The sequence below is a fragment of the Notothenia coriiceps genome, unplaced genomic scaffold (genome assembly GCF_000735185.1).
Source record: "Notothenia coriiceps isolate Sejong01 unplaced genomic scaffold, NC01 NC01_scaffold00036549, whole genome shotgun sequence".
Taxonomy (NCBI): Eukaryota; Metazoa; Chordata; class Actinopteri; order Perciformes; family Nototheniidae; genus Notothenia; species Notothenia coriiceps.
In genome coordinates this window covers 226,338-370,516 of record NW_011369250.1, presented here as the reverse complement: position 1 = coordinate 370,516, position 144,179 = coordinate 226,338, and the positions used below count along the sequence as shown (strand labels likewise).

General features: G+C 39.1%; 6 protein-coding genes across 8 annotated transcripts; 4 read left to right on the top strand and 2 right to left on the bottom strand.

Moving 5' to 3' along the window:
- Window positions 1-13,501: 13,501 nt before the first annotated feature.
- pex11a (peroxisomal biogenesis factor 11 alpha) lies at window positions 13,502-18,222 on the top strand. Its single transcript, XM_010792754.1, has 3 exons — window positions 13,502-13,895; window positions 14,049-14,164; window positions 16,424-18,222. The coding sequence occupies exons 1-3, from the start codon at window positions 13,840-13,842 to the stop codon at window positions 16,990-16,992; spliced, it is 741 nt and encodes a 246-aa protein (XP_010791056.1). The 5' UTR covers window positions 13,502-13,839; the 3' UTR covers window positions 16,993-18,222.
- A 117-nt stretch (window positions 18,223-18,339) lies between these two features.
- On the bottom strand, window positions 18,340-44,228 carry LOC104964038 (RNA polymerase II elongation factor ELL). The gene is made up of 12 exons (XM_010792753.1): window positions 44,019-44,228; window positions 41,223-41,270; window positions 30,212-30,339; window positions 29,658-29,812; window positions 27,026-27,267; window positions 26,225-26,352; window positions 24,546-24,660; window positions 23,515-23,971; window positions 22,931-22,994; window positions 22,322-22,493; window positions 22,168-22,212; window positions 18,340-21,756 (listed from the first exon to the last, which is right to left on the bottom strand). The coding sequence occupies exons 1-12, from the start codon at window positions 44,154-44,156 to the stop codon at window positions 21,646-21,648; spliced, it is 1,803 nt and encodes a 600-aa protein (XP_010791055.1). The 5' UTR covers window positions 44,157-44,228; the 3' UTR covers window positions 18,340-21,645.
- Window positions 44,229-44,494: 266 nt separating this feature from the next.
- LOC104964036 (uncharacterized) lies at window positions 44,495-48,119 on the top strand. Of its 2 annotated transcripts, XM_010792752.1 has the most exons (4): window positions 44,495-44,523; window positions 46,077-46,627; window positions 46,941-47,110; window positions 48,022-48,119. In XM_010792752.1, the coding sequence occupies exons 2-4, from the start codon at window positions 46,195-46,197 to the stop codon at window positions 48,112-48,114; spliced, it is 696 nt and encodes a 231-aa protein (XP_010791054.1). In that variant the 5' UTR covers window positions 44,495-44,523; window positions 46,077-46,194; the 3' UTR covers window positions 48,115-48,119. The 2 variants fall into 2 exon arrangements, with proteins under 2 accessions (XP_010791054.1, XP_010791053.1); XM_010792751.1 differs by lacking the exon at window positions 44,495-44,523 and having other exon boundaries at window positions 45,656-46,627.
- Window positions 48,120-64,205: 16,086 nt separating this feature from the next.
- sema4ba (sema domain, immunoglobulin domain (Ig), transmembrane domain (TM) and short cytoplasmic domain, (semaphorin) 4Ba) lies at window positions 64,206-107,643 on the top strand. 2 transcript variants are annotated; one of them, XM_010792750.1, is made up of 15 exons: window positions 64,206-64,328; window positions 86,058-86,463; window positions 97,476-97,636; window positions 97,817-97,879; window positions 98,488-98,586; window positions 99,138-99,249; window positions 99,475-99,591; window positions 99,877-100,034; window positions 102,572-102,753; window positions 103,151-103,301; window positions 103,627-103,837; window positions 103,933-104,048; window positions 104,444-104,601; window positions 104,705-104,796; window positions 105,009-107,643. In XM_010792750.1, exons 2-15 carry the CDS (start codon window positions 86,346-86,348, stop codon window positions 105,779-105,781), a joined length of 2,511 nt encoding a protein of 836 aa, XP_010791052.1. In that variant the 5' UTR covers window positions 64,206-64,328; window positions 86,058-86,345; the 3' UTR covers window positions 105,782-107,643. The 2 variants fall into 2 exon arrangements, with proteins under 2 accessions (XP_010791052.1, XP_010791051.1); XM_010792749.1 differs by lacking the exon at window positions 64,206-64,328 and adding an exon at window positions 69,770-70,013.
- A 1,537-nt stretch (window positions 107,644-109,180) lies between these two features.
- On the top strand, window positions 109,181-118,672 carry rasef2 (RAS and EF-hand domain containing 2). The gene is made up of 17 exons (XM_010792748.1): window positions 109,181-109,564; window positions 110,983-111,135; window positions 112,765-112,855; window positions 113,176-113,271; window positions 115,392-115,469; window positions 115,553-115,668; window positions 115,771-115,839; window positions 116,095-116,176; window positions 116,303-116,373; window positions 116,464-116,653; window positions 116,733-116,834; window positions 117,273-117,417; window positions 117,502-117,583; window positions 117,702-117,816; window positions 117,898-118,011; window positions 118,122-118,198; window positions 118,281-118,672. The coding sequence occupies exons 1-17, from the start codon at window positions 109,233-109,235 to the stop codon at window positions 118,381-118,383; spliced, it is 2,016 nt and encodes a 671-aa protein (XP_010791050.1). The 5' UTR covers window positions 109,181-109,232; the 3' UTR covers window positions 118,384-118,672.
- Window positions 118,673-118,933: 261 nt separating this feature from the next.
- LOC104964040 (peptidyl-prolyl cis-trans isomerase FKBP8-like) lies at window positions 118,934-124,503 on the bottom strand. The gene is made up of 5 exons (XM_010792755.1): window positions 124,278-124,503; window positions 121,784-121,965; window positions 121,573-121,650; window positions 119,683-119,820; window positions 118,934-119,596 (listed from the first exon to the last, which is right to left on the bottom strand). Exons 1-5 carry the CDS (start codon window positions 124,501-124,503, stop codon window positions 119,510-119,512), a joined length of 711 nt encoding a protein of 236 aa, XP_010791057.1. The 3' UTR covers window positions 118,934-119,509.
- Window positions 124,504-144,179: the final 19,676 nt, after the last annotated feature.

The window sequence follows — 144,179 nt, the reverse complement described above, 5'->3', positions numbered from 1 at the left end:
GTACGACTACGTATATCTTCACAATGCACAAACTGTTCCTTGCATTAACTTCGCAAGATTGTGTCTGTATGCACGCACATATATTGTAATTCATCGTGACTTGGTTCACAGCTCCTAATTACTTACCTACAGTTCTCTCTGTATGAATTCCTTTTCTCTCCTCGTTTTGTCTCTATCTGTTTGCATTAAAGGTGCACAGATTCTGCACAATGGAAGTTTTAGTCTTCAGTGTTGAAGCCAACATGTGAATAAAGCATCCATTCACTCAAAGTCACTCTAAAAATGTATGCACATTGAATTTGTTACAGAAGTTGTAGGCTTATTTTCGTGGGCATTCTCAATATTTACTGCAGTGACTGTATGTCTTTCCATGACTGATTTACCTTGGCATTTACAGTGAACTTTGGATGCTATTAATACATCCACACTCAGTTAACTACTATAAATGTCAAATAGTTTTATACCACCCTATGAAGAGTTTGTATGAACCATATCATAATATGAGGTTGTAGATCAATATGTGTTGATTTTTAAATAACTGATCTTACTTAAATTCACATCAGCCAGTAGAGGAACGTAATTAAGTACATTTACTCAAGTAATGTACTTTAGTACCATTTAGAGTTACTTGTACTTATTCCAACTATTTGAATGAACATAACATTTTTGTAAGCTTATATACTGTACTTTTAGCTTATAAACAATATAAATCAACTAATAAATAAACATTACCATATAATCATTAGTTGCTGTGATAAACCCATTAATGCATCAATAATCATAATTCAGTAAATGTATATATCATTCTGAAACACAAAACAAGTAACCCTTTTAGTGCTATACTATTTTATTTTTGATTGCAGTTGCAATCTTTTACTAAAGTAATACTTCTTCCACCTCCCACAGCAGCCTCAGGAATGTAGTGAGGGAACATTTGGCTGAAATATGTGTCAAAATACTGTAGTTATTACAAGCCACCATGCAATAACAACAGTATTTTGGGTTTTCAGCATGTCACCTGAGTCAGCTGGGTCGAGTGAGAACTTGGTGCCAGACTGTACGATATCAGCGCTGATGCTTGTCAGACTGTGGGGTGAATGTTTTAAATCCTGGAGCAACAATGTAAGTAAAAATAAAGAGACCCAAGCAGAGACATGTCATAAACCTTTTTTCGTCAATCTGCATCCTGAGCCATGCCATGCTATATTCAGATGGGTTGGTGTGTAGGAAAGTTTTAACAGCAGTCACATTGCACAGAGAGAATTGTGTGCAACATCTCTAACACTGTCAGAATGATGATGCAGGCTGTCCTTAGAATTGGTGGATGTGTCCCTTAATGTGTTTTGGGATCACCATGTTGGATTAAAAACCAGAAGTGTGTTTTTCCCCACTATTGTGAATTTGTGGTTGTTATAGCCCAAAAAGAGACCATGTATCTGCTCTCAAATTATCAGCTGTAGCAGAGATGAGCTCACACTGATGACTTAAGACATGTTTTAGGTCTGAATAGCAGTTCACAGTTTTAGTGTCAATGCAAAAGCGTCACAGACTAAATTAAAGGTCAGAAAGACTAAAAGCTGTGTGTGTAATTTGCTGTCACTGGTTTGACAAAGACAAGCCTCAAACTTGCTCACAGGTCTCATTGAGAATGTAAGCTAAAGCAATAATAAACTTATTTATAGATATTCCACTAACCTGAAGAGAGCTGTATGAAGAGCTTATAAATAATGACTGACACAAAGGAGCGGGTGGTGAAAAAGAGAAAAAGATTTAAAGCACTTGCATTCCAAATAATTAATCAAGAGGAAATAATGAAATGTGCAGCCATAAAACCATGAAACACTCAGCTGATTGTCGCTATTTAAGAAACGGACACTGACGTTTCAGCCCCTCTTTCCAGTTTTGCATGTCTGTTTTGCAAAAGTCATTCACATAGCAGTCACACAACAGATCAGCATTTGTCTGTTTTTATTAGGTTTGCAAATCACCTGTGACACTCACTGTCTGGCTGAGCTCAATTTTGTATTTACATTTATTTGCCAATACATTCATTTGTTGAGATGGTTTTCAATCTTAGATTTTCATTTGTTCATTTGGGAGAAGATACATTTTCCCTATAGATAAATTCAAATGCAAGACTCGGTGGTGAATGCCAGAGTGCAGTCGGTCTCTGCGAGACCTAAACACACACGATCTGGATGTATCTGGGGAGATTGTTTGATGCATCGAAGAGCACATCTTGTGCCCTGTCGGCAAATAACCCTTCAAACTGTTCAAAGAGTTAATTCCAACTATTATTAAGTCTAGTGTGATAGAATGTTTTTTATCCATTACTGCTTCGTGGAAAGAATATTTTTTTCACCAGGTCCTTGTTGATCGGCATACGTGAACAAATAACACATTAACTACTTCACTCTTTTCAACATTACATCTCATGTCCTTCTCTTATTCAAAGACTTTGAAGCAGTAATACAAATCTAGAGTTCAAGTATAAGTGCATGATATAGCATCATCTATTAATAACTTGTGTACAGTACATCCATTTGTTATTTTGAAGATAAAGACAGAATAATAAATTAATTAATAAAAGAGGCTAAGCCAGTGTGACAGGCAAGAAATAATAATTAGAGAGAGAGTGCAGTAATGTGACACCAATTAAGAAATTAGTCCTTAAAGCGAGTCATTGCAAGCTTTCAGGAAGGACTTAGGAATGCTTCAATCTTCTGTTTAGAAAATAATTGTCATCAGTTCACGATGAGTGGTATTTGAAACCCCCTATTCCCCACTTGAAAGGGATGAGGCGTCTACCGGACTTTGGGAACAAGATTTCACTCCAGTGACACAGCAAACACAGAAAACAAAAGAAGACATTTTAGAATTTGTAAATATGTAAATAAAGCAGATTCTTTTTACTTGACTTTTTTCTGGAAATGTTGACAAATCAAATTAATTATTATTTTTAAACAAGAAACTATTATGTCCTCCTTTAACAGAGGTATTCAATGAATAAAATAAGACTTCACTATTAATGCTTCGACTAAACAAATGAAATCTTTATAAGACATTACTTATTTCTGAAACAAGAAATCTTCTTTCTAAGCTAAATAAACAGTGCGTCTAAGCTCTGAATGTGCCGCACAATTAAAGCACCACATTGAAACCACACAAACAATGCTGCGCAGCGCCGCTCGCGCTCTAACAAGACACGTGCATACACGCAAACAATTTAACAGAACATTCACCAGCGGCTCTGCGGAGCTCTCACAGCATGATCGATGTGATCTTACCGGTTGCCTGTCCTGACTCGGTAGAAAAGCCTCCCGTCTACACGCTTCCGTCTACTAGGATCGCACACAGAGATTTAAACCCTTTTTGAGGATGCAGCACTGGGCTCTGTAATTAGGGTGATTACACCCAGCTTGCCAGAGGAGGCAGGACTGCCTGCGATCATTACACCTGTTGTCTATATTAATTGGTGGTTTGTCTTTAAATGAAATATATGGATATTTGAACTTCATTATTAGGGATTCCCAAACCTCTCAGGTGCTACGCATGTCAACGAATGGGGCACACAGCGCAGCAGTGTAAAGGACAGCTAAGGTGTGCGAGATGCGGAGGAAAACATGAGTATGGAAAATGTGAAAAGGATGCAAAGGTTAAATGTTGTAACTGCGGAGGAGATCACAGTGCTGCGTTTGGAGGATGTGAAGTGCNCAAACCACAGTGAACAATAGTCAAACATGAACGAAGAAGCTGATGAGACCGCTTTGGTTGGCCCCGTGGATGGGACATTTTGTTTTAAAAAACGGACGGATGGAAGCGTCAATAAGAGCACGGTTGTTTGCAAATTATGCAAAAAGGAATTCGCATATCACCGCAGCACATCAAGCCTCAAGTATCACCTCAATGCAAAACATATACAGCTAGCGTGGAAGCTAGCGTGGACGTTAGCCCGACTCGGAGTACAAGGACCCACACCCAATTCGCGTTGATCAAACAGTGGCCTATGCAACAGAGAGATTTTATTTTTCATCAGGATATTGGAAGAATAGGAGGGATTGAGGTCAATCACTGGCTACTTTTTTATTTTATTTTAAATGGTACAGTACACTTTATGTTGAACTATTTATTATGTTGTTGGTGCAACTGGCACTTTATGTTGAACTGTTTATTGTTTTGGCCAAGGTTATTGAGAGAGTTGGACTGAAATTGATTAGATTTTTTAAATCAACTGTTGGTAAATCAACAAAGTCTGTTATGGCCTCTGAAGCAACAGAGAGATGTTTTCTAATAGTCAGGGTTTCCAATGTTCTGAATGTACTTGAAAGTANTGACTTTTTTCTGGAAATGTTGACAAATCAAATTAATTATTATTTTTAAACAAGAAACTATTATGTCCTCCTTTAACAGAGGTATTCAATGAGTAAAATAAGACTTCACTATTAATGCTTCGACTAAACAAATGAAATCTTTATAAGACATTACTTATTTCTGAAACAAGAAAGCTTCTTTCTAAGTTAAATAAACAGCGCGTCTAAGCTCTGAATGTGCCGCACAATTAACGCACCACATTGAAACCACACAAACAATGCTGCGCAGCGCCGCCACAGCATGATGGATGTGATCTTACCGACTGCCTGTCCTGACTCGGTAGAAAAGCCTCCCGTCTACACGCTTCCGTCTACTAGGATCGCACACAGCTACTATTTAAACCCTTTTTGAGGATGCAGCACTGGGCTCTGTAATTAGGGTGATTACACCCAGCTTGCCAGAGGAGACAGGACTGCCTGCGATTATTACACCTGTTGTCTATCCTACTAATTGGTGGTTTCTCTTTAAATGAAACATATTTGTAGCGTTTATGATTTAAATTCGGAATAAAGTTGAGATATTTTGTTATTCTATGTATCCATATCTATTAATATTCGACTACTTGTAATCTGTTTTTTATTTTATATTTATTAAAGCCTTAGGCTCTGTTTGACTTTACAATATCTCATAATAAGGTGCCATTTCTGAATAAAGATTTTGGTCCCTGTAATAATTAAGCTACACATTAGATTCAATGGTTTGTCATTAAACATAATCTTCTTTTACTGTAATTCAAATGCTCTTGATTGTTGAATAGGTGCTTTACAGTACATGTTTATGCTGCATATATGAAGCTGTCAAACTATGTAGTTGAGCAGCTCTATTTCACCTACCTTAGAAATAAAACAATTATTTAAACCTGTTTTTGTAATAAGAATTGAAACCTCAGTAAAGTAAGTACAATACAAATATCACTCACAACATTGCACGCACCACATTGTTCTTCATTGAAGTGTTTATCTGGAAACACTATTCAAGCTTTTGTCCCAGAGTTATCAGTTGAGGTTACTTATAAAGCAGTTGCAAAATCCAACTATTGATTTGAAACTGTCAAGAAATAATCATTGTCTTTGTTTTGATTGCCTCTCTGCCTTTAAGCCAGATGTTCTTATTCTGGGCACGTTTCTCCCACCAGTTGAGTAATGTCATGGCATAAAGATTGACAGCTCACATATTGGAGGCTCCTCTTGTGTTGCCATATATATGATAACGACAGACGGACATAAGGTTTAGGAAAACATAGAAGTGTGAAGTATAATGGAAGAGCTAAAAGCCACTTGTCTTAGTCAATAAACTCCTGCAGCAGCTCCTAGTTGTTTTCCCCTGCGACTCAATAAAGAAATATCCACTGTGGTCTCGAGGCTTATATGTCAGATATTTGAAACGACATGCTGTATTGCAAAGAGTCATTGCCCGCTGAAATATATTGAAAACCAAAATGTGTTATCCTTCCTTAAAAAACACAACGTACAAGTCTTACAGCTTTATTGAATATGGTATAGTTGTAGCAATTTAAATTCTTTAACCCAACAAATATCTATGAAGATTGGGATTGGGGTTTGAAGGACATGGTTATTCACTCAAATGTGTAGCTAATCCTCAGGTTTTGCTTCATGGCCCTGAGCAATTTTAAAGCTTCATTGTCTATGAATGTGTCTTATTCTCAGGCTTCTCTTGAAAATAAATCTCTATCTCAATAATAAAAAATGGAACTGTCAAAGACGCTTTTGTAAATTGGTGAACGATTTTAAATGGAATTTATACAGTGTTTTTCTAGTTTATCGAGCATGCACTTTACAACAGACACATTCCTACACTAATGGCAGGGGCTGCCAGGCTGCACATCAGGAGTGGTTTGGGGTTCAATGTCATGCTCCTGAGCATCCCTTGATAAAAGCTGTTTTAATTTGCTCCATTTGTAATCCATAAATAAAGATGAGATAAGACAAGACGAGCCTTTCCTGATCCTGGGAAATTCAGCTGCAGCAGAAGCACAAAGAAGCATGGAAGAATGTAAAAGTCAATAGATAAAATTCATGATCTTAATATAATGCATAATAAGCAGTACATACAATAAGTGTGTAGGAGTAACTGTAGCAATATTATATAGTATTTTACAAAATAAAACAGCAATTATTGTTCATATTAGTATAGTATAGTATAGTATGATATAAACTGTATACGTTTAAGTAATTGAGTGTAACATGAAATATACGTAGTTCAGTGTAGATAATAGTCTAATATATAACAAATTCTAAATATAGCAGTCTGGTGTCATTGCTCTTGGATCAGTTCTTGTACGTCAGCACTCCAGGTGTGGTGGAAGACATCATTAACCCCACACAAAGCCTCACAGAGCTTTCTTTATGGGGGTGCGAATGGCTTCTTTAGAGTGCCATCGATGTCCGTTTTTATGTACCTGCAGCCTCTTCCTGTGGCACTTTGTCACAATTATGTTTTTGTGTTAATTTGTCAAACAAAGCATGTAGAAAGTGCATGACAACACTAAGGCAGTGGTGTTAGTGATATTGAAGTTGTTACCATAAGAACCACTCCAAAGTAGTACTTAGAGCCATTGACAAATCTCTCTCTCCCTTTCTCTGTCTCAAGAATTACAAGACTAAAACGTTGCACAATTTGGCCAAAAACATACAGAAAGCTGCAGATGGATATTTGCTAATAACAGAGCGAATCAGCCCAGTACGCCCTCACATTCACTAAACTCTTTGCTTAGTATCTACTTTATTTTCTGTTGCTTGTTTAAGAGGCTTTAAATGGGCTGTCTCCTTCTTACATTGCTGAACTCCTACACTCAACCCTTCTGGTCCTTGAAAGAGAACTCTTAGCTGTGCATTGCAGCTGTTGAGGCAGAAGTTTGAGTGACATTGGGTGTTTGAGGTTGTAAACCCCGATTATGTAATTGCCTCCCACACTTTATCAGATCTGCTCCCATCTCTGACACTTTTAAAAATGTTCTCCAACTATTTTTTTCCTATTTGGCCAAATAGTGTAGCTGACATGCCTGTAAAGACTTGCCTGTTAATGCATTGTGGTGTTTGGGTGTGGGTATGTGGGCAATTTGTGGTCTGGTCTGGTCTATCGATCGTTTTATATATATCTATATTTCTGTTCTTGCACATTAATCAACTTGACCTCCCACATGAACATATGCTAATTAATATGAGTCACTTGGTGTGCCCACGTAACAATGTAAACAAATGCTACATATCTTATACCTCCATGATTGAAAGCACAATTAACATAAATCCCCTAACTAAAGAGAGTGTCAAATGTAAAACATATAGCTACGTCTACTGAGATTTTAAGTTACTTTTGTTCATAAACCTTTTGATAATGTGCTTAAACCCCAAAAGCAACTTTTATAATTGGGCATGAAAATTATCTCAAAAGAGTTGGATTGTTTTTTGGAATTAGCTTTTCCTTTTTATCTTAATGAGCTTTTTAGCTTTTTCCAATGTCAACATTTCTTTCACAAAATGTACTTTTAATACTCACCTGCCTTGTTAAAGAAAATACTTTCATGTTGGCTAACGTTAATGCTTTTATGGTCCAATCTGGATTCTATTAAAGCTTTTGTTCAATTCCTCTTTGTAGAATACAGAAATAAATAAGGATTGGTTGTTGGATGGAAGAAATGACAGAGTACTTGTTATGAGTAATGTATGACAGTGGGCTTCTTTGAGCTGCAATTTTCTGTGTCTATATAAAACTCAAGAACTCAAGACGAGGCTTAATGTCTGTGGTGTTACAAAAAGTACAACACACATACAAAACACGTTGACACGACTGAAATGCATTGTGTTTTGAAAGAACAGAATAAAAAACTGTAATGGTACTCGGGTTAAAAACAAGACTGTGGACCATGCAGACAGATTGTAATATACGTTTTTTATAACATTCTCAGGAAAGTACCCAAACGGGATTGTCTTGCCATTCCCAGACAATAGCAAACAACCTTTAAAATAACCTTACTGCAGTATCACTTTAAAATAAAGAGTTGTGCGTAGGAATAAAACTGACTCATTACAGTACATGTCACTTGTTAGACGCTTCTATCCAAAGCGACTTACATACATTCAATACTGTGGACAATTCCCATAGGAGCAATTTGGGGTAAAGTGTCTTGCCCAGGGACACAACGACATGCTGACTGCAGTGGGACTCGAACTTGCTATCCTCTGATTCAAAGATCAGCACACTAACTCACTTAGCCACAGACTCAACAAACAATATGAAGGAATTTGGCAGCGACACAATATATCAGCTTTTGCTGCGACTACAGAGAGGTAAAGGTGTATTTTCTTAGCACCAGGTTCTAAAAAACAAGGTTGTGTAAGCCTTTGTATGTTAAATTGATTGCTTCATTATTCTTGGTAAAATAGTTAAAAATAAGTCAAATGATGTGATATATCGCTCCCTTTGCAATCAGTATCTGTATTGTGTTCAAGAACAATAGGACAATTAAGTTGAAATAGATGAGGTGTTATTCATCACTTATAATGAATACGGTTTAGAAAGTCATCTTGTCATCTACAACTTTTCTACATCAAAAATCACTTTCACTGACTATAAGACTGTAGATATTACTTAAAATATTGAAGTGAGATGGAAACCAGGCAAATCTGAACATTGTCAGGCAGCCTTAAAATGACATCCAAAGTCTTTCTCTGAAGTTTGCTTCAATTGATGATACATTTGTCTGTGAAATGAAAAAATTATAATTGAAGATCTATAGCACATGAGAAAAAACATTCATCAAGGCCAGATAAGAAATGATTTCAAGGTCACCGTTTCTACTCCAGACCATCACTACAATGGCTTTACTTATATGGAAATAAGTCCAGCTGATAATGCAATACAGAGTGACCTTATCTACAAAGAGCACCCTGGGATTTGAAAAAACACAATTGAGTCTGACCTTCAAACACGTCCATAATACTATAATTAATATGTGGATTTCTGGACAGATGGATGTGGAGAAAACTATTGAAAGCTTGGACAATAAATTAGCAGTTCAGAATTGTTCTCAAGTATTTCATCAGATCATGATCGCCTCACTAAGCTTTAACAAACAAATCAACTGAACCTCACACGTGCTCCTATTTCTTGATAAGATGACAGATGATGTAATCACATGTGGTAGGATGGAAGCAAAAGAGATGGAAGTTCACATTTTAGAGATAACATATTACACAGAAATCCGATAACATTCAATTTGCGTCTAGATCTTTTTTGACACATGAGCTAACTGATTTATCATTAAATGTAAAACTCATCATTTCAGCAAGGCATAATGTGGGCCAGCTAAAATGTTATAATGCTGGATGTTGTATGTATCATTTAAGTATTCACCTTCCATTGTGTATTATGTGTATTGTCAGGAGCAGCCCTTGGCATTTCTGGAGAATGAGGTCCTTTACTCTCTCAGTCACAATTTATTTGCTTAGGATTTAATACGAGGCATTTAATAAGTCAGTTATGTAAAATGTTGTCCGTTATTCTGCAAAGGTTAAAGCTATATCAATAAAGCCTGTTTCATGGCTGAGTTTGAACACTAAAACTGCTTATCTAACTTGTTATAGTGCAAGGTTGAAAGCTGTAAGCAGCATCAATATTGCATTGTGACTCAACCTTGCAACCCTGGAGGAGTACATTATTTTCTTTGTTGAACAATGAGGAATTCCACAATCAAGAGACCAAGACCAAACAAACAGATAACATTTTAAACATAACTGATCAAAAAACTTAAAACAGAGATCCCGCTGTGCTAGTTGGAAATCCACAATTCAACACCGTAAAACAGATAAAATTATGAAAGCATTTCTCACCATTAAAATCACAACTGCGTTAATTTCAAACAATCTCACAGTGAAATCTTTCGGGTCTTTACTGCGGTTATTGAATGAATACACAGGTCTCTCTCAAAGGCTGTCTGTAATGCCACTATTACGATACGATAATACTTTAATAGTCAGATCAAGTCTGAAATTTGACTTGCATCACAGCAGCTCCATGTTTAACATCAACATAGACAAATAATTAGTCAATTATTATTGTTATTATTCAATTTGTGAGGCATGAACATCCATCTTGAATGCTCATGAGTAATGATGGCTAGAGGCACTTTAATTCCGGGGCATGTTTGATTACAATAAAGGTCCCGTCTAGCCCCTTCAGTTTGTGCTTCACACGTATCATTATACATTCAAGCTAAAAAACAATTGCCTTTTTATCATCCAAATGGTTATAAGAGTTTTTGACAGAAATACTTTCAAAACAGGATCAAGTTTTTTAAATAACCTTGAGGTTTAGGAAATAATCGCTGGGTATTAATCTTAATCATTTAGTAAAACTGGTTGGTGTTGATTTAACTGAATTGTTAATCAAGAGGGATGCAATTGGAACAGCAAGAAATACTGCAATGCTGCATTTCCCAAAATGTTATTTTCCAAACAGTCACAGTTCTTATAGGCCTACCATGTACTCACAAATTAGCGTCTTTACCTGTGTATACATAGACTTGGTTTGTCAAACACATGCATTCAGAGAGGAGCTGACGCAGATTGTGGGAGTGAACAAAGTTATCATCTGAGGTGTTAAATTGACTGGCCTTGATGGTTACCTTCACACTTGACTACACTCACTTTGTCCTAAATGTTTTCTCTAAAAGTTAGTTGCCACTGGTTGACCTATAAAGTATGGTCAAGTTTTAAAAAGTAAAAATGCACTGTACCTTACTAAATGTTTCTTTTCAAATGTTCTAGATTTTCAGTGATCCTCCTGCTCTAATGCAGTGGACATGTGTGTAGAGTTAATGGGGGCCATTACCTTTATGTTAATGTTATAAAACTGATACGATTCCAGCTTGAAACCACAATAAATATGAAAGGTTTCCAGCTTGGACAGCTAATGGATTGAACAACATAAAGCTAACCCAAATTGCTAAAGTTGCATTAGTCACAGTGATATATGCCAGGCCAAGGGGCCCAAAACTTCTGGGACCCCAGTGACCTTCACTTCCGAAATGTCAGAGCGAAAAACAGAATTGAGTCAAAATTAGCTCAAAAAACAAAAAAAACTGAGAAGGAAGTGCAAAACAACCACATAGATACGCACAAAGACACAATGGAACCACAAAGTGACTCAAAATTATCACAAATTGACAAAAATGGCAACAAATAGAAGTTTAACAAATAAATCAAATAAAGTGGGCTTGTCCAATGTATGACTGGTGGTGTATTATTTTTTTGTGCCTGCCGAGGAAAGATACATTAAAGACATTTGAACATCATTCATTTATCATTACAAATTCCCCACCAGATATGTGAACTGAAAGATAACCATGTAATTGAGTGACTGCGATAAGGTAATTAGTGTTTGCATCTTCCAACCTTTAGACATGCCAGCTGTAAGCCTCCAGCAGCCTAACTCGTTCATTCAATTCACTGTCACTAATCTTTGTTCCGATACTAGATTATTCATGAGATATGAAGATTTTATGCATCTCCCCTGCTACTTATTACTGTCAAATTCAGAAATTAATCTAGGGAGGCATGTTGCTTGGGATTAATTGGCAGTGGAACAACCCAAATGAATTAACCTTTGAATTGGCTGATTAAATTGTGGTAGTGGGATACAAAATATAGACAATCTTAAAAAGTCAGTTTGAGATCATCTTTTTTGGGGGGGATTAGTAGATCAATCTGTCTAAAGCTTGTGTTATCACCTTCAATCACAGTAGATCACAAACGCTTTAATTGCAATATTTGTTGTATCATACGTAAAAAAACGCACATGATGAATTATGTATAGAAATGTTTCAATAACTGGAGAACATTGAATCCACCCCCAGAAAAGCACTGTGGCCTCTTCAGTCCCTGAAAGATATCTCATCCAGGCTCAAACAATCAGAATGGCTCTTAAACGCCACCTTGTTTGACCTGTTGCCCTCTTGCAAGTGCCAGAGAACCATCATAGCATGAACCACCAGACACAATCACAGCTTCCTCTTTGCCTGGGCCAACAAGCATTGAATTACTTTTCACATACTAGATGCTGGCTTTGTTTCTCGAGTGAAATCCAAATGGATCTTGTGCAATAGTTACAGGTATTGAAGTGCAAAATAAAAAAAATGTCCCAGTTGCGAACATATTTTACTGCAACATTTAAAAGCAAATGTACAGTATTCTGCAAAATGACAATACATGCTTTCTATTCTATTGTTATGTTCTATTCTATTCTATTAATATATAATGTTTGTATTAGGTGCAGTGCATCTATGACCTTTGTGGCAAATGTGATATTTATTTGCATGTGACCACTTCAAAACTATTATAATGCCCCCTATTGTTTAAAACATGCATGCACAGTTTTTAACACTGAATAAAGGCTAATTTGTCTCCAAACCACACAATATTAACTGCAAAATTGTGTGTCACAGTCTTAATTTTTACTCAATAAATATTGTGAATTGTATTATTTAATTGTTTTTATTATTGCTCTTGATATTATTATTACATTTTTTACCTCATCTTGTAAACTTTCAAACAGCGATGCCATTAAACGTAGATTAACCATGGTAACCAGATGTATGAGAAGTACTCAGATCGAGTATTTAAGTGAAAGTACAAGTACCAAAGTGTAGGAATACTCTATTACAAGTAAAAGTCCTGCATTGAAAAGGTTACTTAAGTAAAAGTACAAAGGTATTAGCACCAAAATATACTTAAAGTACCAAAAGTAAAAGTAGGCTACTCATTGTGCAAATTGGTCCATTTCAGAATAATATATCATATTAAATACTTTGCATACTGCAGGGTAGCTTGTGAATTTACTCCAGGTGTAGCTAAAGTCTGATTGAAGTGTTCTTTATATTTAACATAATTAATCCAAATCTGAAAAGTAACTAAAGATAATAAATACATGTTATGGAGTAAAAGTACACAATTTACCTAATAATTGGAGAAGAGTATAAGTATTCATCAGCAATACATTTGAATAATAACTCAAGTAGTACAGGTCTCTGAAAAGTGTACTTAAGCACAGTAGTTAAGGGTAATGTGCTTAAATAGGCTACTTGGATAATTATGAAAGCTAATTAACACTGCTGGTAACCAAGTAACCAATAACGCTCTGGTCCGTCTACCATACCCGTTCGGCTTTGGTCCGTTTGCTAATCTGTCCGTAGTGAAACAAGAAGGTTTGTCTCAACTGCTAGTGTCGCCCAAACCTACCGTGAAACTAGCTTACTCTCAACATGGAAGAAGTTTATAAATCCACATTACCTACTGGAGTTTAAATCGGCAACGTTAGACGAACCGCCGTTGCCGACGTTGTTTATAGTGAGCACGAAGAATTCCCATTATACGGTAGCAAGAAATTTACGCTTTACGTCTTTGAACGAGGGTGCGACTCAGCTAGAACAAGCTGTTCTACTAAGATTTATCAATGGACGCGGTTGTGCAGTTTACCAGCCAAAGTCAAGGAAGGGACCGTATATTCAGGTAAGTCGTGTGTAAAATGTGTGTGGACTAGTCTTTAGTATTCCATGTTGTATATATCAACAGAAAAGTTAGTTGAGGTTGTAAACATGACAAGTGCAGTCTAGACTGACCGTCAAATTTCTATTTTCTCACTGTCTACTTTATTTATTTCAGGGCAACTCAATATGCATGTGCACTGTCGGTGTATTTACTTCGGAACAACTCCGAAAGAAAGGACCTTGTGGCGAAACTCAAAAGTCTGGAAACCAACATGAGCGCTGGAAGAAAACGTGAGTATAAGTTACTGTAACTGAGGAGGGGTCTCTTAGGAGCTTACAGTAGTGACAGTTTGTTCATTACCGAAAACCCCAATTGTTTCTCCCCCCCCCCCAAAAAAAACTAAATCGGCAGGAGATTTACATTCACAGAACTAGATTGTGACCCCTGAGCCCAGTGTGAAACCTTAGTTTAGTTTCATCAACATCAGACATGCTGTAGCGTTCAATTCAAAACAAGGTAGAACTGCACGTTTTCACTTTTGCTTGCTAAACGTTTGAGAAACTAATGGTCAATGAATAATGTTGTTTATTCATTTTAATTTGTCGATAACAACATCCTTACTCTGTCACAACCTGCAATTATAACTCACATTTTTCAATACACCAAACTCTGTCTCAATGAATTCAGTTTATTTCTTCCTATATATCCAGTTGTGTAGACTTATATGCACGAATGCAGGAAAATAAGGCCATCCATCATCAAAGCTTTTTCTTCCCATCCAATTTCAGTCCCTATTTCTTTGTCCTGCTGATTTTCTTTATCAACCCAAATATTTGGGTATCAAGGTCGTGATAAACTGTGGACTGCCCACACGACAGGGACCGAGTTGCAGCCAATATAAACTATAGTTGTTGGACTATCTCAAGCTTTCATAAAGCCCAGTCTATTGTCAATAATAATATAAGCTCATGTTTTTTACGAAAACACTTGAGACAGCACCCTGTGTTCCAGGACATACTACTTTATCTATTCGAATGGAAAAGAATAAACTATGAACAGAGCTTATTTCAGACAATGTTTTCTAAGAACCATTGAACGTCTGATGTTAAAATAGACGAACCTCTCTGTCTTTTGTTTACGATCTCTTAGCACTGGGTTCCCATGGTCATTAAAACCAGGAACAGGTTGTACAGTTTGAACTTTGAACAATCAAAGTTCGTGGAAGATTGTAAAATAACTTGAAATGTCAGCAAAATGTGACATTCTAAACGATGACAATGAATAATGATTGTATGATGATTGATCTTGTATTTTCAGCTGCAAACTAAATGTTAGTAGGATGATGGAAAAACTGAAATTAGTAGCATGCACGATTTATATTGTTATAGAAAAAAACATCTGCCTCGTAATTATTAACCTAAGGGGCAATTTTAAGACCTTCACCCTTGGCACACTTGTGTTTGGAATCAGTGGTGTAAGAGGTGAGAGTAAAAAGGACATTGTAGATGTTCCCCGAATGGCATGGTGAATACACAACATGGTAATCTCCCTGTTTAGCAGAGGCCATAAGTCACCCAGGTTCATGTGAAGCAGTACACTTTTACCCTGAACATATATATTTTATTTTGTAAGTTACTTAATAACATTTTGATAATGTTATAGTGAAGGTAGTTGGTATTTCAGGGGAGGGATGCCGACGTCTGCTTTAAAACACTGCAGGAAAACCTCCATACATTATGCCACTATCAAAACTGCATGAATAGTATTACGTTTTCAAACTGCAACTGCCAACATATTGACAATTTTGCCAAAACACATTGTAAAGTTGACAAGTTGTTCAATCTGAACATTGAAGGACATTTGACATACTTGTGTGTCTACTTATCTGTTGAATGTTTTACAGCTACAACTATGCCTTAATTATCTTCTTCCAGCACATAAACAAACGGTATACAACACATTTTTAGAGATATCTAAAGAATTGTTTCAGGGTCACATTTGCAGTACAAATTGCAATGACAATTTTATTATTTTAATGCTTTCGGAAATGTTACATTCTGTTTTGGCATTGCCAATCATGCCTTTCATCAGGGTCAGGCAAGAAACACTATGTCCCTCTCAGGCTCTCTGTTCCTGTTTGACCTATATATCTCCTTTTGTGCATCAGAGCTGAAGCCACAGAGCTCCTGCCTCAGTAATAATGAGTGAAGGAGACATGTAGGTGTCATTATTTAAAAACAGAACATGTCAGAGGCTAATGTTGCCAAACATTTTGCTTTCTGAATGGCTCAAAAAGCATCAATCGCAAGGCCAAGCCTGAGCTGGACTAGGTGTCATGCAGTAGGTAAACACTGTGAGTAAGTGTCCATGACCTTTTCCCTCAGAGGGACAAGTTCGATGAAAGACAGTAGTTTGGTTTAAACACAGCTTAACGTAGCTTTACTCAATCCTACCCTCAATAGTTGAGTTTTATTATGAAATGTTGACCTGACATTTCATATTAAATTGATTACTGCTCTAATATGCTTTTTTTCTTCCTCCTTTGTCAGTGTTCAGGCTGGGGAACACAATAAATTCCATTGAGGCTGCTAAGCGAACCATGCAACTCTCTGACCGAGTGCTGAGCCTCTGCCTTACTGCGGCCAACGCCAGCCGCGCCCTCTACTTTATCTGTGACAATGTACTTTGGGCCAGAAATGTCGGCCTTATCCGCCATATCGACAAGGAACGCTGGAGTCTGAATGCCTCTCGATGCTATTTCCTCTCGCTAGTAACAAGTCTGACCAGAGATGTTTATGAAGTCATCCAGTTAATGGCACAGAAAGCAAGAGACAGACACTTTAGACAGAAAATGGAGCTGCATCTCAATGAGAGTCCTGAAGTGGCCGAAGCAGTCATCCCTCAGCTGGATGCGTTTCTCTTTCTGCTGTTAGAGAGCCTGAGATCGCATCCTGCTGTTGCCTTGGACATGCTTAAAAATGTATGTGATCTCTTCATTCCCCTTGATAGGTTGGGTATATACCAATCGAACGCAGGAGTGGTAGGATTTTGTGGTTTGTTATCTTCAGTGATTGGGATTGTAACCCTTGCACAGCCCAAGTTAAGACTTAGACCCTGATAAGAAGGGCAGAGTTCATCCTGCTGACTAACTGCAGATAAAAGGATTTATCCTGACAGGATGTAGTGTGTCTACCTGAAGCTGTAATGGTGGACTAAAGTAGACCTGGTGCACATTGAGATTAGGGCACATTTTGTAACATTTAAATCAGGCCAGCAACAACTGATGGCGTGATTGGATTTGATTTTTTTGTCATGGATTCTTGATTAACAAAATGACTAAACATTGAATGGGGAACTGGTGAAGTTTAAAACTCTGGTATGAAAGGAATACAAATCAAGTTAACATAGAATCCTTGTTTGTTTTACATAGATTAAAAGAGCCAAGGCTTAACGTGTGTGCATTCCTTTCTTCTCCAGCACTGCGTGTAACACCAGTTTTCTTACTACTGTACTTTCAAAAAAGGGCTCTTTACTGATGCACATATCTCTTAGAAAAAGTAAACTTTTTACCACTCTATGTCCACTGTCTTTATATTTTCTCCATTTGTGATAAGATGCTGCTAAAAGTTGTACCTCAATGATTCAAGTGATAAACTGCTTCTCGGCCAAACGTGCTTCCAGAGGGGAAAAAGCAGCTGACAGATTTCAGGGGATAGGATTCTCTCACAGTAGACATCTTGTCTAGTCATTGTAGGACAAGCACAGAATTACCAGTTATGCAAACAATGGCTCTGTTCTGTCTGAGTGTGGCTGTGAGTTTGGCAGAAAGCCAACATTCACAATACAATGACGCTGAAATCAAAGCAGCTTCATGGAATTCATCCATAATTAGTGTCATTGTTTTCTATATGTGTTTTCCTACTGCTGTGGCGACTAATTTGTCTTCTGTGAAAAAGTATTTAATCTCACCTGTTATGACTCAGACAGCATAATGAACGTCAGACTCATGGCCTGTATGTCAATTTAAAATGTAAATTATTGAGTTAAAAAATATCAATACAATTGGTGTTATTTTTGAATGAGAAGAGACACTCTCGATAATGTGATAACAATAATATTCTTAATATATTGCTTAGTACGCTTGTGTGTATACTTGTTATTCAAATCTTTGATTAAAACAAGTGCGGAGGATAAAGTAGAGACCTCCAACTCCCTTTAGAAAATAACTAATATTAGACTTCAGTTCTAAAAGCTGCGAGTGAGATTTACAATGACATGAAGTTTGTTTCATTCCAGGGGACCTAATGTTTTTACTGTCACACTTGATTTCAAAGGTTAATAAATACTATAAAAACAGAATTTCTTAAATTGTGCTTTTTGAAAATCTTCATATTTTGTAGAAATGTTAATTTGTGGTGCTTTAAGGGAAATTTCACTTCAGTTTCTTACACATTGAGTAACACTGTTAAATTCAAAAGAGCTTTATTTGTTGCTTGAACTGAGACAGCCATACACTTCTTCTGAAAGCTTTTTACTCAAGTGGATGACTGGGATAAAGTATCCACCATCAAAAATTGCAAAAATATATTCCATTTCCCTTTCACCATACTTTGAGTGTTGCTCTGAAAAACAATGAACTCACTGCAAAGTTGGATTCCATAAAAGGACAAACGCATATAAAACAATAAATAAAAACAATTTGTTCTTCCAGGTAGACCAATTGCAGTGATTCATAATAGGTGAAATGTCCTATTTCACATTTTCAACAAGACTTGGTTTTCCAGTAGCAACAAACCAATCAATGCACCAGAATTACATTTGTTAAAATACTTTGCGGGGCTGCAAAAAGAAATGCAAAAAAAATCCAGGACATTATTTTGAACAGCTAACCTAAAATGCAGTTTAAGTGGTGTCAGGAAAATCTTGCATTTTTGCAAATGCCGAATTTACATATCTGGAAAAAAAGTCAGCACCCAAAAACTAAGAAGATTTTACAAGGCATCTGATACCAACTTAATCTAAAGATAAGGAACAAAGCACTTTGAACAGCGGCACCAGTGTGAAACTACAGATGTTTAAATACTGCTGGTCCTTTTTTTCTTTTTTACAGAATACCAATACAAGTTACATGCAGAGTGGCTCTGCTCTTTGAATGGAAAGGCACCATCAGTAGTTAGCTCTCGCTACAGTATTACAACAAAGAAAACACATCACAGTTAGCACTTGAGATTCATCGAGGGTCTGGTTCCCAAAATCAACATGTTGACATGAATGGTACGGATAACTGAATTCATACTGTTTAGACTGATATTTTTCCTTTTGAGATTGTTTGATTTCATATGTATTATGCAATAGACCAATACCACTCTTGTGGGAGATGGGAAGCCCTTGACATGAATCTGTTTTGTGAATTATCACTTTCAAGGTCATCTGAATGGTGTTCTGCATGGTTCCATCTCACCATCATTTTTTAAAACACTGACACAACAAATTCTGTGAAACAACCTAAACATCATTTTGTATATCTGAACTGGCATCGTGCTCCTGTCTTTTAGTACAATCAAACAATGTCTCATGGATTTGCAGATCCAATACCAGAAAAAAAAACGTTTGACTGATCAGATAATTTCTCTTGTTGATTAGAGCTTTGTGGCACATTAACTAAACGTTGTGTGGTCTTGTCTTTCGAATAGATCCAAACAGCCAAAATAAATAAAAGTTCAGTGTACCAGAACTTTAAGATCCAGCATGTTTTGCTTTGATATTTAATGCTCAGAATCTGGGCTTACACTTCTTATTTTTCCAATTGTCAGTGCTAATAAATATTCCTCTCTTGGAAAAGTTCATATGTGCCAAGACAGAGCAACTGTTGCCAGTCTCAAATCCTTCAAACATACCAGAAGTAATCTACCAAATGTAAAAGAAATAACAACGTACATTTACCTTATGCAAAATAAACTGCTTAACATGTGACAATAAGCCTATGAAGTATTTTCATTGGGAAATCAAGAAAAGGAAAGCACATTATTTTGTATACATTTCGGCAATGATTATTTCTTTTGAAAGTGGAACTTGATACGATTGGAGAGTGAATTCAATTCCGCAACAGTTCATGATTATCTGATCGAAACAGAAAATGATTTAGACCTACACGGTAATAAAACAAGAAGAACACAGATAACACAATACCTATCCAGTAACAACTATCCAGTAACTGAAGTTCCTTCAAACTAAAATAAATTTACAAGAAAAAGTCTCAGAATGCTTTGAACTGTGCAGGGTAAACCAACAGGGGTGTCCTCATTTTGGAAATGTCTGACATACTGTACGTGTTAAGGCAAATACTAGCTCCCATTCTAAGCAATTATTAAGACAAAAGTTGTGAGAACGGCTAAATTGATCCAAATGTCCAGAGAACACTAACATCTGAAATCAATTTGACAGTTTGTGGTTATTCTTATGATCCTGCCTTGGAACGAATGATTCCAGAAAGTATAAAATGAGTCTAAAAGCGCCGCCAGCACCCTCTAGAGGTCTGCCTGCTCCTTACACCTAAACTGAACCAAAGTGGTATGAACCGAGTGACAGTGCCATCTGTGTACTAACAATTACATTATCCAACTTTTAAAGGCATCTCTTTTGTAATCTCCATACTTCAACCAAAGCAAGATCATAGTCAATCAAACATGATCGATTACCAAGATCAAATACCCTGTACGCTTTTAAAACTGCATTTAGAGTGAAAAGTTATGATTCATAGAGCTTTTAGTCATTCATCTACAGCTTAGATAAAGCATGATTACTGGGTGTACCGTGTTTATCAGTAAACCAACAACCAGAAGGTTTGAGAGAGTTGATAATGAAAAGGCAGTTGGTGGTAGGCTACATGTGGGTGAAGTTGACACTCATATGTGCACAAGCACTATCTTGAAACCAGCGTTCAGGCACTGGGAGGAGTAGTTTTGTGGCATTCCAACATTTCTTAGAAATGACACAGGACGCTGGCAGCTACATGGTTAAATTACTCAAGATCAAAGCCTGAAGAACTTTGCATATTATGCTTTACATTTCATTTTCTTTTCATTTTAGTGATGCATTGAGAAAACCCCTCTGCAAGTTTAGTCCTGCAGAAATGTATTTTTGTTTGAATGATAAGATTTTGTTTGCATTGGCTTCCAAGGGAGAGAGATTGAAAATGGTTGTGACCTTATTATTATTATCATCTGATCTTATTACTGTAACTAATGAATAACTGATGTGCTTAAATGTGTTCACTTTCTATTGGCAAACAGCAAATACAACTGTTGTATGATAAATATAAAGACTTTAGTAGCATTTGTTTCCCCATAAGTTTGATTGTACCATCAATGTAATACTTTTTTTTTTAAATAAATCAACACATATTTTAAAGTTCTGAGCAGATAAAGGAATACAAATAAAAATACATTAAGCAGGAAGGATCAAATCTGCTTTGCACTTCCGATAAAATGGATTTGGCTTACACTTCGTCATTGGACCATTATACAGCAGAACAGAATCCAGCCAAAAATCATAATTAAAAACCAAAATGTTAAAGGGCAACATTTGATCACGGGTCGGTGGGATCGGCCCACTTTCTAGAAAAAAACCCCGCTCCTCGATTCCATAAATACTCGAAGGAGTAAAGTGAAAAGTGTCTCAGTGACTCCGGGCCCCAGCTGGCAGTCTTTGGCTCCATTAGGAGTCTTTTGGTCCAGTCATGTTAAACCCTGCTGAGGGTAGAAGCTGCTGACTAGGAGAGTCCCTGCGCTCGGTCGTAATCTGTGATCAGGCCTTTGATATGTGACAGTTTCTGATGGAGGTACTCGCATCGCTTCTTCTCTTCCCGGTACCCAGGAAACTTCTATAAAGAAAGAAGTGAGCCATCAGTAAAGGACATTCAACGTGATCGCCCTTATGTTAGAACATCCGTGTATTCTTATACAAATCTATCATGTCCTTAGTTTTTTCAGGGAGGTTTGCTGGAGTTTTTGCAATTTGATTTAGCTAACCCTCAGTAGCAGTATTTGATCAATTGATGTTGGGTAGAATTTATGGCAATTTAATCTAAAAATAAAAGTTCTAACTTCTTAGTGGATTGGCAAACTATGATGCACATCCTCAATGATAAAGTCAATACAATGTTAACATCACATCTTTTTTTAAATAGGAAAATTCAAAAATCTAAAATCTAAAATGGAAAATGAGAAAAAATGATGTTCATGAGTGTCACAACTGTTACATGAAATTAAATAAAAATGTAAGTTATTCTTACCTTCTTATACTTTCGGTACTTTTGTAGTATTTGGTCCTCCATGAGCTGAAAGGATGACAACAGAAAGAGTGTTAGGAACATGTATCTGAACAGTTTATTGTTTTGGTGTTTGATCAGAAACGGGGCTTTTAAAGGCCCCTGGTCCTAACAGTACCTTGTACTCTTGTGTTCCCGGGGAGAGAGTGTTGATCTTTGAGCCCAACTGAACAAACATCTCTGTGATAGCCCCGATCCGGGCATGAAGAGCTCTGTATTCATCGTACTCGGCACAGAAGTCGTCCTTATACTCCTGCCTCTGCTCCAGTGCTTTTATGGTACTGTATTTTCTGAGAAAAAGCAAAAATAAACCAGATGTTATTTCAAAGCAGAAGTGATCTTTTGAAACTAAGTTGTTTCCAATTCCTTCCAGTAGATGGCACTGCAGAACGGTGGAGTGAGAGGCCTGACACGTCACTGATATAACATGATGTGTTGACCAGATGTAAAAATGTAAGACATAACATGTGTGTTTGCTTCACTAAAGCTTTGTGACGGCTCATTTAGACATGTGGTTCAATTCACTGTATTTAAAAAAAAATGTTTTAAAGCTTATCCTCACTCTTTAGGGTATCTATTCTCAGTGGCTTAGAGCGATGACAGATTATTTTACAACGTATGTGAGATATCACGCAAATATTTGGATTGAATTCCTGAATCATTAATCCTTTCTGAAGCTGGGATTTGAAAATGTAACACAGTCAGGGTGTGTGTGTTTGAATCTTACATTAAATATTCAGGCAGTTCCTCTGCGGAGGTTCGATTGACAGGTGTTTTCTCCCCCTCATGATCTGTGGATAGGAAAAACAAACACACACACACACATTGAAAAAAAGGTTAAAGCAATCTGCCAATGCAAATGCGATAATTCGCCTATCATATCAAGGCTGATGGAATCATTTATCACTCCCTCTGATAAGAGATCTGATCCAAGGCAAGCCGTGACGTCAGCAGCCTCCGAGTAGGAGGCATGCTGCCTGCTGACTCGCTCGACCGTAGGTCACCCAGCTGTTTCACAGTCAATCATCAACAGACTAGAGCCTGACTGAGGACAGCAGGGCAGAGAAAGTGCTAGAGCACTAACAACACTCACTGCTCTCTCAAATGAAAATATATGAATTGCTCCTTGTGGGCCTGCAGCACCAGCTATAACTCAAACCTGATATTTTTTGCCTTTTCGCTAAATGAAAGCTGTTTATTTCATGGCCCCGACAAATAGTAAAAAGACGGATTAATGACAGCGCAAAAAGATACATGAAGTGTGAGAACACGTTACATAAAAGGGAAGTGTTTGGTTTTATGGTTGTTTACCTTTGAGATTTTCTCTGTTATGTTTCAGGTCTGGACTCGTCTCAATCCAGTCTGGTTTTAAGCGCTCTCGTTCTTTGTCTTTGTGCTTTTTGGACTTCTTTTTTTTATGCTGGCCGTTGGTGAATGGTTGGTCAGTGCAAATGGACGTGTCAGTGTGTGGCGGCTTAGGGCTGGGTACAGTGGGAGCTGGCTCTGTCCTCTCCAGTTTGGGAATAGTAGATGACCCGCTGAGTTTGTGCGGTGATTGCAGTCCATTTGGGCTCCCCTGGAGATGATTGTTGGTTTTGTCGAAGTCCAGTTTGATCTGTACTCTAGAGTTTCCATGACTAGAGGAGCTGCGAGCCCCATTGGTGACGCAATCTCCCTGAGACGGTGACTGCAGTGGCAGACACTGGTCTAACAGTCTTTGTTTTTTGGGAGTCTGAAAGTTGGATGGGTCCGAGGACAACGGCCGTTTCTAAAGGAGAAGAAAGAGATTATATTGATTGATTTGCTTTTTCTTATTGATATGAGAGTGGAAATTACATGAGCTGATCCGAACATGCCTGTATCATGATTACATATTAACTTTAAAGGAGTAGTTTGACCTTTTGTAATGTGTGTTTTTTCATTTATTTTGCAGAGAGCAAGATGATTGACACCTCTCGCATATCCAAACTAAATATGAAGCTACAGCCAAAAGCTCGCCTTGCTCTGTCCACAGGCTCACAAACGAAAACATTGAATTTAATTTGTGTAATCGATGCAAAACAGAAGTGACTTGACAATTCTACGAGGTGCTTTACTAAGTATTGGCCAAGACAAATAACATCACAACGTTTCTAGGAAAAGCACTATTTGTGTAACTATTTCTTCTATTCCAGTCAGAACTATATTTACACTGAAGTAAATAACAAATGAACACAAAGATATAAGAGTGTCGTCATATTTCCAGTAATGTGTATCTGCAAAAGAGGAATCTACCTATCTATTTTCAGTCTTATAAGAAAGAAGAAGCGTCACAAGATAATTAATTCAAGGTGAATAATTACCACAGAGAGATTCTTGGCAGGGCTGAGATGTGAAGGAGAGTCCCCGGGAGTTTTGTGGAATGACTGGTTGGACTGGGGACTCTTCAACTGGATACTGTGGAGTGGCTGTAGTTTCCTGAAGAGAGATTCAGAACACAGCACCTTCAGTCAGACAGTAACTGTGAGGTAAATGGCCTGTAAAGCTAAACAGGAAGAGGCAGTATGTAGGTCATAAAGCTGGCTTTGGTAGATTTATGAGTGAGTGGATGAGCAATTATCATTTTTGTTATGACACGCTTTCCAGACAGTGGTGGCAGCTTTTCCACAGAAGACACAATTATTGACTTTACAAAACTGTCAATCTTTAGAATGTTATCAAAGCTTTTTTTTTGCAATTTAATGTGGTATGTTTTGTTTTGTGTCTCCAGTGATGCAATCTACAGGGGGCAAGCACAAAGACTAAACACAGTCCAGTGAGCAGAACAATAGCAGCAGATTTAACCTCTGGAGGACCAAACCCTCTTCTCTGTTAATCTGCTTCCTACAGCTCCTTCCTCAAACAAGTCACTCCCCCATATGTGTTCATGCAACCTTTTTATTGTGTGAGTTTGGAGAAATTAAACATGAGCTGAAGAATGATATTACAAAAGAAAGAAGGCATGAATACTCAAATAAATGAATGAGTGAAGAAAATCTGCATTATTTACAGGCTATCGCTGTTCTATTACACTTGGCAAACCATTTAATGACTACAATTGTAAGCTTTTTACACTTAGCAGGGGTGGTGAACAGAGGGGGTTGTGAAATCAGCCAAAAAGACTTGAGTTTTCTCCAAAACACTCATGAAGCACATGGCCTGCGTGTTTACTGGCAGGCGGAGGAAACGTACTAGGGGAGAAGCTCACCCTGAGAAGCTCAGCCTTGCTGCTCTGAACCTTCCCAGCTAATGCCATTTGGCAACAGGGTGCAGGGCATATTCTCCTCAGCTTTGATGTGTCCACTTAGAGGTTCATCAGTGCACAGAAGTAGTAATTTAGAAGCTCCCCTTTCAACATGATCACAGCAGACTTCTACATTAATTCAGTGTCCTTTCTGTAGTCACGCCAGCACTGTCAAAACGCGTCCATCCCAAAGTCTTTTATCCGAACGGGTCTTTAAACTTCTAAAATAACTTTATAGCAATAGTTTGACTGTTTATTTCGTGAAATGTTTTCATCATCTTCTTTCTTGCAAAGATTTTTATGAAAATATGCAAACCACTCTCTTGTATAGAGTAAATGAAAGGCTACCGTCAGCAGGCTATTAGCTTAGCTAAACAAATTGAAAGTGCTAACCTGGCCCAAAAGTTAACAAAATCTTCAACCAGCACCTCCAACATTCGGTTTTTGTATATACTAAAGAAACAATATATAATCTGTTTATAAGTGAGTTTTAGAGGTGTTGAAATGTTAATTTTGTTACTTACATGGAGAGCAAGGCCAGGTGTTTCGCATCTTAATTCTAAACTAAGCTAATTGACTGTTGTCATTAGCTTTATAATTAGCGTTGACATATACATCTTCTCATTTGGGGTGTATTTTCCAAATCTTGAACCATTGTTTTGTTTTTTTCAAGTAGCCAAAACAGAACATTTTCTTACACATTTCAAATTCGCTCAAGGAAACAAAACAACAGATTTTTGTGTATTATGGCTAACTTACCACTTGATCTGGAGCCTGTGGATGAGTTGCTTCTCCTCTTCTACATATCCAGGCCAGTCTCTCTGAACGTGTCTGTAGAGCTCATCCTTCAGAGTATAGCTGTGGTCCTTAGGGTTCAGTTTGCCAACCTGAAAAAAAACACACCCCAATGTAAATAAATCAACAGGAAAAGAGCAGAGTACAACAGAAAAGGAGACAATCTGAGGTAACAAAAACACCAAACTGTGTTAACCTTCAATGCTGTGACTCCACCTTATATTTAAATAAATTCCTGTTTGCTACTCAGTGGGTCTGTATTGTTTCTGCGGAAAACAGTTTAACCCTGCCCTTATTCAACCTAATCCTGCTGATACAAATCTAGACAAACCAACCACTTTCAATTCTGAAAGTAGTCGGATCCCAGCTGGAGACACCCCACCCCTTCTCCTGTCAAAACACAATCTTCTCCTCTAAAGATAATTAAATCACAGCCTAATTACAGCTACCAGCGGCAGTACAGTCTCCACTTGATGATTGCAGTGGGACACTCAAACATTGTGAACACAGGAAATATGCCTGAAATAAACTAACTGTCATCACCTTTTCAGAGCTGTGGTCTTTCATTTGTATCATAAGCAAAGTAGCAAGATAGGGACTAATTTATGATTATAGTTTTAATCCTTAACCTGATTTTAACAGACACTAAATAAAGCTTAATGTGTAATTATCACACAGCATTTTGACATTATCTTTTACTTTACATCTGAGTATGTTAAATCATTCGTCAACTGTGTTTATTTGGCTAGGTGACAGATGTCTCACCTCCTCCAGTATTGAGGTCAGGTCAGCCTTGTCCTTTAGACTGGCCCGCTCCCTCTCCAACCACAGTAGCAGCTCAGGTTTCCTGTAGGGCTTTAAGGCCAGGAGATGAATGATGCGATCCCTCAAGGGCCGGTGTGCCACAGGGCTGGGAACCAGGCTCCTCTTGTTACAGGGGGAGTGCTTGTTGCTGCCATCTGAGCCTGATACCAGACCCTGCTTCCTCTGGACCTTCACAAACTTACCTGAGATCAAAACAAAGGGACAAAACAGTTTCAACACAAGATTTGGGATGATAAGGACACACTTTTGGTTCGAAAAGTTATCTCAGCAGTAAAGCTGGTTATGAAGGGCCGTACTTATACTGCAATACAAAAAGCTAGACAAGACCAAAGAGATTGTAACTGATCTGATAACAGTATTCAAATATGCTCACTGTATCCTGTCCAAGCAGCCAACATATCATTCCGAATCCAATCCTCAGGCCATTTATACAAATCACACCCTGATTTTGAAAGAAAGGCCTTAATCTTTTATTATATCTCTCTATTGTCGTGCAATCTGCCTCATGGCCACGCAAGAGATACCTCCATAAATACCTTGAGCACGGGGCTGTGCTTATGCACTTTCCTTTTTTTTCTTCTGGGAAGGGTAATGTTGTTGCGAGAGGAAAACGGTGAAAGGGGTTGCACTAGCGTTAGCCTAGTACTGGGTAAACAGAAGAGCATGGGATCTAAAGCAAGTAACACAGAGAGGCCCTTTCTTCCTGTTGCAGAACTAATTCAGTTGAACCTGGGCAGGCAGTGCTTAAAGATATCTGCAGACTGTAATCTCATTACAACCTTAAGCCATACTTTGGAAGGTGCTATAGCTCAAGACTAACCTCTATCACTTTCACAGGGACAGCATGCCATCATTTTTTCATATTTATACAGGGAATGTATATTGTATACTGTCATTTCTACAGAGTGTTACAAAGTGTAAGATTCAAATGAAGTGACTTTAAATCGACTTTGCAAAATGCAACAGCTTTGCAGCGGCTTGTTTCAACAACAACCTGGAACCAGGTCAAATAGATTTCATGCGAATATCCTTTATGCACTGAAATAAAAACCTGCACTGCCACATTTAAAAAAAGCAGCAACAAGAACCATCGTTTGATGTTAATAAATGACAGCAGCTTGGTAAAAGTTTTAAAGCTTGTCAAGGAAACTTGTTATGACACTTCGAGGTGATAGAGATATCTCACTTAGGGTAACTAACACACTTAAGTTATGTGGGCGTAATTATAAGGAATGACTAAACACTAAAAGTAGCAACTGTTCTTAATAGGTTATCAATATTATAGAGGATAAGAAATATAATTAATGGCTTCAAAACATATTTGATTTATTTCTATATTTATTTTTACTTTGAACTTTTACAACTTGTCCGACACTTGGTGTGTGCACACACTTTAACTGCTTATTGCCAGTGCCCTCTTTTCCCCGAATGCAACTGAACTTTAAATCATACATCCTCGTCTTAAGTGGACATTTTTCTACTCCGTAACCTGTCATTTTGAGTTGGTATATGGACATTTTTTTCTGATGAGTATAGCTTTACTGTACCATAAAAAGACAGTCAGTCACCACGAAATAACTATGTGCTCTCCACTGCATATCGCACTTACTGTGATCCGAAACCCATGGATTTCTCTCTCTGCTTTCCACGGGAGTAAGGAAAGCTATGTGCTTTGCAAGACATGTTCAAGTAAATCGGGGAATGTTGTAACAGAGATTTCTCATGCATTTCTAACATTTATTAGATGCATGCATGTGCCAGATTACATTTATTTTGTAAGAGCCTCTGAGAGACAATTTGGGCAGCAAGGCATGGCACGTCAAGTGTAGGAACCACCTCCAACAGCTGGCTGCTACAGCAATTACCGTAACAGCATGTTTTAGTGTTGGTCTGCAGTGTGTTTCTATTCATTAAATATGATCTACACAAACATTTAAATTCCCATGGGACCTGTAAATGTCATGAAGCTTCATGTCTAGATCATTTATAAAGTTGCAGCATGCTCAATTTAATCGACAATGAGTATAAAACCACGAGCAAGGAGAAGGCAGTGATAAGAGAAATGAATTGACAGTAGAAGATCCTGCCTGTTAGGGACCCAATCGTTCGAGGTTAAGCAAGGACTCCTCTTTAGATGATGTTTAGTAGTATTTTATCAAAACAAAATTAATTACATTTGACTCAGTGTAATTAGAATTTAGGCAAAACTTCATCAGCATGAGACTTGTTAACGCATACTTCTAGCAAACTCAATCACATTAACGGTGCTGGCAGGCAAGCTGGCACAGTGCCTGAGCAATCTGGTCAAAATGAAAGGAAAATTACAAGACAGAGAGGCATCCCTCTCGCATGAATAATTGCAATGAAGCTCTTTGATCAATTATGTGATAACTTCCACACCATATGGCAATTATCAGCATGATAAAATGGTTAGAAGCAATGGTTCAGAAACTTTCTGGGAACATGAAAACTCAAATGATCTGTCCTTGATCCCTGCTTGAAGGCTTGCGAAGTAAAGCGGAGGCAGGAAGATACACCAGCATTTTGATACAGTGAATAGGCAAAAGCTTACTTGGCCCTGGCTTGATCTCAATTGCTGAGCGGCTCCAGATGTCCTTCTCCACCTGAGACATGCGCTCCCGGGTCGTCTGGTAGGAGTCGTCTGTGGCACAAACGGTGATCTTGTCCTGAATGCTACCCTGGCCCTCCAGGTGATCCCTGCCCTCCCTGTGTGCAGGAGAGTTGAAGCTTACACATTCTATATAAATATGTAACTGGGTCTGTGACTTTTGCCTGCTAGCAAATTCTAGTACTGTGTTCAGTTAAAAAGGTTTAAAGTCTGACAGCACTAATCTAAGCATTTAACCAACCCTTTCACATTGCTTAGCTGCAAACACTACTGCTCTGTTCTCAATAATTACTGGCCACACCTTCTTAGGTCGGTATATGACGGCCTTTAGGTGTTATTGTAGTCTTGTTTTAATATAGCCTGACAGTAGTACTGTCTGTTGTTGTAGTACTGAAGAGAGAAGTCAGTGTTTGGTAAGGCACTGCAGTCCCAGACACCACATTTACTACAAATTCCATTTGTGGTCGACCGTGGAAAGAGTTATGTGTGCTGCTTACCCTGAGACATACTGGTGAATGCAGTCAAAGCTGGACTGAGGCTTGTCTTTGCTGTCACTGGAAAGGTAGAACGAGAAAACTCTGAATCCATCCGGAGCCTCAGGGGTTGGCGCTGGGATCTTTACATACTGTAATAAAAATAAAAATAATTAGTATACAAATCAATAGAAACTTAGTTTAGAGTGTTTCAAGATGAAAAACAAAAATAATCCTTCATTGTGTTAAGGCAAAAGCTCATTTGAGTCATGTGTTAACTAATACGCATGTTTTATCTCAAATGTAGCCTGAAAATCAACAACGCAGCTTCTTTTATTGAAACCGTTTTAGTCATTTTTATTCACTGGTAGTTTTTAAAATGTGACCTAAATAATTCCCTCTCAGAGGGGGTACATTGTCACGCTTAGGTCAGAGATGATGACCTGTAGCCACTCATGGGAGGAGCCTGTCTGAAAGGCAACATACAACAATAGTAAAGTGGACAGCTTTTTCACTGTGGCGATAACCTCCTGTGTCACAGACTGTCTGAGGCTCCCTAGCAACAACCAAGCCGGCAGGCTGCAGTCTAGAAACCTATTACATAAAATGACCCAAAAACCTACTTCCACTAATAAGAACAGTTCACCATAGGAAGTCATTAACCAACAGGTAACATGTTCTTTGAAACACAATTGGCAGAGGCTCTCTCATACAGCGCCTGCAGCTGTGTTTCAGCCTGTACATTTACAGTTTAGTACTTTTGTTGATAGTGTCCTAGATTCGACAGAAAGCCAATGATAATCAAACATCCTTTACGTGCATGTATATGTGCTTACTAATGAGTAGTACTTAATTTCAAATGGCTGCAACAGCTCACAGGCTCTTTAAGAGCTCTCAGAAAAACAAACGTTAGTCAGATGGACCTGAAGCTGCCTCTTTAGTTATCCGTCGTAAGTGATTGATTATAAGCTGACTGGCTGAGAGCACAGTGTCCCTAGCAGATGTGGCAGGCAGGACTATAGCTGTCACAAATGCCCAGTCATGCAGCAAAGCCATAAGCAGTTTTTTTGAAGCACGGAGCCAATGAACAGCTCCTCTCCTCTTCTCTCTTCGACACCCCTCCTCCTCTTCTAAAACCCAACGCATGCCATTCACCCAACCCCCAATAGCCTCCAGCTTTCCTTCATGTGCACAAGCCCACCCATGTCAACAAAAAACGCAAAGCAGCCCACAAGGCCGGGAACACTTGAGACACACAGCTGACCATTAATTCTGACCTATTTACGTCTGACCGTTCACATGAAGTGGTAAAGCGGAGTCTGACATACGTCTGCTTTGGGTTTTACGCTAATTAAGGACGATCAACCAAAAAAGCATCAAAGCCAGCAGGGACATGAGGCAAGCCATGTCCTCACGACCTTTTACTTTAAGAGAGTAAAGTAGTAGGCGCCTTGACCAAAATTAGAAGCAACAAGTGACTAAAACAGGGTAATTGACGCAGAGAAGGGCATGCAGAAGAACTGAATTTGAATTGGTTATAAATTGAGAGTCCTGCTAAACAAAAGCTAGCCTTTGATGAGGTGAGAGCACATTTAACATCGTAATAGTGCCACCATGTCCCCTCTTTCAATCGATGGCAGCAGTATGAGCCCCTCCAGCCATGCATTAGATTTGCCTGTCACCCCCATCCATGCCACTGTGCACACTTCACATTCAAATTCTAATCAATGTCAGTCAGGTCAGACTGTTCAGAGGTCGCCCCCGTTTTATTCACAGCTTCCTTTTATGCTACATAACCATATGTCAGTTAACCCATTAAAAAACACAAGGCCCTATACTTGAAAGTTCAGCAAAAATCAACAATCAGAAGTATTAAATAGTTGAGAAAATAAAAACGTATTCACTTTCTTGCAGAGAGCTGATAAATATAAAGTAGCTAAAACAATTAGCTTAGCTTAGCTTTTGATATGTTTGCTGAAACAAAGAACACATGTCTGTAGAGAAATGCCCAGAATATGTTTTGGGTGATTAAGGAACAGTGTCTCCATTACATACAAGTAACCATCATCAGATTTATCTCAATTATTGATATTGCCATCAAATATCCAGTATAGCCACAAGACCAAGTAGCTACACCTGTAGCTTCAGACCTCTGAGTGTATTGTATTGAGCTATGGTGCGTTTTAATGCTTATAAGTTCAAATGTGGCATTTGTAAGAGAAACAAATGTATTGTTTTTTTTAAGTATAATTGGTTAACGTTAATAATCGGAACTCAATGTTGAAAACAGTTGAAGTTCAAACCCATAATGTTTTATTAATTCATATATCATATATATATATATTAATTATATATTGTATCCTTGGTAGGAGACAATGTCCTTACTCTGCTTCTGACTCCACTGTTCGTAATCTGTATTATCACTTCAGGAAATACCATATTCACTATCATGTTACCTGGTCAGTAGTTGAGATTTGACATTTTCGCTGCACACCAATAACAAAACTCAGCTGTAGGTCGGTGATCCTGAAAAAGCAGTCAGTCAACTAGTAGGTGTTAATTTACGTAGAGACGCTGAGTCATAGACATTCCCGCATGGAGCTTAGGACTGATCCCCTGAGGCTGTGAATGTATGCATGTATGTTTATGTTTTTTTCTGTTTTCGAGCTGAGGAAGCCTCAGACTCCCTCAGGGCAAATGCAGGGAGTCAGGTCAAATATCTAGTTGTCCACAGAGACAGTCTAATATTAGTTACACTTTTTATGAATCACAATGGACAAACTCAAATGTAAACAAAGGCACATAATTAACAATCCTTAATTTAAATATATGTAAATAAGTCAAAAATAAGCACAGACAGAAGAGTTTTTAGAGATGTCAGTGCATAGAATAGCTTCAATATTCACATAGCAGGGACTATGAGTCATGTATTCACAGCCATCAAACACAATAATCAAACCACATTTCATTCGGCTTAGCTCAGTGGTTCATAGAGCAACTAATGTTATGCTTATATGTAATATTATGTCTGCTGCTTTGATTGAATGGCACACATATACATGTTGTGGTATATGGGTCTCCAAATGAGATTAATCCCATGATGAATATCTATTTATGAGACCTATCTATACTGTTGTAAAAATGTAAACTTCCCCTCTGTGGGACGAATAAAGGAATTATGATTCTGATGAATAAGCTGAAACCTACTAATGACCCTTTATTTTGACTCAGATATCAACCAAAAAAAAGAAAAGTGTTTTTTTGAAAATATGCCACTGTAACGATTAAAGTGCACTTAATATACACTGAACAAAAATATAAACATAACACTTTTGTTTTTGCTCCCATTTTTCATGAGATGAACTCAAAGATCTAAAACATTTTCTATTTACACAAAATAACCATTTCTCTCAAATATTGTTCACAAATCTGAAAAAATCTGTGATAGTGAGCACTTCTCCTTTGCCGAGATAATCCATCCCACCTCACAGGTGTGGCATATCAAGATGCTGATTAGACAGCATGATTATTGCACAGGTGTGCCTTAGGCTGGCCACAATNACTCGTACGTACGTACCGTACGTACGTACGTCGTACGTACGTACGTACGTACGTAGTACGTACGTACGTACGTACGTACGTACGTAGTACGTACGTACGTACGTACGTACGTACGTACGTACGTACGTACGAAGGCCACTCGGAAACGTGCATTTTTGCTTTATTGGGGGGGTCTGGGGGGGTCCGAAAACCAGTCAGTATCTGGTCTGAGGGTTAGGGTTAGGGTAATGTTGTGAATCGATTGGGCTGTGCTCATCGTCCATAAAATACGCCTGTCCGTACCATAACCCCACCACCACCTTGGGCCACTCGATTCACAACATTACCCTAACCCTAACCCTAACCCTCACACCAGATACTGACTGGTTTTCGGACCCCCCCAGACCCCCCCAATAAAGCAAAAATGCACGTTTCAGAGTGGCCTTTTATTGTGGCCAGCCTAAGGCACACCTGTGCAATAATCATGCTGTCTAATCAGCATCTTGATATGCCACACCTGTGAGGTGGGATGGATTATCTCGGTAAAGGAGAAGTGCTCACTATCACAGATTTTTTCAGATTTGTGAACAGTATTTGAGAGAAATGGTTATTTTGTGTATGTAGAAAATGTTTTAGATCTTTGAGTTCATCTCATGAAAAATGGGAGCAAAAGCGTTGCGTATATATATTTTTTCAGTGTAGTAATGATTTCAGTTTTTATTCAAATAATTTCCTGATGTAACATTTGTATTGCTATTTCCTAAGTGAGAATTCTTAGTAATTATGGAGATAGCTATTAAATAAGCATTATTTGTCCATCTCAGGATCAGGAAAATAATTAATTTGCTAATGCTCCATAATTCTAATTATATTTGTGTGATTCCATTAATATGAGAATAGGGATCATAGAAAAGCTTAATGGGGTATTATTGTCATCAGAGTGTACGATTAACATGTGTCAGTTAAATACAATTAAACAGCTTTATAAAAAAGAACGGAGCAGTGAGAGCTGTGTGCAGTATTTTGGTATGAGTCAGGTTTAACCGTTGGGTAGTTACAGTCAGAATAACCAAATGGCTTCAGAACGGCAATCCTTAGCACCTTGTCAGTGCAGCCCCCCATGGGGCGTACAGGCTGATACAATAACTGCCTCTGTGGCCTTGGCCAGCCACATCTGCTACTCCAGGGTCTGTGTGTTTGGAGATGTCAAATACTTTCAAGCTGTTGTAAGGTGTGAACTGGACTGGAACAGAAACTCTTGGCAGGGGGCTCAGCAGTTGAACAAGGACAAAGGACACCGTCGGGATGTCCTTGTAAAACTTCATCTTTAAATGTTTAAACTGCTCATCTTTGATGAGGTTAAACGGAGGTCTTAACCCTGCCATTTGTTGAGGAAGCAAAAAAAGCTTTACTGAAGGGATCTTCTCCCCCCCCCCGGTCCTTTGATTCTGCAGGCCAAACATCTGCAGGGAAAGATGAGAGGATAGTTCTCACTCTGTCTTTGCTCTGCAGACGAAAGCAAGGCACCCAGCTCTGGATTTGGCATGGCAATACTGAGATCAGGCGCCTGGATATGTGATTTACTCTGAAGTCTTTGCCTCCTGCCCCTGTCTGTACTGACACTAGTTACCATTGTCTTCTCATCTGAGCCTACTCAGCCATAGCTGCTCTGTGAGCTGCCCGTCTTTTGTTCTAGCTTCTTCCCCCACAAAGCTGAGTGCAATGGCCTGTCGGGCCGCCTGGATTATTCATGAACAGCGGGGACGTGTGTTGTTGAGGGTAAAGGGAGGGATTGGGGGTTTGGGGTGTGTATGGTGGAAGGGGAGGGGAGTGAAGGTGGGTGTCGGTGGCTCCCAGTAGAGCCAGTGCATGAGGGATGGTCCTAAATTGTCTTCCTTTAGGAATGTGACGAGAAAATCAGCAAAGAAGAGGGGGATGGATATCGGCTGCAGCAAGTGTATTTGTTCCTCTTTCACTTCATTTGTTAGTGCAAAATGTTATATAGATCATACATATTATAGACTCCACAAGTGAGGCATTGACAGAGTAAACTGTCAGCCCTGTTTAAGTGTCACATTCAGAGAAGCAAGTGCACTGTCCCAGAGAAGGGGGTTCCACTCATTACTCTTATTTACTGTCCCCAAGCTTTATACAGTTTAATCAACAATTGCACTGTGACTCAGATTTGTTAAAAACATGTGGCATCACCTCTTATAGTCTAAATCATGCTTTCATTAAGCCTGAATGGAAGTGGTGGTTCCTGTGCTCGAGGATCTATTCATAGAGGGGGGTTGGTAGAGACAGGAAAGCAAAAGAAGGGGGGTGGGGACTGACGGGAGTTAGTGAGGGGATATGGGGATGGGCAACTGTCGAGCATCCCCCAAGGTACTGCCTGTTATGCCAAGCAGAATCAGTCTTTTTCCAAGAGGCTGGGGCTAATCTGTCAACCTCAACGAACACTCTCCGTCTCCCCTCCCCCGACACCCCCAACCCTCCTTACTGTAGGTGCCTTTCTCTTTATACACAGAGGGATGGAGGTTTTTTTAAAAGCCCGTTAGGTGTAAGGCAGTTTCCTCTGTTCACAATGCGTTGCGACATGTTTTCCCTCTATATGGATTCCCCCGTCTAAACCTTGTCTAATTTGCATTGGATGGTGACAGTGTTTGGGAATTTTCTAATTCCCTTAACACACTGGTTATTAGGGCCTCAGATGCACTGACAACAGTACGGTTTTTCCCTTGTTGATTCACAGCCTGTTTCACTGGAGCAATCTCCCAAACCACATGTAGTGCTATACTCCCATTACCGGACTTTTCTCTCCATGCAGGCAGGCAGTCTGTAACCCTTTAACAATTCACAGATTGTGCGTTGGAAAGTATGTTCAACACTGATTAACTTGCAGGGAAACTTGGATAAATAGGGGGGAATCCAAAACATGCATTGAGGTGTCGTGTGTAAAATCAGGTTGCATGGATTGAAGAGGTGAGCCAAATAATGCACACAAGCTGTCAATCTCTAATACAATAGTAAGAACAGATATGTGTTTGGTTTCAAATGATAAGCTTTATGAGTTAAATAGTATCCTGTATTGCCCATGTTAATTTATTAAAACGTTCAAGCTTCCTTGTTGATTTGTAGGCATTGTTTGCTTTGTGTGTTGGATAAGACAATCCTTTTTATGTTGTGTGTAACCTCGGACAAAAACTAATAAGGATTATATAAGCCAGCTTGAATTCTGTGTCTTTGGGTTAAACAATAGCTCTCTGGTGTTGGTTTCAAGCCTTTGGAGTTAAGCTTCCTTACGACTGTAAACAAAAACATTGCCCATGCTTACTTGCAATGTTTGTTCTGCTCATATCCTGTTATGCCACATATTTGAACCCAAGAACAAAATATTGCCCTTAGAGGGCAGTTCCTGACACTGTATGAAACATTTCCTTATTGTCAACTTTGTTTTCTTTTTACAGTACCAGAGACTTATTAGATGCTTAGTAACCACCAGCTTTGCACAGTAGGATCATAACACTTATAAGTTATTTGAATGGTAACTTTATTATAATAATCCTACATTTATTTAAAATACATATACCATTTTTTTTTGATAAATGGTTTGAACCTGTTTAGATGTTTAAGAAATGAAGGCTTAGTTTTTTTTATGTTGAAATCATTTGAATGTTTTGCTTATAAAACTATGGATGCTTTTCAAGAACGCAGGTATCAAGATAACTGACTGTAAAATCTAGTTACATTTAGAGAATTTCAATACATTGGAGCACCATACTGCAATCAATTACACACAGCATAGTAAGCATTATATTTAGTCATCTTTTCCACCTTTTTATGGATACCAAACAAGACCTTGGGGTAAATGAGCACACAGCTCTAGAGCCCAAACATTTATCATCAATCTAAAATATCAGTCTGCTGCGTTTACTCACAAACAGCATCTCATTTATAGCCTTTGATTTGATGTCAATGCTTATATTTTATGACTGTCCACATTGAATCTTTCAAGAGTTTGCTTGCTGAGTTCTGGGATATGCAGCCTATTACTTAAAAACAAATAAAACATTCTTTACATTTGCATATTCCCTCAGCTACATTTTTTAAAGCAGCCTGTGTTGTTATTTTGAGTTTTCCTCGTTGCTATTTCCAGTTTCCCAGGGTTACGACGACAACTTTGGTCCTAATGGTTTCAGAATGGGAATGTAAACAAATAGCAAAAACACAAAACTCTGTGTGTGTTTCACTCTGTTTCTAATTCTGGCAAGTATATATCTATATATTTTATTACACTTGCATGTTGCCATCTTTAGTCACACTGCCTGCCCAATTTGTGCTATTCATTTCTTTTACAGCATTCTCAAAACCCTAAAATATACAACTAAAACACTGCCACAGTCACCATGGCATCCTTCAAAATCCCTTGTTTGAAGCGAAGAACACAATAATGACAGAGGAGCTAACTAAAGAGAAGTCCTCTTTAACTGCAGGATCTCATGGGGCTTGTTCCCAAAATATACTGTATGATCCAAAGATCCTAAAGCCAACTAGCCCTGCGTAAACACATTGGGTCTCAGACGAGCGGAGAACACAGAGACTTTTGCCTCGCTTAACACATCTGGATGAATAGAGCGGCGTGTGCCCTTTCAGAAACACGTGGGACAACTCTCCCTCTCACTGCTATGCCACAGAGAAGACGGCTCTCAAACCGCATTCCTGTTATTGTTATTCTAATTAGCTTCCAGGGAAAAAAAGGAGAAAAAATCATGTGTGCATGGACACATACACACTTGCACACTGCAAAAGCTTGTTTGCAGTGCGAGCGGGAGGCGAAGCAAAGCGGCGTGGTGGCGGGGGGTAGAGTCAGAGCAGCCGTGTGTGAGATAGAGGCCCTGATGTCTCCCAAGGACTCAGCCAAGGCATGGGGTGAAATGGCAAAATAATCAAGAGGGCCGGCGGGAGGGAGCCCAGGGGAAGCTCAGCCTTCACACACAGTCGTCATGAGAATATATTTAAAAGTACCTCTACATTCCCCTCATCCCAACACAACTGCCTTTGTGTGACAGCTGTGCACATAAATGCAGACAGGGCCATAAAAAGAAAACACCTTTCAACATTTATGAACTGAGGAAGAAATTAAACCGTTGTCACATCTGACACAGCACAACACAGTGTATTCAAATGTAATGTCCATGTTTACTACGGCAATATAACACGCATAAAAGATACGTTCAGTAGAACAAAATACTACAGAACCACTTAATGCTGAGATGCAGTGCTTACTCACCAATACAGAGGTATGAGGGGGGAAATCAAGGAATAGAAGTATGTGAAGAATGTTATTTTAAGAAATAACAATGGATAAAACATACTTCATTCACCCATACAGCCTTGATCTAATAAATCGGAAAGTAACACAAGCTTCATTTTTTTCTAAATGGATAGATCTTGCCAACAAGCAGGCGGCGTTGCCAGCCCTGAAGGAAAATAAGCACTAGGATGTGAAATTCCTGGCCATGGGAACCCAGATCAGCTCTGAATATATTCCTTAATCCCTGGTGATTTCAAAGTATCCACGTTTAATGTAATGTTAAAAAAAGATGATCTCTCTACTCTTCCTGTTTCTTAGGATTTGCTTCAGTTTCCATTTATTATTTTTATTTCCTTTTACTGCCATGCGCTAGTTATTGATCAAACCCATTTGGTTCACTTGCCTCTAATATCATCCATTTTTTTTACGTCTGTTTATACCTCATTCAAGTGAGTAAATAGCACATGTTTTGATTGAAACTTGTTAGTTTCAAAGTTGCCTTGAACACTAGATTCAGAGGCATCTGTGAGCCTGTGCCTTTCATCGCATGATAACAAGCTTGGCAGAAAATGTACAACAGAAAGGCTAAATGCCGCAGGGTGGGAGAGAAAGGCAGCCGAAAAACCTCAGCGTGGTATTTCTCGATAGGAGCCATGGCCCTGATACCACTGAGCCCTGGAGTGAAGCCACGACAGTGATTTGAAGAATTCCTCTGGTTTTTGTGGACCAGGAAGTGCCCTTTACAGGAAATGTGACATGAGCCAGCGAGGACAAAGATCAGAGAGGAGCAGTCGTGGCTTCTGTGATGGAGCTCTACAGCTGGCAACTGTCAGTGGACACAAGCCTCCTCACTCACTACACATGACCTCTAGAAGCTCATGCTGCTTTTTGGGAAGGGATGATCTCGGGCAAACACGTATCCATCAACTAAAAAGTGGCTACATCTGTGATGCTGTAAACCTCCAACGTGGAGACACAGATACTGGTGATCCTCTCGGTCTGTTATATGCCAGACTGCCATGTTCACCAACATCCTCCCCCCACTAACGGCTTAATCTAGCCTCCCCCATCACCAATGGTTGCAGCTACCTCATTAATGCCCAATCGTCCAGCTCTGGGACTATTGTCAGGGGGGGAGGGAGCCCATGCTTGAATTCCGCAAAGCAATTTGAATATGTAATGTGCCAACCAAGATATAATCACCAAATCCTATTCAGTGATTAAAGCACACTTAAATTGCCCTCACTTAACATTTCTTCACAGAAAGACTCTTATGAGCAGGTTAATCTGCCGCTCATTTTACAGATGTTTCATGACATGTTTACATAATATTATTTTTGTTTGAGACACATTTTGCATCCGGCCTTGCAAAAAATTCCACCGCTCATGTATCATTCCTGTATTTTAAATCTCTCATGTCTGCACGGAGACAACAGGCACGGAGGCATGGGGGCTCCCTGGGGTTCACCAACCCCCCCCCCCTACCTCTTCACCCTCCCCGAACAAAGCCTCCCCAGTTGCGAGCCTGACCCAGTAACCTGGCTAGCAGCCTGGGGGTATAGCGTACCCTGTCTTAGGGCTTCCAGGGTCTATGTGAGCACACAGGGCTGGCATTTGTGTACAGAGTAAAGTCACTTTCGTCAATGCAATCGGCTCTTGCGGGGATTAGACCAGCTCCTTTTAGACAGGGCCGATTGTGTGGTAAATGTGTAGTAGCCTAGCAGGCAGAGCTGGGGCGGGTGTAATAGTGGCCCGGCTAATCTGGACGGACACAGGCATCTTTCTTTACATACGCTATACAGGAATGCCCTCGTGCTCTCAGTGACAAGTATTTTGGTAGATTTTGTACTTTGTCTTTGATATTTAATACACCATGGGACACGTGAGCAAATTATTAGACATCTTTCTATCACACTTTGGGCTCTATTGAATTCAAAGTAGCCACAATATCAGCATTGATCACTGCATCTTTTGGTTTTAAGAAAGAGAAAAGTCCAAGCCAACAAAATCCATGATTGCCATTTCAGTGAGAGGGTTTTTGACCTCTCCATTGATGCATGAGAGTGCTTAATAATCAAATAAGATGTGCAGAAGAACTGTCACAAGTGCGTTCAACAGCAAACAGAACCAATTAGTGCATTCAATTTCTGAGGCATTAGGAGAACATGCAAAACATCTTACCCCTTGGCTCCCCTTGAAGCAAATCGCTGGCTGACTTGGTAGTGATGCCTGAGGAGAGAGAGAGAGACAAAGAAGAAACTGGTCAGTGATTTCGGAATTAAGTCAAATGTAATGGACAGCTCATACACTATGAGTGAAAATATATCGCCATTGTTTAAGCTTTGCATGGTGGATTTTTCTAGATAACAGCAGCCTTGCTTGATGAGATGAGTTTTGGTAAACTTTCCTCAATAAATGCCAAAACATTGCTAAAATGCACACTTCCAATCCGGGTTTACACTGATGAATTGCAGCCATATTTAAATATCATTAAATGTACAATTCATAGGTTTCTGGTTCCCAAATAGTCAGAGGAGTGTTTGTGATAAAGCAATCTATAGCCCACAGGAATTTTGCTTTGCGTTAGTCAGCTGAGCATGTTTATTCCTTTTTATTTATTTTTTTACAAATTACAAATAAAAAAAAAATATATATATATATATATATCTTTTAAATATTTAACTTGTTATAAGCCCTTCTTGCTTTGGTTTATAACTGTACTGATCTCCAAGACCATGGCGAACCAAGCACCAGAACATCATATTTCATATTTCCCCCCGACTGATAAGGAAATATTGAAATAAAAAAGAATCTACCTTTGAAGCTACATGATACATAGTTAATAGATGGAGACAATTATCTGCCAAGTACAGCTGTGCCTGTGATTGACAGCACTCTCAATTTATTATTTATGGTTTTGGGAGATGTTTTCCCTATTGAAGAGTACTGTTGTGATTTTTTTCATCACCCGTTAGCGTTTAATATTGAATGAAATAATAAATATTAAAGCACATACTGTTTGTGACAACAAGGCCCTGGGCAAAATCAGATGGTTTATCACAAGTGAAAATAAAGAAGCTCGTTTTTGATAATGATAATTTAAAATATGACAATAATCTATTAATATTTTTGGATTAGCAAATCCATTGTTACCACTTATACCACTTATATGGCACATATACAAGTATTTGGCCATATTGTATGTCATTATGGTCATGCCAATAAAGCTATTTTAATGTAATCGATTGATTAGTGTTTAGCCAAAGATAATAATTTACATATAGGTTTCTGGTGAAAAATCCCTTTTGCATGGTGTTCATCCTCATCCGTCTGCAGCATTTGATCCCAATTAATGTATTAATAACTTATTTATAAATGCCTACATGATAGCTTGTTAGAGAGTGAGAGACCCATGAGTTCTTGTTGCCATTTATAACTGCATGTTTACCAAATGGATACAAAGCATTTGGGCGAAAAGGATTTTCACAACCTGGCAACCCCAAAGTTGTTGTTAGTAATGGAGCTTTACAATAATAAACTCTTTATAAAGTGTGTTGTATAAGATACAGTTAATGAATTACAGGATTCGGTAGACATTTTTATATCATTGATTAATCTTATGGTAATTTACTAACCAAAAGTGCCCAAAATGCACTGCTTCCAACTTATCTTAGTGTATATTTGTTATTTTTCTAAATCTGCAAGGATATTATTGAACCCATTTCCCTTCAAAATTAGTTTTGAAATATCCTCAGCTTTGAGAAAATTGCATAAATCTAAGTTGAGACTCAGCTTTTTAAAAGTATTGTTTAAATGAGAGCAAATTGAAATTCATTCACAAATCACATCTGAAAACAGGAAACTCTTTTAAGGTTGAGCTTCCTGAGCACATCTCCTTCATCTCAGTGGGGGTCTAAAACAGTATTTTATGGGATGGTCTTTGACTTGGAAAAGTTTAGCAGTAACCTCTCCTGCCTGGTGTTGCCTGGAGGAGGCTGTCAGGCTGTGTGAGATCTGGAGTTTACTCTGCTTTACTCAGCTGGGCGAGCAAAAAAACAATAACACACAAGACCCCAGCGACAACTCGTCGAGCCCAATGCAGACCATACAGCTGAGACCAGGTCTATTCCGGGCCACACACTTATTTGTTTTGACCCCCCCTCCCTCCTCCCCACTTGAAACCCAACAAAAAAAAAACTCAGCAAATGAGCCAACTGCTGTCCTAACTGTGGGACTAACTTATCAAGCCTTGCTCTGGGAGACACCATTTGGATAGACTAAATTAACTCGGTCTAATGTAATGGACCATAAAAGCAATAAAACAGTCTCCTGATTCAGAGTAGTCGAATAATTTGCTTGATAGCTTGTTCATTAATTTATTCCCGAGAGCAAAACAAGCAAGACAAAAACTGCCTTTAGAAAAAAACATCTAATGACTGACAATAATGTGTTCGCCCTACATCTAAATAATGAATTTCACATGTAATGTATGTGTAGAAAGCAGAGACAACACAAAGGTTTTAAAGCTCAGGGCATTATCACAAACCTCTGCCTGTCATACGTGAACTTTAATACCTTTTGGTTTTTCGGGAGATTACGCTTTGGTAAACAAGCAGAAATTAAAATACCCTGCCCTTTTCTGCACAAAACACATTTCACTCAGGGTTTAAAGGGGGAATTTAATGAAATCCCGTCATTCATCAGATCTATTGAATTGCCTGTTATGATCACAATAAATCCAGCCAAGCCTTCTCTAACAGCCAAACACAAAAACAACATTAACAACCACCAACTTCTTTCGATAAGACCAGCTCAACTATTTAAACTTTACTTTGTTTCCTAGTAAAAGGGAAGAACGAGCTTCCAAACCACAGGGATTTTACAGTTCCCGGAGTTGGGAAGCGATTTAGATAATAGAAAATATAGCTTGAAAAAACACACACTAGCTCCAAAGTTCAAGCCGATCTTTTTTCTTACCTTCAGGTTCTGGTAGCCTTCGAGGGTCCGGATGGCAGTGTCAGTGAGTTTGACGTGATATAGAGTTTGATTTGGGTTGTTTTTGTTGATTTTGCCACAGGAGAGCCCATACCGATGCTCCTGTCTCAGCGCTGCCATTTCTACAACTGAACACTATTGGCGACATACTGCCTGCTACGTCACGGAGGAGAGAGGCTGTGGGCGGAGCTAACACACACTACACACTATACACATAATATACACGCTATACACGCACACACACACACACACACACACACACACACACACACACACACACGCGCACACACACACACACACACACACACACACACACACACACACACACACACACACACACACACACACACACACACACACACACACAGAGAGAGAGAGGAAGGACGAGTTAAATAACTAGTTTACTTTCGTTTTCCAGATCTCATTCGACTCAAAGACTGTTTTTATTTAGTCTTGATCTATGCTGTGTCCAAGTTGCTGGAATTCGGTAAATGTACTCTATGTGTTTATCCATCACGCACATCAAAACCTGTTACGTGTGACAATAGTATTATAATGTCAAGACATTAGTATGTATTTGTGCAGTGCAGAGAAACTTCCAACTTTTATTATACATTTATTATAAGGAAAGTACCAAAGTCTCAACATTCTAAAAAGTACACTATTAAATCAAAAGTATTTTTTCTTAAAGATATCTTATAGATAGAATACAATCCCATACACTAATAATTAAGAAGTATTTATCCAAAAAAACTCCCTAAAATGTTACCTTTATACTAACAGTGTGTGTATCTTGTAACTGTGCAACATAGAAATGAAAACGACGAATAGGGAATTGGGATTAATTTAATCTCTGATGGACAACATGTTTTGGTTGAGGATTAAAGAGTAGCCTGACAGTCAGTAACGCAGGGTTTATTTACAATATGGCCGGGAGGATGTTTTCTGTCTATCATCAGCACTACATGAGTCTAGTCCTGCTCCTACAGGGACATAACAGCCACATATCTGATAATGTGTAATTGTTCATTATTACCTTTGGTGAAATGATAAATAACTTTTCAATGGAGGACAACTGGGTAAAATAACATGTGCTATTCATTCAATGAAATTACAGATTCATAATGCCTTTGAAGTCATATGACATTTTAATTAACATAATTGTAATCCTGTTATCACCATCTGTGAAAAATTTGATGTTTTAAGCAAAATATGTGTCTTGTGGCCGGAACATCAGCTGTACATTTAATCTATGATGCAGTGATTTATTATGGTATAAATGTTAATAAAAGATGTAGACTACTCTTATTACTCGTCACTTTAACCCTGCTATTTTAATGTCGCAACATGCAGTTGAGACGTATTCTGCTGAATTTAATTATGCTCCAATGAAAGGAATAAAGTCTTCCCATTAAATACTTGGAGTTTAGCTTTTATCTGTATTTTTATGAGATTAAGTTTAATTAAGTGTCTTGATAAACCTGACAGAAAACCACGTTTATTCACCTTCATGGGTTAAAAACATTACAATGTTTTACAGCCTGCAGATTATTATGACACTCCTTGACAAGTGAAAATAAACATCTTCCAACCCAACCCAAAGCAAATTAAGTAAGAGTTTGTATCTCCTGAGATCTTATTGGTGGATTGCATTCATGGAAACTGTGTTGTGGGGCACGACGGTGAAGTCATTAAGAAGCTTACAGACGTTCTGGCAGATTAGGTTTTTCTCTTCTAATCCTGCAGATTACCACTGCACAAGCCTGCTGGCTGGGAGTGCTTCGTTGCTATGCACGGTTTCTTCACATTGATCATTTTTTTGTCGTTGCCACATCAATGGACCATGTAGACTAAGATAAACACAAGCAGGAGTTTGAGGAGGTGCAACAAAACCTGCAAAAACTACGCAGCAGCAGGCGGGACAAAGAACTTTAGATGAAACCGGGATTAAGGGATTCTTCCTGAGTTGGATTATTAAAGCACAACATGGATTTTTGTCAACATTATGTCATGGAGATATTTTTTTCTATGTTTTCACAGATTTTAGTAGTTGCTACTCAACAGAACTACTAACCTGCACCAAGTGGAACATTGGCTCGGACAGAGAGGATCAGTCCTTCTCGAGGCGAATGCAGGTGGTGTCGCTCTCTGCATTGAAATGGAGACAGAGCAATGTGAAGAGTTCGACCCCGCACCAAAGCCTACCAAACCTGAAGTAGAAGAGGCCATAACTGAACCTGCAGATGATGACACTCACACCGAGCTGCCCTGTGGGTCTGCAGAGGAAGGCCAGGAGCTGCATGGGGAAGAGCAGGCTGAAGCAGAGAGCTGTGCAGGAGAGAGTCAAAGCTCCGATATAAGAAAGCCCTCTGATCCGGAGCAATGTGGAGACACAGCATGCAAGGAGCAGAGGAAACTGCAGAAAACAAACAGCTGGAAGACGGTGCGATTTCAAGAACCATCGATGGACGACGATGTGCTGGAAATAGACAGCTCAGCAGAAAGTCTCTTTCCAGAATATGTGACGGAGGAGTGGACCTCCTCCACCTTTGAGGAGCTTTTTGGGGCAGACGATTGGCTCGACATCACTGGTGAGGAAATCAATTCAATTAAAGTTGATTTATATAACCCAAATCACACATTTTAAATTTGTTGAGACACTTTAGGCTGGGTATTGTGAGGTAATATCGTATCAGTAATCTATCAAGTAGTAGCTCATTTACTCAATCTAAACTTCTACATCTCAGATTAGATTGAAACCACAGACTACAAGACGATGTCCCAAAATTGGACCAAGCTCAAGCTTGTCGATTCTTTTGGCGGATTTTGTAGCATGTGTTTACCAACAAGTAACAGATTAACCCTGCTTCTTCCTGCATGACCTTCTTTTCTTTCCTCACGCAGAGGACCGACTCTTGAGGAAGAAGTTGGTGAAGTCTGGGGCCCCTGACGCCCTGATACCTGTCTGGGGCCAGGAGGTTTCTGTGAAGATGCAGTGTGTCGTGGAGGACCGCACCGTGGTGGAGAAGGACACCAAGCTGGTCTTTGTTATCGGAGAGGGAGATGTTAACCAGGTAAAACACTTTTAGTTTTATTAGGAATGAGTCATAACAATCTGAAATGGATATGGTTAGAATTCTTGCACTTCTTGTTCCTAACGTCACTTAAAACCCCACTGGTAACATGTGAAGCTTTTAAATTACCTTTGGCTTAGTGGTGCTGATATTGAGTCATGCAACTATAGTGGTCTTTGTTTTATTTTGCCAGGTCCTTTCCCCAAATCTATTTGCCACAACATCATAATAAATGCAAGACTTACTGAAGCCTTTTATCTGCTAAGAAACCGTCTACACTTTTTAATTCGTTTGCCATAATGTACGGTGTGGTTTAGCATGCTTCCATCTTTTAAAATCTGGGCCGAATCCTAAAGAAATGCGTTTGTCCTGCGTCGCGCCAGTGACGATTTCCTCTGACTGTTCAGTGATCTGTAGTGTTTAAACTCACACTTCTAGTAACGGCTCAGCTCACTTAGAACTTTGACCAGGGTGGTACCAAAAAAGTAAGAAAAAAAAGGGTTTAATTTAGCTGACACTTTTATTACATTACATTTCATTTAGCTGACACTTTTATCCAAAGCTGAAGATACAAAATAAAAATAGCAAGAACCCTGCATTTACATTAGCTTTCAATAAGCCAAACCATTGTGCTACATCGTTTTCAGAAACCAGAGCATTAAACCATAGATTGAGACTTTTCACTCATTCACTAACATTGTATGACAATTGGAGATAGATATTCTGTCTGAAAACAATTTACCATCATGAATCTGAAATGGCAAAAAACTGAAGCTTGAAACTGAGAAACCCTTCAGACGTCTTAGTCAATTGATTAACTGCACTATAAAAAAGTGATGACGCATTGAGTGTGATTATGTAAAAAGCCCAATCTGTCCTCTTAATAACAGAATGTGTTTTGACACCTGTAGGCCCTGGAGGAGTGTGTCATGTCCATGCAGAAGAGAGAGATCACATTACTGCTAGCAGATTCCCAGTGTGCATATGGACTTCTGGGAAGGTAAGAATTTTCCAGTTATTGTTGTTAATGGTAACGATTAAATAAATCATGTGCATGTTGAAGCAAAAACAAGACTGGATCAGTTATTATTCTTTCTGAGTATCATCTCAGAGCCCCGGCTTTCTGTACCTGTTGCTGTGGGGGCAGCCTGGTTATCCAGGGGTAGCGCGGTTAATGAACCATAAACAGGAGCAGATGGCTTCCTCCGAAACCCATTCAGAGGCAGCCTATCAATGGCCTGCTTGTAACCTCACAACGAATGGGAGAACAGCACTTATATTACGGCCAATGCCTCAGGTTTACGACCTTTACACCATTAAAGAGCCAGAATAAACACAGAGGAGATTGGTGTGTCGCCGACGAAAACCCATTGTTTATAGTTTTAATGTTTACTTAAGATAACCAGAACACATGAGAACGATACATTAATGTACCACAGTGATTTTATATATAAATATGAATGAACATATTTGTCTTTTGAGGTTTCATTAGACGAAAAACATGTATCAAAAGTGTTTAATGGGATTTAATTTGTTCACTGCAAAAAACCTTCTGTTCTCGATGTTGAAAGGATGTTTAGGCTGACAGGACTATATTGTATATTTAGCTCTTTCATAAACAGCAAAATTGGTCATTAATTTAATTCTGGAACAGATTATTCTATGCCAGTGTTTATATAAACCGACGCCATTAGAATGAATTCAACATTATTACATAGTTTCAACCCAGAGCCATGTTTGCTCTGTGAGTGGACAGTGTAATTTCTTTTAAGCATAAAAAGCCAGGAAACACTCTAAAATAAACAAATGTGCTGTGCAGTTATATCAAAACGTCCATTCAGCTACATGCTCCACCATTAACAGAGTAGCTGTAAAGAGGAGTAATGCATAAAAACAACCTGCACACACAATTATCATGTGGCAGTAAAAGGCTTGAAAAGGTGCAGGACACAGACATCATTTCATAATTCATATCCGTATGTACATGCTGAAAGTGAAACACTGTCCGTCTGAACATTGTCAACAACATAATGTTCAAATGTGCCGAACATTGTGTTGTGAAAGCTTGTTTTTGTCAGTGTGTGTAGTACTGTTTCAGCCTCTGTGCTGTGTGTGAGGTATTATTATGGAGCTCAGTAAAGGGGATGATGGGACATGGGGTGTGCGAGGTGAAGCGAGGAGTCTCTGAGGTGTTTGTCTAGAGTCTCGCCCTCTGTTGTGCGGGAGAAGGAGGCAGAGAAAAATAAAGGAGGCAACGGGAGGTTAGTTAATGATTGTTTTGATGCAGCTGATTAGGGTTGTGTGCTGTGGAGTCAAATTTAGCCGTACCAAAAGGTACACAATCAGAGCTTCATGCCAGCTCCTTAAACACGACACACTTACTGAGGTTAACGGCAACTCTGAATGTGATTTTTTTCACTGAAGTTAAATGCATTTGTTAATGATTCGGTTTGACAAGTGAGAAAATCAAGAACATATTATGTGAAAGAAACACCAGATTATAAACCCAATTCAACCCCTTTTTAAAGTAAGTCATCTATTGGTAGGAAACGTGTGGGTAATGGGAATTTCTTTCTTGGGAGTATAGATGAGAAAATAGAAAACATGCTCATGTGTTTAGAGTTAACATGAATCTTTCGCCAGCAGCCAACAGCTAAGCTTAGCATGAGGGAAAACAGAAAGAAACACATTCATGTTCATCTATTAATTAACATTTGTGTGTTTGTTTAATCAGGAAATAATCCGAAGTGTATTAATGTCAATTCACTAGTTTATGATTTGAGGATGTTTTATGCCAGACTATTTCTTGGCTCTGAGAAGTTGCCAGATAACCAGCGGAGACTTGGTGAAGTCACTGGTCACAGAAAAATAAATATTCTGGCACATAAACATTTTGAATATTGCAGTGCTTACAGTTTGTTTTTTATACAGATTTAAGTTGCCAGTATGCATAATTTGTTACCTTTGAACAGAGCAAAGCTATTGGTTTCAAACTGGCTGCTATAGCTACATAAACAACGCAGACATAAAAGTGGTATTGATCTTATCATGTAACGTATGGAAATAATGCAAAAAGCTATTTTTTTACTTTCTCTTTAGCAAGACTTGTGCATTCTCCTTCATAGACTGTTGCCAGACCTGCATGTTGAGGTGTACTACAAAAACATACAACAGTGTTTGTGCAAATAAGCTCACACAAATAAGAATCTCAAGCAGCAGCAGACATCACGTTTCAAAGTAGATGTGTCATCCACAGCGTGTTTATGATGTAAAAAGACAGAGGCACGATGAGGGAAAATCTCATTAACCTCTCTCTGTTTTCTGGCGGATGCATTGATTGAACTCAGACAGTCGCCCGTTGGAAACAGGGCTGCTAAGAGCACTTCACAGTTATTTATCAGAACAGTGTGCAAAGCTGGTCAGACAGTATGATTCAACACTGCACAGTGGAGTGGATTGTAGATTGGTGTGGGTGATGGCCTAGCTGTGGTGTCGGATGTGATCAGAGCTGCAACTCCTTAAAAAGGTGGCTGTGAGACTAATGAAACCCTGTGAAAAGCCTGGAGCATTAACCCTATTGATTAAAACAGACGCACTGGTTGGGAATAAATGGACTACAAGAAAGAAACACTGAGGTTTATTCCTGTGACATCAAAGCCTGGAAAAGTGAAGTTGTGACGAAGGACATCACGCTCTCCTTTTTCAGGAACTGCTGCTTACGTCAAAGCTATTCCCCAGCGAGACACACTACTTAGTCCGAGACACAGACTGCCTCCCTTCAGTCAGCAGGTCCTTATCGGAGAGGGGTGGAAGCAACATCTGCTGATCTCTGGACAGGCACAACTTTAACACTCATAAACCTCCAGGGGGTCTGCCTCATCAGATCTGCACGACCTCAGAGTCAACCACATTATGTGTCACTGGCAGATGCTTTATAATCTGACTAAAACTAAACCGAACAAACAAGCAGCATAGTTAATTGATCCCCATTATATACACTGCATGCCTTTGTTGGGATAGCAGTAGCTCAGTCTGTAGGTACTTAGAAAACTGGAGGGTTACTGGTTTGAGTCCCCAAAAAGAGTGTGTCTCCCGGGAACCGCAGAGGTGCCCTTTAGCAAGGAACCGGACCCCCACAGCCTTTCTCCATTGTGAACCGCTGTGAGGTTATATTAGCTGGCTGTTGGCAAACATCAACAGTAGCTTAAATCCCGCCGCTGGCAGCGAAGGTGTTGGTGTACTTTTACACTTAGCACAAATTAAGACTACGTCATTGGCACATGTTGAAGTGGAGAAAATAAAGCCTGTGGGATGTCTACAAAAAAAATGTACTGTTTAATCCAAGTCCAGATGGACACTGTCAGACCCAAAATCATTCTAGTGTGGCATTAACGTGTCCCGAGAGGGTTGTTTGATATTAGAAAATTAGAAGCTCATAATTATCTTATTCACATTCATCTTCTGGGACACAAATATAACAATGAATAGCATGATTGTCTTTGTTTATTTGGTAAATAAAGCAAAGGCTCTTATACAGCATAAATCAAGTTAGTTATTGGTAACTAGCACATATATGATCAAAAGGTGAGGGGATCTCACACTATTGTACACAAAGGAATACATGTACAGTCTCCATTGCAGTATCTGGCAAAATGAGGGTCAGGTTAGTTATGCTTTTGTTTTATATTCACATATTTGATGTAGTTGTTTAGGGGATGTTCATCCATGACGAACCTTTCTATGTCAGTTGTGCAAGCAAAGTGCCTCAATTTGGTTTTAATTCTATTTTGACAAACACTATTGTTAGCTTAGTACATTTGCTTGACACCATTGAGAGAACTCTGAAATATCGTATCATTGGATACAACATTAGAAATAGTGAAAGGTGTTTTATTTCCTGTTCTGAAAACATATTAGGAGTGTGGTCAGCTCAGGAAAAACTAATTTGTATAGTACATTTTACTGAAAAAACACTGAAAAAACTGTAGATGACCCAGAATTGAACCCTGGTGTATCCCACATGGATTAACACAGAAATACTTACAGTGACTGAACTGATCAGATTCACCTTCAGACAGTTAAAATGAAATGCAAATATAATTGATAATCACAAATAACTTCATTTTCAGTAAACGCACTGTGGAGCCGCACCATGGCTATCATTCTCGGTTTTGCGGTGAGGCAAACAAAACAGTCCTACTGTGGGAGCGTTGAGAAACACGAAACTCCTTCTTTGACCCCGGGCGAGGTGGCCTGTTGGCTTTTGAGGCCTTGAAATCACCAGGCTGACTGATCTGTAGTCGGCTACAGAGACAGGTTGGAGCAAGTCAAGGGAGGCTTTAGCTCATGGGAAAGTACTGTAACTCTAACTTTGATGATCGGTGGTTATTGTATAATATTCATCATCTGTTTACAGTCTGTCCATTTTAATGTGATCATGTTTGTTTTGTCAGACTGCCATGTTTTCAAAGTGTTCATGAAAAGAATTGGCAGCCAGTGACTGATGTTTATATGATGTGTGCGTGTTTTATTGGATTTGGAATGGCTTATTATCAACGAGAATGGATAAAGTCTTATTTTCATTATCGTTTACCCAAACTTTACCAAGACTGACACTGAAATGTAGTGCCTAAAATGACAAAATATAAGAAAATAACATATTTTAGCTGACATCTCTTTCCCAGTGTGGTCAGGGCTTTAGTGTTGAGCACAAACGTTGATCGACACATATGTTAATACAATGTTTTCATCATGACTGGGATGTCTTCAGGGCAAAACAATGACTACAAGATCTCAAATAATCATACCTGCACAACATCCAGCGTTATTCAAATGTAATTGTTACAAAAAAAGTGTTTAACACACAATATCAAATAATAACCCAGAACTCTTACATAACATGCATTGACAATTGTACTGTTTTTCTGGGAATGTGCACAATGTGAATCTTTGGTTACACTCTTGAAAAAGTTGGCAGGTGTGGAAGCCTCTCCCTGTGGCCTCTGAGGCACACCCATATCCTGCAGGGAATGCAGCTGAAAAAGGTAACAGTGACATTTCTCAGAGCAGAAAGGCCTGCAGCTTGAGAGAAACAAAGAGAAAACAGGTCACTTGATAAAAGATCAGAGAGATGTGATTAATGGGCTCATGTCTGATAACGAGTAAGTCTCTTGAAAATGTGAGAAATGTCAGTGATTGTGAAAATGTGAGAAATGTCAGTGATTTTTATTTGACAGAAGGTATGGTGTTAGGTTCATTTGTAATTATTGTTTGTGCGTTTTTCCTCTTTATACAAACATTCTCTGTGCTTATCCCCCAATGAAACACGATACAGCAAAGAACTGGCAGTTCTGCTTTTCATTACATCTAACACTCGCCAGTGCAGAGGTACAGTGACTCACTTGCCACAGAGTTGAACTGGTATCTGTCAATTTCATGCACATGCGCCCTCCTCCCTTTTCTACAGATACGTAAGGCATGTTGGCCACACATGAAATCTTTGAGGTGGAGCTCCTCTCTGTGCTTGAGGTAGCATGACTCACTCGGCATAACCACCTGGGTCAAATGAATAATGCGACCTTTGAGAATAGTGGAAAACACATTGATGAATCTAAATCACTCTCCTTCCCATTGTTGTTGCGAGTCACTTTTTGGAGTAACTGACACTAGTATGAAGTGTTTTTGTTGTACTATCATCACCATTGAAGTTTTACAGCAACAACTGACTGCATTGTCATATGACCTAAACAAGTTTGACTGTTGCTTTTGGGCTCTGTGTGCTTCTTTCCCAGCACATATACACAGCAGGCTTACAAGAAACCACACCCAGGCCTCACGCTCCAGGAGCAGGCCAGCAAGCATCGACAGCTGTAGCACGCTCCAGATAAGATCAGGCTTAGCTCACAATCAGCATGCACTCTCCTGACCTAAAGCTAAAAAGAAATGTCTGAATGAAATGTGAGCAGGATAGAGGTTTTGCTTTCCCTCTGAAAGCTAGATGGTGGGTTGTTTTGGCACCACAGCAGTATTTTGCCACTCAGACCAGTGTTTGAACTGTGCATGCCATCTACCTCATCTAATCTCCCTGGATGTTTACCTTTTTCCCCTACTGCTAGCTAGCAAGCTTATCTCTCTCATCGACGCAGCCTCATAATATGGCACTGCACTCAGATATATCTACTTCTGCTTTCTGTGGTCAGGGGGTATTTAGTGGGACAGTAAATCTCCTAAAAGTGAAATGGTGCCTTTTTACTGCCTTTATTACATTTTAGGTAGAGTGTGTTTTAAGAGCAGATAATACTTGGTGGAGCAAAGTTGGCTTTATAATACATGAACACTTAGAGCTTTGTAGGATGTTTTTTAGTTTGAGAAATACAATTGTTTTGTTTAAACCATAGACTGTAGGTTTAAACGTATCATTCATTAATTATTGGCTACATTTTTTGCATCTTTGGGAATGCCATCATTTCCTTTTGCAATGCAGTCCTTGAGAGATACAGTGAGTTTAGAGTAGAATTCAAACTCACAATGTTTTCAATATACAGCAGGTAAGTGTAAGAGTAATACACAGCTTCTCAAGCCAACAGTTAAGAGCAAATAGGACATTATTCAAAATAATACAAACCACTTGTCGGTGGAATTGACGTACAAACAAAACATGTATTATAACACCGACTATTACATATCCTGAAGAGATGCACAGTCTGTGGAACAAGAGCCGACCAGTTTTAAAATTAACAATAATTTACAGGTGATATTGCTGTAACGATTTTTGAAATATTGTGAGTCCTGCTTTTTTACATCCATGTTAACTAGTTAGCCCAATTCACTCCCTTATTTTGTTCTTTGTGCGTTATTCCTACCAACTGCTGTTCAGCATATTAGAGTCAAGCTGCTGGCAGGACTGTGTATTGCAGTGCCAGAGAGCTCATGTCCACATGCATGCCAAACAAAATGTTAAAAATATAACTCCAGAGCGTCGTTAGTAGTTTCAATACCACAACGTAAAATTACTCCATTACGAAAAAAGTCACTGTAAAAGTATAGAAATGTTATCAAATTGTTTTAGTATTTATAATACAAACTTTGACTTTAGCTGATTAACCGTTTGTCCTCATTATCTCAGCTGCTGTTAAAATAGTTGCTTGAACCCAAACATTACTCCACTTAACTAAAACAAACCCTTCGTTATCTTGCAAGGATTTAAATCAGACAGTTCAACATCTGTACATGTCCTAACCTTACCTCTGACTTGTTACTTTAATGAGTTGGTGTCAAAACTTGCCTTCTTTACAGAGACACTGACACCACTGTCATGCTTCACTGACATCACCCCTTGTCCACTGTGTCACTAACTGGGATGTGTTGTATAACAACATTGTGAAACATGGTCCTTTTTGTCAGTGGGCATGCATAAGAGGACACACAGGAGGTGGGACCTAAGCTCTACCAGCACCTTTCCTATCTATGACAGGCACCCCTCTAAATCATCCATGCCTCCTGTGTTCAATAAACACAGCCAGAGAGAGAGATTACTAGAGCATGAATGGCTGCACAGAACTGGTTTTAAAAGTTAGATAATGTGCTGAGTAAGCAGGTATGCAATGTGTGTTACCAGCAGGATGTATCTGATTTACAAATAGTATGTCCAAATTAGAATATGAAAGCACGCCATGAACACTAAAAAACAACAATTTTATTGTTTGAAAACCTGCACTGTGTAGCGGATCCAACATCTCTAACTCTGATACCTTTTCTGATAACATGGTTGGTGCTGATATTCATGGTTTCCAGATAATTATTTACTGGATTATAATTTTCCTCAAGTGCCACCATGAGGTTGACATTTTTGTCATTTAGTAAAATATCTGGACAATCGCTGGACAGATGGCAACAACATTTGGTTTGCAAAATGTTAGTGTCCCCCTCCGGATGATTTGCACATAACTTCTTCTTACAATTACTTTAATCTGTTTTCATTATGGGCAAAGATTCTGCACGTGTTCAGTTAGATGAATTTGACCTATTTTTGTGTGTCGCCCCCCGGTATGACAACAGCTAACACCTCTGCCTACGATGACGCATTGAACGAACACGTTTGTTTCAAGCATACACCGGCCTCAACCCTCCGGTATTATGTCACATGGCTTTGTGTTCATAGCTGCTTTCCATCTCCCTCGTCATTGCTAAAAAACAAAAGCTGTTTCTGGGGTTCTTTGACTTTCAGGACCACCCAGTCCCCCACGTCATTTGTGGCTCAGAAAAGTAGCTTATTATGACTTACTTATAATTTTAGATACACAAACTACAGAAGAATGAAACAGACCGACTTTCTGGGCAGAGACACTGTTGACACTTAAACACACATACAGATTGTAACAGGTCTGTATTGACAGGATAACCTGCTCAATGTTACATGTACTGTGGTAGAAGTAGCGACAACTGTGTATCTGACGGAATAAGCTCACATGGACACAAGTTAAGTGCTGCTGCTGTAGAGGGATGTGAGGTGATGGGCTCTGTCCGCATGCCTGGAGGAAACAGATCTGTAGCAAAGTGGTGTGTGTGTGTGTGTGTGTGTGTGTGTGTGTGTGTGTGTGTGTGTGTGTGTGTGTGTGTGTGTGTGTGTGTGTGTGTGAGTGAAGATGTGACGTCCGTAGGGACGTGGAGTGTGAGTCATCTCGCTGAGACGTCATCGGTCGTCTGCAGCACACACACAGAAACACAGACACACACATGCACACACAATAGACGTCCAAAATATTCCTCTCAAAGTTAATTACTGACGTCCTCACCGTAAAATCAGATGTGTAGTGATTAAACTGAAGGGATTAACTAAGTAGATCTCATTATAAATGAAACAAGCCGAGTTGTTTGATGGCATTGATGGGATTACTGCGGTAATGTTTTATATTGTCACTCCAGATGGTGAAGGACAATACAAGTGAGCTCATGTGTAGCAAAATACTGAATTATCTGTGCAAGAAAACAAATCAGTTTGTCAATATAGTAAATGTCTGCTTGTGTTCGTTTCTAAGCTCTCTGTGATGAGAGTGACCTATGCCATCGCCACAGGCTCTGGTCAAGTAACTCAAGCCCTTCCTCCTAAGAGATGTGGCTCTTCTACATGATTGATGCTCCAGGTCTTATAGATCTACACAGCCATCTGTGAGAGACTGAAGAATCGTGCTAATGGCCCCGGCTACATTTGCTCTCCGCAGACAACCTGACTAATAAGTCAGGAGTTCAGTGTGCTGCTATTGATTCACAGGATGCACAAGGAGGTTGAGCTGTCTGCTGCTGCTGAAAGGAAGCAGGATTTGTATTGGTTAGATAACAGACACACACTCATCGGGGCAGTCATATTTTTCTAGTGGAAAGTGGCAGGAGGGCGACAGTTAATTATAATGATGATGTTCTTGTGCATACACTACAAAACTTCAGAAAAGTCAACAAGTACAGATAATATATGAGCTAGTAAATGTATTTTCAGATATGTTGAGTATTAAGGTCTTGTAGTTGTTCAGGTGCACATGCTGATTAAAAGTTACATGTCATTATATCATCAGTCAGAGTAGCGCGATAAATGCTGTCCGTTTGTTGGGCGCTCATTTTGCAAAACGAGATTTGTGACATTGTGACATTTTCTCGGTGGGAGTTATCTGGCTTTGGCACATGCATGCGTGACAGCTCGGACTTAAAAAGGAAATTAGTTTCTGATCAATATCTCTTTATGACATTTATTCCGCAGCCTGAATGTCACACATAAAGCAATGAGCAGCCTGTGATCACAAACATAAATGTTCACAACTCTGTAAGGCAAACAGCAACCTTGTTGAATGATAATGAAGACTCAACCCATATTTTATTTCCAAATCACACTTTTGAGGAAAAAATAAATCTTTGATCTAAATAAAAATTAAATTGCTCGTCGTAACAGAAAGCATAAAAATACCCTTGCAACATTGAGGGATTCATATGTCCACCGAAGTAGGGGGACCTTCATGTGAAGTATAACCGTAATGGAAGAGGAGGACTTTCATCTTTCAAAGAGCAGGATTTTTTGGCTCGTCACTTAGAAAGCTTTGAAGTTCACAAGTGTAATCCAAGACTGGCAACAATTCGGTTTGTATAATCAGTGGACATAATGTCTTTGCAAAGAAAGAACTGAGCTGTCATTGCCGTTAACTACAGCTTCACCTTTACATCGATGAGAATAAGCTCAAACTAAACCTCCCTCCCCGGGGCTGCATGAGAATTTGCCACTTGACCTCACTGTGCACACCTCAGAGACGTCTGCTTGTTTCGTATTGATTGATTATGGATTAAGAGTCAATCCTGGGATATTCTGGATAACGATCTTAGGTGATGTATTTCTGCGTAAGACAGATTGCTCTCATCCACCCTGATGCAGATCAACAGCTTTTAATTTTTTTTGAGGAATTGTTCAGATGCTGCCACACACCAGAGAGCAAACCTGAGAGAGGTTTCACATCATTGCATAAGGCATAATCTGAAACTCTCCCCGCTCACCTGTGAGTCAGAGGAAAGATTTTGTTTAAAAGCTTCACTCATTCACTGTGGAGAGGTGGAGCTCACAGCTGATATTAGTCTAATGAAATGTATGAATTAGCTCTTAGATTTGGATAAACATATTCATCATTCATCACACTTTGTATGGAACAGCAGAGGGATGACGTTGACAAATGTTTGGTGAGGAAAGTCAGGCATTTAATAAACTAGAGACACTGATTTTTTTGTTGATGGAGTTGATGGATACCAAACATGGGCTAACATTTGAGTTAGCCAATCAAACGTGTGCAAGATGTCTGTACCGTGAACAGTTTTATGAAAGATGACATTTGAGCTGTTTTAATAACTTTTTAGAGATATTGTTAGATGTTTTAATTCTTAAGTGCTTCCACAGATTACATTTTGTTATGGATTTTTTGTCAAAGCACTTTAAGATATTCATTGCTACCGGGATGTTAAGAGCATTCCATGGAATCTAACAAAAAGTGTATCTCGAGCCGGTTTCTCAAACTTACCTANATTCTCAAGTGGTGGCTCACACAACAACCCCAGAGCCACCACTTGAGCCAGGTAAACAAGGTACTGTATGTAAATGTCAGTAAACTTCCAAGTTATGCGAACATTTAAGCAAAGCATAAATTACAGCTACGTTGTATATTTAATAAACACTTTGCCATACAATCTAAATGTTATGTTTTTTAGCGTTACCTGGTGATTTCAAAGAAATGTTGACTTACTGTTCGGCATGAAGCTAGAAGCTACCTTACAGTACACAGTTGATCCGGAGTCCTGGCAGTTCAAGTGTTTCATAGTTTGCTCAGCTAACCATCAACCTAGCACTGAAATATATGGATGTTATGTGACAGTATTTCTGAGAAAAAGTCAGCTGAAATGGTGGCATAGTTGCCACTGCGTGTCAACAGCATGTTTGAAAAATATTTGCAGCAGTAAATGTGGCTGTTTGGCCACTGAAGTTGCCTTAACAACACCTGAATTTAAATGTGCAACCTCTTTTTGTGACAGATTTTTGCAAGAAATTATAATTCTTCTGAATGATATTCCTATTGACAGCTAGTTTCTATGTGAACATTATGAGATGGACAGCCAGAGAGAATAAATGAAAAACAGTTATGAAATACTATATGACAAAACAATAATACAGTTTAAGTGATTTGTAAAATATCCATAAGAAAAATCTGTTTACAGTTCTGTTTCATATGGGTGTTGAGAGATGTATCCATAGATCTTTTCCTTTTGCTCTCAAAGTGCACCAGATTGATGCTTTTAACTTCAATATTTAAAAAACACACTTGAGTCAATAATATAATATAATAATATAATATAATCCGGGGGAGCATGCCCCCGGACCCCCCTAGAGGAGGCTAGGTCCACTGCGTTTACATGCTTATTTATACAATATGTGTGCTTATGCTAACATCATAAGACAAAAGTTGGTTTCATGTTGTGTGTAGTGAGAACGTGAAGGGGGGGGGCGGGGGAGCCAAAGCTTGCTTAGGGCCCCCAAAAGTCTAGGGCCGGCCCTGGTTGTTTGCATATGTGTTATGACGTTTAACAGGTCATGTGTTTATGGTTTTAGTTGACAAAAGCCAGAGTAATATCACCTGTTGAGATAGCTAACATTTATCACCAGAGAAAATATCTTGAATATATTGGATCTTTTGTTGGTTTCAAAATGGACCAACATAGGGTACAATGTAGGTGTTATAGTGTCAGGGTACATTGATTTAATCTATCAGCAATGAAAAAACTGGATTGGTCCCTAATATGAGACTTTTCACTTATATCTTTATCTTGGACTTCCTAGACCCCTCTCACTTAAGCAGTGGAATTTTAGCATTGCATTAACCATCGCACCAGTAATGGCATTGTGTAAACCAGCACAGTAACGGCTGTGTGAGCTTCATATTGCTACACTAATGCTAATTTCACTTCCACACCCTCTATTACTGCATGTGACACAATGGTACTATGAGCATGTATGTCATGATAGTTGATTATCTTGCTGCTGTTCATTTGCTTCAGAGGGAAACAGCCAATCACCTCTGACCTTTTAATTTCAGAAGTAGTCTCTGGAGCCCACGGGGGAGCAAGGAATGACGATGCTGCAGCAAGTGTGATCAATCAGCACCGTCTACCACAGGTGACCGTCTATTCCTGCATGTGTGAAATATTAATAATTCATTGACATCTAACCCTTTTAAGGGATATTTTCTCAAATTGGATTATGAAAATTATCTCTGTGGCTGTCGAACATGTATTTGCTTGGATATATACAATAGCATAAGAGGTAAAACTGGATTTGTTCGTAATAAGTGTACATTTTTCGTAGTAGTTATGATAGTGCTATGACTAGGAGCAGTGTTAAGAGAAGTCTGGCAACATATTCTATAACTTGACATTTTCACTCAAAGCTTGCATTGCTAGTAGAAGCTACGGATTGAGTACATAAATTATAAATACTTTCTAAATATATTCAATGGAGCTCCTAAGGGGACTTGTGAACATCAATCAAAGAGTTACCACATCTGTTCTTCTTTATAAGTGGTTTTTCCATTTTTCACATTTGGTTGTTTTATAGTGCTTACATTCATCATATCGTCTACAATTTATATTTGCAACCACAGAAATGACTTTTTGTGTTCCACCACAGCGCTATGGTCTCAAGTCAAGGTCACTCTCTTTTCTCTCAATACTGTCATTGTATTGTTATACTGCTTTGCAAAAGTGAAAGAGAACAGCTCATGGGCTTTTCATTGGAAGTAGAATGATGCTCTGTGTGCTGCAGCAATAATATTTCAATGCTGTTGTCCCCTGTGGCCATAAGGGGTTCAGCCAATTTGTGTTAGCAAAGGTCAGATCCATCTGGAGTGCTGTTTACATTCTGGGGTATCCTCCTTCCTCAGGCCGCATCCACTCAATACTATCACACACTGGAAATCACACAGCCTGCTTCGAGTACAATCGGCATTCCAGCCGACCTACAATAGTTGGTATGTGAGGAATCTTGTACGCTCTGCTTTAAAACGAGAGACGGACAAAAGAGCAGTTGGATTGATTTTCTTCTTTCACTGTCACACTTATTAAAGTCTTTGCCGCACATACAGTACAGTGCTTCTTTATCTCCTCTCTCTCTATTTGAGTGTATTGTGAAATTGTTACTGAAGGTCACATCTGCAAGTTGTAATGGCAGATCTTTGTTCCGAGTTTCTGGTCTGTGATTTAGGCCTAATTATTTATTTTGCAATCGGAACGCTTACACACATTGCATGATGTCAGTCACAACAACCTCTTGATAGTTTTCTTGTGTGTGCAGACTGCGGTGTACAGCTTACAGATGGTGGATGTGAGTTGTCACTGGCCATAAGGGTCAGGCTTCATTCTTTAGCTTGCCACCAGGCCTTACATTAAAGCTCTCTGTGCTCTGTCATTGTTGCCTTTCGGGGCTGGACTGCCAACTCACGCTGGGACAACTGTCACTGTGCAAACTTGCACGAACCGATAACTTTGTTTTCTTTCTTTGTTGTATATATTTCTAGCCCATGTCAATTCTAAATAAGTAAGGGAGGAGCTTTTAAAGATGCTAATTTAATCGGTATCTAGCTTCCAAAGCTCCTAACAGTATTTCTTCCTGACCTGTCAGCTTTAGTTTAGAGTCTGGACTGGATGTTCACCAGAACCCTGCCTAGCTTGTCCAAAGTCTTCTCTTAAAAAAGCTTATTTAGACTCTGCTTACCTGAACTAGACTCACAGTATAACTAACACTTACACAGAGCTACAGTAATATACGGATGAGTAAGATGTTCTTTGTTTACTTAAACACATTGCTTGCTATGAACAACATATCTACATCTTCTTTGAAAAACATTTATCTAATAGCTAGTGTAAATTGTTTGGGTTGTGACAGATGTCACACTATATGAGAGAACACAGCTGCAGTCCATTTACACAATGTATTACAGTCTGTTTACTTTATCCATCGACTGCTGTGCCACTGAATACATTATACATTGTAGATGGAATAATTATCATTATCAGGAGTAATAACAGCAAGTTTTTCACAGTAATTACATTCACGATGGGTTTCAGACTTTCATCCATTACAGAACTGTTTGTCTCAGCTCGGCCACAGTTTGTCTCTTTGGTGCCCTGCTGGCAGGGCTGGGCGATATGGAGGAAATTCATTTCTTGAATCTTTTTTTTTCTTCCAAAATGTCATTTGGTGCATCACAAAGTATATTAAACAATGGGATTTTTGATAAATAAAATCCAGATATGTAATATTTAAAGACAATATATGTTTTTGTTAACACCCAGGAGAAAAAGTAAAAACACATTGCTCTTAGGAGGGAAAGTCCAAATGAGATGGAGAAACATTGTACTCCGCTCACAAAAACAGAAAAACATGTGGTATTTATTTACTGCTGTTTGAATGTCTTTAGTTCAGCTGAGTTCAGGAATGTGTGTCCTTTTGACACCATGTACTGTTCATACTTGCGGGTGTGTGTAGGCATGTGTTAGGAAGCATTGGGATCATGTGGTTCTGACTAACCATTGTTGTAGGTATTGTTGGCCGTGGTGGTGGTCTGTGGGTCTCCAGCGTGGAGGTGGCTGACCACTGGATGAAAAAGCAGCTGTTACATCCGTCCCATTATGGTCGTACTCTGTCACCCAAATGTGCTCAAAGCATCAGCATCTTCACTTTTGCCAAATGTATTGTGACAGCCAATTCTAAATATAATCATTGTCCAAACAATTGTATCCAAACACTGCCCCAAGGAATCTCCAATGACCTTATTCAGAGGTTGAATATCAACATGCTGTTTGATTACTGGTAAAAAAAAGCACATGGTGTGCAATTGAATTACCAAACAGAATACACACTCTGTGGGCTCTTCTGGACACACACGCACACGCACACACACGCACGCACACACACGCACACACACGCACGCACGCACGCACGCACGCACGCACGCACGCACGCACGCACGCACGCACACACACACACACACACACACACACACACACACAGCCACACACACCCACACACGCACACACACACACACACACACACACACACACACACACACACACACACACACACACACACACACACACACACACACACACAGCCTTCGCCCCAAAAGGATAAGCCACATTTTAGAGCCCATCATATTATATCCATTCTGACACCAAACCCCAGAGATCATACACAATTAAGAGCAGTTTATCTAATTATTTCATAGGTCTGGCTCTAACCACTGAGGGCATTTTACAGTTACCAGATCATAAATATTTAATTTGGACTTGTGCATGCACTGAAAAGCTCAGCAGTGACAGAGAGAGTGCAGCTACAAGGAGCACCTCCCTTTCTCCGTCCACTCGTCTCCCACCCTTCCACATCCAGCCTATGATGTAATGTTTCTGCTGCTGATAGAGCAACCCCCTCTCCTGCCTTTTTATATTTCATTCCCCTCCCCTTCCGATTTTTGCTGCTGCCCTCGCTGGTGGTGATAGTGGTGGTGGATGCGTGCGTGCGGTGCCGGTTCAGCTGCATCCCTGGGCATCTCTCGGGATCCCTGCAGAGCTTCTTTTCCTCTGTCCTCACTCGACAGAGAGCCGCTCCTTTTGGGCACTGCAAGACCCTGTCCTCTGCTGATAAAAGGTAATTATTCTGTTTCATGACAAAAAACATTCTTTGTAAAAAAGAGAGCAGGAAGGTAGTAGAGAGGAGGAGTGTAATAGGGAGTGATGGACAGAGGTTTGACTGAGTGTCCAGTGGAGTCAATTGGTCTGGTTGCAGAAAGCTTCTCGCCGCCACAGCGCTGGATGCCATGATAATTGCTCTCTCAGTGTGTGTGCATGAACTGTAGTATGGTGCTGGTTTCCATGGTAAAGATGAGACGGATCGCGTGCTGGCTCAGGGGTAATTCAGCATGTGTCGTGAAAGCTGCAATTACCTTTTTGGTGCGAAGTGATTTCTCATCTTCTGTGCGTCTTTCATTAGAGATTATAGTAATCTTTTTTTTGTATTCACTTCTATGATGATCCTTTAGCTCTGTTATACTTTTTATTTGAAAAAAGTATGGATTTTCATTTGGTATATCATTATTTTACTTCCCTGGAACAAATGTCTCACTTCCCCAAAAAACTGGGCGTGTACAATGACAGTGATGTAGACGAGCTGAATGATGCGGGGGGTGTTATCTGCATGCAGATTTTTGGAGTGCTTCAGAAATGTAGGGGTTTTACGGTGCGTTACGTAGATGCTTAGTCAAACTCTTTTTCTTCCTCGTCATTGTCTTTTGATGGGATGTGTAGTTCTAGCACAGGACCACAGAGGGTTGTTTGTAAATCTACAACAGCTGATTCTTTTAGGAGTTGTTTAACCTTAGCTCTTGCTCTATATCAGATGCTAACTTAATATTTCATGCTCGTCTGCCCCACATGTAGATGGGGCTTATCACTAATTCATTCTCAGGATTTTCCCTGTGTTTGAGTCGTCACTCATTTCCACTTCCTTTTGTCTAATGCTATCCACCCATCGCATAAGTCCATGTCCCTCAGTACATTAGGACTATAACATTTCTCTAGCTTGGATGAAGTCAACAGAAACCATGTGATACTTTAAGGGTCATTTTTAGGATTTCCCCATAGGGAAGGGGTCATGTTTACAGTGAAGGTAATTGGTTTGTTGGACTCAGCAGACACAGCATTTTATCCTTGAGGCCATTATTCTTCTGCATTTGCTGAAAAATAGGCTATCCAGCCACAGCATGTCTGTAATTAATTTACGCCTGAAACTGAAAGCAAATCTCCTGCTGTGATTTTTTACTTTCATGATATTCTCAAGGAGGACGAGGTAATGTCCCCTCATCAGTGAAGTGTTATAAAGGAATGAAACTGCCCATTGGGCGAGATTGTGTTTGACCTTAAGGTCTACTGTAACTACCTAGGTAATAAATTGTGTTAAATGTGCTGTGAGATCTAAAGTAATTGCAAAATGACTTATTGTATAGGTTAAGTGTAAAGTGTTGAATCTGGTCAGATCTTTTCAGGTATAGTGGCTTGAATATCTCCTGTGGTGATGGTCGATTTGTTTCTCATATATGTAATATATTATTGTATCATATAGGCCTGCAACTTACAATTTACATATTTTGTTAAATAATTTAATCATTTGGTTTATTAAACATTAGAACATTAAAAAAAATGCCCGTCAAAATTCCTGGAGCCATTGGCGACTTAAATGCATTGCTTTGTCTTCTAAAAACACTCAAGATGTTAAATTACCTCCAGTTTACTCCAATCCAGAAAGTTCTCAAATATGAGCACAGTGTTTTTTCCTACAAACATAATAAATTATTTTATTTATTGACTCAGGCCAAAGGACAAACATAAGTGCAGTGAGGACAAGGTGCGACCTTGACTGAGTAGTTATGACTTTGGTAGCTATTTTGCTTTTAGAACTTAAGAGATGGTTTGCTTACTGGGATTCTTTTTTTGCTGTTACAATGAACACATGCTTACCTAAGTAATGAACATATGCTTAAGTGCCTTTCAGCATTTTTGCTAAAAGGTTAAATATCTTTCACTTCTTGTAAACAATGATTTTTAGAGCTGAAAACCTAATAAGATCTTGGTACCCTCTACTGTTATATGTTACTATGTTTTTAACTATTTTTATATTTTTTTAGTTTTCTACCTGTGTTTGTAATTCTTGTTTCTATTAGTCAAATTCCTTGTACGTGTAAACCTACCTGGTAATAAACCTGATTCTGATTCTGATATCAAATGGGCAGTTCCTTATAATAAAGAGCTCATATGATAAAGAAGAAGAAGAAGGAACTATGTTGTTTATTATCAGTCAGATGTCACATGAATCACAAAATAACAGCGTTTCAACACATTGGACAGTGCTGTGTTAACACAAACATTATTGCGGTAATACCTAGATTGCTCTGGATGACACAGTCAAACAGAGTAACAGCTGAACACAGAAGTGACAACAAGAAGCTGAGAGTTTGGTGTCAGAGCTGCTCAGTTGTCTTCAGCGCTTCTGTCGGCCTCGCTGACTCTAAGTAGCCGAGTGCTGCTATCTGCTCTGTTTCCATTAAGCTAATATGTGAAACAAGAGGGCTTATCGCAGAGCTGTGATGCCCAGACTGTTATTCATTTCTATAGAATGACCTGTCAACACTTCTGCCAGCTGAGTGTGAAACCTCCTGAGCAGAACAATCCAACTTTCTCATGTGGTCCAAACATGTTTGACTTTATCAGGCTGGTGTCTTGGCTGCTTTTCCAGTGTGATTATATCATAGACTGTATATATAAAGGATATATAAAGGATTATATACATGTTGTCATCATGTGACTTGGATCACCATACAGTACAAAATAACATCATCATCAATTACTCTAATAACATTTCCTTTTACATTTGAGATGATATGGATATTGCAACAGAAATAAAAATAGTAAAACCGTCTTTTCAGAATATTATTCAGCACTTTATAATTGCATAAAAAGGTTGAATTACATGTTCAATACAAAACAACAAATTCTGGACACTCTCGAACCACATTTTTAAGCACTGTACTAAAATGTCTTACCTCTCTTAATATATACGGATAACCATGAATGATTTACAAAAATAGCGTATGATTAACATCATTCCATAATTTCCTATAAAAGAGTATTTCTCCTTCTCTTTTTAAATTGTGACTAGTCGGCTGTAGTTTGTGTAAAGATAGGGAGAATGGAGGCAATAAGAAGCGACACTTTAAGAACAGCCACCTCAACAGGGTCACAAGCAATGAACAAGGGCAGTGTGTTTGACTGGTGTGAGCCACGTGTTTGGACGTCTGCTGCAGGACTCCTCTATGTTCTATGAATTGTTTACAAAAGGTCATCTGGATGGCAGTGGCAGATGGTCCGGCTCAACAAGAGGTGTGCTCCCCGTCCAACAGGGAAGGGAATATCTGAATGACATGGGCTGTAAATAAGACATCCACTGAGTACCCTTGTGCTGGCATAAGTACGTCTCAGGTAACCGCGAGGAATCTTGACTCTGCACAGAAACACTGAGCCGACATTCAGGATCCCAACACCTCAAACTTGGCATCGTGTCTCCCTCAGTCCTTAGCAGTTGCCTAAAGTATATAATTAGCATCTGCTATTTTAGAAATTGTCGTCCCCGTCTCAACACTTCTATCTTACACTTCTCTCTATTTTTGGAGAAGGCATGTGAAGTTATTTGGTAACACTTTAACAGCACTTTTTGGTGTACATTCATTGGAATATACTCAAACACTCATGTCTCCTTTTCTCTCTATATTGCTATTTGAATACATGTTTTACATCTTATAACATCATTGAGATTTAATTATATCAAGTTACTGGTAACCAAAAAAATACAGACTCCTTTTGATTAAACATCAAGAGCAGTATAAGATTCATGCGAGCCGCTTACCCCCTTTTTAATATTCCATATCATGAAGCTGCTCCTTCTGAGATTTCGTTCTACTTTCAGTGTCACAGCCTGAAAACTGTTTTCATTGCCAATTGAATGTGTATTGTTTATAAAAACGTAGGCCCTTGTTCACCATCCGGCTCTCACTACGAGAGTTTTCTGCTGGATTTGTCATTGAAAACATATTACAGTAAAGCATTAGTTGTATTTAATGCCAGCAGGGGGGCAGTGTTGCAACATTGGGGAAATACACTGTTTGTTTTACTGGAAATGAAAAGATGCTCAAACTGCATACTGCTAAAGCGCATATTTATAGTTACAAGAACATTTTTCACAGATGTACCATGATGGGCACATAAAGGATGTATAATTTGATCCATCAAAAAGAATATTTTAATGATGGTTAAAGCCTGAAATATACAATAATGTAGCAAACTTACCTCTGTCAGTATGTATACAGTAGTTGTAGGTTTTATATTTCCAGTTACTATAAATAATACAACATTATTGTAATTTTGAAGGCACACATTGTTGAACCTCAGAGAGTAAAAGAAATGGTGAGGATCATTGAATTTGAAATGTTAGTAAATAAGTGAATAGCATCTGATAGCAGACTTGAAGTTTACCATTGTGATAAGTTTACATACACTTAAAATAATAAGATTTGATTCTAGCCTTGAGTTGAACTTTCAATATGTCGAACTTCTCACAGACATTGAATACATAAAAAGCGGTTAATTGATGACTGTGATTTGGTATATAACGTTTTGTTGGTTTTCCGGTAGCTTGAAGTTACTGGTAATTACAATCATTAAAGGCAGTCTTTATATGGATGCAAGCAGTTGGCTGAGAGGCAAACATCTGCAGTCCGTAAGAAGGAAACAACTCTATGAAGTGCTCTAAAGCTTTGTTCTATATGATACTGACTTTAGTCATGGTATGATGCAAAAACGTTTTCCTTGTGTAAGCTCAACAAGTTGCTTTTGCTTTGGTGGGATTGATTTTTCAAAAGCGCATCTGCAGTTTTGTGACCTGAAACAACAATAACACATTTAAGTTAGGTTTCTTAAATCTATTTGCACAGGTGGAAATGAAATCAAGAAAATTGCACATTTCCCAAAGGTAACACTAAAAATCAATGTGAATCAAAAGAAAAAAGCCCTAACCTGCTTTTATATTATTGTCACTAGAATAAAAATAATAAAAAGCAAATAAAAGTCTTTCTTTTTGCTGTTTTCTCATATTTCATTTCATTTCAAACCTTTATTTATACAAATGAATCCCATTGAGATCATTGATCTCTTTTTCAAGGGAGACCTGCTCAAGTAGTTCCACATGAAACATAAAAACATAAATAGAACAACAAAAGGACAATATAATGTCAATGTCTATATTGCTTCCCAGCCATAAGCCCTTTCCTAATTTCAATGTGTAAACTATTCCATAAAATGTAATTGTTCCACTACTCTCAAATGAGTCATAGTGAAACTTGCACATTGTTGTCTAAAGTCGAAAAATGAGTCAAGATCATCATGAAATGTCCCTCCCCTCTCCTCCCTCCCTCCCTCTCTGGCTGTTTGATGGGAGGAGCTTCAGAGTGTGTGCGGCCAGAGGCAGGCTGTAGTATGACACAGTGTCAGAGAGAGTATGGACCTGCGGACCAGCTGTCATCTACTACAGCTTTAAACTCTGTCGTTTCTCTGGATTTTCTTCTGGCACTTCCTGGATCAATATTTGTCACCTAAAGAAAACCTTTGTTCCTACATCTGAAGGAAGTTGTTGTTCCAGCTCAGTGGGTCCGAACGCAAGTGGGGCTGTTATAGAGACAACCCCTGTGTTCATTAACTGTGTGGTGCCGTGGCTTCATGAATCATTGATGTGAGTATGCCGCAGTTCTGGTTACCTATTTAAAAGATGCCAGGATAACCCTATCATTTCCCTTTTAGAGAATTGTATAAAAAACTTTTTATGACTAAGCCTGTGTGGGGTTTGTTGTTAGTTTTCTCTCTTTAAAGGGAAAAGTGTGTGTGAGCAGACACGAAACAGCCCTCCGCCCTCTCCAGTAGGTCTTTATCGCAAGGTGATAGCAGGGCAAAGGGGGTCATTAAAGACCCAGTCTGTGTGTGTGTGTGTGTGTGTGTGTGTGTGTGTGTGTGTGTGTGTGTGTGTGTGTGTGTGTGTGTGTGTGTGTGTGTGTGTGTGTGTGTGTTGTGTGTGTCTTGTGTTTGTATTCGTGTGAGATGTTGTATGTGTAGGAGCTACCCTTGCATTAACAGATGTTTGTCTTGGACTTTTGTCCTATGGAAACACAGCTATTTACCAGGATGTGATCGTATTTGAAGGCTTGCTGGCATATGTGTGAGTGTCTTTAATGATGCAGAGGAGGAAAAAAAAGAGGATGGCTCCTAGTTTTTAAGCTGAGGCACAACTCATCATGAGTGAGCCGGTGACTGTGAGTGGGGGCCTCTTTCCACAGATAGGAGTTAGTGAATGTGGCAGCCAGTGCACACACATCCTCTCCCAGCCTGCACACTGAGTGTGAGCCCAGAGGAGTGAGGAAAAGCTGAGAGGCGAGAACAGCAACATAAATATCAACAAGTCCTAATTGTCATGGTGCGTCAGCTTGTGATAGCTGAGAGTCAGCACAGTCAAGTAGTTGAGAAGTATTTTAGCGGTTCATGATGTGATGCTGCCAGTAAGACAGAAGCATCAGGTGTTATTGTGAAATTCAAGTTTCTCACCCACACGCCGCCTCCAGTACAATCAAGTCTAATGCCAAATAGATGTGGGAGGTAGTTAATGGTTAGAAACCATAAATGCAAAAGTTTGTTAAAAGTCAATGAGGTCAACTTAAGATTTATTTTAATGTTTTTGCTTACTTTTCAGTGTGCACTGCCAACTACCTTTTTAATTGGATAGCTCTCAAGCTCTGTCCACAACGACGCGTTTGACAAAGCAAGTGCTTTTATAGCAACAGTAAAATGTTATTTACACCATTAGAGTCTTTTTTTGCTTATGTTATATTTCAAGATCAGCATATATATTTATACAAATGTTTCCACCTTATTTAAAACCCATGAATATGCAATAGAATTTCAGGATAATCAAGTCACAAGCTTCATATACTGTACATTAGGTCGTAAATCATTGAATAAGTCTCAGTTACATTGCACTTTGTTAAATGTTGCTTTTGTCAATACCCCAACTTTTCTACATCTGCCAAGCTATTTGCAGGATTTGTGTTACTTATCCACTAAGGTTGAAAATGTGCATATAAAAGCAGGTGAATGGAATCCAACCTACAGACATTTCCTACAATGATCAACAAACATTCAACACGGGGGATAAATGGGAATAAATAGGAGCTTTCATTCATTTTTGAGGATGGTTGGTTTTTTCCACAAGAGGGTGGAATATAATCGCCTGCGCTATCTCATTTGAGACAGAGAGAGGTTTTGTTTTCTGGCCTTGTATATGGAGATTCATCTGTCTGCTGTAGGAGAAAAGCCTGTCTGTGCTGACCTTGGCCTGCTGTTTTCTTTTGGTTTGATCCACAAAGAAAACAGCTGGCAGTTGCATTCTGGCTACCGGCGGCCATGACAATGAACTGCCTGTATGATGCTGTCAGAAAAGCTTTGGCTGGTTGGTAAAGCATGGTGCCTGTAATATCAATACCTCAAATCCAGCCTTCTTCACAAAAATATCTTTCATAACAGGGTGACAGTCACTGGCAGAGAAAGCCTGAGTATATCAGTGTTGCAGACTTTAACTGGATCTCTGAAACATTCCTTTGCTGAGTGATCACTTATCTGATGCAGTGCTGCTCTGCATCAAGTCTGCCGAAATGAATACAAGCAAAAGGATCAAATGGTGCTTCTTGTAAAGCAGCTCAAAGCAGTGAGCAACCTGTTGCAGATGACTAAATCTGTTTAGAGCGGAAGAGACAAAGAAGAAATAAATCATACTGCGCCTTACTGTTTTATCACAGCTTAATCCCTTATGCTGGCCCCATATGCACATGTTTCCATTTTGTCAGCATATCCCAAGGGCATTTTCTCAGCATTAGGCTACTCTGATCCTTCTTCTTCATCTGTTTGTATAGTCAGGTTCTCTTCAGGACTCTCTCCCTGTCATTGTACAGTATGTGAAGAAAGAAGTAGTATTCCTTTTTGGATGTTCTTTTATTTGCTGTTTTGCTCTCCATATTGTGGTATCGTGTCTTATGTTAGTTTAGATGTCCCGCCAATACACAAGTTCAAACAAAGATTGTGTGCAGATACAGTATAATTGATGTGACAAGTGCATAGCTGTTAGAGTTGGAGCTTGTATGTCTCTCAATAAATCCAAGGAACATATTTCAACTTTAGCCCAAACATTGTGTGCTTTCAGTTTCTCAAAGATACATGCTTATTGAAATACACAGATGAGCCAGATAATGTAAAAACCTTTGTAGGAACCTCCACACCATATTCAAATTGATCAAAATAGTACAATGTGTTGTATAGAAAACAAATGTAAACAACCTGGTTCGCCAAAAGCCACTTGTGATATATTTACAAAGCTCCATTGATAATGTTTTCACATCCTGTTTGTAGTGGGATTTGGAGTTTTGTCATTATGTCAGCTTGGTCAGAATGATACTGACCACAAGGAGCTTTGCATCATATCACATGATTTTTCCATCATCAGTTGTTCAATCACGATCTTTAGATCTTGTAATCTGACTGTTTCTCTTTCTGCTAAGTATAATGAGTTAGAAAAGGGTTAACAGTGTTGCTGAGGCAGAGGAGGGGTTGGATTTAGTGTGGCCAGCCACTTGTAACCTAAAGGTTAAATACAGGCCTTCAGGGAGTCCTATTACTGTGTACTCACTGATGGGAACTCTGCAAACATGCATTCTGGGAGCACAGCAGGCTTCTCCACTTATTCCCAGTCCAACACTGTGTCACGATGTGGGAAATGACTGCGGACATGGAACGTGGCCAGATCTCTGTATTTCCTCCAGTGTCCCACAGGCCTTGAGTTTAACCAGTATGAAACATGCTTCAAAAAACGTCACATGCGTATGAAGCGCTCCGCGGCATCGCCTTGTTCTTCCAGTGTCTTATTTTAACTGTACACAAGCCTGTGAAACCGCTTTGGCAAACCATGTGGAGTATGTTTACACGCATGTCAGCGTTTCTCATGTGTTGGTGTGAGAATCGCAAAGTTGTCTTTTCAGGGTGTGTTTCCATCACCCTTCACCTCACACCTGTCCCTCTCGCATGTTTAATTATAAAGTTCTATTTCAATACTCGTAGCTATGTGTACGTCTGACACGGGATTTAAGGGTCGCCTTTAAAGTTCCACTCGCAGCTAACGTGCATCAGGTTGTTGGTAGTGGTCGGATATGTTTGTTTGCTTCCTGACATGAGTACGAGAGGTGGACTGATTAATGGGATCAGCCTCCGACCGAGCCTTGTTTAGCGGCCTGTCCCTCCCCCACCGCTGTGATTTGATATCTCTGAGCATTCCAGGTTGTGCCCTTTACTCTTTAATGGTGCTGCGGACCCTTTCAGACATTCCTGCCGTAACTCTCTCATCAGACACGTCTAATTGCCTGACTGTAAACAACATGATATTTCATTTTATATCAAAATGTACTCGGACGTAGGTTGCAGTGAGATCTTTGATGCACTTTCCTGGTCTAATAACACACCTTTCACTCTTCTGACTGGCAGACAACGTTTTTCTTCTGTAACCTTGGACACAAATAGCGATGGGTGCTTTTTCAATCAGACATCCCTGCTGAAAGTAATGAATGGAGGAGGAGCGATGCTGGTAATTAGCCATTTCATGCTCTGCTAAGATCTAAACAGTACAAGGAGAGGTGAGCATGCACCTTTTATCCTACAAGTACACTCATTACTTTAATGGACTGAACATATTTAGTGCAACATGCTCTGGTCTGTGTTTTCTGTTTGGCGTCTCCCCCTTGATGATGAAGCCCAGAGTTGGAATGCAACTATCCCCGCGATGTGAAAGAGTTTTATCTGACTTTTTTATGATAAAATAGGAAAAGTCTGACTAGTGTTTGGTGTCCATGTGACACCGTATGGGTCTGTATACTTTATCTGAAGTGCCTGTCAGGAAGTCAAACAGCGTCTGAAACTCCCCCCTCCCCATACCTTTCTAGTAAGGGAGGCAGCCTCCAAAAATGTGGGTAACTTTATGAAACCAACATTCTAAACTCTTGAAGAAACACATAGCCAGTTGTGCTGGGAGTAGAAGTTAAACAGAGTTTTAACTTCAAGTATGTTTGGGAAGGCAATCTTTTCTTGTGCCTTCCAAGGTTTTCTTTTGAGAACAACTTACACTGTTGCCTTCAGTTACAAAACTACGAACTTCGTATGTTTCGAGCTAACCCCAGCCTTGACAACACAGAGATTAGCACAGTAGTAGCAAAAACAAAATGTTTTCTTTTCCAAAACTTGTAAAAATGGATCCTTGACACAGTAACGCAATCTCTTTGCTTCAATCCTTTATACCTGCAGTCTAAGAGATGGAAATGGAGATAGAGGAAGGGGGTTAACTGTAACAGAGACCACAGGACAGCAGCAGACTAAAAGCTTCCTGTGGCAGGACGGAGGGAAGCCAGAGCTGGCAGACAGGCTGGCTGGCAGGGCAGATGTTTTAGGTGAGAGGCACAGTAGATAGCACCGTCTGAATAATTCATCAGATGGGAGTGAAGATGTGATATATTAAGACACAGTAGCACACAAGCCATCTTATGGCCTCTTTCAGCACTTTTTGTTCAGTGTGAGTGGCTGCAGGGCGCAGATCCCCTCCATCTCTGCTTTCCTTCTGGCAGTTATCCACCTGAGCCCGGGCTGTGGAGGAGACCGTTATAGATGTGCTGGCTCCGGGTCCAGAGAGGCCTCCAGACATCTGGAGGGATGAAACTGTTCAGCATGCAGGTGCCGTTTAAGCTCACATGAACCAAGGCTGTTGATGCTTTTTCCTCCCCAGTATGACTTCTGATGTGGTCAGTGGGGCTTACTGGGTTTGCTGACAGAGAGAGAGGATAAATGCTTTCTGATAACTCAGAAAATGTTATCCTGCCTGCCTCTACTTTGACAGAGAAAATGTGCTGTATATGAAATAATAATGTCCTACCTTTCAGTTTCTTTGTAACGTTTCTGTTGTTTTTCACAAGTCTCACTGTGGAGGGTTCAGCTTTTGGATTCCGGCCTGTCTGCTTTTCCTCATGTTTAGTTTTTGATACAATCAAAGCAAGTGTTATTTATTCTGTGTCCCTGCTCAAGGGACAAATCACTGACCTTACATTTTATAGTTTATAAATATTGTGATCATCACTTGTAACCATGTGACGCCAGAAGACCATGCGAGCGTCAGAGCAGCCTTTTGGGATGGTAGGAATTTAGGGACTTTGAGAGAAATCGGAAAGCAGATGTTTGCCAACATGATTTTAATGTTGTCTTCTCTCTTCAAGGCTCATACAAATAAACCTTAATGGGCCTGTTCTTGGAATATGTCTTACCCTTTGGGGTTTTAGATTGTATTTATAAATTACATCTAAATGTATAAAATAAAGTTATCTTTTTCAGTTTTTTTGCAAAATGATAACCTCTTTCCTATAAGTTGTTAAAGTATGTAAAGATGCCTGACATGCATTGTGATATCACAGTGAAGTGGCTCAGCTTTCTAGTAACACATCATTTCACCTCCATCTCTCCATGACATCAGCCCCCACCTGCACACATCCAGCTGTGGGGGCCGGGGCGTTGTATGGACGTGTCAGCAAGTGTGGGTTTTACACTGCAAACAAAGCGGTACATGAACCTCAAGGGTCCTTTCCAATTCCTCACAATGTTATAGCCTAAGAAACTCTTAACTAACAATTTTGCAGTAACAATGTCATACACTTTCTTGGATTTCAATCTTGTTTATAGTTTCTTTCAAACATTTTACTTACCTAAAATTGGACTCATTTATACTATCTCCAAAGTGTTTAACAAATCATGTGATATAGGATGTATAGCTGCAGCCAAGCACACTGAACTCTGTCATCTGATAGGTTGCTAATCCCCTTATTATGCTTGTCTGGTTAAATAGAACAGTCAGTCAACCATTAAATCATCTAGCCTTGGGATCAATGTGGGCCCCATAATTTTGCTGTGCACTAGGTCGTGTACAGTGTGATTTAAAGGGGAAATGAAAAAGGGCACAGGCAAAAATGTGAAGTATAAACACGCAAAATTAGATCTCAACTGAGCAATGCTAGCTTGACAAATTTGCCCTTGAGTGACTGCATTAGCATGGTCTATAGGGGGATACCGCTGAGTGACAAGAGCTTGCCTCCCCCGTATGGTTTACCGCATATCGTGCCCTAGCAGGTCAAATCTGGTCGTCTTGGATGTTGGATGTCAATGATTGGAATTCAACCCAAATATCAGTTTGCGAAAGGATTCACAAGATGACTTGCATGGCTGGGATACCAAGGCCTGAGTGACTCCTGAGGACTTGGATTGAGGAATGTGCAGCTCACTATTGATCTTTACTAAGTGAGGTCAGTGTGTGTGGGGGGCAGCTGCCCCAGTCTAAGACCCCACATAGAGGGGTCGGACTACCCCCACAAAGAATTTTTAATGTGGTCAAAAAAAGAGGTCAAATAAAGAAGATTTTTCTTTGGCATGATATCGACTTTTCAGACATGTTGAGGGTTGTAGCTAGAGATGAGAAGTAGATGAACCAATAGTTCACAGGCGTAAGAAAGTGTCTGTGCTATATTTGTTGCCTGAGGATCATTTCTGCATCATTGGTATACAATATTTCATGAACTAGATTTAGAGAGTATCAGAAAGCCAGTCTTTACATTGTAATAATATTTTTGCGAATTTCCCTTGAAATGTCTGAAAAACCTAGGAATGCCATCTGCAGCCCTTAGAAGGATCCAATGTTACTGAGTGTGATGTGACGTCAAGAGACGTCTACATTGAAGGGCATACAAAATGGAATTTCAGTAATATGCAATTTAATTAATCAAACCAAAAATTCACATTTGACTGAATACACAATATTACAGTAAAAGTTTCGCATTGCTCCCTGTGGTCTTGCACTTTATCCTAGACATTTACTCGAGCCTGAGGCATCGTCATTTAAAAATAGCTATTGAACATACCTGGATTAGCCTTTAAACAGTTTTGACAGGTGCCATTTTAAATGATTGAAGATTGACCATGAACCTGATTACACCTGCTTAGAAGAACACACCACTCTGGGGGTCATTGATCCTTGATTGTGATTTTCAAAGAGTAAAATACATGAGTGGGCGGTGGTTTTGTTTGTGGCACACATGCACACCTGCATTTGGGTAACACAATTAATATTGTTGTTTTACTATTCCATAAAGTTACACCTCTTTAATGTCTAACATTGGCAAGTGTTTTATATAATAAGGAAGGAAATACATTCATCACAATTGTTTTGGTGAGTAACACTGAATGTAAACGACATGTTTTGCATACTAACTCCAGAGTACACCTCCACAGTGAGACTTGTGAAACTTTGAGCAGTTATTCGCCTGCTGGTTACATCTTGAGGTCTAAAATGTGCTTTTACACTCGAAGACCTCGAGTTGTGATTAAGGCGTGTCTAGGGTTTGCGTCATTGATGGGCATGTGCAGAAGTGGACCTTCTGAGCCTTTTATCGGTCTCACACAGTGATGGATGTGTGTGGCTCTTTGCCCAATGGCCTATAGCCGGAGCTGCTGTCTAAGCCTCTAAGCTACTGGAATGCGTGCAGCTTCTTGCTGTGGACATCAAGGGAGAACAGCCACGCCGCTTTGTTTACGGCCTTTCATGGATTTCACACCAACCTAATCAATTTCAAAGAGGATAAATATTCCAATGCATTTTAGTGATTGAATGGTCCATGCATCTAAGTGAGCAGCACATTTTAATGCACACCATTATTTATTTCTGCGTGAATTGAAAATGCTCTGATGACTTTTTATCTTTGCTTTTCATTTATATCCCACAGACTTTTTCAGCAAAACGTAGAATGACAGTTTTTTCTTGATTTAACAGTTTATTTTCAAATTCAGAGTTTGAAATTAAAGGTGGGGTAGGTAAGTTTGAGAAACCGACTCGAGATACACTTTTTGTTATATTCCATGGAACGCTCTTAACATCCCGATAGCAATGAATATCTTAAGTGCTTTGACAAAAAATCCATAAAAAAATGTCATCTGTGGAAGCCGTAGCGCTGTAAAAAGCACGACCAATCATTTTAGCCGGCCCGGCTAAAATAACTGGATGGCCTACCTGCCTGTCAGCCTTCCATCTGTGCACAAACTTATCTCGTGCCCTCATTGGTCATGTGCGCGTAAGTGTGTGTTGGAGGAGGGGCTCTGGAAGGAAGTGACAGATTTTTTTCCGGCTGTGTATTTTCAAATTCTAGCGCACTCAAGCTGGTTCCTCCAAAATTACCTACCCCGCCTTTAAGATAACACATTAACATATTATTTGGAATAAACAAAAAACAATCATGGTAGGTGTGTATTGTAGACGTATCTATTATATCAAATAAAAAACAAGAACAAGCGAGATAAAGTGCCTTGTGTCCATGTTGTGTTATCAGAGCTCGCTCTATCAGGGTCAATATTTCACTCACAATGGCAAACAAGTGGAGACATTTATAATGGGAGTGAGTGTTTCAACAGGCATGACCTACTTACAGCAGCCAGGCCTCAAACAGCTCCTTACCTGTCTGGCAGACGCCAGGACTCCTCGTAAAAACACAGACCCACGATATTTTAAACAGTGATCTGAACAATATTGTACTGTATTTTATTGCTTTATATTATATGATTTTTATTTCTCGTAAAATAGTTGCTTTTTACTGCAATGGACTCCAATGGTCACACTGTCTTTTCCGGTCCAAGCTGCTGCACTACTTACTACCAAGTGACTATATACTGTAAATGTGACACTAACCCCTCTGTTCAGATGTAGGTTATACTCGCAGTAGCAAGACACCATGCCCATTTACACTATGTGTATAATATGCTATAGTTATAGATGCGTTAGTAGAGGATCAGCTCATTGTTGAAAGAGTTTTTAAAACGCTCTTTGTTAAAAATCTACCTTTTTACATAATCGAGTAACCACTTTACATGAATTAAACAAATTGTCACTGATATATATTTTAAATGTTCTTTATTTCTCCCTAAAAGACAGCGTTGGCAACCTCTTCTAACCTCTGAAAGCATTTGCTCCATGTGGGTAATGGAAAAGAGAAAATGGAAAAGAGAAAATGGAAAATTGGTCACATACTGTTATTTCATTGCAAGAGAATCATATGTTAATCTCATTATCACCCATTGTGAAACTAGTATTAGTTTTCAACAGAAGACTTTGACTTAAGAAAGCCTACGAAAAGGCCCCCTGATCCTAATCGACAGCTTAAACACATGTGAGATGGTCACTTTTTGTTCATGAGGTGATTTGAATTTTCCAGTAGCAGCTGAGAATGTGAGAGATTTAACCTGCATCAGGTGATGTTAGATCAGCAAGTTTTCGTTCAACACTTAGAGTTTATAATACATGTACATGGCAGGGGATTGGCAAAAAAGTAAACAAGTCTTTGGGTAAAACCTATAAATGGACTATGGAGACACAACCTTAAAAGTTGGACTTATTTATCTTTGAAACATTGTTTTACTCTTGTAAAAACATTCAACAGTATTAAAAGAGGAACCTCTGCCATTGCTTACAGAGCACTTTTGTTCACCATTGTATATGTTATATATCTTACAGTACAAATTGTTATTAAAAAAAAAAAAAATACGGAAAACTATCATGGAGCAGCAGAGACCTGCACACCTCTTGCTCTGCTGCTATAGCAAATGTCAGGATCTATTATGTAGTCCAGTAAAGAAGACATTCTTTCTTTCAGAGATAAAGATCAGTAGCAGATGCAGTTGTTAATGTCACCATCAAATTCCTTTCAACTTTAGACCACTAAAACAGTAGAATATCTAGACAGTTTATCAAAAATACAGCTTTACCGTAGATTAAAAAGATCATTCCAGTCATTTATTTAAAGCTTTTAAAATGCCTTTCACATTAGTGTCGGAAGGTGTATCGAATGATAATACTCTCAAAGGTGTTCTGTTTCCTCAGCAAAGGGTGTGACAACAGTACAACAGACTGTAGAGAAGAAATAGGCCATTTCAGCAAGAACCAACAGGGCAGGCTGCTTCCTAGAAGTGGATCAGCTTACACTGGATTGTTGAAACTGAAAGAGTGCAGAGAGTGAGAAAAGTACAATTAACTGCCAGTTTCTCCTCAATCCCTCAGTGTTTACCCTGTTTGAGGGTTTATTAACGACAACACATGAACAGTTTTAATCCGGGTTTATGCTCTGTGTAATGTGTTTTGACAGGGAGCTTTGGCTGGAGTGCCAGGAATAAAAGGGCCCAAAGCCAAATGACTCACACAGGAGGAAAGATCTCATTGAATCTATCATGTGTTAGTCAAGATTAGTGATTCTCAGGTGATTTCCATCTTCATATAAATTCTAATTTTACATTACATTTTGAGTTTTGATGAGGTGAGGAAAAATGTCCCCTTGCCCTTCAATTTGCTTCATTTTTTTTCAATTTGCAGAATTTCAATTTGCTGTCATCCTTTCCCCCTCTGAGTATTAAAGCACCTTTCTGTCTGTCGCAGAGCCCCTGCTGCTCTTCTTTCACACACTTCGGCCTTGATAGTGATAGCAGGCCCGACGACAGACCCTGCTCTGCTACTTTACATTTCATCAGCAAGCTGCTTCTGCTGGCTCCACATCTGTTATGGAAATTTGCACTGAAGGGAAATGGAATGAAATGGAATATCATTTCAGATATTTTCACTTTTGAAACGGGTTTGATTTAGGCATTTGTAAAGGTTTCAAAGACAGAGGTTATGAAATATTCTCATCTACTTTCACAGCCATATATTACCCTAATCTATCAATACATTCTTAGCGCCTGATGGCTCCAAAATGTAAGAAGTCAGCACTTGTGATAAATTCACAACCTCTGACCGTGTGTCACAAGCCCCAGAGGAAAAGCAAGCTTGATGAATTGAACTCCCCTGAACCTTGAGTTCAAAATGTCCCCTATCTCTGTTCAATAGTTTAATAAGATTTTAATTAGGCAATTAAAAGTCTTTGGAATAGCATATGGTCATAATTATTGCTGTATGGTTCACTCAGGGATGAATGAGCCATTAATTACTCTTTGCTGGGTCTGGGGATTGGGCTTAAAATGGGTCGAGTTGGACAGAGAGGGTATTTCTTCACACTTCACAGTCACTTCATCAGAAATACAGACCTCTGAATTCCCATTAGCTGGGGAACCGGGCCGGGTTACACCGGCTATTCTTAAATCCATTACTGAGTTTGTGCGTAAAGTCCTTCCTAAGTTTTTCATAGCTACTAGCAAGTATTACATTGGCAAAATTAAATGTGTTATAATAGAGACTTCAGTATTAAGAACATTTCTTGCTCGGAAATAATTTAAACAATTTAAAAAGAAATCAAGTCACCTATTAACGAGCGCAAAGCATAAAGTCATCATCAATAAACTTAACTTCCAATCCTTGGTCAGTTGAGGTATCACTTTGAATCTGAATCTATAGATTCATATATTTTTCTGAATTATTAATATTTATAACATTTTAGGGTGAGTAGGAAATATCAGATTTTGTTTAACTAGTGGATTTGGTCATTGTCTGTTTTTTGCATGATGTATTCCCAGTTTACAACAAGAAATTGTGTGAAGTTTTATGTGCAGACATTATTTTAGATGACACTAAAGTCTACACCAATCATACGTTTATTCGCAAGCCACCTGTAGTTTGGCAGTAAGTCAAATAAGCTATGTAGCAGTTACACCTGAAAGTTACTGGGAAATAATTAGCAACATTTCCTGAGAATGAATCTCTAGGAAATAACTAGTGGTTGTTTTTTAATGTGGAGATGAGTATATACTGAGTTATTCTAACGTACCTTTAGTGGCTGTGATTTGTCACTGTGACGGAAGTGCTGTAATGTCTTACTCATAGATGGGTATATTTAGATCTGGACGAGTTGTTGAGATAAACCTGAGAGGCTGTAGAAACGGTGTCCACACTGTACTCCCACACCACTCACCTAGTGAATCAGTCTCTCTTTGCATATGTGCCGGCGTGCTCCTCCATGTGAGGCCTCTCATAACAGATGATGTCCTCCACGTTGCACATCTGCTCCTTCACCTCCGAGAGCCCTTAAGCAGCGTGGAGGTGTCGAGTCAGGTTGAAGGCCACATCTGGGAGCATGTGACCTGAGTTGTCAGAGGTTGTGTTTGTGTTTGTGTGTGTGTGTACAGGTGGCTTGCTGAGATGACAGGCATGCCAAGAAGTCGTATTTTCTAGTCAACAGGCTGTGCGGGGCATCCAGGGAGCCTTGACCCCTCCTCCTCTAGTCGGATGGCAAATGCTAATGTTGCTGCCACCTGTTACAGCAGCATACGCAGGGATGCTATTTATAATGCCCACACAGTCTTATGAGTAGTGCTGTCAATGGTCAGTCTTTGCCATTCAGTGATATAAATGGAAAGCTGACTGTATACCAGGAGCTGGATTACAGGAAATGACTGATAAAGACTGCTGGGAATTCCCAGTTTGGTTAAATCTAAAACGCATTTCCTCTTTGTTGACATGCTGTACTCTACTGTGAAGAACTGTTACAGTGTTGAAAGATTAATGTTCCAGTACAGGAAATGCTCATTACTTTTAAAGTTTTATGAAGTGAATTTGACTCTGCACCATGTTGAACTGAGTTGAACTAAGTTTCGTTTTGACAGAGTTGCCTATTCATGGGACTTTTATTCTTATAAGTTATAACAACCACATGTGTGATTCAGGTGTTATTTCCCAAGCAGAGTCTCTTACTTCTCTTTTACATTTCTGTTCCCTTCCTTACTTCATGAGCTGTCAAAACTATTGCTGATACTTATATGGATCATGGGCTTGTGAGCAAATCCCATATGTCAAAAAGTGACAACTTTTGTGCCACTTATTTCCTACCCAAAAGCTCAACACTCAGTTTCAAACTTCAGTCTCTACTAGGGAAGTCCTAATTTGTCAGCTACACACACATTTCCTTTCCAGGCTTGATAATCTGGGTAAAGGAAATCCTTATTTGGTACGATTAGTAATACAATCTTCAGTTATTATAACCCATCACTTACAGCAACATGAAGCTTTGTCAGCAATGGTTAGTGCCCGGTAAACTTCTTTGCCATCAATGAATGCTTTCATTATGTGTCAATTGCCTTCAATGATGAATTAGTAGTTTATGCATGGTGTAAAATAGCATTCACTCAGTCTGATCAAAGTACCTGAGTCTTTATTCTGTCCTCCCACCAAACAAAACCTTTTATTAGACCCTCAATTTTTAATGATCTGTTTTAAAAGTTTGATGTGCGCAATGATTATGTCAAACCCATCTGATAAGGCAGATATGTTGCTAGAGGGGATATAGAAAAGAGACTAAGGCTAGATTTAAGAGGAGATCATAGACAGAAGGATGGGAGAGTATCATCCAGAACCAGAGCACACTATCAGGTCTGTGTAGGGAGTGAAAGGGAGGATTCATTTTATGCATCATGCAGGAGAGAGCAGTGAAGTGCAGAGTTGCATATAGATTTCTGAGCTGTCAGAGGGGCCCTTGTTCTCTCACTCATGCTGAGTCGAGCTCTCTCTACGTTCCTAAGATGGATTTGGAATCATGCATGCAGGGCTCTTCTTCAGACTGTCACACAAACCCAGAATTAATGTTACCTTCACGAGTGGTGTATCTCTTTCAATTGTTCCACACAATGGAGGCTAATGATGCGTAAGGCCGCCCTGCTTTTCGATAACATGTTACAGTCCACTGACATGACTTGTCAGCTGCTGGCAGGGGGCATTGACCCAAAGATTTCAGAAGGTGACACATCCCGGAGTTAAATAAGCAGAAGCTCATAACCTCGTCTGCTTTTTGTCATCGCGGTAATTAAGAGCCATCGTCCAGCTGCTGTAGGTGGAACATCTTCAACCCAGACATCCTTGATTATATTTCCTTTTACTAATTTTACTCTAACTTTGCACCCGTGGTACGAGAAGTGATGGATTACGATGTATTAGCTCTATTTTAATTTGTTCAGACTTTAAATCAAACCGTTCGATGAGCCTATTTCAGACAACTTTACTTCGTTCGGGGAAAAATACTCAATTTTGTGCTTTGTTTTATTCATTTTAAACCACCTTTTTGGAACTAAATCCACAGAATAAAGCATGCGTGAATATATCATATTCATGTATTGTGTGTGTCTGTTCTCTTCCTGCTCTTTCAAATGTCATCTTCCCAGCTCAGATTTGAAGATGTCTATGTTTGCAACAAGCGTCAGACTGCTTATTGACTAAGAGTCAGGAGCCCCTTGATAGAAACCAGAAATAGCTTCCCTTGCTATCTGTTGCTATTGATTGCAATAGCTCACATGAAACTGAATCTCCTGCTGGTTGCATTTAATGAGGAGCTCCCTGTGGCAGCTGTAATAGAGCGTTTGCAGTTGTAAGTGGCATGTCCGTATTGAATTCCCTTTCATGCCTCACTACGTCCAGTTAATCAGCGTTATTGGTATGATGGTTGTCTTGTGGCTTTGTTCTCAGGTTTTCTTAAGAGTTGTTGTAGACATTGTGGATAAGGGTTTTCTAGTGAAAGTGGCAAAGACAGTAAAACATATTTAATTGTGGTGATCTGTATTGATTTATAGAGGGTACAGTAAAACTATGTAAATATTTAACCAATATGGCTTTCGAAACTTATCTCCATAAATTCCTCGCTGAACTACGAGCAGGCAGAACTAAAACCCTCTGACCTGTAGGAATCAAAACACTTAAAGTATCTGTGAGTACAATGAACAAACACAATCTCACCATTAAGTCATGTCAACCAAAGTTCAACTAAGGAGAACTGTGGGCGAGAAACTCTAAACTGTAATTCCTGTAATATGAGTTTACAGGGGTGTCACCCCTTTTCATTGTTTTGCAAGCTTTAACAAAGATTTATCAATAAATCTCTCCCTCCTGTTCTCTCCTGTGCATTGCACAATAGAGCAGGTCCGAGCAGTTCAGATATAGAGATCTGGGAGTGTTAGGTTGTTTGTGAATAGCTGACACTATTAAATGAACCTGACCTGAGCATTGTGCTCAAACACGTCATCTATCAAGGCTCTTTCGTGTAGTATTCTGTTAATGATCACCACACTGATAACACTATAATCCTCTGAACAGAAACAAAAGCAAAACCTCAGATCAGTGTGCTCAGGGGTCAGCTTTAGCCAAATACATGGAGAAAGTACATATCTTGTCCTTTAACACATTTTCAAATGAAATGTTGCATGATTGTTTTGTAGCCTTAATGTTTTTGTTGTCAAGATAGAGACTTTGCCCTGTGTCAATGGCATGTTCTTAAAGAAGTGCTTGTATCATTGAATCACAGCTGTTATTGTACAGGCTGGTGTGTAAAATACACTGATTATAGGTAACCAACGATCAACTAACAATAATTGTAATTATTGATCTACAATCATGTTTTTTTTTTATGGAATCTGATTTTTTTTTAAAAACCCCACAATATAGTTACCTCATTTCTCAAAAGCGACATCTTAAATCGTTTTTGTATGGTTGTTCAAAGTTGCTAATGCATATGACAGAGAAAATCAGCAAAATAAACCAAAGTCTTAATAACTGTTAAATCACATTATCCACCTGCCTTCCAGGCCAATACAAAACCCCAGCAATGTGCTTATACATGACACTAAATTGAATATTGTTTCTTCTTATTCACAGATCTCAGCTGAGACCCGGCGGTGCTGCGTTTGCATGGAGGCTGATCGGTGGAGACTTTCCGTCTTGTTCTGAGGTCACAGATTGTTTTTATAAACCAGCATCACCTTCTGCAGGCCCAAAAAAGTGCCCCGACTCTACCACAGTGCACAGGCTTTACATTGAAGGAGCTTGGAGCTACAGGAAAAGAGAGAGAGAAAATAAACACAGCTTTTAAAAAGACGCTCTTCATGAATTCCCCAAAAACCTGAAAAGCAAATACTGCAAGTTGGCTGGCGGTCCTGAGGAGGCATGTGGACAATGAGCATGGCTTGGCTCTGTGTCCCAGCCTACACTGTCCTCCTTGTTGGTTGCTTTCATACAGCTGTCACGGAAAGTGATGTCACTCCACGCCTCGCCTTCTCCTACAGTAAGTTTTATTAACTTCTAAACTATAGAATTACAGATTATATTGCAGTAAGGGTGATGTGAGCTTTAATGGTGCCTGGGGGTCCAGTTTAGGCTTTTTAAGATCCTTCCTCATGAACAGTAGCACTTGGCAAACTTGTTTTTTCTTGAGCTCTTTGGTTAAGCTCCAATGAATCAAAACAGGTCAAAGGTAAAACTTGACACAACTCCATAATCTAGGAATTTGTATATCGCACGAACAGTCAAAAGAAACAGCAGCTATTGAGTAGTTATGGATTATAACAAAGTGGACAACACGTTTCCTACTCTAACATCCTGCCTTCAAGACTGATTATGTAATTCCCAGTGGTGTCCCTGTTCATTTAGTCAGTTCAGTGAAACGAATCAATACACTTCATATGTGTCCATTGTAAGAGCTAAAAGGATTTAGGTGAAATGTTGTTTGTCTCCAGCATAATGACTTAAAATCCATGTAAATCCGCACTGTGAATGGCAGCTCCATCGGGGTGGCTCTGTCAAGTACCTACAGGTCAGACATAATTACAAAATGAACAGGCCTATTGTGCCCAGACTTACCGAAGGCAGTGTGACGAGTTGTTTTTTCTTATATATCCTAATCTTTTTTTCTTTTTTTCTTGCAACATTTTTTTACACCCTCCATCTTCCTCCAAAATAAACAAAAAAAATGTGTAAATGTTTCCCCTTCGAAATACGTTGGGGATTATGTTCAATTAGACTTTCGTGCTGGTCTTTTGTGCATCAATATTTTCTGTGCTCTCTTAGACGTAGATGGTGCCATGGCCACTAGTGCCAAGAAATATCATTATCATCATTACTGAAATGATGTACCAATGTCAAGTTGGATTTAAACGTGAATTGTGCTTTGGCATGTCAATAGAATAATGAAACAATATGATGGATTATGAAATCAATGCCGGCTTTCAATGATTAAACTGCGTTTACTGACTCATGTTCAGGCATCATTAGAGTCTTAATGTCAGGGAGGTTTCCGTTGATTGATCTCTCTTACTAATCTATTATAGACATGGATAACATTTTCAGTATGGTGCTAATTTTGAGCCAGGCAAGCTTTCAAGTAGGTCCTCCATCTTTCCTGTCTGAGCCTGTGCATTCCCTCATGTTGGACCTCTATACCAACAGGTAATCTCTCTCACCTGCCAGCCTCAACAAAGCCCACAGCCCGGGCCCTGGTGGAGCGTTTCTCAACAACACACCATAAATCGCTCACTGAAAAGAAGCTTCGCGTTCACACTTCTCCCTGTTTTGATGGAAAGATTTGCTTTTAGGGTGTGTAGCCAATGTTAACACCACCATAAAACGTGCAAAACCCCTTTGTCAGAAGCCTAGTATACTAGACTAACTAGAGGGTATAGATGTGGTATTGATTTAGTATAGCTGAGGCTAAGCAAGGAAGGAGCGAACCATCAGCTTGTTGTAATAGCATTTATGTCGCTGTAACATTAACCACATTGATAAGCTTTGACCTTTCCATGGGGGTGGGGTCATTGAGGAAATAACACAGCTTTAACAACTGAGGTAGTTAGGAGCCAGGGAGTGATTTTATCAGGTAATCTGACCTGGTCTTTACGCGGTTAAGTGCTCATAGTAACTTTGAACGTATTAGCAGTGCTGTAAGATGCAATCTGATCTTTTACTGATGTAAAAGTACGAATACCTCACTTGAAAAAGTGAAAATACTCCACTTCAAGTAAAACTTATTGAAGTATTATCTCCAAAATGCATTTGTATATGTATTTTCCTCATATGTGTGTTAGGTTGCTGTACTGTGAGAACCGGGACATTTCATGAGCTCAAAAAACCTACTTGTGTCTTCAGTTTTGTGACAAAGCATTTCCCAGGTGGTCAAAGATGTTTTTTAAATAGTTTCTTGAGCTTAAGAAGTAGGAACATATTCTCAACCCAAAGCATAAGGGAACACTTCATCCTTCAAAACTGCAACAGAAACCAAAGCTACTTAGCTTTAAGCAAATATTGTGGAAAGAGAAGTACAACATTTCCCTCTGAAATATAGTGGACTCAAAGTATAACGCATGTACAAGTTAGTACAAGTAACTGCAATGTATCCTTAAGTGCAATAAATAAGTACTTTGTTCATTCCACCTCTGCACTAGCTGCCCGTATATTAAATCGGGCAATTATATCTAAAAAGACTGTAGTCCTTGTCAGATTTGATGCTTTAAAGACCATTTCTTAGGTTTCACAATGTGCTTTAAGGCCGATAAAACAAGCTTCATCCTGCTGATGAAGGTAAGCTGGGCCTGGTGATAGAAGATGTCTTTCTGTTTTAAAGGCAGTTCTGCTACACTGCATTTTCCAGCCTCCCTCAGAAGGGCTTTGTCACATTGTGTGTACTGTATCAAAGCAGAATGCAGAGCTGCTGGCCTCAGGGATCTGAACTTTTATACGGCAGAATCCGCCTGGTCTCGTCATGGTTTCTGGTCATCTGTCCTCTCTGGATGCCAGTTAGCTTGACGGTTTCCACGCCTCGGCAGTGTAAGCGGACGGGAGCTGCTTAACTGCTTCTCATCCTGTAAGACTTTTGGTGGAGCGACTTCTCCTCTGCTTCTCTCTTGCTCTCTGTGTCCCCTGGTCCCCGCCTCTGCCTTAATGAAGAGCCTAATCCCACATGAATAATGAATGGGGATTTGTATGTGTTATGGTGTGAACACTTGTCTGGTTCTCATTATGCGCCTATCAGGACGGATCATGGATTCAGGGAGTCGAGTCTGCATCTGCTTTTCTCTCCGCTTTTGTTCCAGTCTTTAATGCAGACCATGTTGAATGGCTTTGTGTGTTGGGACACCGTTTAAAGGCACACCTTTAAGCCGTTTATGTGCAGTGTGTTGATCCGTGTAGCCCTCAGTTAAACATGCCTGGGGACAGTGCTGCTTTAATTTTATTTACGAGTTATATTCAAAGCCATAATAGAAGCAAAGTCTTTTTTTTAAATTAAAAGGCCTTCATGTTCGGACCACACAAAACCACTCTCTAGTCATTCAAAATGACAAGATAACAGCTTTTCAATATTGTAGCCACATAGCTGAACAGCAGTTCTTGACGGTGTGCATGCTTCAACACACTTCACTAGATCACTTGTTAAATTCCTATTAAAGTGGAAAGTCATTGTAGCTGTCACAGATATTATTTGATGACTTGTTTGTTTTTTATTGTTTTGCTCAATTGAACAATATATTTGCAAAAGACAGAGACTTATCCGAATTCAACAGAGCCCAAACAATAACAATGATACAACAATAAGTGAATTATCTACTAATAGTAGAAAACACTTTTTCAACTAAAAATGTAAAGAAAATCTTCTAGATCCACCTTTAACATTTTATTTCTTGCTTTGTAAATTAAATATTAAAGTTAATATATCTTAGTTTTGGATCACAAATCAGTCAAAACTATTTATTAATAATTGGTTTTAAGAAAAATATTTGTAGTTTGTTAGCCAAACGTGGATTGCTTACTGCCAAATGGCTAATAAAAGTATTTCAATAAAAATGTAAAACAGAAAACAAAACCAAACCTACGTTATCCTTCAATTACTCAACCGTTCATTTTGCTACAAAACAGAAATGTAGATTGCATTTTAACAACTGTTTTAAAGATTCCACCTGTGAAAAATTATATTTATATTCAAACATGCAGTAGTAAATTCATCAGGTGAATATTTAACAATGCTGCACCATGTATTTTCTAATACTCAGTAATGGGCTGTTCTGTATCTGGAACCGACTGATCCCCATCTCAGTGATTGTTTTCAATCCATCATGAAATGACAGTTCATTGATCCTGATATTGCAGAAATGTAAGACACCCATCCTGTCTAATCCTCCACGCTTATTTTCAAGGTGTTGCGAGGACACTCCGAGTGTAAATACACACCATGGAGTCGGGTCAGTCAGGTCAGAGTGCTGCTGTACAGACAGAAACATGTTGTGACCTCTTGATGCTCTGCCTTGTTCAGACGAGAGGTTCATGGTGAGTTCCTGATAAACCCACAGCCGCTTTACATTATTGTGGATAATCCGAGGTCAGCTTGTGTTGCTCCCTGACCAAAAGATTGCCCAGTGTCAACCTCCTTCATGGGAAAATGGTCCTTTTAGAGCTGAGGTGCGGCCTCTTTTACAAACCACCAGTTTAATAGATTTGGAGGAAGGTGTTTCAACACTTAATTAGCTTCTATCCCCCTCAATAAATTGCAGCTCCAAATCCTGTTATAGCTCTTCCCTGCTGTGTGGATGCGTAATGCACATACTTCATCTCCACTCTTTACAATTTCCTAGGCATTTACAGTATGTGCACGATTTACAATATGACTTTCCAGCCTCTTGTTTCCTGAAGCTGTGTTAAAAATTGCCACCAATCTCAGCATCAGCATGGTGCAATGGAGACAATATCCTGCTAACAAGATGCAGCCCCGCCAGTTACCAATACAAACAGCAGGCTCACAGCTTGCCTAATGAATCTCCTGTTGAATTGACCCTCATGGCTTGCTGTCTTAATGCTTTCCAGATGCTTCAGTCTCTGTCCTTCAGCTTCCCAGATTTACTCTCCCACACAATTACCCATTCAGCAGCAGCTCTTAATAGCTATAGTTTAAAATGACTTGGGATAATTGAGTGAGCGCTCCGGTGTGGCCTGCTTTCTGTCTTGATGTCACCAGATATCCATGGCGTGGATCTGACGCCCACCCAATGAGATTCATTCACCCTCATTGCAGAGGGTCGTAATCCCTTTTTATGAAAGCAATTGGATTATTAGGGCTCATCTTTTCAATCTCGAAAGTCCTTGAAAAATTATAGATAAAAAAAGAGAAGGTTCCCTGGTGTCAGTTCACTCTGACTGTGCAGGTTCTTCCTTACAGCATTAATATATAATTTCTTTCCTAATACTTTATTGTCTCAAGTTTACTCTAATTTTGAGTTATCCCAGGTCATCTATTAATCCTCACTCTTTTTAATCAACATCACCTCTTCAGGTATTTGTTCAGATGTGTATGGATCATAGGGATACATTTCTGAATGCTGGTGCCATGGAAAGAAATTAGCTATTTGCTTTAATTAAGGAGGAACAGTTTTCTCTAAAGGAATACCCAAAGGCTGTATGGGAATACATTACCCTCAAAATTATAATTTGTATGTTAATTACTCACTCCATGTTACCATCAATTGTAGTGTTTTTCTGCATGCCTTCATGAAAGATACAAAAACATGGTCCTGAAGCGTTTATTTAAAAAATATTACTACTCCCGATGTGATATTGTGAAGTCAGATAAACATTACATAGTGTCGTCTCGATTGCCAGGTTTATTGGTTTAATGAAATAGATGAAGGTGCAGTTTATGCATCAGTTTATGTTCTTCCCTGCCAGCATTCTTCCTATAATCCTATAGGGATGGAAATGTAGGTCATGTTTATGGTCAGACGACTGGAAATGGGGCATCTAACGTCTCTTAAAGATGACACATAATGAGTATAGTACTTGCTCTTGATCTCAATAAAAAGGGGTGGTCATTTATTCCAGGTCATCTACTTCTATTCAGTTATGTGGAGAGTAATCTTCCTCTCCCACAGTACATTTGTTGTGACAGTGTTTTCTTGTAGTTTTGCAGAAAGCAAAAAAAAAACAGGTGCTTTAAATGAGGTATGCAGTTGTCTGAACTCCTAAACATACAGCTGTACAAGCTGATAAACCCCTCTTAAGGGGGGCACTGATTGAATCAGCCTGTTATAGCTGCCCTACAAAAGAAGGCACTTAGATCTCTGTCACCAAAGAACAAATTACTCCACAGTTCCCCTCTAGAGGGGATGTTCCACGCTTTTAATTATCCTTCTACTTTTTTTGGACTCAGACCGATCAGGAAATCAGCTGAAAAAATGTAGAAGGATTCCTTTAAGCCAAATATAATTAATTTCCCCCTCAATAGATTAGCAAGCCAGTCCGGGCGAGTATTCCAATCCATTTAGCAGGATCATTTGCAGAAATTAGTCCAATTACATAATAATGGCAATGATCTCTTATTGCTTACGGCTGCCAGAGGTTGAACCACTTAGTATGCTGTTTGTGTTCACTTCTAAAAAAAGGGTCAAAGGAGTGCTCTGAACCAGACAGAGCTGCCCTCTCTGGATCAGAGGTCTCTAAAAGGGTGAAACATAGAGGTGTAAAGTCCTCCAGCTCTGCCTGCTGGCCCCCTCTTTGTGAGGTGTAAACAGAGGTTCCTTTACCTGCTTAACCTTTGACATGCATTTCAACATCAATCAGGCAGAGACAGCAGAGTGAACAGGAGTTTAGTTTTTCGTTGTCTAAACTAAAGTTACTTACTGCATTATTCACCTGCCTTTGAAAGATTACCTATCCAAAGAACAAAAAGATAGACATCAGTTGTAATTATCTACATGACTATTTTGTTGTTATTTATAATAGTTTATTTGTACGTTGATGTAGATAGTTGCAATTGTATGCACTGATTTTTTATGATGTCCACCTCTGAAAGTTGTTAGAAATCCAGAATAAAATGGAGATGAATAAAATCGTATTTATGGTGTTCAGAGGAATAGAAATTACTCTTGAACAGTACATGATAATAATTTTCCAGAAAATGTACAGATAATCTAGAAACATGACGGACCACTGAGACGTTTGAAGAAGTTCCAGTGAAAAATGTAGACATCAAGGTCTGTTGATTATCAAATGTCTTTGGTTAGTTTAAAGTTAGGCTCCTGTTGAGTTTTTCCAAGTGTAGGGCTAGGGTTATGGAACGACTTTCTATCATTTAAAATGTCCCTCCAAAACAAGTTATGCAATAATAGGTTACTTTAGCCTTGTGGCATCTATTGTCGGAAGTTATCCATTTCTACCTATGTTTTGTCTGTTTATGCTTTTGTAATTTGGGTAATATAACCCTTAAACAATTACTAAAAGGTCTCTTGTGACTACGCAAATAAAGTAGTCTTTTTTCCACAACTAACAAAGTTACATACACATAACTTATATCCTCTATGGTCATAGTGAAAAGACTCATGGCATCCTGAAGCGGTATCTCCCAAACTCTTGAATTCTCCCTTACAAGACAAAAATCAAGATGTACAAGATGGTCTTACAAAGCGAAGATGACCACTGTGTAGTGTTGCTGTGTGTTGCCTCTCCTCAGGAGTTGACCTGATGGTCACTTGGCTGCCCTCCCTGACAGCCTGTCTCTGTGGCTGCAGCAGATACCAGCTGCTCCTCCTCTCTTAAGTGCTTCCTCTGAACCGTCTTGTCTGGTTCCGCTTGTTTCTGAAACACCACAACATTTCTAGGGCTGCATTGTCATGAATTGGCCCCTAAGGAATCAACCTCAGACAGTCAAACAACAATAGCGGGGTTTCTTCAGAGACTGTGGCATTGGTGGAGAGGAGGGTAGAAGAAGTTCACCAAGGATACACTCATTAGGTCGTGATGTTCTATCGTTTACAGTCTGCACGCTGTTCGAACTCTAGCAGTTATTCTATCTGGGGTTTGTGGTCTCGGGACTGTGTTGCTTCCATTGCTTTAAGCTTATGTTGCTGCCTCAGGTATTCAGTGTCTACAAATTCCGTTTCTGAAACATTTCCCAGTGAATCAAGTGTATGTTTGACATATTTTCTTGGTATGTTCCAAGTAACCATACAATGCTGTATTAATTCCATGAATTACCTCGTAGTTGAGTCAAAAGTTAATATTGGTAAAAGTTGAAGGAGCCAGTCAGCCTGTTCTAAACCCATAATGAATTATCATGGTATCTCCAACATGAGTAGGACAGGCTTAGTGAAGGCTTCTTCCTTAATCACATTAGACTGAAGCTATAACATATTGATTAGAGCAGCTTTAAACCACCTGCTACAATTTGTAATTTCAAGCCTGACCAGTTCATTATTTAAGCATACCTTTTTATTGATAGAGAACACAGGCAAATATGTTAAATATACTATTTGACAATAACCTGCTCCTCGGAGGAATAACGCATTGTAAACCAATAAGTATTAATGAGATAAGATTCATGTTTTCCTGAAATTGTGAATGGAAAGCTTTGTGTGGTTGCAAAACTCCTCCTGATCTTAGGCCCCATTTACACAGAAACGCAAACAAACCGAATTCGATATCAAAAAAGTATTCCATTCACACAGAAACGGCTCAATAAACGTGTCCCTTCACACGAGACCGCTCGACCCGCTGGAGAGGCTGTAGTACATATGCTGGGCCTGTAAGTGGCGCTTTACTTCCACCACAAAATACACCAAAAGCAGCGAAGAAGACCCCCCAAGCATGGTTGCCATGGTTGCCTGGTTCCCCATCTGTTTATTCTCAGCGGTGGATTTAGCAACATGTAGTTCATGTAGTTCTCCATGTCCACTTGTTGTTGATGGTTGTGGTAGAGGAGCTGTAGATTTTGCACTAACATCTGTAGCAGAGGTGGGGAGAGGCGGGGCTATGGCTTCATCGTTATCAGGAAAATTATCGTATAGGACGTACACACGGAGCCGTTAGGCCCCCCAGAGAGTTCCGTCCGCAGATCTCTCCACCTTGACCCATTATCGTTTTAGGGGTCCGTTTCCGCGGTTCCGTTATGGCCTCGTGTGAACGAACGGGCTATACGAAAGAGAAAAGTAGCCGATACAACCCGTTTTTTTCCCGTGTAAACAGCACATTAAATGATACTCAATTAGGGGCCTTGTTGTTTTTCTTCATCAGCTGTGGTCGCTAAGTATGAGGGTGGTGATCATCTCCGGAGAACATTTGTGTAGATATCCACCCCTGAGAAAATTCCCCCAAAGCTTTTGTTTTGGTTCAGGCTTTGGTCTGTGTCTCTCTCTCTGTAAATCTCCTTTAAAGTTCTTAAGACTCAGTGGGGAAGGAAAAAGGGGAGGGGGGAGCGCTACCATCTCTCCATTTATCCTGTGATGATGGTGAGAAGGAGCGAGAGTGGGTCCATGTACAGTACCTAGAGCCTCTTGTGGTTTTACAGACTGATTTAACTACACTTTGGCTCTCTGTTGTCAAGGTGATGGACTGCTATTAACATGATGTTTTCCCGAGGGAGAGGAAGTCTCAGCCTCCTGTTCCTCCCTGTTGAGGTTACACCAGGTCACACGTACTACAGGGTACAGACCACATGATGTGCTTATTACCAGGTCCGTTTAATGACACCTTACTCTATCTGGACTAGTTTTATGCCGGGAAGTGCCATAATTGAAGTTACCACCAGCATGGTTGTTGTAATCCAGTGTGAATCTGCCAAGCCTGAGGATCTTTTGAGTCTTTAAAAGTGAATATTCTTCTTACGAAAGTCAAACTTACTTTGACTTTATGCAATAATGTGATATGTTTTTGTTGACTTGCAGTTTGGAAGAACCGCGAGTTTTATGTATATTTAGTTTTATGAGGGGCTTTACAAAAAATGATTTGGGGGAAGTTGGAAACAGGAGAGGGTAGTGTGTGTTTTTCTTTTTGCTGAAGGTAAGCTGGTTCTGATTTTGTTTGGAAAAGCAAGTAAGGGATTTTTCTTTTATTATTTTTTTTATGCTAGGCTCTATTGTTCCAATAAGATATTGTGGTATAAATCTTCTTTCTACTATCATAAATTATGTGTACTTTCATTATATGAAATATGATACAATTAAAAGAGTTGAGCAGTCTTTTCAAAATATTTGGGAGGGGATTGTTGTTTTTTATTCCAACCCAGGGCAGGTGTCAAGAAAATATTATGATCTCTGGAGAAAGCCTTGCGCTCTTTTTTTTTCTTTAATAAAATGTAAACAAATTGTTCAGCTTGCACCCCATCTCAGTCCTTTGTTTGCCTTCTCTTAGAGCTATGCAGTAAATAATAAATAAAAGACAACGTTCCTCTATAAAAATCTAATCAAATCATTAAAAATAACAAATATTAGCAGAGCTTCCTCAATAACAGTAATGTAGGTCTGTTCTTTTCAAGCTCCTGTTATGGAGCTTCAGTGGCTTTAAGTTTCCATCAGCTTGCTGCTTCTGTTTATGCTGGCACGCAATTAAGGCAAGTTGTTCAGGCTGGGCCAGCAGTGAGAGCCTCAGGCTGCTGCAACTCTGAGATACACATGGGCCTTTAAAGCAGTGATTAGGAGGGTGGATGATTTAACCCTTGGCTGCAGCGTTAATGTGGTCAGAGCAAATCATGTACTTACTGTACTGAAATGTTGGGAGATTTCTTTTCATGTTCTATCCTATTTGTCTCTTTCTAATGAGGAGCTGACAGGAGTTAGAACTTGATGTTGCACACACACACACACACACACACCCACACCCACAGGATCACAGGCATCTGGATTTGATTTTTGGGGTATATTGCATTCTGCATGAGACCCAGATCCTTAGCTGTGTGGTAGCTCGCCTGTTGGAGGTATATTGCTCTCCAAAGCCAAAGTCCAGTAACAGTGTGAGTAATGAAACAAACTGAAATGACCTCAGTGTTTATATTCAACAGAAATTAGGTTTCTGGAGTATCCTTGTTGTTTGGAGGTCTGACAAGTTGGCTGTGCACTTGCAAGATCCTTTATTCAAGTTCAACTGGGACCTTAGTTGTACGTCCATCCCAATGTTCTTGTTTACTGTCAGCTCTGTACTGCGTAATGTCTGATGAAGGCCAGAAAAAGGTGCTGAAAAGGTTTCTGAATAGGTAGATGATGGGAAGACGTTTATTGGGTTTATCTTTATTCCAATCCAAACTCGTCAAACCATTTTATAAACAATAAACCACATAATATGTCTTTGAGCTTTGTAATTTTCAATTTTCATCATTTGTCATATGGTGCTAATGTGTCTAATTAATTCAGAATATCTAAATCATTTGGCGTGCATTACATTTTATGACCACACTCAAAACATCAAAATGTTTATTTTTTGCATTTCCTCTCTGCAAGAACTTATTGTGGGTGATTCATGAACTAAGTCTTTTATCTGTCTGTTTTTGTCCAGATGCGAAGGAGAGGACAACCAGAAGCTTTTCCGTTGCGGGAGTATTCAACTATACCTCCATCCTCCTCAGTAAAGAAGACAACACGCTATATGTCGGCGCTCGGGAGATTCTCTTTGCTCTCAACCTCACGGATATCAATGCAGTCAAGCTACATAGAAATGTAAGAGCCAAGCTATTGTAAACTGCAGATTAATATACAGTATTCACAGTATATTGTATCAATATGAATAGAGTTATAATAAGATCCCAGGGGTATGAATATGAATATGGTTATATGAGTATGATTAGATCCCAAAAGTCCATACCTCAGGATGAGTCTCACTGTGCTTCTCTCCCACAGCTCACGTGGAAAACTCCAGAGAGGAAGCGAGACGAGTGCAGTTTCAAAGGCAAAGACCTGCAGGCAAGTGTTGGTGTAAAAGCTCAAGTAGCGTAACTCTGGGCTCTAACTGTATTTACATGACTGCAGGTTCTCAAGTTGATCATTGTTGCAGGGCACTTTGGAAACAGGCTGAGGGCACAGTCCTGGAAATTTCCTGTCAAGTGAAAACTTTCCATTCTACAATGGATTTCTCCCTTCCTTTCAAACAAACTTCCTATATAACCATCTTTCTTTGTTACCTTACTCCACTACCACTTTAATATGCAAACACACGGACCAGAACCTCGTACATTTCTGATGATATATATTTTAAGAGGGAGCACATTATTTATTTAATAAAAGTTTTTGTGGTACCAACACACTAGTTTTTCAAACTTAATTCCTGTACTGTGTTGCAGTCTGCAGATCACTTGTTGTCATGTTTATCTTAATGACTTAATATGTGTCTTTAGACAGGAAATAAGATACATTTTGAATGACAAGATACAAATACAACCTGTTTTGGAGACAGTGCCTAATCAGCTTGGTTTATGGCAGAGAACACAGCCTGATTGTTAAAGTATGTTGTATGCTGTAAAGACAATTACACATTTTTTAATGAAAATGTTCCCAAATCTTTTCCCGAACAGACGGATTGCTTCAACTACATCAAGATCTTACTACAAATGAACAGCACTCATCTGTACGTGTGTGGAACATACGCCTTCAGCCCCACATGTGCTTACATAGTAAGTGTTTGTGTGATCAGTCACTGTTGCAGTGACTCTCTTTGTGCAACTGCTGCATGTGTTGGGGATCTAAAAAGCTGTGTCATTCACAGTTTTTCTAGATGTTGTATTTTTCCACAAAAGTTGATTACCCTGGTGCCTTTGTGGGTTTTTTGTTTATTAAATTCAAGAGCATCTAAACTCTGACGCATGCTGCTTCCTGTCTCTCAGCACACTTAGCAGTCTGGCTGAAGCCCATGCCCAGCTAGACACGGTATAATGTCTGTACATTATTTTATTATCTCCTGTGACGAAGGGAAATATTCAATGCATGTAATCAGATTATATAAGAATGGACCCAGTTTGCAATCCTTTTCTACAAATCTTTCAAAGACTTAGAACTATCCATAACAAACACACAGGCATGGCCTGTGCTTCAACTTTGCCCAAAGCCTGACGGTGCTCCTCCTCACTTCAGGAAGGTGAGGACGGGCAGCGGTCACTGTCAGAGCAGGTTACGGCTCTACTGTTCAACTACTGTAAGAGTCATGTGATGTGTGTCTGCTCCCCAGAACTCTGCAGACTTCTCCCTTGTCACAAGTGATACCGGTGAGATTGTGACAGAAGATGGAAGAAGCCGTTGTCCATTTAACCCTGAATACAAGTCCACTGCCATCATGGCTGGTAGGTCCAAGGATGTTGATAGAATGAGTATTTTTTTTAATGTTTTGCTTTAATTGTTAAATTAACTGAAACCACTGTGAGAACCAGTATTGTAAATAGATACAGGTGCCTAATATGTACAAATTGGGATAAAACCTCTGGATTTCATTACTGTGTGTGACGCAGAAGCCCATTCCCTTGTGGTAACACACTGTGATTATTCTGGTCTTCTTCATTGCGTTGCAGATGGGGAGCTGTATGCCGGAACAGTCAGTAATTTCCAAGGAAATGAACCCATCATTTACAAGAGTCTAAGCCAAGGAACTGCTCTGAAAACAGAAAACTCACTCAACTGGCTTCAAGGTACAATTGGAAGGCAATACTTTTCATTAAATTGTCATTTAATAAAGAAATATATCATTTGATATCATATCTTGTATAAGATAGAAGACATTCTCAAACTGTTCATGCCAGATATGCTGCATGCGAATAGTATTTGACACCATTCGAGATTATACAGATGCAAAGTGTCCTTGTCGCAATTGAATTTTCCATTTAGTATTTTGATGTCAGAGGAAATAAGAACGTCCGTCTCTAGACGCCTGAATTTCATCTACTGTAGTTTGACTTGCGTCATTTTTCTTTCAGACCCGGCCTTTGTTGGCTCTGCCTACATACAGGAGAGCCTGCCCAAGGGCAACCTCGTGGGCGACGACGATAAGATTTACTTCTTCTTCAGTGAAGCAGGAAAGGAGTTTGATTTCTTTGACAACACCATTGTGTCACGCATCGCTCGCGTGTGTAAGGTGAGTGATGCTTGAAGGGAGATAGTCCATCTAAAGGGGCCTTTTCCCCCTTTAGCTATACATCCTGACACCCCTTCACATTACTATAGGGATCTATCTGACCAGGGAGAGGGTTTGTTTGTGTGTTTGTGCATTTCATGTGTTTATAGACAGTACATGCTCCTATACAGAAGCACACAGCAGGATCCTTCTGAAAGCTTCTTACAGCCTGACTATGATGAGTGTAGCTTACAGTCTTTCTCTGCAGTGACGCAGGATCTCTTGTTACAGAAAAACATTCCTCTTGCATGTTTCCCTGTTTGTTCTATTTCTCCAGATCCTCTCCTCCCTCAAATCTTATCACGTTTCAGACAAATATTTGTGCTCAGACAGGACTCTGTAGCCAAGTCGAAATGTCTTTTGGATAACTGTAGCTCAAGATCCATGCACAGAAGTGGATTATCACCTGCTCAAATACTTAAACCCAGGGCTTTTGAGATACAGACCTCACACAGCATTTGTTAACATCGTTGAGGGTCTTCTCATTTCTGTAAACATCATTAACTTTGCAAAACCCGTTCTCCAGATCAGACTGCTGTCTTTCTAATCATGTTTATCGAGGTACAAGAATGACAAATATTCACTGAGACTTTGAGATTTTCTCATAAAAAAACAGAGTCTCTAAAGACCTGTTGTTTTTTTGCAAACTGATAATGTTTTAGTTATTTGTTTTGTACTCCGATGAAGAGATCCAGTATAGTTTTTATATTCATTTATAATAGAAAGCCCAGCCGGGAATCACAGACATGGTTGGGTCGGGACCGCCTAAGGGTTACGTTTCCAAATATTTATGAAATTATACTCTCAGTTTTTCTATACATCCAATTAAAAACGCAGTTATATAAATATTGACTCATGCTTCGTTTTTAGTTAGGAGGTAATTAACATGTTTAATTTTGGGAGTGTGCTTCCTAAAATATTTGAATATAGATAGTGTCAGTTCCTTTAAGTAATACCATACAGGGATTCCTGTTCAAATAAATGGTTGCTTTAAATCCAATCCGTTTCTCCCTAGTCCCTTGTTTGACGTACTGTGTCTACAGCAGTCCGCTCTTTGTTGTTTATTCAGGTGTTTAGTACACAAGTTCCACTTCATAGAGGCTAACTATGGAATGGTAAACCATTTTTTGCTCGGAGCAAACAGAACAAAGCATGTTCTCAGTTAGCCGGATTATAAAGTTCCCAGAAAGAAGCCATTACTGCCTGCCATGTTCATGCGTTTTAAACGGCCTTTTGAACAAGGGATGCTTTTAACAAGGGATTAATAAATGGGATGCATTTAGTTAAATTATTCAGAAGTCAGTTTAAGCACAGAGTGGCATTTACATTATGAAACGAGGTTTCGGCAGAAAGAGAACATACTGTACTGTATGTTTCTAATCATCTGCCTGGCTTACTGCAAAGAGTAATTGCTTCAGAAGCTCAGTATTGGTCATGTTTCATTTCCCCATCCAGCGCTGCCTTTTACTCTGATTAATGTAATACTTAAGTGGAATCAATTGAAGCTTCATGTTAGAAGGTCCTATGTATTTTAGATCATTTCGTATTTCTCTTTGGTCCTCTGCACTTTTTTAAAACTGCTTTTTCTTCCGGCAGCCAACTTTAATCTTGTTACTGTAGATCTAAGCCTGGGAGAAGACGGGAATAATTGTTACTATGAACTGTATGTAAAATAGACAGTATGATTATTATCCTCCTTTTAAATGTCAGGTCTTTTTTGTAAAAATCAGTACAGCCCCTGGTTAGTGTACTTTCCTGAGACCCAAAACTCCTTGTGGAATATACTGCCATACATCACATACTTTAAAACATTGAGGGTAAAAGATGTAGCCAAATGAGTCTGTTTGTCAAGGAGGTCCTATGCAACACATCACTTTGAAGGCTATTGCCAAAGGCATTGCATCAGAGCCATAGTGTTAGTGAAGAAGAATTGACGGGGAGCAAAGCCTCTTTTTTCTTTTTATTTAAAAGCATTTGCCCTCCTCAAAGCCCCAAGTGTTTTTTTTCTTGTTTTCTTGTCAAAGCCAGTTGTGATGATGCATATTGTTTTCATGACCTAAAAGCCTTCTGCCCCCGGGTGTATCTGTGTAACAGGCACAAGTGATTGAGCTCATTATGGTTTTACTACATGAGGTTAACGTTTCCAATTACCTCAATTCAAAGTGCTTCACCTTTGGACACAGCGCTTTTTTTCTGTTTCTGTTTTTAGTCATGGAGAAGGTAGATGACAGAACTATTTTCCTAATATAATATATCATACAATATACTGTATGTTATGGTATGTGAGGTTTCCCGTGCCAACATGCCATACGGTGCACATCATTATTTCATGCCTTTTACAAGCCTGTCACATCCCATCAAATCACAGCTGTGCATCAAACCGTTATTCCTGAAGCATTGTCAACCGCCTCAGCTCAGACAGATGTCAATCTTATATTATTGCACCCTCTACTGCCCACATGTTAAACTGCTCCATCCCTGCGATATCTGTGTTGCAGGGCGACATGGGAGGCGAGAGGGTTCTGCAGAAGAAATGGACGACCTTCCTGAAGGCTCAGCTGCTCTGCTCTCTGCCTGATGATGGGTTCCCCTTCAACATAATCCAAGACATGTTTGTGCTGACACCCAGCCCCGACGACTGGAAGAACACTGTGTTTTATGGAGTCTTCACCTCTCAGTGGTGAGCTACAACTTTCACTGCAACATGTCACAAAATTAATGTTGTTATACTGTCAGATATCTTGAACAAATATGGCACGTGAGGAATAAAATGTGTCTTTATCTGAGGTATACTATAAATGATTAAAACCAAAAGTGCAAATGCAAAATAATAGAGGGGTAACTTTCATAGGAGGTGATGAAATTGTTCTAAATAATTTGTTCTGAACTCTGTCCTGAAGTTCTGTAGAGTATAACAATCATACATACTGCATATTAAAAATGCACATTAACATGTTAACACGTGTCTTGCGTACATACAGAGTTTGCATACACGTATATATAAAGACACAGCTACTGATGCACCCATTGCACAACTTTTAAGTCCAACCTCTAAATCCAATGTGATGTTTTCTCAGGTATAAAGGTGCTTCAGGAAGCTCTGCAGTGTGTGCCTTCACTATGGACCAGGTGGATAAGGCTTTCAACGGGCGATACCGCGAAGTCAACCGAGAGACTCAACAGTGGTACACTTACAATCATCCAGTCCCTGAGCCTCGGCCTGGAGTGGTGAGTAACCACCTGCTGCCCTCTGCTGGAGAAACAGTTAGAAACATCCATGTCAGCTGCATGAACGAGTTTCATACGTGACTGCCTGCTCATCAGCCACGTCCTTGAGTGTTACTGACGATTAAGGCTCAAGCAGATATCTGTTGAGCTTGTTCACCTCTCACCTTATTATTTTCAAATGACTGCCACTTTCATTTCCTGGCAAGCTCATCAGAGTTGATTCAATCAAAAAATGAAACATTGAAGCCCTTGCATTATGTGTCAGACATTGTCCTACAGTATGTGTGTGAATGTTTTTAAATGACTCGTGATTTTTCCTCCACAGTGTATTACAAATGCTGCCAGAGAACAGGGCATCTCGTCGTCGCTGCACATGCCAGACAAGGTGCTGAATTTTGTCAAAGATCATTTCCTGATGGACAGCGTGATCCGAAGTCAGCCTCTCCTGCTGAAACGTAACGTTCGCTACACGCAGATCGCTGTCCATCGAGTCCAGGCAGCCAAAAAGGCATATAATGTGCTCTTCATTGGCACAGGTAATGGTTTCCTGCACACAAACTAACTCATCTACCCTTTTGTAGCATTCTGTGTAATTTGTTGATCTAATTGCAAGCGATTCTGTGTCTTTTAGATGATGGGAGGATTCACAAAGCCATTAATGTCAAAAACAAGATGCACATCATTGAGGAGATGACGCTCTTCCTTGATTCCCAACCAGTGCAACACATAGAGCTGGACACTGAAAAGGTATAGTGGAGTGATGAGAGAAGAATAAATAAGACCGGTTTGTTCCACATAGCTTTCTCACTGTGTGAACTGAAAACATGCTCTGGAAATGCATTTATTGGCTGTTTAAATATTCCATTTGTCACTAAGAGTCACAGCCTAAAGAAGACCTCATGCTCAGCTAATTACATGCATGTCTCTCAGGGGATCTGCAAACAGCTAATTGTGAACTTCTTGAATCATGACTTGTCTTTGTTTCTGTGCTTGGATTAGTACATTAAAGCAAATAAATAACTTTTACGTTGTTGTTGTTGTTGTTAAGAAAAGTGCAACTATTAAACAAGGAAGAGTCTGGATGAAATTAGTAACCCACCTGTATTTGGGGACTTCCCTGCTTTGTCATCTCTTCTCCACAGGGTCAGCTTTATGTTTCTTCTTTCTCTGAACTGGTGGAGGTCCCAGTAGCTAACTGCACTAATTATCAGAGTTGTGGGGAGTGCATCCTCTCCAGGGATCCTTACTGTGCCTGGAACGGGAAGCAGTGTGTAGATGTTAGACAGGCTCCACCAAGCAGGTATGCATCCCCTCTGCACAATAATCTGACAAACACTTTTATTCATTTAAGACAATCTATTTCTTCTTGGATGGTTTCTCATTAAAAAATATATGTGTTTTAGTGCCTGGCAGCAGGATGTAGACGATGCAGATACATCAGCTATTTGCGACAAGGCATCGCCAAGCCCAAGGTTTGCTAAACCTCCACCTTCAAGTAAGTGAACTCCTTTTCTCTCTGTCAAAGATTTACAGAGCAGCAACTGTGCACTGGATTTTTTCTGTTATGCCTTTCAATTTAAGTCGTGATTACAAATGTGTTCATTGCGTCAAACACTTATTATTCTGAATCCTGCTCAAGATAAGGCGGCACAGCTTATTACATGCCATGTCTGACTCTATCTAAGTCTCTGCTTTGCCTTCCCACAGAAATGTCTTCATGCCAGGTGATCATTATCCCAGCCAACACGTTCAAAGTACTCCCTTGCAAGCTGCGCTCTAATTTGGCTGAAAGGAAGTGGGAGTTCAGTGAGGGCTCAGGTCACTTCCATTACCCCAGCCCAGAGGGGGGGCTGGTAGTGGTAGCTCAGGCTGACAAGCAGGAAACCTACGAGTGCTGGTCAGTGGAGGAAGGCTTCAGACAGCTGCTGGCAAACTACTGTGTGAGGGGCGAGGCCAAGCTGGAGAGCACCACCCTGAGAGGCCACTCACGTACGCCCCAGGTCTCACAGGAGGAGTTTATCATCCTGCCAGGACAGGCCCGCTCCCCGCAGATCAACACCAAGACCTACTGGAATGAGTTGATAGTAGTGTGTGCCCTCCTGGCCTTCTCCCTGGTGGTCTTCTCTCTGTTTGTCGTCTACAGGAACCGCGACCACATGAAGTCCATACTCAAGGAGGGAGAGTGCCCTAACTTGCAGCAGAAGAAGCCCAGGATAGTGGGGAAACCGGCGGAGAACTTGCCGCTAAACGGAAACGCAGTCACACCGTCAGCGTCAGATCACAAGGGCTACCAGACCCTCAATGACAACTACATCTGCGGCACTCCTCCGCACGAGTGCTCGTCGCCCGACAACAGCAAGAGCTTCTCAGAGTCCGAGAAGAGGCTTCTGAACTTGAAAGAAAGCCGAGTAGAGATTTCTCCAACTTGCCCACGACCACGAGTCAGACTGGGCTCTGAGATTAAAGACTCTATAGTGTGAGGCGGGCTTCATGATGTGCGGAGAGACTCATTTTAAACCTTAAGGAAAAGAGTGCACTTGCTGAGAGAGACACAACCCTGTACGAGGGAAAACTGAGGTTCATCGGACTCTTCGTGGAGAGACTTTTCATTACACAGATTTTGCACTTTTCTTTTTCGTTCTGTCCCTGTGGTCCACGTTCATTTGATTTTCCTGTCACTCCCCCTATTGAAGTGCATTTGAAGCACACTGAAGAAGTACTATTTTTGCCTTTAGGATTTTGACGCTTTCACAAACAGCTCACAGGAATGTAATAAGCATGGGGGAGGCGTCACAAGTATAATTCAGATTAGATTTCATAGCATCGCCACAGTCCGTCCAGATTATCTACCGGTAATGCTTTGAAGGTACAGAGATATTCAGAAATGTTCCCACTAACAAACAGCTAACAGTTTTTGCTGTTATATTTTCATTCTCATTTGGTAAAAGCCTACCCTTTGCAGAGGCTATGCACTATGTACTGTACCGTAGCAAGGTAAACACACACCAGAGTATACACCAACTATACAGTAGCAGGCAAGAAAAAAAGATAAAGAAGTCAGTGTGCATTCACAGAAGTATACTCCTTGTTTAAGGCTTGAATATAACAGAAAGTGAGAAAACATTAAAAGAGAGTTGTACTAATAGACTGAAAAGTTTGATAAAAAAAGCACCCATTTTATATGAAACTGAAAGAAAACACAAACAAGGAATCACCTCATAGAAATATTGTAGAAACTCTTACCACCTCAATCACTTCACACCAAAAACATTAATATTATATAGTCATAAATAAAGACACATTATGCTCTTATTGTAAAGTATTGTATTATTAGTGGATACAAATATTTCTCTGTGGAAGCTTGACTTTCAGCAGGGGGTTCTTTCACCAAATGTGAAAAAGGGAAAAATCTCATTCCAGGTATTTTCATGCTGTTCATGAGATAGGCAGTCTATGCAAACGAAATAATGTGAAGTGAGGGAAACACCAAGAACACCTCACCTCGACACTGAGTAAGCACAAAGGTGTTGCCGCTGTTCATTACTTTAGGATCAGTGGCACTGCAAACACACACACCCACCCAGGCACACACTCACATCATCACACTAAATCTGAGTATGCAAGAGATTTTAGCCATTTTTGTGTATTTTAGTGCGGAAGATTGGTCAAATGTTTTTTATTAGAGAAAGAGAGAACATGTTCATAGACATTCTGTAATATTACAAATATCTATCGCTATTCCTAAAGGGAAATAATAAAGCATATTTAAATATCACAACTATTCATAATCTGATTTAAATAACACACATCTGTATAGCCTCAAATTGATACACATATTCATTTATGGAAGTTAATGAATGGAAAAAATCTCCCTCTGCTTGCTTAAATGGTTTGAAAGACAAACATAAAAGTAATAATTTTCATTTTCACCTAGTAGAATTGTACTTTTTAATTATCTTGATTAGCCATTTTCTTAATCCAAAATAATGAATTATAATCCATATGATCCACCAAATTTGTGAGCTAGATGTCGGAAAAACTTGAAAGCATTTTTATACAATATGATACTTGACTTTGGCTCAAGTGTTGTAATGCGGGCAGCAAAATTAAAATTCCACAAAATGCAGGAAGGCATACTGCTCGAGTCAAAATGCAGAGGATTTGCACATGATGTTGAAAAGCCTTAGTACAATGCAGGTTATGGATTTGATAATAAATCTGAAACGAATAATGCCTTCTGAGACAATAATCAAGAGACGTGCCTCTTGGGATGATAAACTAACCAGGTAGTAGTGCTGTGAGTCAAATGCTACACTGTAGGTGTGACAGGACTGGCCATGATCAGAAAAAAGAGTTAAAACATTGAATACATGTGATTTAATACTGTCATGAGGTTTGTTTGTTTTTTATTTCACAGTGGCTTCAACTTTAGTCAGGGACTACATTTTATTCTAAAACTGTAGCACATGAATAACCACTGGCTGATTTATAAAAATACTGAATTATAGGTAGGTATTAGTATTATGTTACATTTCTTGTAAATGGCACTGCAGATATAACTATGTGGATTTTAAAGACTGGTCGGCTATAATCAATCATGCAGTATGAAAGATTTGTGGTTTGACTGTTATTAAAGACAAAGAAATGGCAGCTTTCGGTGAAGTGTCTGTCATCGGAAAAATATTAAATTGCAGAACAAATATAAAGTGGCTGTGATTTAGTGAAATATGTGTAGGTACTGAACATGCTTTTATTTGAATACAAGCCTAAACGATAAATGCCACAGTGAAAGTATCGTTGTCTGCTTTCTCCTAATGAACCACTTATAGTGTGGCCTTCTATTTGTGAGAGTACAAGTGGCTCAGACTCTTGTCAACATGTAAGTAAAAAGAGTTTTTATGTAAAATGGTTTTGTAAATTCAGCTGCCAATGTAAAAATATTGTGAATTGTATTTTTTGTATCATACATCACTACTGTTTTTTTTTCTTTTTTGTATTGTATATAAAAAGCACTTTATTTTAATTTTTCAAATAAAGCTCAAATGGATACTTTCTTATTTGAATGGCTCAGGATTATATGGCCCTATGACATTTCCTCATTATTTATGCAGATAGATGAATCAGTTTGATTAATCTACATATATAAAAATTAGATTTATTACCGAGTAGGTTTACACATACAAGGAATTTGCTATGGTATAAGTGGTGCATACAAAGGCACATCAAGAAGAATATAGTGTATATATATATATATATATATATGTATATATATATACCAATACAAATATATTACAAACTTTAAAAGCTAAGATTATTGTAAGAAATGAAAAATAAAGACAATATTTACACAAAATATAGTTGTGTAGGAAAATGAGTGCAGTAAAATGTAACACAATATGACATTACTATTTTCGAAGTGGAAAGTTATGCTGATTCAAAAGAGGTAGCACGGAGCAGAAATGTCCATTTACAATATTAAAAATATATATTGCCACAATGTTAACATTTTGTAGGTTTTAATAGTCTTTTTTTGCTGATTCAGTCTCTTTGGGTGGCGTCAGAAACACTCTTCAGACGGAAAGGGAACAAAGAGGAGTATCTCTGATAACACTCATACACACACCTTAAAGGTAAATAGAGCCACATACTTGCGTATGTGTTGTGTTTCTATTGTATTACAGAGTTACTCCGCACAGGGATGGCATACAGCAGGATTAAGCCGAATAAATAATATTTCTGAAAAAACCTGATAGAATCCAGGTAGGAAGAGGCACACAGGGTGCTTTTATTCGGAATACCCGCCTACACTTAAATTGGACCAATAAGAGGATCCTCCGACATTTAACGGAGGCTTTTATTGTGTTGGCACGCAGCCGAAGTTAGTCCGTGTGGCAGAAGCCGGGTTTAATTTTAACTATTTGTATACTTTGTATGTGTTTTATCAATTTAAATATGGACCCACCCAGTCTTCATAGGTTATTTTCTGCTTGTGATGTGAACAAATCCGGTAAGATAGAGTACGAGGACTTCACGGTTGTCTGCCGGGAGCTGAACGTGTCCCAAACTGAGATCCAAACTTTGTTCGACAAGTTCGGTGGGGACCAGGACGGATACATCGACTACAGCATGTTTTCCTCCAGGTTTCAAGAGGTTTCTGAGACTCTGGATCTGGCGTCTTTTGGCTCTGGGTCGTTCCAAAACCAAGCGTGTCCGAGGGAAGAGTTTGTCGGCAGGGTTGATGCGGAGTCTCTTCTCTCCGAAAGGTAAACTCACATCCGGCTGACCGCTCCTGTTTACCTTTAGGATTTGGTAGCCAGCGGCTAATGGTGTGTCATTTTAAGGACTGCTCTGGAACCTGTTGCTGGACGTTTTCCCTCTTTCCTTTAACTTAAACATAGTTTATTTCAAATTGATCAAGTCATAAGCCACACATACACAAAATATACCAGTGGTGTAAAGTAACGTGTACATTTACTCAAGTACGGTACTTAAGTACACTTCTGAGGTACTTTACTTGAATATTTTAATTGCATGCTACTTTAGTACTTCTACCCCACTACAATTCAGAGTTAAATATTGTACTACTCACACTCCACTTCATTTATGAAGTAGGCTACCTGTAGTTACTGAGATTATTGAGATAAACAATATGATCAACACTTAAATATGACCTTTACCATCTTGATAAACACATGATGGTATCAATAATTATAATCAAACATGTAATATGATTCTGAAATTGGCAAATCTGCATAACAAGCACTTTTACTTATAGTGCTTTAAATATAGTCCCAATACTTTTTTACTTTTACTTGAGTAACACTTTGAATACAGTACTTTTACTTGTAACAGTATTCCTACACTTTTCTACTTTTACTTAAGTACAAGATCTGAGTATTTCTTCCACCACTGAAAGATACACATTGAATTAACTAAGTGAATAAAGGTGTACCTTTATATGTTAATGGTACATGTAGCTGGCATCCAACTGGCAAATGCGAAGTGGGATTCTTACTTTCAAAGTGGCCATTATGGAGAAGGAAAACTACAGATAAAACCCTCTGACAACCATATGAACAGCTTTTGACTATAAACGGTTAGTATTTAGAACATAACATCTTACTGCTACTGTATCATCAACCACATATCTTACATGCATTACTTCTGTATGGAAGTGTTTTCATAACAATGGTATTCAACAGATCTGCAAGTTAAACATATATGACAGGGACACATTTTCTCCAGTTGTTTTAGCAGAACTTAATACATGTGGACAAGAGACTGTGCTTATTAGTGTATGTTTGTCTGCTGCTGTTCAGGTCATATACTATAATATACTAACAATTATGCCTGTAAAGGAATTACTGAGCTTTATGTACATCCACCTGTTGCTGAGCCCAATACTGTGAGGCTAATGGTGATACTGTGTAGGAGTTGCACACATGATAATATGTTTTTTGTTTTATAAAATGTAGTTACTGATAAAGTTGACAACATTTAAATTTTAAATGTAGCTAAAATAGGCCTAAAAATGCTGCTTCTAGATACAATTTTGAGATTTTACTGAAGGCAGGTGTTGGTTAGTATTCTGGTTAGTATTTGATAATAGAAACTACATTTTGGGTAGAAATGTAAGTGCCCTGTTTGTTGCTGACAGTAACTGTTTGTCCTCCTCCCACAGTCTCAGGGAGCAGCTGGCGGATCTTTACCAGACCATTCACTCCTCTGCAAACAAAACACTTCTGCAGCAGTATGAGGAAGTAATTCAATCTCTGATCAGTCTAAACCTGGAGAACAGACTGGAGTGTGAACAACTGGAGACCAGTATGAAGCGGTGAGCATAATGTGGGGTCAGTGCAGTTCAGAACATGTGTCCTGGGAAATGGAAAGAAAATGATTATGAAACTTTTTTAAACAATTAGCCACATTACAAAGGTGTTTATGATGATGGACATGTGTTATGTGGCTAATGATTCTGTATGAGCAAAAATGGTTAAAAGTTAATTTGTTGGACAGTTTGCTTTTAGTTTCACACACTTCATTGAATCATAATTGTACTCAATGCAGCAAAACTTCCTGTGGATTAGTTTTCACCTCAGAGCTGCTGCCCTCTTGTGGCGGTAAACCACAGAGACTATTCATTCCCCAGGCACTGCCTCCACTGCAGCAACTGGGATTAACTGCTTCATTTAAACGACTAGTGTGTAGTAATCATGGGATGTATGGCAGAAATGTAATATAATAGTAATAATAAATATATTAGTATACATCGACATATAGAGCGGGTCTTCTTCCTGCCATGTTGTAGTGCCATATTTCTGCAGTAACCACGAAACTCCCAAATCTAAAATGTACCACCTTTGGATAAATAGATTTCAATGTGTTTCTAACTGTATTAAAAGTCAAGTTCTTAGATACTGTACAGCGTTTTCAAGACACATTGTACAAACACAATTCTGTAGTGAACAAATGTTTTCTTTGAAAATGGAACTGAAGTGACTTCAGTGTCCTTGGCAAAGAAAAAAGATGCTTGACTATAATTTCAATGTAATATGTTTTACATTGGTTACTGCTATTCAGGCTGAAGAACCTTTAGAATTATTTTAAATATAGGTTGTGTTTAAAAGAAAGACGTTAGTGACCTGTCACATAGTACCTTTAATCCACTATTGAATTTCACTCCTACATACGGGAATAAACTCTGTGCCAGCTGTTTTTGTTTAAGCTCTTTCTGTGGTTCAGTAACTACAGGGCATGAGAAAGGTGACATTCCTCATTCAAGGAAGAAGGAAGACTTAAATGTTCTGCTTGACTTGTTATTTTAGTACCTATGTTTCCACTATGTTGTGATGAATAGACGTTTGACATATTGTCCTTTTCAAAAAAATATACTAAACTAAAACCATTATACATGGGGTATTATTTATAAATATTACCCCCCCCACTGGTATGTTATTGTGTTGTCTGACGAGAGCACAGATGGGGCGAAGCCTGCGAGCTAGTTCAGGCAGTCAACTCGAGCACCAATCAGACATTAACACGTGACGCACCTCGTCCCTCTTACAACCAACAAACACATTCTCCTAAACATGCCGCTGCTATTAAGCTGCCACGTGGTCTGCTGCCCTGTGTGTCATGTTGCTGGGGCTTGCTTGCCCACCTTCCACCCCCAGCTTCCACCTGTAGGCTCAGGGGATAGTTATCTAATCATCACTCAATGTTCTTTGTAAATCTGTGGAGTGATGAGGCCCGAGCCTAGACGCCAAACTCAAACTATATGCTGCTTCTAATAAACATATTAAGAAACACGTGAGTTGTCTGACTGAACAGTCACAACGACAGCAAGTTCAAGTCAGTCAGGTAGAATTTTCAAATGGATTTTGGACCTCTGTTGGAGATTCGGCTTTGATTTAGAAGCGGTGAGGCTGCCAACAAAATTAAACATACTTTTTTGTTCAAACAGAACTGAAGAGATGAATAACAGTCAGCTGACAGAACTGGAGGAAGATATTCAGCAGCAGCTTGCCAGAACAGAGGAGAGAGTACGAGACAATGTAAGTATGATACCTGCAGTATTAGAGTGAATGCTGGCTCCTGTGATTTACACTTACACGTCTATAGAAAGGGAAATGTATCAAATCAGATAAATGGGCTGTCGTAAAAGCAGCTGCAATAAAAAGCAAGCTGAGAAATAGGCAGAAAAAAGTTTTCTATAGCAGAGTGCACATTTCTCTGTACCTGCATATTTGAAGTGCAGCACACAGCTGCAGGTTACAGGTTTCTCCACAAAGAGCCTCAGTGATGCAGATGAAAGCTTCTCTTTAAGGCCTGAGTCTGGCCGCGCCTCTTTACTTCTTTGGTTTCATTTTTGTAGGAGCGTAAGAAAATGGAAGAAGTAATGGCGAATTTGCAGAGGAAGCACAAGAACGAGGTCACAGACCTTCATGCAACAGTGGACAGACTGTTAAAGGTACGTTTCTCACAACCTGCATTTACCTTGTAAGAAGAAGTAGACTGATGAAGATGATGATTATGTTCTCTAAGATCATAAAAAAGAAGAGGAAAGCCAGGGTACCGGGAAAAACAAACCCTACACCTTTGCATATGCATCAAGGGCTCAATTTCTGCTGCAACAGACATCCACATAAAAACACTTTCTCTAATTGTTTAGGTAAACTCTCAAAGGGCAACGTTTTAAAGATTATTCAGCCATTGTGAGAGAATGAGTCACTTTGATGAATTAGAGGTGCGGTGTAGGGCTGCACGATTTTGGGAAAAAATCTAATTGCGATTTTTCTGACAAATATTGCGATTCGATTTGCGATATTGGTTTTTAAGCGACCCAACGGAAGTTTATTGTAAAATGCGGCCATATCTCCGGCTAGGAAGGTCGCATCAACATGCTCCCGTCTCTAGCACCCCCGCGGCCCGAGCTGCGAGTGAAAGAACTAAACTTACATGAAACTTCCGTTGGGTTGCTTTTAAAGGGCAAAATGCACTTTGTGATGTCTTTTATACATAAATATGTGTCCCCGGTGCGTCGGGGAACTCACGCAGCGTCAGAAAATACAACCCTCTCTCTTTTCCTCCGTACCTAAATCTCTAAAAACGGGGCTACAACGGAGCTGATCCAGATTTCCATCCGCTGTGACGTGTCCATCCGAACTGACGTCAAATCGGCAGCGGACCCACAGAAAGTTGCTATCAGAAACAATGCCTGATGTGTTTTGGACGTAATCTCGTCTTTGTTTACATTAGCAAGCCTCGCTAACACTCAGAGCTAACCTGTAGTGTCGAACACATGTGTTTTTAAAAAGCAGGAAATACAAAAGGAACTCACCTTGTGATAAACCCGCAAGAGAAAAAGCATTTGAGCTCCATACTGTTTCAGAAATAATCCTTGATGTGGTTTAGAACAGGATGGCGTTTTATCATAACCAAATTTAACTTTATCTCTGGTAGAATTCTGATCAGGCATTAGCTTCTTTCTTTTTTTCAAGCTAAGGACCCAAAATCTGCGTTTCTCTAACAGGGCTGCAAAAGAGGGGTTTGAGCAGTATGAGGCCTGGCTACAATGGGTGATCTGTTTGGTATTTTGAAAAAAAAATTTCACAGAAATGTTTTATATAAGTATGGCCCTAAAATATATTTTTCAAATATAGCATGATAGGTTCACTTTTAAAGTCAAGCTTCAGTTTAAGATTCACCCTGTAATAGATGTAAAACATGTGATGGAGCATTACTAACCTGACTCAGATGGTTTGTTTCACCAAACCATCTAGGAAAGCTCTATTGGAAGCCATTTGGAAAGGCAGGCCACTTTCAAAAATACTTGGCAGGTGATTGGATCAGTCTGTCTATCACCTTCTATCATGGGCCACTTCTGATTGGTTAACAATGGCTGGTACATGTGGAGCACAGCACTTCTGATTGGTGTGGATGACTGACACACAAGAAGAACAAAACAAAACAAAAAAATGTAAAGAATAAAAGAAAAAGGTAAAAAAAAAATCGCAGGCTTTGCGATTTGATAATCGCATAATTTCAAATTTCGATTTTTAAATCGATTAATCGTTCAGCCCTAGTGCAGTGCAGGCCATGCTATATTCCATAGTTTGTGCTAAAAAATAAAACTACATTCTTGCCCTGCACCTAAAGTGTCACACAGTGTCGTTTTATGTTAAAAACTTGCTCTAGTTACAATAATATTATTTGTAAAAATGGAGCATCACTGTCTCATACATGATTGCCAATAACAAAGACCATTATTTGGCAGGTTAAAAAAAGACTTGGATTTGTCTTATTTTACCACAAATTGAAAAGCATGTTTCACAGTAAACATGCTTTCTTTTACAAAGTGAGTTAAACATTGTGCTTGGCAGTGGTCTTTATTTAAGAAGTCCCTCTTATTGTCTCTACACCATAGAGTAAACAAAACAATGTAAACGCAATAACTCTGCGGAACAATATTAATTATACAGGTCTGCAGTAGGGAATGTTCATATCTTTTTCTGTTTTATAAAAAACACATTGGCTTATCAACATTTGAAACTATTTAACAGCCTTCTTGTGTAAATGTCTATTCTGAAGAGCCTAGAGGACTCTGATTCCAACGATTCAAAGGAGGAGGTGGTCAGGCTGAACAGACACATCACTCATCTCTCACAGGTGAGTTCTCTGTTGTGATTGTTTTAGTTGAGTCACATGTATGTAGTGTAGAGTTACCAGTTACTCATCAAATCTCCCCACAGGAAAACGAGGATCTGCGGGCCTCTCTCCTCCAAGCCCAGACAAACATCGCTGTCCTGCACTCAGAGATGGACAAACTGAAGAACATGTACGCAGACCAGAAAGCTCAACATGGGAGGTGAGGCGGTGTCTTTAAACTCGACTCAACTCGTCGGTTTACACGATATACCATCCATCATCCAGTACAACATCTTGTTCATGTGGTGTTTATTCTTTACAGAGAAACGGATGAATTGAAGAGGATGGTTATCGAATACCAGTCATATGCCAATCAGATTCAGATTCTCCAGTAAGTCTGCTCTTCTCTTCATGATGCTGTCTAGTGTGAACATATAGGTAGTGCTTTTTCTTTTTGTGCAGTAATCAAGAATGCAGGGATTTCGTATCTTAGGTTTCAACACTTTCCAAAAAGTTCCAGTAAAACGTTTATAGTGTAGTAACCTGTTCTGAAGGCTTCGTATACCAAAACTAAGCAGAATCCTTTGTAAAACTGACAATAAATGCTACATGTATCTGACTTGTATTTTCTTGAACACATCATTAGGGCAACAAACAAAAAGCTGTATGACAGCAACGAAGGGCTGCGCTCTGCGTTGGCCAGTGAGGCGGTTGCAGCTAAAAGGAGGGTGAGTCTTGTTTTTCTGATACACTGACTTTACATCAGATAGAGGCTGACAATACATTTTTTTCACTGGTTCGAGTGTTATAAAATACAAAAGTTTTCTCCCTGACATTCCTAATCTGCTCAACAGCTGTCTCCCCAAAATGAAATCCCAGCCCGAAGGATGAAGCCTCTCCGACAGAGCACACTCAACCATAGCAGGTACATCAAGTTCTGTGGATCTGCCGATTGATCTCTCTGAATTAAATTGTCACAGCTAAAGCCAGCATGTGTGTTGATGCTTTGGTGCAGCTCGGAGCCGGATCCCAGCAAAACGACTTTCTCTCATGTGTCCACCTGGGCGGATAAGTACCTGGACAGTGGAGTGTCGCTGCCCATGGACACGGCTGAAGGCTCGGGCAGCGATTACGACAGCGAAGACAGTAGGGTCTCCGCGGAGACTGTTCACCACAGTTACTCCTATGTCCCGTCTGAGATGGAGGTCAGGTTTAAATAATGGCTCATGTTATGCTGGTAAACTGTGACAACTTTAAATAAGTATTTACTTTTCTCGGTTACAGATTTCAGAAATGCAATCTGAAGCCACAGTTTCAGTATCTCCCAGCAAAGCAAACTCTATCACATCGTCACTACGAAGACGTTTGTCTGCATTTTCTACAAAGGTACAGCTTTTTGATGCATAATAACCTCCTTCCCAGTTAGTGTTAATGCAGGGATTTGTATTTTATCACAATTTCAAATGGAATAAATGTAGTTTAAAATGTTACGTTTTCTGCACTTCTGACAGTGTGGCTTTTGTTGTGACACCCAAAACAAAGCTAGGTTTAATAAGAGTGATCTATCCTCTGTGTTTAACAGTCCCAACAAAGTAGTCCTTTTATGGAAAAAACAAATATAAAAATGGCAGAGGAAAGTCTACAAAAATAGTTAATGTCATCAGTTAAATACTGTTCATCAGGCTTAGTGCTAATTGTTCTTGCTTTTCTAGGCCACTTACTTTGGTGAAGAATAAACATTCCCAATCAACCAACCAAATGATCACTAAAAACTGAGATGTTCCACATTAAATTGGACAAGCTTGTTATCTTGTGTTTCCGAAGCATTTAGGAGCGGACATAGAAGAAGGTGAGGGCCCGGCTCCGATGTACCGTCTGGTGTTAGCCGGAGACGCAGGAGCGGGGAAGTCCAGCTTCCTGCTGCGACTGACTCTCAACGAGTTCAGGGGAGACATGCAGACGACGCTGGGTAAGAGCCACCGCAATGACATCACATGTAATCCAACACTCATTCTTGATTTCACATGTGTAAAACTGCTTTTTTGGTTCTCAGGGGTTGATTTTCAAATTAAGAGGATGCTTGTAGATGGAGAGAGGACGAGTCTGCAGATCTGGGACACAGCAGGGCAGGAGAGGTATCATCAGGAAGTTACACATGGAAAAAACATGGTGTTATCTATTCGAATTGTTGCTTTTAATGACTCAAGATGGTAAAATACACAAGAGTAAAAACAGCGTTTCTTTGGATTGTAGGTTTCGTAGTATTGCCAGGTCTTATTTCCGTAAAGCTCATGGAGTCCTGCTCCTCTACGACGTCACCTCAGAAAGCAGCTTCCTGAACGTCAGAGAGTGGGTGGATCAGATTCAGGTAACAGTGGAAATGTTGCATGAAAAGTCAAATAGTGACACCACCTAATATATTAAACAATGTTGTTTGTTTTTAATACAGAATTCAACAGAGGAGAAAATCCCTGTGTGTGTTATTGGAAACAAGGTGGACCTCCGAGAGCAGCTTCCAGAGGGGAGCTGTGTGAGCAGTATTCACGGAGAGAAGCTGGCCAAGGTGTGTAGCTGTTCATTCCACCTGATTAAACCGTGTTTATACAGACACCCAGCCTCCCGGGTGTCTAAATAAACTGCCTTCAGTCAGGTATGTCGATGCTTTGCTTGCAGACATACGGCGCCCTGTTCTGCGAGACGAGTGCCAAAGAGGGAACCAATGTCGTGGAGACAGTGCTTCATCTCGCCAGGTAGGAGGCCAGAGAGACAGAGAGTTTGAGCTTTCCCTTCACATACCATGGCAACACTTTAACTTGTTTCTGATTCCCACAGAGAGGTGAAGAAAAATGTCACACTGAGGCGGCAGTCAGATTCTCAGGTCAGACTGAGTCCATCCGGCCAGAAGAAATCGCTCAACGCCTGCTGTGGACTGTAGACTCTTATCTGTAGATATGATAAAGTGATTTCTATTTTATGATGAACATAGTTTTCCTACATATGTTAACCTTTAAAATATGTAACTCCCAAGCCTTAAATACAATATTTTCATAAATATTCATTATCTGATCAAAATAAAGATTTCTATTGTTGGAAAATTGCACATGTACAAATATAAATGATAGAATGTAATCATGCTATATATTCTTATATGTATTTGGTAGTAAAGTATTTTTATGAAGTAAATCAATAAAATCACTGAAACCTCAAATGAAATGAAAGTGAAGTAATTGTTTAAGGTTTTGTCAGAGATGAAAAATATTTTTAGTATTTTTAAATGAATGCCATTTTCCATTTCAGACCAAACATGGTTCTTGAGAAATCAAGATGTAATGGCAGTTTTATCCTTTGCCATTACTTCACAGGAGGGTTAAGAGTGATCCTGACACAGACACAAACAGATGAGTTTCCGGTCTTTTGCTGCAGTTTAGAAATACTGTTTATTGCTTTACACCAAGGTTTAAGTACACTGTGTCAATAGTTGTGGTATCGGGGCTGCCTGTCTGGCTGGTGGAATCGGTGTGCTCTTCCTCCTGTGTCCTCGTCCTCTCCTGTCACCTATGACCCCTTTTATACACCCGGTGCAGCTAAACCCCACCACCAAGTGTTCAAAAATAATATTGCACTATACATATAACTTAAATAAACTGAGACACCAACAACACCCATAAAATGGCTCCTACACAAGAGAAGAAGACAAAGTTGATTATTCGTAATATTTTATTAAGCATTAGTGTAAGCAAGATTATTGCAGTTTCAACGCCTTCAATCATACAGAAATGTACTCTCTTCTCCAAATAAAAGCAGAAACAACTGAAAAGCTACTTGTTTAAAGCTTCTGTATTTCATATAAGCAGAAATCTCTGCTGGTATATTCTCAATGCTTAACTATATTTCATTTCATATGTACTGTACAATTTGTTAGTGAAACATTTTCCTACTATAAATACTTGGGTTGCAAACCTTCTTCGTGTCATCACTGTATACACTTTTTTCAGATGAATTGAAAGGAAAAAGGACTGAATATCCTCCTCATCATCGTCATGTGCAAAGTGTGCAGGATGTCAGTTTCTTGCTGTCAGAATCAACGATGTCACTAAGCTGCCCAAGGCCACAACCAGACCTCCGAGTATAAACTTCCAGGAAATTCCCTGAAACACAACAACAAGCTCAGTCAAAATCCTGGGAGTTTTTATAATCAGAATGAAACTGAGGAAATATTTATGTTGTAACTCACAGATGGCTTCTTCTTAGAAGGAATCAGGAAAGGTATGATGTTATCTCCAAGCATTGCTGCTGGTTTAGATATCCATCCCTGAGTATCCTTGCCTCCTGACTGCCTTCTGACCAGCTTAGATAACTCTGCGTGGATCGCCTGAAGAAGAAAGAAAATGTCTTAACATTCAGCGAAAAAGCTCCTATTTGTACAGTAGATCTAATGTTGGAAATAAGACATTTTAGCTAAAGATAAATGTGAAGTTGTAATTTTGAAAATGTCCAGCAGGTGAGAGCAGAGGTCTGAAACACAAAGCCTTAGAAAGTAGACAACAAATCCCATCATTATTTGTTTTCCCTTTACATTTGAATGTATCTTTCCCTATGCGGTCAGGCAGTATTACTTAACAGCATATTTACTTAATACTTTCATTAAACTAGTTTGTAATTTGTCAAATCATCTAATATAATATTAAGAAACAACACATGTATTCTTGTTTACAGTATATAACTACATTTGCTACGTATTTTTGTTATCACGTAACACACTGCAGTACAATACCTTTCTCACAGAGCAGCTAAATAAGTATTTCATCCAGCATCAAGAGGGTGTAATTACCAAAGCAGCAGATATTTTAGTTTGGTCTAGACAAGACCAGACATTTCTCTGATGGCAGTGTGCCCTATGGATCAGGTCACTGTAACATTGGCAAACCACGTCGTAAACAGCTGATGGAAATGGACTCCTCACACTTTAATTACACCTTTTCAAATAAGAAAGACCAGTCTGCAGTGAACAAAAATAATGTTCATAAACTGAGATTGTTTTGCTGTGAAAAACTGTGCATCAGAGAAGCTATCCTAATCACAGTGTCGATACTGTATACCTGCAAGCAAGACTCTTCCTACTCCACTTCTATTTTTTGGGGGGCACAGGGCATTAAACAATATTTACCTCATGCATGTGTTATTTTTAGGTTTTCTGGACGGATCTAAACATTGTGGTCACATCTGTAGACTGACTGATGTGCAGTTTGCCAGATAGACAAACCACACAAACAAGACAGAACAGGGCAGGCCTTCAACTGAAGTGGTTCACTGGGATCCAAGGCATCTCTTTTTTTCTCCAGGCTAACATGTGAATGCAGTGACTTTGTGAAGTGGTGTGAACTTAAAGAGGTGATCAATTATATTCATGTATCATCATCTCTCCTGTGTAACTCCTTTGTCAAAGATTAAGAGTCTTAAGAGTCAAAACATTTAGGAATTGGATGTTTTAGCATTAAAGGTCACCTATTATACAAAATCCACGCTTTCATGTATTTTCTACATCAACACGTGTCCCCTCTGTGTGAAGAGATTCAGAAAAAAAGATTCTCTCTCTTTTTGATCCATTTATATGAAAACCTGTCTGAAAATGAGCAGATCAGATTTTGGCCACTTTATGATGTCATAAAGATGTTTTGGCTTGTGTAACCATTAGCCAATCACCAACCAAGGTAACACCCCCCACCTTATCACCTGAATCTCCTCCTAGAGCACCATTGTGTTCTTTTTAACCAAATCTCTCTCAGAGGGGCGTGGGGAGTGGCTCCTTATTTTCATCTAAAGTAACAGACAGAGAATCAGCACTTTTGAAACAGGCCTGAATAAGGAGGGATTATGGGATGCTACAATGCATGATCTGTTTGGTATTTCGAGGCCAAATACTTCAGAGACATGTTTTGTATATATCTGAGACCTATAAAATATTGATGAAAAACAGTATCATAGGGTACCTTTAATGCATACATTTGGCGACAACAATTTGTTTGTATTGATTGGTGGATTTGACTTTTGCCCCTGTGTGTGAGGGAAGGACAGGCAGAATTGTAAGAAAGCTGAACGGGCTAGTTCACCCACACAATCTCACCTTGGTGGTTGGCTCCAGTTTCAATGCCCTTTTTAGCACCTCCATCGCCTCTTTGTATTCACCCATGTCTGACAAAAGCTGAAAAAGAAAACTGAACAGTGTGAGCAGTGTTTGTAGACACAGACACATCAACAGGCAGATAACAGATAGCAATAATGTAGCAGCTAGTTCTTCCTCAATAATTATTATATCTCATCCCGTGGGCCCGCACCTTTCCCGCTCTGAACAGGGACTTGACGTTGTTTCGCTCCAGGGTCAGGACTTCCCGGCTGCTGCTCAGCGCCTCCTGGTACTGCTCCAGTTTGATCTGAACGGTGGCCAAGTTGTTCAAACACTTCACCCGGTAGTCCCGCACCTCCTCCTCCTCCGTCTTCACGCCACCGTTGCCACCATCTGTAGAGACGGACACACAACCTCTGACATGTGCTCTCTTGACACAACAACACTTTGACAGAGATGAGTTATCTAATCTCGGAGAGGATTTATACTGACATCTTTCAGAATATAAGAAATATCTCAAAGAGAATCTCCCACTGGGCGTCATTATGAGGAGATGTTCTGTTTCTTTATTCAGCTGGATATTGTATCTCGGTCCCTGATGTAACCACTGCCTGGATTCATCATTAGACCCAAACGTGTCCAGCACAATGCAGAAGTGACCCGAATAATGAGCCCTTGTTAGTGCATAGGAATTTTCATACTTGGCCCGGAGAATGAAGTGAGGCAAATGTCAGCAGCTCTGGGCCCACATCTGGGTGAATGCAAGTCTTTTTAATCACAGTCAATATCTCAAATTGACAGTGGAATTTGATCAATTTTGTAAAGGACGTGGTTCCAAGTTTGATTCTTTGAAGACATTTGAACTGATTTTGACAACTGGGAGGCAACGACATTAACACAATATCACTTTACGATATTTATCATTTAGTTTCCTAGTTACAGAGCAACATCAGCAGGAATTTGAAGTTGTGTTTCTGGCCCCTACAATGAATTGAAGCTCACTATTGTTGAGTGGAGGGGGACTGCAAAGTCATGTGATCATTATATTTGGGTTGGCACTTGGAATGACACCTCAATCTTTCAATTAATAATGTTAATTGTTTCAGCTTTAGGCTCCATATCTATAAATCTCTTTCTGGATCTGTATCTTCTCTTTTTGATTAGCTATTCAAAACTTTGATTAAACAATTAAGCACAAATATCAAAGAGTTTGAATTGCTAATAACTTTTCAGATTTAAATGTGTTGAAAGCCTAAATATTGGGCAAGACATTTCTTACCATTCAAAACCAAACTAATATTAATGTACTTCGGCACATCTTAACAACATTTCTTTCCTGTTTTCTTTATTTTCTTTTTAGGTGGTTTGGTTAAAATGCTAATGCTAAATACTAACATTGGTTTATATACTTCATTAGGGTTGCAAAGGGGAGGAACATTCCCGGAAAGTTTCCATGGGAAGTTAAGCTGGGGGATTTTGGAAATATTTGATGCAAAATTAAACAAAAAACATGACATTTCAACAGATTTTTTAAGTAGAACAGAACAAGTTTGAATTATTTTATTGAACAATTATTTGTTTCATTGAAGAACGAAAACAGGAATGTTGAGTTAAATATTACTCATCTGTGCATGTGATGGAGGAATGCACGGTGCCTGTAGGGGGTGTGGTCTCAATAGCCATGCAGTAAGCAGTGTGCTATGGCATGGATATTCAAGTGTACTTGAATGGCATCTGTTTGTTTTAGTCAAGATTATGCTCAAATATACTTTCCCCAACTATATTTAAGTTCCCTATGAAGAGCCAACCTTCAATTTTGAAAATGTCCAGTTTATTCCCATAAATTCCCATGGAAAGTTTCCATCTTTGAAAATTCCCGGAACTTTGCAACCCTATAGGCTACTTCATCAAGACAATTACCTGTAAAAACCCCTGTTAAAAATATGAGCAGAAAATGGAGTCTGATCACGTCTAATGTCCATGTGAGTGCATGATTAGTTGATTACTGGTTAATCAATTAGAGTGATTTATAAGCTCCACGCATCGTGAATTATATTTGTAAATGATAAGTCGGATAGGTGAAAGATGACCCAAAAAAGAGTCAGCCTAAATTGTTGATGTCTCTGCTTCAATATTATTATTTTTTGGTCATCTTCTCATCCACTAATTCCCTAATCTCGATGCCCTGATAAACTCCTCTGTTCACTGAGTTCACTCTCTGCTCCACCATCATTGATGCATTATGAAGCAGTCCATGTTTTTCTCTTCATTGTTCATTCACATTTCCCTCTCGGGGCAACCCTGCCTCGTCAATGATTAGCGGGATTAAGGAGGTGGAAATAATATGAAAGTTGATTAGCTTTGATTATTCAAACAAATTAAACCAAAACATGTATCATGGCACTGGACTCAGATAGATGTGGCTCTGCAAGGTGATAGTCTGATTAGTGTGATGGCAGACTGGAGGAGAGTATTATGTTACGTAACTCTGGACTCAGATTAATGTGGAAGTGTTTGAGGTCTCTATGAACTACTGTGTTTTTATGTTTAGAAATGTATGTGTGTCCTCTTTCTCTGTTTTCTATTTCCATTTTAATCTTCTCCCGTGAAGATAATGCTCACAGTAGAATACTACATATTTATGGTGCAGGCGACAGTATTGAAATGTTTTCTATGAATACATTCAGGTTTTGCTGCTGGGTTACCTCTGCTGCGCGTGGTTAGCACATCCAGAGCCATACTGTAGGCTCTGGCAGCCATGCTGTATTCCTCCCTCTGGAAATGAAAGTTTCCTCGCTCTCGTTTCTGGTTGCCGATGCGGATGCGGTCGGCGACGGGCAAAGTTAACGGGTCCAGTTTCTCTCTGAAGTCCAGCAGCTGGAGCTGGTAGAGTAAAGGAGCCCATGCTGGAATATCAGGCTCCCTGCACATAAACAAAGATAAAATAACCACATAATCAATATCATCATAGGCATAGAGTAAAAAGAGCCAAGATACCCCAGAAAACACTCTGATCTCTTAAATCAATGAAGAATTCAATCTGTTTTCATGTGATATCAGCTTCAAGAAAAGCAGGAACAAGCTGGCCAACCTCCTGCATATGGGATGTACAGCACCTTTTTTTAATGGTGTTAATTAATTAAAAACTAATAAAAACCTCAAAGGAGAAAAATTCCACTGAAAATGTCATCAGAAGATTTTCAATTGAATCTAAAGTTTAAACTCACTCTTAAGGATAAGCCCTAAATATTTGAGGCTTTGTGTCACAGCCTTGCATTAAAAGGTATTTCAACAAAAACATGCAATCATATAAATACAGACAAAATGAATTACATTTTTATTTATAAAAAAGTTATAATCAAAGGTGTCTATATAAGATATGACATACGTACAAAGTGAAAATACATAGTGTTGAGTTCTTTCAACTGCTTTCTGTACCAATAACATTTCACTATATCCAACAGCTTACATATCAACGCCTTTAAAAGACTGAGTGACTCAGGCTCATGGAAAGCAGACAAGGATTTGATACTGGTATGAACCTGTGAGCCGCCGACACCTTCGGCTCACTCAAGAGTCACTCAGAAGGAAAGGTAATTTGGTTTTCAATCATCCAGCTCCTGTGACCACATGGCACACAATGGTCCATTATCAGTTACTCTGTGGAGGCTCTGGTTCCAAAGGTGTGTGTGTGTGTGTGTGTGTGTGTGTGTGTGTGTGTGTGTGTGTGTGTGTGTGTGTGTGTGTGTGTGTGTGTGTGTGAGAGAGCGAGGGAAAGAGAGAGGAAATTAATGCAATGAAAACTGATTTTGAATTGGCCTACATTACTTATTGTATCAAATAAAACTTATTTTCTCTCACAAAATAATGCATCTGTCAAACTAACAAACATTAAACATACAAACACATTAATTGTTGTTGTTTGTTCGGTTTAATAAAACATAACATTCCCTAAAAAGAAAGGCACAGGATACACTTCAAAAAGGTAACATATCAGTTTAATGAACTCATCCCATCCAGTGACCTTTTTTCCACACAGTGATAGCACTGGGAGTTGTGTCAGGGCATGAATTATTTAAACCGGTTTTGTCAATGAAACAATTTACATCCGTCTAACAGAATTAGTTGTATCCCCAGTTACTGCGAGTCTGTGTCAGCAGGTGGGATCAGATTACCCTTTCACCTCTTCTCTCCAGGGACCTCGTCCTCTGTCACAGGAGTGTGAACCCTGCAGCTGAGCCGAGCATCAGAAACCTGAGCCTTGTCCCTGCACTCAGGACTGGAGGAAGTAGCCTTCAGAGACGTTATCACTCAGGGCCTTGATCTGAATAAGTAGATGCAGGTCTTTAAAAAAAAGATCTGAACTATTTTTGACAGCAGCTTTTAGACCTGCTGACTTGTTTTGGCATACCTCTGCATGTTTACTGAGGGTCATAGATGAGGAAGTTCAATAGAAGAGGACAGTTGATTTGTTTATGTAGAACATATAGCACATGGCCAGGTTATGTTGGTCTTTTTAGACAGGCCTCATACGGTACATCTGATTAGCCGAGACAGACCCTCCACATCCTTTCATGTGTTTTGCTGGCGAACTAAGAATATGACACCATCACCGAATGTTCCACTGTCTGTACATGAGATGGACGTGCTGTGGGTAATTGTCGTCCTTAAAAATACTTTTCTCTACATTTATCTGCAAACATTACACAATATTCTGAAAGCTTTGTGTTATATAACTTTGTGTGGCATATAACAACAACACACACAGCGTCCTACTGGCAGTGATCCAGAACGGATTCTCTGAATTCACCTCTGAACCCACTTTTGTTTTTAAGTTACTGAACAACACACACTTAAGGTCTGAGCAAGCAAGTATTAGCTTGAAAGTTAATACTGAGCTTGACTTCTTCATCAAAGCAGATGGAGTGAAATAAGAGACCTGGCTCTGTAATATTTCAGTTCAAACGTGTTGTCCCATACACTATTTCCTAATCTCTGTCTGACATTGTGACAGTGTTTGGTTCGTAAATAGCAGCAAAAGCCCTTACTCATTCATTATCATTTCTTCATGCAGAAAAAACACACCCACTTTGCTTCTAATGACTCAGATAAGGACACATTAGATGAGAAGTGATGAGTCATTCCTTATTAATGGATGCAGGCGCAGCTGTTATGGTCGAAACTCTACAAACTAATTGTGCCATATCAAAACATCATGAATCCCGAATGATGTTATCCTACAAAAGAAACACAGGTCACTAATATTGAGTGCTCATTGCCAGACAAAAAAACGATTCTTCACATGCAGGATTCAACAGGTGACCTTTGCAGCAGCAAACACTCAGTAAGCAGAATAACCGTACAGGACAAAGAGTAAGGATGCATGGCTAAAACACTGGGGAAAAATGAAAATCAATGAGAGTGGAGCTTCCATGTTGAGCATTAAACAGAACGTGCATGCCTGGCGAGCTGTGGAGTGTAATGTGACTATGCAGTGCGCTGACAGATCTATAAGGTTTACGGTGTCATGTGGGTCACCGGTGATTAGCACCAAAGCAGTGTACTGCTGTGCTAAGCTCAGCCAATGAGCCCCCGGGGCCTGATTAGTGCAAACAGGAAGCAGAAGTTGGTCAGTGGGGTAAGATCCTGCCGCAAGATCACAGTGAAATCTGAAACTGCAACTTTAACCCCGGTCCACATCCCTACACTGAGCTGCAGAGTCATCACACAAACATATACGGATGGCATATTGTTTGTTTTCATATTTTTAATAAAAACCTTTTCTTGAATTATTCTTTTCAACTTATTTTAGGAGCTGATAAAGACTAATATACCAGACTCAAATTCTCGTTAAAGCTTTACCACTGACTAATGAGTTGAACCACTGTGATGTTGTGGAAACACCTACAATCACTTCCTGTGTAGTAAACTGTGGATCTTATTTTCAGAGCTATATGAAACTGGAGCAATTGTTTGTTTATTGTAATTTTAAGCCATTACTTTGACTTTAAAAAGATTATATATTAAACATAAATAACTCAAATTGTTTTGATGTTTCATCGTGCCCATATCTTGTACCATGTGTCTTTTGACCAATTGCCAACAACATTATCTCGTTGCTGTCGGACTGCTGCTTGTTTTCATTTAAACTCAAGCTTTCGTTTCTTTGCAGAGGAATGACCCTGAGAGCGGCCTCCTGACCCAAACCAGAAGAAACGTCATTGAAAAGGACACAGAGAGGTTTTTTTAAGGCTCTGAGCCTTCAGCAGGAAGACGGAGCCTGAGGGCTGAAGAGGGCTGAGCTGACTTTAAAGTATGAGACATTTGCTGAGGCAGCAGATCAGACGGCTCTGTGAGACAGAAACAGGTTCAGGTGGCTGAATAGAATCATGCATACAGACTTTATCAGCCCACATTCATGTCATGTTTACTGCAGGTCACCAAGGAAACCATGCCAACCAAAGTGACTGTTGAGAAATTACAAATATTGAACTGATCAACTTGTTATTTGATTGTGACCTTAATATAATAATATAACACATAATATCACATTCTATAAACACTGATAGTATTAGTTAGATTGACAAGTTCCTAGGTATCTTCTTACACATTTCTTTTTGACCTTCTACAACAATAACAAACTTCACAACAGAAATGAAACAAATATCTAATCTACAAAATGGGGAAGACAATCACTGTTTCCCGGCCAACAGAGCTTTATTGTCTGACGTTCGTGCTTCCACTCTTCTTGTGTTTGTATGAATGCGGTGATAAGGACGACACGCTTTTCCCTCCTGTGTCATGGGAAGATATGCATTCATAAAAGATTGATTTGATACATGTGTTGTGGCTTAGCAAACTTCCTCATTAACGTGTATGATAGTGTCTCTGACTCACCCTGTTATCTGTCGAGCATGCCCTTCGACGCCCAGAATGAAAGGAAAAACTCCCACGGAGGGAAAACAGCGGTCACTTTGACGTCATGCTCTTCTTTTCAAATGATGAAAAGGCCAGCGATGTACCTCAAACTGGTTCCTATGGTTACTACCTCAGATGGTACACTAATATACCGTGATAAGTGTGGTGTGCAGCTTGTATGATTATACCAAATCCAAGAGGATTTATGAGGTTGTTGAGGCAGAAACAGGTCTGCTGCTGACGTTAAGTGTTGTGTCTGTTTTGACTCTCGGATGGACACACGGCACCAATACAGTCGAGCAAAGGAGCTTAGCTTTTAATCCAGGCACGGTGAGACGTCACAGCTGTTTTTTCCTCGCTTGCTGCCATTCTAGTTAATTTGCAGCAAAACAGGCTCCTGGTACAGCCGCAGATCTAGAAACTAACAGTGTAAAGCCTTTCAGCTGCTTCCTCGGCATGTGCTTTCCTCTCCTTTCTGTTTTTATTTCCTCCTCCAGCAATGTGCCAGTGAAACTGTGCTCGCAGGGATCAAGGGCAGCTACTTGCTACATCCTGACTGCTGAGCTCCTCAAAAGTCCTCATATAATCTACAGCAGATTTCCTTAGCCTGTTAAAATGAATCCAAACTCAGCCCTGGACTACCTGCAGGGTATGTAGTGGCTGTTTAATAGCAGGGATGTGCAGTTGCCAGGCCATTTCAGAGAGTCTCTGGTTACACAACTTCATTAAACCAGCTTTAAGTAGGGAAACAAGCAGTAGTTACCTGCAGTAGAAAGGGTTTCGACAATCTTAAACATGAAGGCGTGAAAACAGAGACATGTGAAAACACCATTAAAAGGTACATTCACAGTTTAAATTGTCTGTTTTCGTTTCTCTGTGGGTATCTTTGAGTGGAGCATTATAGCTTATAAAACATTTGTAACATTGACTTTTCAATTTTTTTTAAAAACCTATATTGTTTACTATCATGTTTAATATATATTTGTTTTATTTTCTTCCAATTTTTATTTTTGCCTCATTGCCAAGTTTGGTGTTACTGTCAGGACAGTTTAGAAAAAGAGTGTGAAACCCTGTGATCATGAAATCACTGCTCAATATAGAATTAACTGTGGTTAAAACTCCACAGGCAGTTTCTGTTTTCAAATACCAGTTTGTTTGTCGTTTAATAATCATTTTGATAATGGAGTGGTTTCACTTTTCACAGATTAAAAATTGTCTATCAATAATAAACCTATATCATTTGTTAAAGTACCAGTAAGTAATGGCAGAAGATTAAGCAAACCCTGCAAAAAATGTGCTTTCATGGCAGCACTACTATTTTTCGATGGAGTGTGTCCCTATGGTGACGAAAAACATGCAGAACACTCGTATAGAACACTTTAATAGTGGGCAGCACTTAAAGGTGGGGTAGGTAAGTTTGAGAAACCGGCTCGAGATACACTTTTTGTTAGATTCCATGGAATGCTCTTNAATGCCATTTTGAATACATGAAACCGCTGTTTTTTTTCATGATGAAAACAAAAGAGCCAGTCACCAGATATGTATTTTTTGGAAAATAACTAATTTTCTCTGTTTTCATCATGAAAAAAAACAGCGGTTTCATGTATTCAAAATGGCATTTAAAGGGTTAAAATCCTGAAAATGATTACATTTCTGGTATTTTCTCTTAGGGCGGAAGTTGCTTTAAAGATTGAACCCAAAAAAGTTGTGAAGTGGACATTTTTGTCTCGAATGACTAATTTGCGTAGTCCAATCGAATGATACCGGAGGGTTAAGAAAACATTTTCTTATGTCCATCTTCAAAAACTCTGAGTCCGACTGACAGTTTATTTTAAACATTGTCACAGCTAATAAGATAGGTACCTGTCAGCCAATAAGACAGATGTTTATTTCCATTCAACTCTCTGGTTGGTCTGGTGTTTTACCTCTGTTGCATTCACTGAACACGGGAAATTACAATCCTGCCGTCCTCTCTAGTGTCATGATGAGGTTCAGGTAAAGCACGGTTATTATATTATTGACTCTATAATATAATACATGACTTTGAGAGTAGGCAATCTAGGCATATTAACACAATTAATTAAACATACGTATCACGGCGACGGTGTACTGAGATTTTTGTTTTTTGTTTTTGCTAGGTGGCCCCTAAGCGGCCGCTTATGTCGCTTAATGGGTCGGGCCGGCTCTGCATACAACAGCATGAGATAGAGTACCACTAGTTTAAAAAACAGTGTTACTCCAGTGGCCTCTGTGAATATACATGCTTTATCTAAACCTCTTGTTTTTCTTAACTCTGCCCACATCCTTGTGCACATAACTATACTTCCTTTCTTACAGAAGTATTAGAAACGGACATAAAGTGTTCGTTTGTTTATTTTAGCTCTATAGTTTATTTCTGAAAGGGTATTCTGTGCAGATGCCGCCGTCAGTAATGAGTTGAAGTGCAGCAGTTGCATCTTATTACTTTGTCTTTGAATAGTGATCTTAATCCCCGGCATATAGGGTTTACAGCTGAAAGATAACAGAGCCCCGCCCTTGGCACCCTTCTCCAGTCCAGGGTCTCAGGGGGCTTTGGTACGGCTGCTCTGAAAAAGCTCTGGCAATGTGGAACATTCAAAATATCCCTTCATGCCACTCTTTGGTATTTGACCATGTGCTTGAGTAAGTATCTGTAGAAAACAATCTATAACATGAATATAGGGCTGGTGTTTATGATTCATATCATTGGTTTTCTCTTTTGTGTTGCTTAAACATTTGAAACAGGTCCCTTATTTCTGATGATGGTATATTGTCTCATAAGTTATAAGTTAGCAAAATCAATCAAAGGTAAATTATGCTTGTGAGTGTTGGCAGCTTATCCCTTAAAACAGGAGCCTCAGATTGATTATAATGAGGAGAAATAGGAAGGGTGTATTTCAAGCTTGTTATGTAAATAAGTCATTGGGCTTTTTTCTTATCAACTAAGATATGTTAGAAAATGTTTCCAACTTGAATTGACTGAATTTATTTTAAAAGTGGTCTTATTAAAGGTGGGGTATAGGTAAGTTTGAGAAACCGGCTCGAGATACACTTTTTGTTATATTCCATGGAATGCTCTTAAAATCCCGATAGCAATGAATATCTGAAGTGCTTTGACAAAAAATCCATGAAAAAATGTCACCTATGGAAGCCGTAGTACTGTAACAAGCACGACCAATCATTTTAACCGGCCCGGCTAAAATAATTGGATGGTCTTCCTGCCTGTCAGCCTTCCATCTGTGCACAAACTTATCTCGTGCCCTCATTGGTCATGTGCGCGGTCGTGTGTTGGAGGAGGGGCTCTGTAAGGAAGTGGCAGATTTTTTCCGGCTGTGTATTTTCAAATTCTAGCGCACTCGAGCTGGTTCCTCCAAAATTACCTACCCCACCTTTAACACATGAATACTACTCTGTAATATATTTAAACATTTATATTTAAGAAGTATAATATAAGACAAGCACAGGTTTCATTTGTGGGCTAAATTCCACTATACTTTTTGAATTTGCTGAGGGCCGATTCAAAATGGGCCGCGAGCCGCATTTGGCCCCCGGGCCGTAGTTTGGACACTCCTGGGCTAAGAGAAGGAATGACACACTGTTATATGGCACTAGACTTTGAGGCAATGAGAATTTGCAGACGGAGAAAGTGTGTTAAAGAAAATCAACATGTGGAAAGTTACTTTTTTTTTGTGTAAAATATGTATTAATCTCCACCCATATATGGATTGAAGGAAGTGAGAACAGCTATGACACAGTTGTGGAAACCCCTGATACTACTAAAAGGTTACAGTAGATGCATCTCCTGTGCTGCTGATCAAAGAGGCTACAGGTAACCACTTTCCTGTTACTCCTTACCAGTCACCTTGTGTACCGACTCTCACTGCAGTATCATGTTCTACGTTACCGCGGCAACACAGCGATTAAGTTCGCCTCTCTTATTCACGGCCGACTTTCGTCCCCCCAAGAAAAAAACACTCATCTTGTCACCACACTGAGTTGACAAAGCCGGCATGATACAATAGGCATTGTTAGAGTTATCTAAAGAAATCTCGAGCCCCCAGGCAAGGTGAATCAGGCAACTTCAAACAGATCACTGTGTCCGTGGATTTAGAAAAATATGCAGAAATTGAAACAGATTTTTTTTTAATTTAAAGCCACATGACTGAAAGGCTTAAAAGTTCCTTTAAACATTAACATGTGAATACTTTAATAGAGGTTTGCTTTTATAAACTATAACCTCATTTTTGAGCCTATATTATAACTGATGGAAATGTGAAAAAAATACCCCAAAATACACAATTACAACGCCCTACTTTTCTATATACAAATACACAGCATACTACTATTAATACTTTACTGAATAAAAACATCAGCTGTGTTTCATATAATGTGTATACATATTTTGATTTAAAAGTTCATAAATGTAAAAAATGTATGCAACCATTTCAACCAATCTAATTACACCCAGAAACAGCTGAAATATCATGTTATGCAATACATAATATGTCATGTGAATCTAAAAAAGAAAAAGTGATGACTATTTGTATCTATCCATCATGCCCCGGCATTAATTAAAACCAGTTAGTATCCAGTAGTGTCACATTGTTTTTTGGGATGTCACTATCCCTCTTTTTTGCGCGGAGGAGCCAATGACTGATGAGTGCATCTTATGGACGAATATTTCGAAAAGAATAAATAGTCGGACTAAATACACAAAATAGCACACGCTATTCTGCACTTCTCACTGATAGCTCCTGCACAGACTACATGTTATTCTGTTTTTTCTGTCTCTGCCTAAGGTGAGCTGTTTGAGCAACGATAATTTGAGGGCTGTTTGTAAAAAGTAGGTATGTCAGCGCCTGTCTGCCGCACTCCTAACAACAGGGTGTAAATGCAATAAAAAAGCAGACCAGCAAAGCAAATTTTGAGACAAAGATCAAAGGGGGCACACTTGTGATCCACACCAAGGAAGTTTGCTATCTGCTGTTTGAAAAGTTACAGTACACTTATCATAATCTATGTGTGATATAAGGATAAAAAATTGAGCAGCTGTGTAACTAAGAATCAAAGCTGAGTTTAAATACACATCTGTACTCAGACCTGCAGAGTGACATCTCCTTTTGCACCTCTTAGACAGTTAGCTGATCAACTGAAGGTAAGTACAATTTTCACATTAAGGGAAAGTTGATTATTATGAAGCTTGGCAATAAGTTGTCTAGCATCTCATCTGTTACCAAAAGGTCTTTGCATTTTACGATAATAAAAGTTATAGATACTCACAGTATTTAACAAGTAGCCATTAGGCTCCACAGCAGAGGCGTGACCCCTACATAAATCTTTAATGACTGTGTACCTACTTTGGACTCACACCTGCACATTGACATGTTTATTTATTGATCATATTCATAATCTATATACACTTCAAACAGTTTTACATATTTATATTGTTGTCATTTTAATGTATAGCTTTACCTGTATTTTTTACTGGTATTAATAAAGGTTTATTTTATCTCATCTTATCAAAATCAATCAAAACTATGGTCAATAACTGTCCTGTCCAACTTCTATACATATTAAACCCTGTGATCCATTCAATAAAATGTGTCCGGGAAAATATAAAGGTTCATAATAAGCAGAGGAAAAATGATATAATGATTCAGTATATAAAGCAGCAGAGAGCTGTAGGACTCTTCAGAGGACCTGAATAAGCCGTAGAGTGGCGTCATTTCATGAAATATTTAGGATATGATGCATGCTTACAGAGGTGCAGGCACAAGTACATACTTCAGTCACATTAGCTTAGCTTGGAGTTGCATTTGAGAAGAAATGAGGACATGTTTCACATCACTAATTCTGCCGACTGGTATGTTTCTGCTGTCAGGCCAAACATTTCAGAAGTAAAAATAAAATCCCTTCAAAACTACAAATATGATTTATAATAATATGTAGTTAAGCAAAAGATAACACATGTACAGTAGATAGCAGAAAGCACAAGATTAACAATTGGAAAGGTGTAAAAACAATGTACCTTAGTGATGAAATGTCTGTCTTCGCCAATTCATTTCAAACAATGGGCTCAATATTGTTTTAGTGTGCAGTACAGATTTATCTCTGTTGAGTTGTTGTATCAACATTAATGTTATGTCTGCACTCTGTGTATCAACACCATAAAATCTGTTAAATGCACTCACAATCGAATGAGCTCAGAGGATGGACAATTGAATAAGAAAAAAAGCACTTAAGAGATCCAAAACCAATCTCTATTTAAAAAGCAGCCCTTCCACTTCAAGTTACAAACATTAAGAACAACATAGTGATAGCTTGCTCAGCCTTAGAAATGCTGATAAGCCTTGCTGCCTTTAAGCCATTTAATGGAGTTTTTGAGAGTATCAACCCACAACATTGCATGGAAATCTGCATACATTCCTTGACATGTTTTGATTGGTAACAATATTATCAGCTTAGTGTTGTTTAGCAAACACACAATGCTGAAGAAATGTTAGATGTATTTTGTTAGTGCAAAACTGACTTGAGTGGAATATTTAGTTAATGACACTACAGTTTTTAATGTACTCTTCAACACTGGGGAAAATAAATATATGGTTCTTATGCATCATAAGAAGAACTGATACGAGATTATCCTGACATTTGCTGTAACCATTACAGCCTCCTATTACAGCATGATGGCGACAGAAGTGCAGCAGTGAAAATAGCTCCATGTAGTACATGACAGTCATTCCAGAGGATTACAGATTTAGAAACTATATCCTGTTCTAGTTTGTCATTCATTCATGAAAAAAAAACAAAGCAATAAATCAACATTACAATTTTTTTTTTCAACTTGGGAAATTACCCAAAAAATTCCATAAACCTTTCTTTTCTGATTTGCACGCACAAACCCACAGTAATTGTATATTTACCGAGGTTAAGCCTGACACTAAGTTGAACTATGTGCAAACTTCAGTCCAATGCGGGGCCTAATAATACACTCACAAGAACATGAGGCCTTCCTTTCTGTGCCTCGCCCAGAAATCCTCTCAGGTCACTCCTCTCTGTGGGCTCTAAACTTAGCTCGGCCCAGAAACTGCCCAGATCAGAGGCTGTCTGCCTGCCACTGGGTCGCGTGGCAATCCCTCAAAGGGTCCAAAGATATGCGACAACTGCTCACTGATCACCACGGACCACGTGGAACCACAACAACAGTTTAAATCCCCACGAGTAATAGCAGAAGCCAAGAGGAAACCAGGTGAAAATACCCTGCCGGTGACTTAGGAAATTACATAATTAAAGACAGTTTCAAGGCACATTCATCTTTTAGATCTATATCCAGTAAGAGCTAAACTCTAAGGTTACTCTTCTGAAACTTAACTGTGCCTAACCTTGGTGTAAAAAAAACATTATGCATGCATCGGCAAAGCATTTCAATAACAATACAATGTACTTCTTTGTCATGGCTTTAATCTTATCCTTGTCAATCTTATCCTTATCAACTCAAAACTCTCCACCTAACTTTTTGTCCACTCAGAATAATTTGTTTGTGTTTCAGCATGCTAGTTTCTTTGGTAAGACCAACAACAGAAGCTCTGATGACACTGGTATGCCTGTAAGACAAGTCAAGTCGAATCACAAGTCGATGGATAGTCAGTCTCCCCCTTCACACTTTACACTTTGAAACAGAGGATTTCTGTGTCAAATACTCACCCTGTGTTACCTTGAATTATTGAGAAAAACGTAGCTTTTTTTTAAAAATGCCTCCAAGGCGAACATCAAAAACAGAAACAGCAGAACTATACCAAAACATCTGTTCACACTCTCTCACACAACTTGTAAACTATAATACAAGACTCATTATCCAGTCATGTGGTCACTGCCTCAAAAAAACATGCCATCTATATGCAAAGATTTCTTTTAGAATTCAAGGTTACACGGGGTCAGTCACTATTTTTGTGGGTGAAGTATTTCCTTAACCATGGCATCCCTGTTTTAAGGAGAACTACAGCATACTGAGGTTATCATAGCTTCCAGGCTAGTTGAATACCTGGTCAATACTAGAGATGTGATTGTAACACAGTTTCCAGCAGATGAATGGGCTTTTGCATGCTCACTGACTGCTGGTTGACATTGATCCCGCCATTCTAATTAATAGTGAATCATGTATCTAGCCACGGGGAATTGTATTGGTTGTTGTGTGTTAAACAGAGTGCATGACTCTGTAGTAGAGGGGAAAGATTTTTGGGCACATGATACTGTAGGTCAGATGTGTGCACTGGATAATGTGCTAGATTGTGCTAGAATATCAATTGGTGTTACCCAGTTACAGCATCTATATACATCTCCAGGATCAATTATTATGCAACAACAAATTACAACGGCCGTGCACATGTTATTTCAGGACTCCTATAGTTAATGCGTCAATTGAGCAACTGGGAGATTACAAGTTGATATTTACTGTTCTAAGCAATGAAATGTATTTATGTAGTAAAGAGTGTATTGTACATACGTTCTCCACAGGATTACCACTAAAGATATCAGAAGGAGATTTTCTGCGTTATTTCAATCACAATGGTCAAGATTACTGAAGTCTTAGCTAGGAATGATCTTGCCAAGGGCATCAACACTGCCATGGCGACCGGGAGTGTGTATACTCAGCCTTAAAACAGTCAAGGAGCCCTAGATTATGAGTTCAGACAGTGAACATGAATCACGCAATTAATTATAGAGACTTTGTCTGTAAAACCGAGACGCACCTGAATGGTGGATGGATTAAACAAAAAATAATGACTGTTCACATACAGGTGATATCCATTGAAGTGTGACAACAGAAAGCAGACGGCACCTTTTCCTCTGCATTTATGGTGAGATGGAGCTGCAAAAAGCAGTGCATGGCCCGAGTCTGACCTCTCAGTGGTTGTTCAAATAGATGCACTTACTAACAGACAAACATTAAGAGTTTACAGAAAGGTCAACAAGCAAGCTTTTCCTTGTAGTACAACCAGAGAGATGTACTGTATTATCATCAACAACGCCTCCACTAGGAGAAAACAAATGAATAACCACTGTAGGTTTAGACATATGTTTAGGTCTTAAGTGGGTTTTCTGTACATCTTTACCTGACATACATAGTAAAAAGGACTCTCAAGGGATTACAAATGTAATCTAATGAATAACATGCTTTTGTGATGATTGAATCACATAAATCAATATTTGCTTAGAAAAGCCCCTGAATTATGTTTGTTTTTTTATTAGTACATTATCAGGGCACATTGTACAATAATTGAATAGAAATAACAAAACAAGGAAAATAAATAAATCAATTAGGAAATCAATGAGTTGTTTTATTTTTCAAGCACTCGCCTACGACGGGAGACCATCAAACGGATCCACTTTAGTTATACATTAATCTAACCAATTTGTTCAGCTCTGATGCACAAATAAAAATGCTCCTCTTTTTCTTTCTATCTAAACTGTCATCATAATTAAGACCTGTCAAGCCTTATGGGGATCTTGGGCATACATGTAAAAATACAACAGTGATTTACTGGAAATAGCCCAGTGCCTCTGAGTTTGAAAACGTCTGATCCGATGAATGCTACATGATTTGACAGAGGGACAGTGGAAGCCCCGAGCTGGCATGCTGTGATTTAGCCTGGTCAATCTTGTTCATGACCATCTGTCGTTGAAGCTCCTTCTGATTTTAGCACCTCCTGTGCACATTACCTCCGGTGTTTATTAAATCCCTCTAGGATGCATTCTTTGAAAAGATGTATTTTCACAACACAGGACTCAACCTGCATGGATTACTTCAGAGGATTGTCAAGAGGAGCCTGGAGAGATGATTTCCGAGGAATCCTTTTTCCTTTTTTTTTTAGCACCACACAATCACTCTGCCCTACAGGTCTAATGACGCTGCGGCAGTAATTAATAACTAAGTAACTAACTAACCCCAATACATACAAGCCAATCTTTTCTTTCTCATTGTCAAATATTATACTTTACAATTTAACGTAACTCTACACCTCAAGTCTTTTGAACAAGGTTCAAGTAAGGTCTCCCGATCAAGTAAAGTCAGATATCTTCCAATTTGTCAATGCTTGTGTAAGAATTAAAAAGGGACAATGGCCAAAACACACTAAATACTTATTTTTGCTATTATTCGTAGGTTTTATTATTAAAAGCTAAATTCCTCTCAATCTGAATTTAGGGTTTTCTCCATTGTATGCTGTTGCCAACACTTGGTACTAAAAGCATTATGTTTTGGAGCCGATGTGCGCATCCTGGTTCTGTTTTTAATCATTTATGTTTGTTTGGCAGGCCACCAAAAAAGACACATTTTGTCAAAATGTATATGTCACCAAGTCAGGCCTAGACAATTTCAGTGACTTCAAGTGTTACTTTGGAGTATTCAAACATGGATTCAAAAATCTGTTTAAAAAACTAGTAATGACACAAACGGTCTAGTCTTTTACATACTATCTGATCTACTAACCAGTCCTGAATGATGTCAGACCATAATTTCCAAATAAGAAACCTAAACCTGGAGCCAATTCCATAACATACAGTATTTCTACTATCAAGTCATACATGGGAAAGCCACATAGCCACAACTACTGTACCTGGTCTAACCAATTTGTTTTCTCTTCTCAGGAACATCTTGATAAGTTGTAAAGTGAGAAGAGGGTAAAGTCTAGCAAATCTTTGATAATACCACATCAATCACTAAAGTGAAGCCCAAGTGCATTAACTGTACAAAGGCCAAGCACGGATCCAGCTGTGTGATCAGATAGGGGTAAAACAGGCAGCCATGAAACCAAATTCACTTCAGGTATATGGGCTCTTCTCTTTAAGTCCAGAAATAAAGAACAGGTGTCTAAACATCTTTGTTCCTGTGTGAAATAGTGGAACAATAATAACTCTCTGATAAAAATCACAGTAGCTATATGAAAGCTTATTTCATACTCTTAAGCTTATCCATGAAGTGGCTTTAAAAGTAAGCTAGAACATCAACAGCACAGCATAACATACTCCAAAGATTCAAGAAAGGTCTAGGATTTAATAATCTTTGGCAAACCGCTTGACGGAATAAATAAGAAGATGATTTATATGAAAATAAATCACTTATCGCTGAATTATATCGTCCTCTGGGCCACCTGCAAATCAAATGAACATTTAAAAAGGTTTCAAGTGATCCAAAAAACATTTTATATGTAGGCCTACAGGCAGACAGATATTATTAATTTCCAGCCAACACGATGACGCAGGCTACACCCCTGTTAGTAAATTACTCAATGTGCATCATACAAAAAAGGCTTTGCTTCAATTTGATGTTACATATATTTAACATTTATATAACTGCCAAAACTGAGTCATATACAATTAACAAAAAATGGAAATATATGTCACTGAATGTACAAGAAAAAGAAAGCAAGTAGAGTGCAGAAAACTGAGATATATACTTAACAATGAAAACAAAAAGCGTTAACAATTTATTTGCAACTTAATGATTTGCCGGGAGGGTACTACAGTTGCACAATCAATACTTTATAAACAGGGATTAAACAGGATTAACACGGTACAGCAGTCCCATTTAAACAGAGCCATCTTAATCCTGCATCATCATTGTTTTTAAATGTAAGTGCTGAACACTGTCCAGGTTGCTCTGTAATGTGTCGTAAATCGAATGGCCTTTTATTCTTGTGTCCTAAGGCTATTGCAGACTGAAGTTATATTTCACAGGTTAAGATCAAATTTCTCCCTTCAATGTACATTTTATGACAGTTTTCCTTCCATAAAAAAGGACCACTGTTACCTTTAAAAAGACTGTCAATAACCATCAAGAGGAAAAGGGGGATTTTACTAAGGATGACAAAAAGTGAAACCGATATATTCTGAGGTAACTGAACACCTTATCAAAGCTGAGGATTAGGCCCGCAGCACAACATCACACATGGCACAAAGGCCTATTGACTATCAGTAGCCTGAAGGGGCCCTGTGATGGAGCTTTAGTCAGAACCATAGTACAAAGTACAACCCAAGTACAACACACTGGGGGACTTTTGCCTTTAATCTCTGGTTGTGGATTTTGGATACAGCACTTATCCACTTACAGGGTTGCATTCAGATCAAACAAAATCGTTTTTGTTTGACCAGACTTCAGGCACACTGACAATGGCCAAGGTAAAGGGAGTTGAAATATATCCTGACCTTTTTAGCGTGTGCCAAAAAACGAAACAACTATACGTCTTTCATGCTTCTAGACCTGCCTGTCTTTCTAATGAGAACATTTACAGGATGAAATGTTTAGTGTGAATTTAGCACAAGGCAATTCAAAGTGCTTTACAAAAATGAAAGACATTAAGAGCATTAAGGAACATATTATGCAATGACATTTAAAAACACTCATTTAAAAGCAAAGAAACATGAATAAAAGTTACAGTGCAGTGTGATATACACACATCTGAAATGTTTAGGTCTGACTCTCCATCATTGCTATTTATTATTATTTCAAGTGTGTCATGCTAAACGAACCCCCCTTTGGAAAATTCCTCTTAGTTTTCGCCGAAACTATTCCTCTTAGCTCTTGCACTTTTTTTTTAAATGCACATGTTAAGTGTACCTTGTCTTTCTAGGACTTTTTAAGTTTGAAACATTTGAAAAAACGAAAACGAAAGAGCACTTATAACTGATGACTAGATATTATCTCTTCTTAAACTAAATCTTAAAATCAACAAGCAATTTATACGTTTTGCTCTATATTTAGACTGAGATTAATCTTCACACGTTGTCTAAAGATACAATATTCTTTTGACGCCCACAGAAAAATAATCTTGATTTTAAACCTCGTAGCTGTGTGATTTATTATTTATTATTTTCAGGTCATGGTCTGCCTTACACACAGCAGGAACAGACTAGCGTGATCCAGTTTAAATGTATCCATATAGCTTTTCCATACTATCTTAGGAAATAAATAAGCTAAGTCAAATACTTATGGCTACCCTTGGAGCACAGATTAGAGAGTGCATCAAAGTGATAGCATCAGATTTTGCATCAGTGTTAGACACACACACATGCACACACATACACAGACCCGTATATCAAAGAGCCCTTCTTGAAGCTTTGCATAGCAAACAGGTGCTAGATTAAATCAGAAGGGTATAAACAAAAGCTCTGTGTCTGTTACTTGGCTTTTCACCACAGCAATCAAGTCAAAGCCTGAAACGCTTAAAGTTAGACTCGTGCTTAAAAGCATGAGAAGAGAAAAGACACACGTGATTGCCAAACTAGTGTAGCAAATGTGATTTATAGCGCTCCATCAATTTGAAATAGGCCAAAAATATATTGCGTGGTGTATTGTGTATGGTACTCAAATAGCAGTAAATATAATATTTGATTTGATTAATGTACAGTTTTGGTACTTGCAGGTATTTGAGGCAGGAGGTCAGAGAAAGCGGGTTCATGGTAATGATGATGGAGGTTTTTGGCACAGGTGAATCAACTATATCAGGCTTTGGATTTACAGGCAATACTTGCTATACATTTACTTTTGGATATGATCTTTTCGTGGTATTTGTTTGCATTAAGTATATAATGAACAGCTGTATCATTTTAAGGCACTTCTCATTAAATTAATGTTTTAATAACTGTATTACTATGATACTATCCTAAATCAACACATTGTTTTCTGCCAATGATAGAAATATGTTGGTACTTACACATTAGATAGTTCAGTATATATATTATTTTTTTATACATTTATTTTATGCCCCATGCATTTACAAAGATTTAGCTACTAACTTTCCTTTTTTTAAATGATTAAGCATTCAAAATATGATTAAGTGATCCTTATAACACAAGATTGCACACCAAGCTTGTGATATTTGCTGTGTTAAATGTTGATATGGCCCTACCTTACCTTTTTGCATGTGGGTTCACTAGCCCTTCTACCCTGATGTGTGTATTTGGAAAAAAGTCCCTGACAGTGTGATCGTAAATATTGCATAAGGTTTAAGGCACTATCTGTTCTGGGAACAAAATAAGTAAATCAACAACAACGTCATGTGCAGGACGGGCCTGCACCTGTGCAGCTCGGTGCTGCAGGCCATGACATCACACACAGAAACACAATCCCCAGACAGCTCAGTCATGAGCAATATTCGCCCACAGAGGCATGGTCATAACAGCAACAGTAAACTAAATATTCCCATTTTCTTAAGCACAAGATGTTTTCTGTTTCCTTGTGTCCAGTGCTTTTCTGTCAAGGTTATAGTCACACTTTCATGCAGAGCTGCATCTAGAGAGGGGCCAAACCAATGCATTTTCTTCTTCTATCCTGCCTCATCTGTTCAATGTCAGTCTCATAAGAAAGCCTCCCTAAACACATCAATCATGAGAAGCACACAGAGGTTATCTATGACTGCCTGTATTTGTAGATGCAGCTAAGGAAAATTTGAATTATTCACCCCTGGTTCTCTGGATAAAATGAATAGGACGTTTCAAGGATAAAGCAAGCACATGCTTTTATCCACAGAGTTACAGAGTACCTGGAATATGTTTAAAGGACTGGGTGACTGCAACCATCACGCACTAAAAGCACAACAAAACCAATGGCTGAGGTAAAACTTAGATAATTTAGAAAAAAAATTACTCTCAAACAAGTCTGAGGCAGGAAATTAACATTTTGACATTAAAAATGTCTTCTAAAAACATTCAGGATAAAGTAGAGCAAAATTATTAACTCTAATGTCTTACTCCAAACTGTTCCAGATTATCAATTTCATGTGCAACATCCTCATCCTTACCATAAACGAGTGACATTGGTGTCACCTTTAGGTATAGATGGAACAACTTTGCAATGTCAAAATCATAGCGCCAAATTAAATACAAGAAGGATGTAAAATCTTATGGTGAAGTCTTTGTCAGTGAGGCACTTTTTAACTCAGGGGTTCTTAATTGAAGTCAACATTTGCATTAGTTGTGATTGAATTGCCTAAAGATTTTGCTTTTATTGTGTACACTGCGAGATCTCACAATCTTACTGTGCACCCACATCTCAAAGTAGACTGCAGTAGATGTTGCCATATGATGATGGATGGGGTTCCCCCTAGTGGCCTCCTACACACACCTTTGTCAACATCCTGGAATACTTTGTGGAATGGACCAGATCCTGCAACACTTGAGAATAATACAAAAATATATCAGATCAGTGTCATGCACTTCTCAGAAGTCAGAAATAAATAAGATGTTTGTTCTCCACATAAAAAGGTGTTTAGTTTACAATCCTTAATGGAAGTTTTTTTAAATTCATAGCACTTGTTGCACTTACTAAACCCAGGAACAAGAGGAACATACAAAACAATTAACAAATGTATGTATTCATTTGTCTCATTTTATCCACAATGTTTATGATAGAGTGAAGTTATCTTTACAACCATTATCCAGTAATAAAAACCACGCGCGGGCAGCTTTTCAGTAGCTCGCCGCTCGCGGTTCACAGACCGTGTAGAAAAAATCTGACGACAATAAATGCATCTGAATCAGTCCGTGTCGCTGCGGCTCAGACACACATGGATTTTTTTTTTTTAAATACTCGCGTTAGCACCATGTCAGGTTTTTGGTGGATTTAATCAAGTCTTGGATTGCAGATTATGAAAGTCCTCTTGCTATTTTCAGTTGAT

What these genes read in the sequence shown, in the direction of transcription:
- pex11a (XM_010792754.1), top strand. Translation starts at nt 13,840, where the DNA reads ATGGACGCGGTTGTGCAGTTTACCAGCCAAAGTCAAGGAAGGGACCGT. An exon ending in GGAAGGGACCGTATATTCAG is followed by an intron (nt 13,896 to 14,048) that starts GTAAGTCGTGTG and finishes TATTTATTTCAG; the next exon opens with GGCAACTCAATATGCATGTG. An exon ending in CATGAGCGCTGGAAGAAAAC is followed by an intron (nt 14,165 to 16,423) that starts GTGAGTATAAGT and finishes CTCCTTTGTCAG; the next exon opens with TGTTCAGGCTGGGGAACACA.
- LOC104964038 (XM_010792753.1), bottom strand. Translation starts at nt 44,156, where the DNA reads ATGGCAGCGCTGAGACAGGAGCATCGGTATGGGCTCTCCTGTGGCAAA. An exon ending in ATTCACCAGTATGTCTCAGG is followed by an intron (nt 29,813 to 30,211) that starts GTAAGCAGCACA and finishes TCCTGCACACAG; the next exon opens with GGAGGGCAGGGATCACCTGG. An exon ending in CACAGGCTCCAGATCAAGTG is followed by an intron (nt 24,661 to 26,224) that starts GTAAGTTAGCCA and finishes ATCTCTCTTCAG; the next exon opens with GAAACTACAGCCACTCCACA.
- LOC104964036 (XM_010792752.1), top strand. Translation starts at nt 46,195, where the DNA reads ATGGAGACAGAGCAATGTGAAGAGTTCGACCCCGCACCAAAGCCTACC. An exon ending in CGATTGGCTCGACATCACTG is followed by an intron (nt 46,628 to 46,940) that starts GTGAGGAAATCA and finishes TTCCTCACGCAG; the next exon opens with AGGACCGACTCTTGAGGAAG. An exon ending in GAGAGGGAGATGTTAACCAG is followed by an intron (nt 47,111 to 48,021) that starts GTAAAACACTTT and finishes TGACACCTGTAG; the next exon opens with GCCCTGGAGGAGTGTGTCAT.
- sema4ba (XM_010792750.1), top strand. Translation starts at nt 86,346, where the DNA reads ATGTGGACAATGAGCATGGCTTGGCTCTGTGTCCCAGCCTACACTGTC. An exon ending in CTCACTCAACTGGCTTCAAG is followed by an intron (nt 99,592 to 99,876) that starts GTACAATTGGAA and finishes TTTTTCTTTCAG; the next exon opens with ACCCGGCCTTTGTTGGCTCT. An exon ending in GGAGTCTTCACCTCTCAGTG is followed by an intron (nt 102,754 to 103,150) that starts GTGAGCTACAAC and finishes ATGTTTTCTCAG; the next exon opens with GTATAAAGGTGCTTCAGGAA.
- rasef2 (XM_010792748.1), top strand. Translation starts at nt 109,233, where the DNA reads ATGTGTTTTATCAATTTAAATATGGACCCACCCAGTCTTCATAGGTTA. An exon ending in AGGAGAGAGTACGAGACAAT is followed by an intron (nt 112,856 to 113,175) that starts GTAAGTATGATA and finishes TCATTTTTGTAG; the next exon opens with GAGCGTAAGAAAATGGAAGA. An exon ending in ACGGAGAGAAGCTGGCCAAG is followed by an intron (nt 118,012 to 118,121) that starts GTGTGTAGCTGT and finishes CTTTGCTTGCAG; the next exon opens with ACATACGGCGCCCTGTTCTG.
- LOC104964040 (XM_010792755.1), bottom strand. Translation starts at nt 124,503, where the DNA reads ATGTGCAGGGAGCCTGATATTCCAGCATGGGCTCCTTTACTCTACCAG. An exon ending in GCTAACCACGCGCAGCAGAG is followed by an intron (nt 121,966 to 124,277) that starts GTAACCCAGCAG and finishes CCGTCTCTACAG; the next exon opens with ATGGTGGCAACGGTGGCGTG. An exon ending in CCCTGTTCAGAGCGGGAAAG is followed by an intron (nt 121,651 to 121,783) that starts GTGCGGGCCCAC and finishes TTTCTTTTTCAG; the next exon opens with CTTTTGTCAGACATGGGTGA.